Here is a 144,179-nt window from a genome sequence, read left to right on the forward strand (position 1 = left end):
GTTACCGATGTATAGGAAGGCTTCCCTGACTATCTTATATGAACGGACATCGCGTAAATTTCACAAAGTACGACCTAAAACATCTCGAAATCGTTCCGCAGGGCGCGACAGCAATACTTTGAAGCAGCACCGCGCTTGATCGTCCAAGCCTGAGAGGAGGACAGGGTCGCCGCTCGCCCTTTGTTCCTCGCCCGATGAAAATGACTATAACGTAAAGCTCTTCCGAACTTTTCGATTCCGATTCTTCAATAAGCCATCCAGGACTGGCAAAAATTTTCGGGCAATCCCCCACTTTCCCTGTCTGTCGAGCGACGTCACGAAAATCGCGAAAACGCCCCATCTGATATGATATGTGGACACTATGCATGATTAGACCGAGCGAAACGGAAACAATTATTTCTGATTCGCCGCCTCGTTCGCAATTAGCCCTCCACTGTTTGTCAAACGTTTTCGGCCTGGGCCCACTTCGTCTGACTGTCATGCGACGTCATTAAACCGCGAAAATCTCATCTCGCCAAAGTGACGTGTACGCGTTCAAGACGCATGGATATGCCGAAAAAAACTGAATGTTTCTTAATAGCTAGAGGCTGCTCCATTCCGAAAGAATGGCTGCTCGTCATTCGCTCTGGCCGTGGCTACTCGGAGGTGCCTGGGAGCATAGATTTATTTGCGTATAATAAAATTTTTTTGCGTGGCAATATAACGTTATCGAACCCTTTCGGCACGCCTACGAGATTACTCTGCCAACTTTTCTCTGCTGAGGATCCGTTCTGGCGGCATCTTCACCTTCCGTAGCACGCCGCCGCGATTTTCGACTAGCCATCGCGAACTAAGTAACGGGAAGTAGACCAATCGCAGACGCCGGAACCACCCTCCTCATCCAGTTATATAATTTGATGGTGCTGGCTTGAACCCTGGAATCGAAACCCTCCACCCTTGAGCATGCTCCTCGCCTCTTGTCAGATAATTAGATAAGAAAAACTGCTCAATGTAGGCAATGATACTGGCTTTGAAAGCGAAATAAAACGACCTCCTATAAACGAGAAGCGCGTTTGATTGGGCTTTTCGAATGGGTTACCGCCAGATCTTTTCGTTGGTGGTTACGTAAACTTGACGTCAGGAGACTGCAATAAAAACAGATTGCATAGTCTTACGTTAGAGGGCCCTAGGTCACTATTTCCCGCCTCCCAGCTTTCAAAGAGGATGCCATTAGAAATAATCATTACAGGGTGGTTTATAGTGTCTGTAAAAGGAGCAAAACCACTGAGCATGCCCGATGCATTCAACGATGAATATCGAATCGATTGGCTTAACCGAGGCGCTATTTCTTAAGGACAGACAGATGAACGATTGGTGTTGCAGAGGAAGCCTAACATGCAAAGAAAGGAACTTTCTAGTATGAACAATGCAGCTCAATTTACAAAGATATATGAAGATTTCAATGTAATAGAGGATCTTTAAAGAACTAATTGAGTGGTATATGTCACCATCCCGTATGGAATATGATGCTCATATCGCCACCACCACAAGAACAACCACAGTCAATCTGCTCCATCATGCACCCTGTCTACTGCAACTTTCCAACAACTGAAGCTGAAAAGCCACACTTGAATGAAGCTTAAATCTAACGTATTGCTACATCGAAGTCAGACGATCAGGAGGTGAGATTATCGCGCTATACAGCATCGCATGAGCCTATGGAAACATCTCTATGGAAAGCCTGACGACCATGCTCCTTAGCAATTTCTTTAAACCGCGTTACAAAGGCGATGCAAACCACAACGAGATGGCGTCAACGAGATGGACCCCCTTTCCGCATTACGGCCGCATTCGCATAATTACGGCATGTATAAACGTATAAGGAGCATGTATTTGTTTAGTTTGATTAGGGAGCTTAATGGTAATTATTGTACCGCTGCGCTGGTGTAGTGTGGGAGCAATAACTTCAAGCTGTAGCTACACGGCATTTCACCCCTTTCTCCCAGAAAATGTACACGTTTCGAACAATACACTTCAACTTGGGTGTATGCATGCTCGACTTGCTTCTTTCCATGCGGCCTACTAAACCTGCATGAAGTTTCATATCGAATTAAGCCTTCCTTAAGACGCAATTAATGCAGTGTTATATTTATAGACCAGGTTGTCGTTGTGACCACAACTGTAGCTCTGTCGGTTTTACAGAGCCTCAGGTTCACACATTGACTTCAGTCACCTTGGATTCTCCCCATGGTCCGAGGAGATGGCCAACGGGGTAACATGTCGCTGGACTTTCCATTCTCCAAACGGCCTCCAGGAGCGACCTGCGCTCTTCTTCGCAGATAAGTGTCTCGGTCTCCAGAGTTGAAACGGCGTTCTCCGGTTTCTCCGGTGGAGTACACCGGGCTAACAAGCCGAGCGGAAAGGCCGTTAGGCGCTGCAGAACCAAGGGAAACAACGCCGAGGTTATTCTCTTCCGGCATCCGCCGGTTGTTTCCTCCCGGAAACAGGGGACCTGCAGCGCCGGGCGACGACGTTGGAGCCGGTGTTGCGGCGCTACCTGTCTTAACGCCGAAATGCGTGGATGGGTGGCCCCGCATCGGCGTAAGCATCGGCTCGCTCGAATTGTTCCACGCGCCTTCGTCGACCAAATCTCTCGACCGAAGGCGACCTCCCGCGCTGATCATGATGGCGGTGCCGCAGGACAGAACGGCCAGCCCGAACACCAACCCGGTCACCTTGCGGAAGAACGACTGGTCGGAGGTGATGCCCAGCCACTGAGGAGTTCCCGCCTCGTCGTCCAGGAGCAGGTCCGGGCAGTCTCCCCCTCTCCCGCCGCGGGGAGGCGGCGCGTGGGCTTGGTCGTAGCCCCACATGTGGAGAAGCAGCGAGGTCGTGGGCGAGGACGACCCCGAGTGCGGGGCGCCCGATGAGTCGACGGGGGTCTTGGTGTACCACACTCGAAGTGGAAGCGCAGGGTAGGCCGAACCCAGAGCCGGGGCCGACAGACTGCTGCGTAGGAGTGCGGCTACCTCGCGTCGGCCGTACATGGTGGGAGTCTTTGGCCTCAGTAGTGACGGTGATAAGGAAAAGACGGCCTCGTCTTCTTATTTCTTGTTTGCCATCGATGGACCATACCCACTAAGGGGATTTCCTCCTTTCACGTTCTTAGTCGTCATCTTCGTCACCTTCTTTTGCTCCGACGGCACGTGCGCGCAGTGTACAGTGGGTCATGTAAGGTGAAGACTATATAACGCTCTCCTTGCCACTGTGAGGAGTAGGAGGGTAGATACACGCTCTCCAGGCCGACCTCTCGTCCTTTCTCTTAATGAGAACCTCCTCCTCCTCCCTCTCTCATAGCGCTCATGTTAGCTAGGAGTGCGCGAATATTCAAAATATTGCGCAATCTTTACTAATCGGTTCGAGAACCCACTATTCGAAATTGTCGAATATTCGTTTCTGCTACAATATAAGGGATAACAGCGCTTGAGTTCAAGGCGCTCAAGACAGTCATTCCATGCTAAGTGTGCCAGACGTGTTGCTCGACCATCGCAGATTTTTCTTTAAAGAATCATGGATATTTACTACTTTGCTGAGAGTGATTTTCCGAGCTATTCCTTAAAAAAAGATCGTTTGGCGAAGCCGGTGGACGCAATGCACTGCAATTCTTGCACTCAATGACATGAAAAGACAATTCGCAATGTCGTGTGCTATGTTCAATGCGTGATTCACTGAACCACACCCGTTAGACATACATACATACATACATACATACATACATACATACATACATACATACATACATACATACATACATACATACATACATACATACATACATACATACATACATACATACATACATACATACATACATACATACATACATACATACATACATACATACATACATACATACATACATACATACATACATACATACATACATACATACATACATACATAACACGAGAAGTCAACAACGACACGAAGCACAGCATAGGGGAAATTACTTGTAATTCTTTATTGAATTGAAGAAATTATAAATAAAAGAAAATGAAAGTGAAGAGAAAACAACTGACCGCTAGTGGGATACGAACCCACGGTGCCATTATCCCATAGAATTTCGGGGGTATTTGCGTTTATATAGTAGAACTAACCTTGGGTGTGTTAGCCAGCGCCACCACTTGCGGCATTGGCGGCGGATGTGGAACATACTTACTGCCGCAGGCGTCCCGAACACTATAACTGCTTGGGTGAAGGCCACTGGCCAAGAAACCCACGCATGCTACCTGAAGTCATCAAAGCTGCCGGATTCTAGACTTCCGCTATTTAATGAGCGAGAGGGAAGGAAACCGATGGGCCCAATTTTTATTTGCCATATCTTAAGAAGCCGACAAACAATGACACCAAAGACAGCACAGGGGGAATTATTTGTAGTCCTTATTTGAATTAAAGAAGTGATAACTAAATGGAAATGAAAGTGGATGAAAAAACAACTGGCCGCAGGTGAGATACAATGACAATGAAGGGCTCATACCCCCTTAAGCAATGGCAAATACACCCGTAAACGCAGCCTCCCCATTACGACGACAGAAGTGAAATTCTACGCTGGAATGATGAGTTGCAACGGAACCAGCTTTGGGAAGAAGACGACGACGACGAACGCGGGAGCAGTCGCAGGAGCGCGTCTGTTCCAAAGGACTCTGAGCTCCAGCTCTGGCTCGTCCAACTGGCTGAAGAGGCTGCTGGGACCCAAGACCTCCCAGCCTGCATCTGAGGCGGCGGCACTCGCCCCCTGACCTGCGTGTCGTGGGGTGGGTAGATCGCCTTTTCTGTTGGACATTAAAGTTTATTCTATCTATCTATCCAACGAGTTGGTTGGCTGCGGAAGAAGAGGACGATGCTCGAGCCATTGCTGATGATGATAGTTTTCTGTACACAGGTGCGGACAGACGAATTTTCGTTTAGCCTAGCAATACAAGGCATCCCTTTAAAAACAGCCGTCAAACCACATGACTGATGACGAAACGCGCGCACTTTCGCGTTGATCAACGTACGTTCCCGCCAGTCCTTGGCCGGTGGTCGTTGTCGGATACTTTGACGCAGGCATCTCAAAAACCGGAAACAAAGCAGTGGTTCACCCAGTTCGTGGAGGAGTTTGGCTTCAGTTACTTCAACGATTCGATTCAACCAACTGCCGTGCACAAGCCATGCACCGAATTAACTTTGGCCAGAAACATTTCTCTAATAACAACGGAAAACATGTGCGTGCATCATAGCGACCCCAAAGCAGTTATAGCGGTAATTTCAATGAATTAAATAAAATCAAGGTCTTGCAAATTGCATTGAAACGTATGTTTGTGTCATGTATCACTTTGGAGAGCAATGTGCGTGAGGGCGCACATCCTCAGTGTTTGATAAGTTGCCCAACATTAGGCGAATCATATCAGAAGCTTCGCTGATATGATAGGAGGATGGAAGTGGATTGGCGGGAATTATTTAACGAATTTTAAGGTTCACAGGTTGGCAGCTTCGTGCCTACTCCAGTCGCCACGCGATCATCCGATGAACGTACACAATATTCGCTCTACAAACGCCCCCCCCCCCTTCAAAAATAAAAAAAATAAAAAGGTAAATAAAATTAAATAAGAAGAAATAAAAAGAACTATACATATTCTCCATTTGCACCGGCTGATCAATCTGAATTAAGAATCGGCAATACGTATTAAACGACGAACCTAAGGGGAAACACCAGGCCAGTAGGCATAGTGCCATTATTTTTCTGTGAGCTACGAGTAGGCCTTGCGCTCAAGAAAAAAAAATAATAAAGACGCTGCGTACAAGACGGGTACTAGAGCATTTAATCGTCTTCGAGCACGCGAGTGTATTGGAATTGAAAGTGCCCGAGGCAAATATAGAGGCGAACACACGGAATGGCTTCACCCCTGATTGGAAAGGTTTCGAACAGCCGAGACTCGTTCGAGTACGTCGTGACGAACGAACCGCGGTTCGTTCGTCACGAACCTGGCATACCAGCAGCGAAATCATATCGTGGTCAGCTGCTCTTCTTCCCTGTACGAAAGCAATTGTCGTGTAGTTTTACATGTAGTCTCATTATTGGCTAATCAAAAAATATTCCGCAGTTCACTGGAAGATTACAGTGGTTTCTCTTCCCTTTAGGGGAAAGGTTGGGCACTTCTGGGGTGGGTGGGCGCCTTCTTCGCCCCTTTACTTGAATCCGCCCATTGTTTGAGCTAACTGTGGCTTACTACATTGTAATTGATGTCTGTGATGATCACGCCCCCATCCCTTCCCTTTCATTTCATTTATTATCACCTTGAATGCCCGAAGGCATTACACAAGGGGAGCAATACAAACACGTGTAAGAGTGGTTTCTCGCAAAACAACGAAAAAAAGAAAAAAAAATTGCTGATTTTGTACAACTTTAAACAATCAAAGAAAAAATTCGAATTGAAAGAAGTAACACGGCAATACATTCGCAATAAAAGAAACAAAAGAAAAAGACTAGGTGGAAGGGTTGACAAGGGCAGACTATTCCGATTGGTTTTTGATGGGTTCATGAACGATGTACACTGGGAACAGAAAGTTATTCAAAGTGGTTTGTTAGGTATTCACGAAATTTTTTGCGGTCAGTACAGGTAACGAAGTTGTCAGGGAGCGCATTCCAATAAACGATTGCATCAGGAAAGAAGGAAGTGGTCATGGAAGATGAGCGGCTGCGTAAACGTGCTATGGCAGAGCTGTGACTTATGCGAGAGGAAGTTCGTAATGGTGGTTTAAGAAGGTGGTGCCTTGAGCGTGGATTGTAAAAAAAAGAGTGCAGCATGCAAAGACGTGATATGATGTGGCGAGACTTCCCTTGCTGATCTCCCCCACTGACCAAAGGAGTAGTGGAGTACCCTATATTCCCACTTCATTCCGGAAAGTGGAGATCCGCGTAATTCTCCTCATTTTGATTCCTATAAATGGTGAAAGTTGGGCCATTCCCACTTCAATCGGGAGTGGATGAGCTGATCCATTCCATTCCTCGAATTTCAGTAAATTAGGCAGTTTTCCTTTAACTGTTTACTACCTGCGTTCACGTGCCTAGCCTGACGAAAACATATTTTACAATTGTCAATAACTTACAAATAATGTTAGGTACTATTTTATCGCACACGAACAAACACGCTTTGTGACCTGTTACCGCTGCATTGCGTTGTTGCCGTTACTCTTTCTAACATCTGTTGTATTTTTTTAAAGAACATTTTTCTCAGTCTTGGTTGCGGAAAAATCTGCTTATGTGCGGTGAAAACTTTAGCATTAACCCATAAAAGAAGCACTGCGCGAACACTCGCATGGTAAAGTACAGGCACGTATGTTCCTGGCAAAGCCCATGCCTGGTGAATACGATGCCCATACATTTGAAACTTCATTTCACTTACACATATGCAAGAAGAGTATAGTTTACTTTTTCATGGAGCGTTTGCTATGCAAGATGTGTACAAGTATCTTGATTAGACTTGAAAATTTTGCTGCCTTGCTCGTCAAATAGCGTCAACAAGCATAGCTGCGTGGCTAAAGTCAAGAAAATAGGACCAGATTTCAAAATATGTATTAAGTTCTTGCGAGCAAAATATCTTTAAAACATATCAATTCGTGGTGACATCCTCTCGTTCGGTCCCACACTTCTCTGACCATCTGTTATCGCACCTTCTGGATATTCGACTGTATTAGAGAAAACATGGTGCCCGCTCCAAATCAATATTTGTGGTAAGATTGATAGGAAGTTGACACAGGCTGTTTCCAGTTTTACTAAGAAAGGCTGCACTACTAAGCACGCGTCCCTGCTTGTGTCTTGTAGAAGGGAAGTTGTTTACGAGCTTCCTTTTCCCTGTGGTCCCGTCTATATGGGCCAAACTGGTCCCTGTCTGCACATTACATTGTCACAGCATATGCGCTCGCATAGTGGGTAATGCCTACTCTCATGTCGCGCGGCGTTTCACTGAACGCGGGTGTGCTCCAATCCCTGGAGATACCACAATTATTTCTGCGCATAGCAGCCAAACTACGACGCAAATTATTGAGGTCTAACATATCATGAAAAAATAAAGGAACGCGTCGTGTAAACAACATGCCTCCGTTAACTTTGGATGATAGTGAATTTGCGTTTTTGAACAGCTTCACCGTATAACATCAGATTACAGGGTTTTGCTGTTTTACTGTGCACTGATAATGACGCCATCGATGGGAGAGCACGTGGCTATAAGTGGTGGTACTAAAATGTGTGTCTGCTTTCTAATGAAGTTAGTTGCGAGCTCAGCGCTGTCCTGCGTCTTTTCTGCTTTTTTGTCTTAGCCGTCTTGCGTTGACCCTTCAAGATCTTCAAATCATCGTGGACTCGATCAGGGTGCAAACGTCGGTGATGTCGTTTTTTGGGCTCCATTTATGTGTCGTAGGTCAAGCATGCTCTAGCTAAGTCGAATCAATTTTAACAGCCAAAAGATGCTCTATTTAAATGCGCTTCAACCTCGCTATGCAGAAACGCTTCTAGGTATTCAGAAGTATTGAATGTGTGTGTAAAATACCGTGTTGTTTACGATTGCCGTGGCAGAGGTAGTCACCTGTAAGTAGAAAGTGAAAATGCCGGTATTTAACATGAATCGAGAAATGTTATAAATTGGCCTAGTCTGTTTTTTTCTTTTTCTCGTTGGCAAGTTTAACGGTTTTGACGTAAAACGCCCTTAAAATCGGTCAGAGGGTGTCGCTAGCTAAAACACCATGTAACTAAAACATGTTGGTGTTTTCGCTTATATCTTTGCAACCGTACTAGCCACATGCCTTACTTTGTTGTCGTCGTGAGAGGAAAGGGACCATTTCTCGATCATACATGTGACACGTGCACAGAAGGTGCCATTATCGGGCCACGCATGACGCAATCGGAGCTAAATTTAGCTTCTCTCTCGGCATTCAGAGAGGAGCAGCTCGGCAGTACGCTTGTCGATCCGAACGGGAGTGGTGGTGTTTGAGAGAGCAGACTCGGCCATAGTAGATGAAATCTGTGAAGCTTGCGCTCATCAGTAGTTATGAGGCCTATAAGTGCGCAGTCTGTTTACAGAAATTTCCCGCTTGTTCGGTTATGCCTCCCCCACCCGCCCGTTCTACACGTAGGGTGCAGAAATTGAGAGAAGAGACCCGGGCAGTAAGACAAAGGGATGCCTATTCGCGGCCAACACATTTGACCCAGGCGGACTCCACGAATTGTGAGCGAGCATGAGTGCGAAGTTATACCGCAGGACCTCCGCTAGCTGTAGTATGTAAGCTTTCTATTGCGTCAATAGATGCCATGCACTTTACTGTGGTATCAATTAGTGTTGCAATGCAGGCTCGTTGGTATCGCACCTCGGAGTACTACTGTAGCTCATATATATGACGAGGACGCAAGAGGGCGCATGAAAGACACAGACATGGCGCCATGGATTTATTTCATCGCCCCGTGTCTGTGTCTTTTATGTACCTTCTTGCGTCCTCGTCTGTATGCGCGACAACAGTACTCAATGATTACTTTGGTATCACTGTGTATACGCCTCGTGTACCGCCTATAGAGGCGCCACTGAAAGCCACCTAACGGACGCTTCCAACAGTACACGCGGGAGCAGTAGCAGACGACAACCCTTTGCAGCAAGGATGGCTGGAGTTCGCGGCTGCGATTTGTCCTTTGTTCGGGTGCCAGGCTGCTTCTTCTGCGGTGACAGCTGTAGGGAAGATGCTGACCTCTGTGCGAGCGGGTATGAACACGATGTTACCGGTGCTTGGGACAACATGGCCCACATACGTGCAAGGTGTGTCCCGCAGACAAACGCCATGAACCCCATTTACATGACGTGGAGCTCATGTTGACTAGCCGATAAATTTTGTTGAGTGATGCGATCCCTCGATCGTTTCTTTTATTCTACCCTTGCCGCAATGCTGCTTCTGTACCTGAATAATAAGCACCCGTCGTTAGTGCAGACTTATATCAAACAAATCCGCATGGTGCAAGCTCTGCATATGCCGTTGTGATTTTTCTGCCGATGAATACATGTGACATCACCGAATAACTGCAGTCGAAGTCGCCTCAAGAAGAGTAATTGCCAATTTATTGATGGAAATGCGTACACTAGCCAACGAAGTCACCAAACACACGGGTTAATAAAAGCGCGTGTTAGTGCTGTACCGCCGATGCAATTCTGCTCCATACGCCCATGAACTACCGTTCCCGCTGCAGTTTGTGCAATTTTAAATTCCCCAAGGGAGCTGCTTGGAAACGTACAAGGCTAAAGACTTACTAACTTTTCAATACTTTTTATATTACTAGAGAGAGGTGCCACATTATATATTTAAAGGCAGATGCAGCGCCAGTCAAAGTAAATGAGCGCTGGTGGTAAGGCCCGGTTTAGTCGTCTGCAGCGTAAGTATAAGAAAGAATTCAGTCGAGTACAAAACCCACATGCAAGAAGGGACTACGTTGTGAAACAAACAAATCACTCAGCGTGTTAAGTTTGCTCAGGCAGCATCGAGGTGTGATGACTTCCCAAACGGGACGCGAACTTTTCAGCGAGAAATGGAACAAAAATACCATATGCAGTAGCTATTAGCAATTCTCGCCCTGAACTACCTATTTTCTAAACACATTTCCAAAAACGCAAACAATATCTAAGATGCCCTCGAGCGTAAAGAATAAAGCTGTTAAAGAAGCACTTCCTTGGTATCATTCCGATAAGACACAGCGTGATTTATACCCTTTACAAACAAGGCAGGGTGAAAACTTCGCAGCTCAAGAGAATCGACAAGTGTTATGCATGGAGCAACTAGCAACAGTTAAACATGTGTGAAGCCACGCATAAAATAGATGTAAAAACACGAAGTGTGCGACAGCTGGTGCGAGGATTTACCGCGCCACATGAAACCAACAATTTCAGTTCTTGCAAACTTCAGTAGCTTTAAGATACAACGCAATGCGCTCGTGCAGTCGTGCTGCCTAGCTAGCGCAACGCGGTAAAGAAGCGGAAAACAATATAAGCGGCAAACAGCATTCCGAACTTTAGCGAAATGCCTTTAAAGGAGCCTTTTAAGTCCAGACAGCGAATTACTAACGTTGGTGTGCCCCAGGGATCTATCCTGGGGCCACTTCTATTCTTGGTTTATATTAATGATTTACCTAACTGTCTCTCTTCCACAAAATGCATTCTGTACGCAGATGACACCACTATATTCACATTTCATAAAGATATCTCATCTCTCGTTAATAAGTTAAATGCTGACTTAGAAAATATCCTAAGGTGGTGTAATGTTAACATGTTATCTAATAATGCAACTAAGACTAGATTTGTTGTATTCTCTCCTCATCAGCGAAACATACCATCCATTCCACCTATCACTTTCGGTTCTCACCGCCTTCCTCCAAGTTCATGTTCATCTTTTCGTGGTATTCTACTTGATTGTAATTTGAAATATCACAATCATATTGCTCACATAAAAAAGAAAATAGCTTATGGTATACGCATCTTAATTAAAACACGCCCTTACTTCTCACGTGCCACATTACTCTCACTTTACCACTCTTTTGTCCACTCTCACATTACTTATGCCATAATATTGCTACGGCACAATATGTGCGATCACGAAAGGCCAGCAGTGTGAAGACGACGACGACGGTTAGAAGCTTGCGCGGGCTGTCGCCTCTTGGCCAAGCGCAGCGTATTTTCCTTGTAAATATATTTGTGCATAGCTTTTCGTCTGCGTCTTCCTACGTAACATATCTGGTGGAGGTGGACGTTCCCTGTACCTCGTCACGGAGCTTCGCAGTGGACGGTACGTCGAGCCTTCCTTCATGGCTCCCGGTGACGACAACCCGACTCCGCCGGCTCCGACACCTGCTGCCACTTCGCCATGTTGGGGTAACACCTATAATACTCATACTGCATCTCTCCAGACAGTTCAGAACCGAGCCATAAGAATAATTACTTACAGGCCACGCTTTTCTAATGCCACTTCCCTACTACACGAGAATAACATCCTTACCATATCTGGACTCACTAAATACAACTGTGGGGATGCGTGACTCTCACGCCTCCCCTGAGATCTAGTTTTCCCGCATAGCTCGTCACCTGCAGGGCGGCTTCGCCCGCCGAGTGACCTGGCGCCCGCGGCGGTCGGAGTGGTTGAAGCGCGGTGCGAGAGATGGCTCGAGTGTCGCGCCGCTGCGGGGGTTACTTGGGCGCCGGGAGACAAGGCGTTTGCTCTTTCCCGGTGGGTCGGGGGAACGGCGTGGACGTCCCGCGTGCGCGCCGACCCATGCTTCTGCGAGACTGTCTCGCGTGGCCGCCTTCGAACGCGCCACCGTTCGCTTGATTGTACACGCGAAGGACCAGGCGTTGGGATCCAGCATGGGGCGAACATATTCGCTCGCTATCAGGTCGCGGTAAGTCGGACTTCTAGATTTGTCGCGCGCCCATCGGCATGTTTTGTGGATAGCAACTCGGCTAGCAGGCATTGATCTATGAAAGGTGCAATAAATGCCCTTGTGATTGTTTGCACTACTGTGTTGTTGTTCCTTTGTCCCAAGAGCACGGGAGGAAAACCCCACATCTGGCGCCCAACGTGGGGCTCTTGGTGCATCGGACGATAGTTGACAGTTTTGCTTCGTTCGAGACCTTTGTTTGAACCGAAGCGTAGGGCTAGCGTGGATTGCCATCGCTAGCGTTGGCGGCGTGCTTTCTTGAACGAGGCGACGGTGGCTGTAGTGTGTTACCATGTCAACATGCTAAGCCTTTTCGCAAGTGTTTTTTTTTTTTAATGGCATTCGTCGGTACGAGAACCACATGGTCTGCATCCTGGGAGAGCGAGGCTCAGCGCCCGCGGAGCATTGCCAAGCCTGAAGCGAGTGAGTACGGAAGCCTCGTGGGTGGTCCGAATTTCTTATGTTAATAGCTTCTTCTATCTCTTTGACTCGGATGAAGTCGCGGCTCTGGGAGCCGGGTGGCCGCGGGCCACGGGTGCCACTACGGGCTGACTGGTATTGCGGCCTGGCACCGGGCGCTCCGACATCGTCTGGGACGGTGGGCGCCGTCAACTCGGATGCTGTGTGCACCGAGCGGAGTAGGACCACCTCACAGAGCTGACGTCTCCTCGCGGCTGCCTGTTTTGCACTCATTTTGGGTGTTGTTTTTGGATGCCGGTTGTTGTCAGGGTAGCGACGCTTTAGGCCTAAGGCTTTACGAAGTTGCCTGTCGCACGTGGAGGGACACAACCTGGTGGACCGTGGCGTTGAGGCGTTGCAGTTTGCTTCCCTCATTCTATTTAGCCTCGCACGAATTGAAATTACTCGTTCGACTCAAGGAAGCGAGCTTCGTTCACGTGAACTTAGCATCTGAGTAGCTGCCCGATCTTTGCTAGCCGAGTTGAACATCGTACCACGTGGGCGATGCGCATGCAGAATTTCTCTCCCTTGCACTACTTTAGTGTTTGCCGAGTGTGTTGAGCGTACGCAGCGTGATTGGAGTCACCCCTGGTTTGCCGTCACCTGCACATCGTCTGCGCTGCTGCTCCGGACTACGATCGAGCCACCCCGGGCGATGGTGATGCTGTGGCCAGTTCGGCGCAGCAACTTCGGCGGCCTCCTGCATCCAGCTTGCAACCCTCGGCGGCGTACAAAAGAGCCGGCGGTCACCGACAGCTACGGCGGCTCTTCCCGGCAGGGCGCGTCGGCGCGAGCGACGCTTGCTCGTACCGACTACTGCGTCGTCGTTTCCGGAGTCCTGGCCTGGCATCGTGCCGTCGAGCCTACAAAGCTGCTGCCGTGACCGGCGGACGCCAGCGGTGTACTCAAGGACAGTCGGCTCGCATGCTATGGACAGCGTGTGGACATTTCCTCAGCGCAGCCACTGTTGCATGTACTATCTTGTTCGCGAAGCACGGTTTGATGTTAGACCGTGTCACATGTCTCGCCGGAATATGTAGTGATTTAAGGTTGGGGGGATGTGGGGATGCGTGACTCTCACGCCTCCCCTGAGATCTAGTTTTCCCGCATAGCTCGTATCCTGCAGGGCGGCTTCGCCCGCCGCGTGACCTGGCGCCTGCGGCGGTCGGAGTGGTTGAAGCGCGGTGCGAGAGATGGCGCGAGATGGCGCGAGAATTGACTCAACAATGATCACACACGGCATGAAAGGAGTGACGGACGCCTGCAGTGATGGGCTGCTACAACTTCATCATGAACTTTTTTGTAGTACTTTGAATTTCCCTGTAAATACGTAAATATAAACGTGTTTTTAAAACGTCCTGAATATCGAGTCCAGTCCCACGTTCCCTTACTCCTCCACGAGCAAAGTACATTCCACGTATTCGCACCCCCAGTCGCAACACTATGCTGTCAGAGCGTAGCCAGAATACGCGATTTATGCACTAGCGCTTGAGCGCCGCGTGGTAGGTTTTTCGGAAGCTGGTACATGGTCATTCGTCGGAGTCTGCACCGCCATAACACTCCTCCTCTTCTGTTTGGCCTCGCTGACGCGCTCGGCCGCATCTGGGTCGTTCAGTGCAGGTAGGAGATGGATCGATGGCCGGGAATTCAGGAGCTATCTATTGCCTCATTCTCCCTCGCCAGCACGTGCGCGCCCTTGTTATCGATGCTGCCCGCGTACACCAGCACCCAGTCCACCCACACTTACAAATTATGGTTCCTGTGGAGTCTACTGCCACGGATCTTCCAGTCCCTGAGTGTGGTCCCGACTCTGTGGGTGCCCGCTAGTCGCTTCAGGGCGTCGCAAGCTGTTTCCGTGAAAGCGATCGATTGGGCCCCTGGTTTCTGTATGCCCTTCAAGTCCTCTTCGCGAATCTTGTGGATAGTCGCAAGGACAGGGCGCAGTTCGAGCAGACTGCAGCTGGACGTTATTTGATCTTGCCGTTAAGTGCGGGAGTTGGCCGACGTTGAGATGGACTTTGAGAACGGAAGGTTTACTTACATTATGTACATGACTTAGAAACAAGTAAAATTTCAGTGAAAAGTCATCGACGGCCGGCAGCGAATCGTACGCTGCGGCCTGTGGCACGTCTCTCCCTTTCCGATGGTTCTCTGGTTTATAATCCCTTCAGTACGTCGGGGTCACGTCACTTTCAGCCATTCGCCGAACCCGTGCAGGTGGCGTCATTTTCGTCCGTTTGGCGAGCCCGCACAAGTGTCGTCATTTTCATCCAATCGTAGGGCCCGTGCAAGTGGCATCATGTTCGGACAATGTGGACACTCTCTGAACTCTACCCTCCGATGGCCGCATCCACCCTGCGTTGCCTCCTCGCCTGGTCGTCCTTGAACGACCTTCCTGTGCTACAACTTTTCCCGACACTAAGGTCAACTACCTCGATACGTGTCGACCTCCATGCACGCTTTCCGGAAGCGTCACACAAGAGGAGGGGGGAGAGAGGAGACAAAAGCTCCACGCGCTACACCCGAGGGGGGTATAGCCAGTCTCTCTGGCGGCTCCCGTGGATCGGTCTTGGAATGCGTCGGCAAGAGATTGCGCTCGAAGAACTTGACCGATGCTGATTAATGGTCCGTATCTAACAGCGTGTGGCTGACGCCATACTGGGACATATACGAGTACATTCCTTACACTATTCATATTTGTTTTCATTTTCACGTCACGAGAAGCCTTACTCGTGGACAATAATTCCCTTCCCAACGCAGGAAGTGGTAGCGCCTGCAATCCCCCCTTCTGTTATCGCTTCTGTCCATTTGCCTGCTACGGTTTTGCTGACTCGTCCGCCCCTCCCTCATTTCCTGGGTGATAGTAGGCTATCATATATACAAATCAGATGAAGTAATTGAATGATTACTCGAATATGTTTCATCGTGTGCGACCGGCCCCAGCGACCCGACGCAGTTTCGCGGAGAGCATTGAGGCACGCAGTCTTCTGACAGGTTTAGTGTAAACGAAAAATATATTAATTCTAGGTTCTTTCATAGCATACAAGTATAGAACACTTGACTTTTATGCGCTCGTAATGAGGTGATTAATTATGAAAATTGTGGCCGGCCAGATAGATAAGACAGCAATAATGTAGGAGGTCTTCCTAAACGGGGTCGTGACTGGCAAAAGGGCAGACAAGCGTTGACAGCGGGAAGCCAGTTTAATTGTGATACGACAAAGGATAATCAACGCTTTTTCCCCGTTAAACCCACATGTTCTTGTTAATTGGCTTACCACGCAGCTTTATCAGGTCTCTTGAGATACAGGATACTACCTAAAAAAATAATCATATGTTGATACAAATACTGACACTGGTTATTTAATTGTTTGCGTTTGGCACAGATACATTTGTGATGCTCGTGATGAGTATCTGTATCTTCACATGTATCCTCACATGTATCTTCACTTCTGCCGCGCCCTATTAAGTGACACGAGGATATCAGAAAGTGTCACCTGCCAATATCCTTCTTCGCGCGTTCGTACTGTGCCTACCAGCTGGGGGAGATTTGTGAGGGAGATTTGTCTTATTGGCTCTTGCCTGAGCGAACAACACCGTCACAAACGCACGGTTCGCTTTTGCCCTTCAGGCAAGAGTGAACCATGCACTTTCTTTCTTTCTTTCTTTCTTTCTTTCTTTCTTTCTTTCTTTCTTTCTTTCTTTCTTTCTTTCTTTCTTTCTTTCTTTCTTTCTTTCTTTCTTTACACATTACTATTTCAACTATACTAATAACGGACTCTCCTAGTTTCTAACTTACGTAGATGCAGGCGTTTGAATAGGTGGTCTCTCCCCATTTCACCTCATCTCACAAGGTAGGACATGTAGCTTCGAAAAAAGAAAGACAGTGAGGGGGATATATGTTTGAGGGATTCTACGTTGTTCCATAGGCAGTAAAACAGGTCTGCTAGTGGCATTCAGAAATTGTACTTTTATTAAGCACTGTCGAACTGACAGCAGCGACACGTTTCTGCAGCTTTGGTGCTGCAGCTTCTGCATGAAACGGACCTGCATGCTTATATGTAATTCCATATTGAGGTTGTTTTCCTACCAAATTAAGGGAGAAAAAAAAAAAAAAGTCTGGTAAATTTGTACAGCCTCCGAGCATGGCGTGCCGCAATCTTGAAGGCTATGCTTTCGGCATACTTCAAATACCGTCAACATTGTTTTCTTGTTTCCAAATTAGATCGCCAGCGAAGACTCCCTTGTAAATCTCAAAGAGTGGACTGTGATGTGCTGCAAGCGCCAGAAACGCTTATATGAGCTAAAGCACCTCATGACAGTCCTGTTCAGAATATAAGAGTATTAGAACATAAGCTGAAGATTATGCTTCCTTGTACTGCTGGCGCCGAAAGCATGATATAAAGAGCGGGAAAAAATATTTCCGACGTGTTTAAATGCCAACGAGAAGCAATAAGAAACGTCTTCGTCACCATGTAGCCTGCACAAAAATTTTACCGAAACCGGAACGAAACAAATGAAAAAATAAGCAATTAAGCCACTGTCAGCCGGACCGCCAGACGAGCCAAGATGAAGCTGCAACGCGCTGGCGGCACTGGCGGTGGCGAGTCTCATGTTCGAACCCGCCGTAGTTCCGCGTTAAATTTTGTTTGATTGGTAACAACAGAGTGCGCCGTGCCCCCGAGATACTCCGTCGATTGATCAGATATCGGGGTATCAGTAGAATTTGCGCACGCGCACCTATAACGTCGAAAATGCGTGCGCGATGCTAGGCAGTTATGCTGGGTAACGCCATGGTGTTTGACTGGCTGCTTTCACTGGACGCCTGGCAGCTTCAGCAGCTTCAGTGCTACTCGGGAGATTGAACGAAACGTGTCATTTACCTGCATCCCATTGAGACTGTGGCACTGACGGACTTCATCGGCTACAAGCTGCGCTTTAGGTACCGGCATGGAAGGCGCGTTACGGTCTCTACAGCAAAGAATCGGATCGGGTGAACAGGGCCGTTACCCTTGGCGCTGGAGTCTTGAACGTTTGCTACGTGGCCTCAGCACAGAGCGCGCCTGCTCAGCAGACGCGTTCGCGGAATGCTGGCTCATCGAACACATAGCCTCATGGAACCAGGCTCTGCGGCCGGCGAGGCTTGTATTGACAGAGTTCGAGCCGGGGAAGCTGTGCCTGCGTTCCTACGACGACCGAGACGGATTCGGCGCAAGGTACCGTGGCGGCAGTGGTAACGAAAATGACGGTGCTTTCCTCATGGCATGGCTGCCCAGACAGCATTTCTGCATCCACGAGGTCCGGGTGCATGACCGAATGCATGTGGAACGGCTCTCCTTCGTGGCTTCTTTCATCGTTGGGCCAGCCCCCAACTTGCACCGTGTGGTGTTGCGACCGCGCTACAGGCTCGAGCCTGAGAGCGGGTTCCTCGAAGCGTTTGGCCCGCCCCAATGTCTCAGAGACTTGGACCTCTCGAACGTTCACATCAGTGACTCCATCGCTCCCAAAGTGGCCGAAGTTTTGCGCGGAAATTCGTCAACCCTGCACAGTGTCACCCTCGTGGGAAACCAACTGTCCCCGGAAGCTGCCGGCACCCTGCTTCTTGCGCTTGTCGCGTGCGCCCGGCTCAGAGACTTGAGCCTTCAAGATAGCATGGACTCCTCAGCCTGTGACGCTATGGCAGAGTTGTTCAGGAGCAACAGGGCTATTCAGAAGCTTACGCTGGTGGGACTCGGCAAAGCTGGCATGACCTGCAAGCACCTCGGATCCCTGGACAGACGCAGGGCTTGCGTGAACTGTCTAAAAGACCTGTTTGCTGCGCTGGAGGGCATTCTGTGCTTTAAGGACCTGACATTGGTATCGACCTCGATCAAAGCCTTAATGGGAAGAGCACTGGCACACTTTTTAAAGAGGCATCACTCACTCGTCACATTGTCACTAGAAAGCTGTACTGTTGATTCTGAAGGCGCAGCGCAAATTGCCAAAGCACTGTCGGCCAACTGCACACTGGAGCAACTCAGCTTGCCAGACTGTACTCTTGAAGGTGACGTGGTCACCAAGTTGTGCTCGACTGTGGCCGCCAACACAACCCTGAGGAGTCTCGTGCTGCCCGAGGTCTTCACATCCACCCGTACCATAGAGTGAGTATGCTAGGTCTCATTTGGTTGGGTCAGACATCTAGGTAGTAAGAATGAAGCCATTGAGAAGCCATTGAGTCTCAGTTGAAGGGCTTCATTGCACTCTTCCCTGAGGCCCATCATTACAGAGGTCATGCTCTTGTCACTAGTGGAGAAAAGTGCAGTATTTGCACATAATCTTTGTTTATAGTCTATAGATGTAATTTGCTATGCTTCCATTACAGGAACCTTGGCATGCTTTTTTTCATAGACGTGCCCATTGTAATTTACGGATATTTTTTTTGTGTGGAATTGAGAACTTTAACAGTCACCTAATACTACAATGACCTTGCTTAAAGTGTGAAAATACTCAATTTTTAGACTCATTATTTCAACCTTTCATAGTCTGACACTGGACTTTCCTGCACTGTAGCGTGACGTTGCACATTGATGACATGTGTATCCAATGATCTGCATAATATGCAGATTTGTTCGAAGGGCACTAAATTCTCATTGCACGGAGGAGCTACTGCAGCTTATCTACAGGCTTCAAGATGTTAGCAGAGGATTTAGCTTTGTGTGCCTAGGGGTAGCAATCCATGAAACACACAGAGAGCTAATGAACATCTAAAATACTTCTTTACAGTATAAGTGAAACGTCTAAAGGACGTATCATTTTAAACTTTGTTTGGATGTACACTTCTTGTAAGCCACCTTTAACTGTGCTAATGCCACGCTATTAGAAGCCTAAAAAGCTTCTTGAAGTATTTGGGAACTTGTCTTGACCTTTACCTCTACTTGCAAGTAAATTCGACATCAATAATGGCAAATAATTTATATCTGAACTATTGACAATAGCCATGTATATGATCATAACTGGGCGATCATACGGTAATACATTGGGCTAAAAAAAAAAAGCTCGCTACTGCACAATTTGAACTTGCTACCTCGCATTTTTAGTCGGATGCATTTAACCACTCCATCACATCTGCTCAGTTGAGTTGGCTGAATAGTAGGAGCATATGATGCAACTCAGCTCAAGTAAGGATCACTACATAAGCAGAGGGAATCTGCCATTGCATGTACTTGTGGACATATGCAACTGCAAAAGAACAGCTGTCCGATTCCTCGTAGGATGACTAGACCTTAGACTAGACTGTGATGTTCTACCAACTGACGACACTTATCCCATCATCAACTTCCTTGGGTATGTGTGTACATACCCAAGGTCTAGCGCTGGAAATCTTAACCAGTGTCGCTTGTCACCATGGTGGCATGTACAACATCCCTTCAACCACGTGTCAAACATAGGGCTAGATCTGGTACACGTACACGGATAACCAAGAAACTGGAAGGGTGGAGAGCCAAATGCATACTTAAAGTGAAAGATGCGAATTCAGCTCCTACTGGCAGAGAGTTGTATTTTTATCTGCTTTAATTCCGCTCTTCCTCATTTATACACACTAATTAAAAACATTTAATTTCCCTAGTGCTTTCTTTGGCTTCATTGTCTGTTAGCACCTTACGGTTGAATATGGCATAACTAGATGGGGCCATGAAAACTGCTGTTGTTGTCTGCTCTGTCCTTATAGTGGTGAAGGTCAAGCGAAAACACTTTAGTGACAGTTCAGAATAAAAGAATTTGAATGCTACTAGATGAGAAGTTGTACCCACCTTTGATGCATGTTGTCTTGCCTTCCCTATGCTAACATGGGTCATTCATGCCAAGGTGTTCAAATCTGGATCTGAGTTCTTAACATATCACTCTATAGCAGCGCTGCTTCTTTATAGTTTGTCAAAGTGTAAACTGCATTTAAAGAGCCAGCAGGGTGCATTTCACTACAGGCTAGGCTTCAACAATGGCTTATCCTCATTTGTGTTTATACCTAAGGGCACCTCGTCCCATCAGGGCCCTGCAAACAAAGTCGGGTGCATAGATAATGTGTCACAGTTGTTTGTACAAGAGTACTACAACCAATGAACACAGTGAATACAGTGCAATTTCACGTATGAGCCCAGTTCATTTCTCCTAACGCCTTGAATAGCTCTCCTTTGTGTGGTGACTCGTGATTGCCTCAGAAGTTTGCCATTTTGTCCCCGTATATGATGTCTAGATGACAGTGTGTTTCAAATCAGGATGTAAAACACTGAATGATCCTAACAGTCACCTTGTGAACTTTTTTAATGAAACATTAGTGACCTCATTCCAGGCACTTTGCAGTAGGTAGGTAGGTTCCTGTCTTGCATCATTTTAGGCTCCTTTAATGAAATTATAATATGAATTTGATGATAAGATCAATCCTCAGTATCCCTGTACAACAGCCCAATGCTTTATCTATTAGACCACATTCGCCCCACATATTTGTCTCATGCCATTGCCAGCTATCTCGGAGACTGGTGTGTACATCACACCACATATTAACAGGTTGCTTATCAAAGCAGGAGTGTGCAATTTTTAACCCATTAGCACCCAGGATACTTTTCAAAGTACAGCACCATTTTTATTTGTAAATAATTACAGACAAAACACAGTGTTCCTTGGTATGCCATTTTGCTAAGAAGTTCTATGAGGTGATCTTATGTCAACTTTGAATTGTACACACGCATCTAACACACAATTTTCTATTGCGAAAAGAAAACCCACCAACTTGCGAGAAATGCCACGAATCGCTTACAGTAAACCACAATATTATGTTATGTCCAATGCTGAAACACAAAGGCGGAAACATTTATAAACAATTTGTGTTACTTGCATATACCTTTACACCCTGCCTTAATATTGGGAGATAAACCACTTGTGCCATTCGTTGACTTGTTTGAGTTTTTAGATGAAACTGGTTATTTACATCAATTTTAAGTGAACGCATCTTTTGCTGCCTTAACATTGGATTTTGTACTGTCCAGTGACAGGTGCAGCATGACCTTAGTTGCATTTGCTCGATTAAACTCGAATGAACTAACATTTTGCTAAGAAGGGTCCTGGGAAGATGACCACATTGTAGTATTTTGTCAGCTGCATGATGTGTTTGATCTATTCATTGCTAAACTTGGAAAAGTGCTGAACATAGCAGGTGCTGCTTTACATGTAGCTTCTTTACTTTTTTGTTAAGCATAGTAAATGCTTCTCAAAACTAAAGTTTTTGGGTATGTTTTAGAAAAGAAGGGCGTAAACAATAAATGCATCACATCCATATACCATACATATTTATACCATCACAAGAAAATGAATCCAGGTGTATTTGTAAAGTATGTAGGCCTATGTGTATGCTAAAGGGGTGTGCTTGATCTTGAAGCATGCATGATGGTGTTTTTTACCTGTATTTTGTCAAAATATATTTTGCTGGCTACAGGAACTTCAGAGATTGTTGCAGGAAAGAAATGTGTTTAGAATTGCGCCAACATTGTTATTATTTGTCCTTGTGCCTTTCTTGCTGCCAAAGAAGATGACAATGCTCTTGTCTTCTCAGTCAATAAGATAGCAAGCAGTGTTAGAGTAAATTTAGATAAATAGAAACTATTTACATATGAAGAATCTTTAAAAAGAAAGACGATTCTTGCATCCTTCATTATAAATTGGAAAATGAGTGGGAGGGAACAGAAAACAACAGACTATGTATATTCCTATGCCCATCGAGATGAGTTATGCAATAAAAGTAGGGCAACTCATATTGGTGAACCAGACGTAGATCCCATCCCTTGAAATGACAGAAAATTATAACGAAAATGACACCTAGCAATTGTACAACAGGATTGTAATGCAAGAACAGACTGCCATTGGAGGAGATGTCACCAGTCTGTTTAATGTTTCAGTTACCGCTGAACCAAATGCTGAATGCTTTAGTTTTCAATGCCTGCATTTATCGCCAATCATTGGGTCTAGATCTGCGTTAATAATATATTTGCGTCGCGCACACATCTGAAAGCAACAGCAAAGGCCTCCCATGTTACTTGATGAAGTCGTGTTACACACTTGATAAGTAAATGCACCTCCATAACAAACAATATTTCCCACTAAAGTGCAAATTTCGCTACCAGAAGTTTATGTGGGCTTACGTAAAATTTTGTTTGACTCTTCGCTGCAAGCCTTTTTGTTTTCGGAAACTCCAAGATATAGTGTATACATTTTGTGACCTACATCATGTTTTGCTCCCATAAAGGCCCAGCGCACTTTATGAAGTACACTAACATTGCCTTTCAAAGAATAAAGCGCCACTCACAAAACTTGCACAATGTATTTACAGTCTGAAAAGATCGTCGGACACAAAAAAATCTACAAAATGTAACTGGTAGACTTTTCTCGGGCCTTAATGGGTTAAATACAGAAATTATCCTAGGTCTGCTGTCAGTAGCATTCTGACATTGTCCCTCTGTTCCAACACTATTGTTGAAAAAGATATGTAAAAAAGCTTAGGATGAACGAAGTGTTATATGGGAAGCATTGTTGCCATGTGGTAGAGTAAGCAGATTTTGTAATTGACCTGCTCTTCATACTGCGGTACACACGTGCTCAGAGGCATTTAAGAAAGGTTTCTGGTTATCAGCAACTATGCCCAACCTGCTTAAAAACAAAGGTACTGCTATGTCTCTTGACGTCACATAATTAGTAATGCTATGTTCACACTATGGTCGTAACGCGCGTAACAGCTCTTTTGGCGTATCGAATGTAACGGCTGTAAAAAACGTTACGGCAGTTAAGCCGGCACCTTTGTTCACATTTACTGCTGCTTAAATTATGGCTTTTACAACAGGCCAATCAAATTTGGAGCTGCAGAATGGACGTCACCAGTGGTCCAATATGGCTCCTGCCAACATGCGAGCGCTGGCCGAGATCGAAGAAATTCACGCTCAAAACAAACTTATAGTCATGTATTCAAACGCCCAAAGACGACGAAGGCGACGCAGAAGGGTTTGGGTGCGGCAAGTATTTCTCGACAGGGCCGCGGACGGCGATTTTCACAACCTTTTCGCCAAGCTCCGAGTTGGTGACGCTGCGATGTTTCATAACATCATGCGCATGTCGCCCCAGCAGTTCCGCTTCCTTGAAAACCTAATGAGACCACTCATCGAAGTTCGGAGCACACATCTGCGGCCATCGATTTCCTTGGCGGATAAACCAGATGAACTGAAAACAGTCTCGCAAGGCGCACTGCAAAAATTTTCACGAACACAGCCAATCGTGCGCACGGAATGGCGGAATGGCACTTCCCGCGCCCGGAGCTGTCTGCAGACGGGAGGACGGAAGTGTCGTCACCGGTTGTTGAAAGCCGAAAGCTTATCGGTCATTGGCTGTGTCGCAACGGTCGTAACATAACAGTCGTAAATGTTGCCGACCCTTCAACACTCTCACCCACGATTTTTGCGAGAATTGTGCACGTTGGTACCTTTACGTTCGCAGTCTGAACTAGATGCATACGCTTGTTGCGCTTCCACTTACGTATGCTACGAAAAATCGGCGCCTTACGAACGTAGTCTGAACATAGCAAAATTGGGCATCTATGCCAGCTACGTGTGTACAGAATAGAAGTGCAGGAGGGGGGAAGAATGCAATGTCAGCTCACGATCTTGTGTTTTTGTTTGCTGTTCTTTTAGTATAGCAGTGCAGCATACCAACATGTTCAAATATTTACCCTTTTCAGCCCTACTTAAAAGGCTCCTCACGCTATCAGTAATTTTTGTTATACACAGGACACTTTAATGTGTGTTCAAGGAGCATTGTAGACCAAGAATGTATGGTAAGCGCGTGGAAAAATGAAGAAGCAAGGAAAACGTAAACACATAGTGGTGCCAAGTTGTGAGCTGCTTTCCGCACAGCAGAGGCTGCCTCTACCAACACTTGGAACTTGCACGCTTCCTTTGCCTTTTCCCATATTGAAGCTATGGGGTCGTCACACTTACATCACTGTGGCCCCCAAACTACATGATGTGAAAATGAGTCGTAGGTCATCACCTGTGATATCCTGTTTCTTTTTATGCTCCCTTCTTTTGTTGCTGCATGGTGCATTTCCAGAGATGCTTCTTACATGTTCCATTTGTGGTGATCTCCAAGTTTTCTGCTGCTGGGGCTGCTGGCTAGTTGTACTAACATTTATAGAATCAAGGTCAGTTGCAAAACTCCCCGTCCCTGCCTACCTTCTCGTACAGCATGCGGACCACTACGAGTTAGAATGCGCTGGTGCTATAACGGGCTCCCGCTAGTAGACGACACAGCATGAGCAATACCTGCAGCTCCAGTGCTGTTGCAAGCAGATATTAAGGAAAATGCGGGATTGCTTACTTCATGAACTGTAATGCTGCTACAGGGGCTTCTCTTCGAGCTACTGTCGCAAGATAAATTTGAATAATATTTAGCGATTTAGCAGCAGGGGCTGAATGTGGCAAAGCCTGAGCACTGAAATGATGGCTTTCCACAGTGTGCGCAAGAAATAGCAAAAGAGAACATTTTCAAAATTTCTGCATGGATGTATTAGTGCTCGTAGTTTACAGCTTATTCCCTTGACGTTATGGTAGTATCAGTGCAATCGCAAGCGCGTGTTCAGGAAATGCAAGGTTGTTCATATTTTGCCCATATTGTCATGATATTGGAATTTCAAGCTGCCGTCACTACATAAATTTAAATAATGTATAGCAATTTAGCAGCAAGAACTGGATGTGGAGCCAAGGCAGCATCATTGAAATGATTTTTCATATTGCTTGTGATAAATGAGAGATACCAGTGGCAAAAGAGGAAAATTTTGCTATTTTGGCATGGAAGTATTAGTTAGTGCTCTAACTGTAGAGCTTATTCTCATGGCATCATGAACCACTTCTAGATCTCAGCTGAATGTAAGAATCGCCAACAACACTTACTTCTAATTGGTGTGGTAGCCAAGTAGCCATGGCGTAGAGATGCTGTGCTTGAGATTGTGGGTTCAATCCTGGCCACGGCAGCCATATCTTGAAGAAAGTAAAATGTACAAATATTAGAGTACTTAGATTAGGTGCACATTAATGTACCCCAGCTGGTCGAAATGAATAAGGGGTACCCCTCTACAGCCTGCCATATAATCATGTGGTTTTGGCATGTAGAACCTTTAGTATTTATTTCATTCTACAAAGATTCTGCAGGCGCTGCTGGCTCTCATTAGTTATTTCCAATAATTATATTCCATAATTTCTAAACAGAAAGATAATGGCTGTCTACTTTTACTTCTGCTAGGAATGTAATTTTTCAAAAGTGTTAATTTCACATGTATTTAGGGCCTAGAGAAACCAGTTGATTTGGAATATTCTGCTCTTTTTAATACAAAGACAAGCACAATACCTTGTTCTCAACCTACATGTCTATTTTTCAGTCCTACACAGTAAAAAGAATGGCTGCATAATTCTACAAAAAACTTTATTCTAATAATGTTAACGTTATAATAATGTTATTCTAATAATGTTAACGTTATAATAACGTTATTCTAATAACGTTATGTGGCTCAATTTTCACATTTGTATTAATTTTGTGTGCTCAAAGATGTATGTAAATTGCAGTTTATCTAGTCTACACATTACACATAATTGCAACATACATTACATGTGCGCAATTTGTCTGACAGTTTCTTTTCAAGGAGGGAAATTGTGCTATTCTGCACTGCATGAAGATCTCGGTCATGTGGAGCCGATGCCCTATAATCACTCATGCAGCCAGGTACAACATGTTGACATTTACTGCGTTGGTGTACAAAGAGCATGACAACTTTTTAGACTGCCAAACCTGCATGTGGCAATATTCCATGTCGATTGACTAGCAAGGCGTAGACGCGTGTGGAGCCTGCTGTGACAGCTGCACCACAAATGTTGCCGACGGTGGCGGCGCCATGTAACATCGCTTATTTTGGCAATTGACCTTGGTTCTATAAGTGTTGAGTTGTACTGCAGGTAGTATGTTATGTGGAGGAAACTGCAGACGGGTAGAGTGCATCCTTTGGAAAGGGCACATGGCTGAATAAATCAGTGGCTGAATAAATGGTATGTTGTGGCTGAAAATTAGTTGCGAGTTAATTTTCTGGCTGCGGCTGTGTCATTCCGATGGTTTGTGCAAGAATGACTATGATTTTAGTGCAGTTTAGAACATTTCAGGTGGTCAGTCAACTAGAGCTTTCATTATGAACATCCCTCATAGGTAGGATCTAGATTTCTGAAAATGCCCACGATAGCATAGTAGACAAGGTATCGCTCGCCTTATACGCCGTAGTTATTAGTGCAACTGTAGATGCAATGGAACATACAAGATGTCATTCTGGTTCCAATCTAGAACTGTCCACTGTAAATGACCTTGGAAATTCATTGAGACAGCTATGGCGGCCTGAAACTAGAAGTGTAGTTATGAAATGTTTTGCAGAAAATCCTTTCTGAGGCTACAGTGAGTGCCTCGTGGCTAACCCAAGCTGAGTTGGTGTCATGGGTGCCACGGGCAAGGACCATTGCATGGACAGGTGTTAAATTCTGCAAGGTAGCTCATGTATTCCATGGCTTTCTTTACTCTTGTTGATGTGGCCCATTTTTTTATGTGACACAGTAGTTCTAGCAGAATATATATTAACCGAGGTTTTTTAGCGCACGAAAAGGGACGAAAGACAGTGGCAAGACGCGGACACATTGCTACGCGGACACAGTGATAGCGCTGTGTCCGCGTCTTGTCACTGTCTTTCGTCCCTTTTCGTGCTCTAAAAAACCTCGGTTATGGAAAAACACGCCCTAACCTACACTCTTTCAAGATATATTAAACCTTTCCCTACTGCAAAAAAATTTTAACATTACCAAATGTACCGGAATTTTTTCCGCTCAATTTGTAGTTTTTTCTTTCTGAATGAAATGGCACCATTTCTTTTTTTTTTTCAATGTAGTTCCTTTATAGGCCTAGTGTTCTGCAAAAAAGCATTTTGCAGGGCTCGATACACTATGAAAAAAGAGAATACGAAGAAAAAATAACCTGAACATTGCAATAACGTGCATATGAATAGTGGCTACCTTTCCGCAGCTCCTAAAGCTGTTAATAGGCCGTCTTCATATGGTAGACTTGGAAGCAAGCCGTGGCACAGCGGCCAACTCCGCACTATTCAGACTGCTCAGGTGAGAACACATCACTTTCCCTGTCTGTGTAAAACTCTACAGAGCTGTCGTCTGATGAGAAGTCGTTAAAATACTTTCTCTTATGCAGACTTTCAGTGCCTCGTTTCGAGGAGTCAGCCATGTTTTATGCAGGAGTGTCAGAGGCAGCAATATAATGAAAGGCGAGACACAAATGGCACAACATGGATAAGTGTGTCCATCTAGTCTTGGGAAGCACTAGATGCAATAGTACGAGTATAGTTGTCGTAGGCTCACTGTGTGACAAATTATTGTTTATGACGACTGCGGTTGTCATTGGTACAAAATTTCAGGACGACTATACTTGTCAACGGGAGGTAAAGGGTTAGCCAGTTTTGGAAAGCTAGTGTGCTGGCATAAAAGTGTGTATACTTCCTTTTTGTTTACAGAGAAGGAGGCCCTACATTCGAGATGCTGAAGCAACGGTGCCCCGGTCGCGTCTACTTTCCTCTATCTGTGCCTCTTCCATCATTCGTGTCTCCGGCCCTGGCTGAGGGCCTTTCGTGTGCTTCCAAGCTGAAGATATGCCACTGGGGTATCGTAGGTGATGTGCTGTGCTCCATGTATGCCTCGCTGTCCCTGAACAATTCACTGCGCTGCCTCCACATCGACTATATGGGCGGTGGCAGCGCAGACAGCGGTGCTGCATCGGAATCTCTCCTCAGCTCCTTGTGCACTGCTCTCACAACTTGTGCACATTTCCACACTTTCCACCTGGACCTGCACAGGTCCTTCAATGACTTTGAGGAAGCGATTCCACTGGCTGAAATCTTCACTGCTCTAGAAAACAATCCACGCCTAAGGTATGTCACACCTGTTCTCGTAAGATTACACTGTAAAAAAACTGTTTTTGTCTCTAAAGTTTCAGACAAAATGATTGAACTTGTTTCGAATTGAGTTCTGGGGTTTTATGTGCTAAAACCACGATTTAGTCATGAGGCATGCCATAGGGGAGGACTCAGGATTAATTTTGGCCACCAGGGAATCGTTAATGTGCCCCCAATGCACAGTACATGAGCATGTTTGCATTTTTCCCCCATCGAAATGCAGCTGCCGCGACAGGGATTTGATCCTGCGACCTTGTGTTTAGCAGTGCAATATCATGGCTGCTAACCCACTGCGGTAGGTAATGGTTGAACTTGTGAAACTTGGCAACCTAACACCATGTTCAGTTAAGTCGCTTGGAGAAAAGTGTACTTGTGAACGAACACAATGGAATGTTGAAATGTCGCACATTCTGGCACAAAGGTACCATGCCGAGCAGATGATTGAAAATAGTGGTTAGCTGCACAGAGTGTCTATGAAAACCGGGAATTTTCAGGGATTTTGAATAGTCTAGAAGTACTCGGGGTAAAATCTGGAAGTTTGGCTCAGGGTACTGCCATGTACCCTATAGAGTCAATGTCTAAGAACGTTTGAAATTTCGGATGCAAGTACCCTTCACCGTCCGATTTTCCGGTCTTTTTGCCGTGACTGCAGGGCCAAAATGGCATTAATCAAAGCCACCATCGCCTCTGTTTTTATTACCACGCTGCCTCGAACCTGCGCTCTTGCACACAGATCCGCTGGCAGCTGTAGCCACCACCGCGGCAAACACTAGGCTCTCACAGCCTAGTGTTCTCCACATTTGCTGTTTAGGGTTCTTACCGTTCGATGCCGCGTTTTTAATTTTTAAAATTTGCCGCTGTCAGCAAAGGCACCAACACTGACATTGTGGTCCTTGCCATTGGCTTCGAAGCTCGGAAAGCACAGCGCATTGCATAATGCTGGTTCCCAAAAGTCAGCTTTGCCTTGATACAACAATGTTACGCGGTGAAGCATACATGAAATTATTGCGGTGAAGCATAAGTGTGGGAAGGGGCATTTGTCGCGGGACACAGTATGTATTGCTTAATTATACTCAAGTCCACCCGCCATCTCCTGTCGCAGTACGAGAACTGACATGCCTAATAAGTGTACGGTCAGGCCTTTTCAGATGTGCCTGTGGCGGTTTCAGCCACAGGTACAGGCAGTAAAAGACATGCATTCATTTTTTCAAACTGTCAGATTTTTCGGACGTTTTTTCGGCCCTTAGGGAGTCCGAAAAATTAGACGTAGACTGAACAACTGACCAAGAGGATGCTTCAAATAGTCCATGGGGCGAATGCGCAGTGGAAGAAGGACGAGAACAGAAAGCACCTATGCATCGAGGAATGAATGGGAAAAGAAGCGTGCCACTGCTTCTTTCTATGGCTTGGGCTCATAAGCAAAAGTGTTGGCTGAAGCCAAGATGCAGGTGTCCCTCACTGAGGCATTGTGCGCAGGCTGAGAATATGGCAGGGCAGCTGAAGTTGACACACCAGCTGTTGAGAGAGAACCTCACTTGTGACAAAGTTCAGGCCTCATATCAAGGAGCTTGCTATCAGTTGATATAGATAGCTCATATCCCCTTCAGTCGTGGCATCCACGTTTGTGTAGGCGACCTATTTTTGCCATTTCTGTGCAGTGGTAGCAAGGAATAGAGCACCCACATTTAACTTAGTGTAAAGTGAACCTTCTGATAACATAAATTACTTCCATTTTACTCCTCAGTGATCTGTATAATTACAGAGTACCACTTTGGTGAAGGCACTACAGTGTTTTTTACATGATGTTTGATGTGGGGCATGTTGGTAGCAACCTTGAAATATTTTTTTTTCTTTCTTGAAATGCTTGAGGCCAATGAATAACTTGTGCATGTAATTCGAGCAGGGGATATAATCCTTTTTATGAAGAAATGTAGCATGGCTGACTTTACAATATTAAAATATTTAATTAAGGGAAAATGAGACATCCACTCAATTGTAGCACATGCTACAAAGGAAACCCATATGGGTTCCTCAAAAGAAAAGTTTCACGGTTGAAGAAAAATTCGTCCTGGTCCGGGACTAGAACCCGGGACCACCGCCTTTCCGGGGCAGCCGCTCTCCCATCTGAGCTAACCAGGCGGCTAGCACTTGGCATGTCAAAGTCGAATTTGTCAACAACTTGAAGCAAAGGCAAGAGTTTGACATAATAGTTCTGTGGAAACCCTCAAGGTGGAATGAAGTAATTAAAGGAAAATGAGACATCCACCCAATTGTAGCAAAATGCTACACAGGAAACCGATATGAGTTCCCCCTAAAAAAAAAAAGCCTCGTAGTTGGAAGAAAAATTCATCCTGGTCCTGGACTCTAACCCGGGACGACCACCATTCCGGGGCAGCCGCTCTACCATCCGAGCTAACCAGGCAGCTGGCTTACTTCTCTCCATCTCACGGATTTCTGCAGAACTATTACTTTAAACTCTAATTATGAGGACTCATCATAAAATGCTTAGTCATTCTACCACTTTGATTTGCTTTCAGTGGAGTCTGAAGCACTGTCTATATTTCACACAGGTATCTACAGTTGGTAATAAAACATGACTCAAGGGAATATTTAAAAAATTTTATGCATCTTCTTTTTGTATTTGAGAATGTTTGACTGGGTTTGCAATGAGCTTTACCATTTTTTTCAAGTATATTTTATTCGGCGTGCATTTTTCTAACCCTCCCTTACGATTTCTTTTAATAATGTAAATGCTACTCCTTACTATTTAAACTGCATTAAGTCATTTTCCTTAATTTTATTTTAGTATGTTTACTGGAGAGTGAAAGCACCGAGTGACATGGTGTCACCCGTCTTGACGTTAAACAGCGTCCTGTGTCACTCAGGGAATTTCGTAAAGGCACTCGGAGGGAAAACCTGGAAAATTCTGGGAATTTGAAAGTATCAACTTGGTAGACAGCCTGTTAGCTTCGAGAAGCTTGATTTTCTTAAGTTTGTGGGTGTGCCTGAAATTAGTTTTAGTTTAGCGTACACTATACCATTGGGTATGCTATACTATGGTGGGGTGTCACTGCGTATGCGCAGAACACTAAACGACCCATAGTGTTTACTGTACACGCTATTTCTCAGGTGTAGCATTAGCGTCTTTGCGTAGTGTATGTAAAACATGGCGGCAGTCCCGGTTGCCCACTTTGTATTGAATTTGGCGTTGCTTTTGTAAAATTCACTTCGTTCATAGCAAATGACTGCAAACGATTTACCCTTCGTCTCAGGCCTCTTCGATGACAGAGTATTATAGATAACCTTTTGGAGTTCTTAAGATCACTTCTGCTTTCAAACGAGTCGAAGCCCAACGAAAGAAGGATGGATGGATGGATGGATGGAAGGTAGGAGCGTCCCCTTTGAAATGGGGCGATGGCAGTTGCCACCATGCTCAGATTTTTATTTTGCCTTTTATTTTTATCTGTGTTGTGTGCTGTTGAATTTCTCGATTTTCTTTAAATACGTCTTCCTACCCTTTTAACCTTATGTCACCTCTCTGCTTTTGAGCCACCAATCCTCCTATCGCCTTTTGCTAATTTCCACCGCACATTTATTTACATGACTATCATTATCTCTGAACCCTAGGGCCTCAGGAAGGGTGACTGTGGCCGCATCGACATCGGGATTGATACCATCACATTTTAGTATGAGGTGTTCCCTTGTTTCTACATATTTACCACACACAGTACATGTGTCTTCTTCTTCGTTAAATTTCTTTTTATAGCTCCGTGTTCTAAGACATCCTGATCTAGCTTCAAAGAGTAGGGCACTGCCTCTTGAGTTATCATAAAACGCTTCCTTCCTGATCTGCTGTTTCCAGTATCAATATAGTTCTACGCTATGCTTCTTTTCCATTGAATTTATCCAATTTTTACCTTCCGCATTTTTAACCTGTCGTTTAATGCTTTGTCCTTTTTCGTCCTCGTGTCTGGCACACTTACTGGTTAGCTTCCTAGTTCTTTTCCGCCATTGTGAGTCAACGCTCTTTCTGTATAGGTATTTAAACACCTTAGCTGCCCACCTGTTATCATCCAATTTCCTCAGCCGTTTTTCGTATAGGATTTTACTCTGAGCTTCCCTTGTTTCGAATGATGCCCAGCCCATATCTCCCTGTACTGCTTCGTTTGTAGGTTTCCCGTGGGCACCTAGTGCTAACCTTCCCACAGCTCTCCGATTTACTTCTAGTCTCGACTGAACCTCTGCCCTTAAACACAGGACCGCATTCCCGAAAGTAAGCCCCGGCACCATTACTCCCTTCCAAATGCCTCTCAGTACCTCATACCTGTTGTAACCCCACAATGCCTTATGTTTCATTATCCCGGCATCTCTTCGCCCTTTTGCTATTAGAGACTGTTCGTGCTTTTCCGTGTACATCTGCCCTTTGTTTATCCATACCCCGAGATACTTGTATTCGGCCACTTGGGGTATTTCGTGGCCTTGTATTGTAAGCTCCTGATCAGTTGTATCGTTGAAAAACATCCCACCGGACTTAGCTGCACTAAAACTTAAACCTAAACTGTCTCCTTCGTCCCCACAGTAATTAACCAGAGTTTGCAAATCTTCCTGGCTACCTGCTAACAGTACAATATCGTCCGCATACATTAAACCCGGTAGTCGTTGCTCAACAACCTTTTCGCCTAATCTGTACGACAGATTATACCCTAGATTGCTTCGTTGTAACCTTCTTTCCATGCTTATCATATATAGCATGAACAGCAGCGGTGATAGAGGACAACCTTGCCTTAATCCTTTGTGAACCTTGACAGTTGTCGTACTGTTGATTCCTTCCCATGTTATTTGAACATTATTTTCTCGATATAGTTCCTGTAGAAAATCAATTACCTCATTACCGATACCTTCAGCTTTTAATATGTTCCACAGGAGTTCCCTGTTCACATTGTCGTACGCACCACTTATGTCCAGGAAGGCTAAATACAGAGGTCTATTTTCCGCCTTAGCTATTTCTATGCATTGGGTAAGCACGAACAGGCTATCATCTAAGCGCCTACCACTTCTGAACCCGTTCTGAAGTTCTCCAAGTATTCCATTACTTTCTACCCATGACTGCATTTTTAATTTCACCGCCTGCATCGCCAGCCTATATACAACTGATGTTATCGTAATTGGTCGGAAAGATTTTATGTTCTTCTTATCACCTCTCCCTTTATAAATCAAATTCATTTTACTCTGTTTCCAGCTGTGCGGAATTTGCTTATTCGTTATGACTGCCTCCAATGCTTTTATCAGCGTTTCCTTGCTTCTTGGGCCAAGTTCATTAATTAACTTGATTGGAATTTCGTCTATCCCCGCGGACGTGCATTTTGGAACATTTGCTTCCGCCTTTTTCCAGTTAAGATTGGTCAGTTCTAAGCTGTTTTCTATTATGCTATCCTGTGTTGCTCCCTCATTTGGGGCGATTACCCTATCGTCTTTCCTAAATGACTCTGCTATAACTGAACCAATGTAGTTCACAGCGTCATCTCCCTCTAAACAATTTCCTTCGGTATCGTGAATCTGTTCCTCTTTTCTGTGATTAGCTTTACCCAGCCAGCTGTGATTAGCTTTACCCAGCCAGCTTATATGGTTCCAGAATTTTCTTGACCCCCCTTTAGTTGCATCGCGAACTTCAGCCAGCCAGCGATCAGAGGACTGCTTTATTTTTGCCTGGACGAGGACCTGCACTTGTTGTTTCTTTTGTCGATAATATTCCCATTTTTGGCCTATTTCCTGTTCAGATAACTGCGCCCTCTTTGCTTCTCTGTGTTCCCGAGATGCCCACCGTCGTTGTTCGATGGCCTCTCTAATTTCCTTATTCCACCAACTTCGTGGCTTCCCCTTCCCTCTCCAGCGGTTTACTCCTTTTACATCTTTTATTTTTGTACTAATGAGTAGTTCTAACTGATTATAATCCCACCTCTCCATGGGATTTTTCTTTATTGCTTCCTCTATGCCAGCCGCTATTTGCGCTATTTGCGCGTCATTTAATTTTGCGTACTCTTTTTGGCTTCCCCGTATTTCTCTTTTGAGTAGGGCTCCCAACTGTAGACTAATACGTTTTCGAGATGTCAGCATTCGAGATGTCAGCGCCACCTATTGGTAAAGCCGGGAGATAGCTGTGATGGCGGCATAAGGCCTCTGAAATCTGAAGATCTCGCAGGACAAATAAAACTGAAACAAACGGGCACTGCTTAGCGTACATTATACTATAGGGTATAGCATACGTTATACTATAGCGTATAGCGTACGCTGTAGTTGGGTACACTATAACTGTCTATTAGGACCTGCATTTTATTGCTGAAACATTTCCCAAACATGGCTGGCGATTGCCGAGTTTCAGAAGAATACATGCATCTTCTGAAACTTTGTGCAATTTCCAGCCATGTTTGCCAGGCCAAGGCTGCATGTAGCAGCATTGCCATCACCACTACCACATTTGGTTTCACTGAAAGGTGTTGCAAAAATCTACTCACAAAAAACGACCTGAACTCCCGATATGTTGCAACAGCTTGCAGAACAGTTGTAGAAAGAGAATTTTATTTTTTATATAATTCACCTTGGTGGTGCTGCAATACCATATAGAAGTGTAACATTCCTGTAGGCATAGAAGCATATGAAAAATATTTTAGAGGCGTACAGATTTTTAGACAACTGGAAAAAAGGTAGTTATAATGAGGGTGGTTTTCATTCAGTCTGCGTCGACCAAAGGAATGGGTCAGCTTTTGCTTCACTCACTGAATCAAATAGGCTTATGATTTATCCATTCCTGATGTGTTTGAGGTTACAAGTGCTTCGGCTTCATGACTTGCATAGTGCTCAGCATTATATATTTCTTTTGTTTGATTCTATTTTTCTGTGGCAGACCTGAGAAACAACACAATTTTACTGCGAACAGCAGTTATGAGAGCCTAGGGTAGGGACTGAATGTGTTTGTTAGCAAGAATTTTGAAAGATTCTCATACAGTTTAAGAAAACCTGCACTCTGGAGAGAGGAATTGAACCATTGCTTATACGTTTTCAAGCTTAGGGCTCTAACCACATTGGTGTGCATGTTGGTCTTCTACTGTATTCAACTGTTATGAGGAAATGGGCTGAAAGTTGAGAAGATTCCTTTGGCTATGCTGAACGATGCACACTGGGAAGGAAAGGGCTTCAGCATGGTGTCTGTGAGGCCAGAGATAAGTGTAGACTCTAGTAATGTGCAAGAGGACACTAAATTTTTTGGGTAATTAATTTTTCTTTAATAGCCTGCAAATATATAGCACCGTCCAGCTGACAGAAATTTTGCTATGCTTTTTCTTTTTATAAATGTAATGTAATTTTGAAATGCTAAGGAACTTCTATGTGAGCTTGACACACGAGGGGTGATGTTTCTGTTTCAACACACCAAGAATGTGTACCTGTGGAACAAAGTACTTTTCTGTTTCTTGGCAAATTTAGTGGCTGAAAAAGTGCAACCGGAAGTTTTCTGGGGTCAGAAACAGAGTGTGGCCACAGTGTGGATAAAAGAGTTTATAGAAATAAGAAAAAACATTGTGCTGGCTTTATCAGTGCAGTATGCTGTAATGAAAAAGGATGCTTCCCTTGGGCCAGAATATGGACTGCCCCACCTAGTGCCTTCTCATTGACTGAATGAGCTGAAAAGGCAAACTCGAAAAGAAGCGAACCAGTGCTCTTTGAAAATGCCAGGTGCAGCAGTAAGTGTGGACAAGGAAAAAGAAAACAGCCCGAAGAAAATGCCTGAAAGCTGATATTTGCAGTAGTTAAGGGAATCTCTCACTAGCCGGGATGTTTTTGTCAATTACTGCGCATGTGACCTAGGTACACTGCATGTGGCGATGGGTCCCAAATATCACTGCTGACCACCTGCTGGATTTGGTCAATTGCAAAAAGTGCCTGTTCTTGCAGTAGATGCCTATAGCTCCGGATGCAGATTCTTTGATGGATCGTCTTGGGTTTCGTTTGCCGCTCAGATTAACCTTAACACATCATGCCAAGGTTGCCATCCACTCCATCAACATCAAGTTCAAAAATGAGCTTCTCCAATGCTACATTTTATCTTTCACTCGTTATTCTACTTCTATGCTTCTTGTACAACGGTGTCTGCTTGTGTGCTTTTTTTTTTTTTTTACTCCTGCAGTACCTTAGTGGCTATGTGATTGTGCTGCTGACCTTGAGGTTGTGGTTTTGATCCCAGCTGCGGTGGCCACATTTCCATGGAGGAGAAATGCAGAAGCACTCATGTACTTACATTGAGGTGTACATTAAGGAATCCCAAGTGGTCAAACACGCTCTGTAGTCCTCCACTATGGCATGCCTCATAATCAGATAGTGGTTTTGGCATGTAAAACCCCAAAATGTTATTTTGATTTTGAAAGTTCAGCTTCTGCTGTATTTTTTTGTGCAGTCGTCTGGTAGTTGACGTTCCAACTCGTGGTACCAGGCACACATCACGTAGCATCAGTAAGGTGATTCTGCGAGAGATCAAACATGCATGTCTGCTTGATATTTTTGTTTTGTCTAGCTTTTTTATGTCATATAAAAATATTCAAACTGCACGGAATCAAAAATTTTATTCCCAAAAAGCGTTTCTAGCAAGTCAGAAAAATATTTGAAGGTGGTGGCACGAGCATCCTCCTATTGCTTACCACAATACTTTCATATTTCATGAGCGAATTAAATGCAAACTAAAATGGTTTCGCAAAACTTCTCTGCTCATTTTAATATGCTTCGCAGTAAACAACTTCCATGCATTCTTTTATGCTGTCCACAAACTAGTGGAACGTAACAAAATTTCACCCGTGGCCGAAATAGGAAAAATTTCGCAACTCTGATTTGTCTTGGTGCGTTTCTATTTCACACAGAATCTTGAAAAAAGTGCCAAATATCGAATGTTCTCTTCCCATCATTTATACAAAATATTGTCTTCCTAAGTGAAACACAAGTGAAGCAGAAAAGAATAGTTAAATAAACAAACTAAAAAAAATACTGGTTCTAATTTTTGAAAAATTTTTGGATGAAGCCTGCATATGTCAGGCAAAATGTAGGTGCGGGAATGTTTCCTCATTTGCTTTATTCACAAAATATAATGGGCCAAAGTGGCGCATGTTGAGCGGGCTGGCTTCAGTACCTTAGCTCGTTGTTTCAGTTTGCATTGTATGCAAAGCTAGTTTTAATTTGCTTTTTGCTTTAGAACTTCACTCTAGCACCTTGTTTTCAGCAAAAATGCATTGCCAGGTTTTATTTGTGTCTAGCATGTGCATGAGGGGGGGGGGGGGGTGTCTGCTGCCCCCTAAAGTGCTAGTGCGTACTGAGCAATCGCTGCTCTATTATTCACTTGTCAACACCATGCGAGAAACCGCGAGTGCAAGTTGTGGCTGACTTTGCCAAAATGTGTCTGGTGCACACAGTAATTCATCTGTGAGCGGTGTCAAGGCAGGCTAATCTGTAGTGACAGAGCACTTCCATAATCAGCAGGTGTACGATTATGGAGGTGCTACTTCGCTGCCTGCTCCCCATCCCCCGGGTACAATGGAAACTGGAACCTTCTTCAGCACCTCCACCTGCGACTCGCACTGGGCCTTTCTAAAAACTTGTCGGAGTCTTTCCCAAAGCGTTCATTTAATCTCCTGTTATCACGTGTTTTCGACATCGCTCACAGATGTCTTCCTGTTTTACCTCGACATTCACCTCTGTGTTTCAGCTGACCGGAAAAGTGCAGTGTGGCATGACTGAACCAAAGGCTGCTGAAGTTGCCTAATGTATGGTATTTTGTCACCACCTTGCTGACGCACTTTCCCACAACGAGACCAGCAGAGGTCACTGGTGGCACCAGATCTACAATGTCCTTTGATAACAAACGTGGCCTACACATTTTCTCAGTGAGAAGCTTGAGATGGCCTTGTTCTAGATTATGAAATTGTGAGGCATTCTGGAGGCTGTCATGATAGCGGCACAGAAAAAGCAACAGAAAGAGTGCGATGCTATTCAGGATAAACGTTTCAAGTTGGTCTAGCTGTTCACTACACACAATACATGCGGCTCAAAGCTCAATCTGAGTATTCTTTGCCGATTATTTACGCATGCGAAAAAAAAATTAAGAAAAAAATTTTCGTTGTGTAAACGTTTTGGATCTTGCCTCCCTGCTGAAGCTACTGCCGGAGGCTGAGGATATTTGTGACACCGAAGTGGTCCGCCAGCACTGCTTTATGCTCCTCAAGGAAATCCTGTCTTCATTTAGTGACACCTGCATTGACGCAGATAACGCATTCCTTCAGGAACACACGCGATTGACGACTTGAACAGGTACGTCCACCTTTCTTCTGATGTTTCGCCACTGAAGCCACCGTCTTCCATTCACAAATGCAGCAGATGATCTTACGGAAAGAGGAAGTGGGCTGAGATTGACAGTGTCGTGGTGACGAAGATATGTTCAACTTTAACGCTGTATACGCAAGTGTCAGTACACCTTAACTGTCCGTGAAAGAATGTCCTGCATGGCAATGGCTGGTTAAATAGCTTGAAGCAAGTGTACAAGGCTGCAAGGTCCTATCGAGAGTGCCTCCGTCTCATCACCATCGTGCCACCAGAAATTAAAAATAAATGCATTTAAGAGGCAGTCTCAGCTACCGCAAGTACATGCTCAGAAAAGCCCGAAATTGACGCGAGAAGCATGGAATGTGGTCAGATTTTGATTCATACATGAGGTCAAGGTTAAGCCCATCGAATGTACAAGCTGTGCTCAGCTACTGTGACGAACTTGGGTGCTCTCGTTAGAGCCCGAACAAGGAGGAGGTTGTCGTTCATCACGAACAGCGAGAGAGAGTATGTCTCAAAGCGGTTTATGACACGCTCTATCTGTGAGACGTTGCAGATGTTCAAAACAGCTCACGCCAAAAGTGCCATCGCCCTGTCAGTTTTACAGCTTGTGTCAAAAATGTGTGCTGCTCACACCACAGCAAGAGGTTTGCGTTTATTGCTCGAATGCCAACCTTTGTGTCTCCACGCTTGAGAATGTAACCGGCACGAAAATCTCATTGGAAGGCATGAAAACATTCTGCCTTTGTGGTTCCCCAAATGCAGATAGTATGTTAGGTGAATGCGAGCGTTGCCCATGGAGTGAAAGCCTCACTTGGCCAGTCGGGGATCGGTCGATGAGGACGAGGTAACATTTACTGTTTGGGAAAGCAGTGACTTGATCAAGAACACGTCGTCTCCAACCTTTTTTGTGAAAGAGCCTGGCAAACAAGTGATCAAATGGATTTCTCACTAATACATGCGCTGCTCTCAAGCTGCGGCTATTCATGAAGCAAAGAAGTGCGAGCAGCAGGGAAGCATTGTTCTGCATTTTGATTTTGTGGAAAACTGGTCTGTCTTTCTCTCAGATGAAACACAATCGTACCGTTGGCATAAGAAACAAGTCTCCATTTTCACCTGTGTCACCGTGACAACGAAAGCAACACTCAGCTTTGCTGTCATAAGCAACGACATGCACCACTACGTAGTGCATACCTGCTATGTCCTAGGTAGAGTGCATGAGGTGTTAGATGAAAAAGAATCCATCTGCTGACATGTAACAAACGTCAGCGATGGTGCAGCGAGCCATATTTAAACTAGATACCAAATCTATGAGTTGTGCCACTCCAAGTATACATCTGCAAGGTGGACGTTTTCTGCTACCGGGCATGGGAAGAATACCTGCGACAGTGTGAGTGAACTCGTTAAGCACCAAGCTTCCCTGCACAAACTGAGGTCTAGAGGCACCACCTCCATTCAATCGGCACCTGAGAAGGTCTCCCAACTTAACGGCAACATCAAGAATGTAGCCCTGCTTCATGTGCCTGGTGCAGCCATCAAGGAACATTGTCTGTAGAAGTCAGTGGAGGGGAAGCCAGTGCCGCGCATGCCAGGAATTCAGTCATGGCATGTGTGGATGTGTGTCTGTGCTCAGTCAAGCGCATATGCACTGTCCACTGTAAGAACTGCGGCTAGCCAGCTGACAATGGTTAAACCCATTTAAATACTACCTGCAAAGGACGTTCAACAAATTTGTTTGAACACCACAAGTAGTGTCAAGTTTGTTCTATCTTTCATCCCAGAAAACAGAGCAGAAAACACATTCTCTGTTCTTGCCGCAATAATAAACCCAAGTAAACTTTCCTTCAGTTGTGATAACCATTGCCTTTTCTTTCTTTTGAAAGAGTAAATGTTAAAGGGACACTAAAGGCAAATACTAAGTCAAACTAAAGTGATAGATTACTGCTCGAGAATCTCTAAGGTGTCAGTATTATTGCGAACAGAGCATTAATAATTGAAAAATTAAGTTAACTGCTGGACATGATTAGGGACTTCCCCGGGACATTCAAGCACTTGCCCGATGATGAAACCACTCCTCAGCTAAATTCTGTCACTAGTGCTCAACTACTAGCTACAAACAACATCCTTGTGTTGTATTATAAGATGAAATAAAATGATACTTGTCCATTTCTATTTCATCTTCAGAAAAAGAGAATTCATTGAAATTGCCATTGACAACGACGCAGGCAGTTGAATGGTTTTGTTTGCTCTCGGCACTGTTCCGCCTACGCTTTTGCGTTTCGGTACTTTCCTGATCGCGTAGTACTGTGCTGGTTTTGCTGGCTAGCGAAACTCGCACAAACTGGAAGTAGCAGAGAATTCAACTTCCATCTGATGTTGTGGGAAGTCCGAACGGTCTACACCGCTTGACCAAAAGGCAGCTGCAGTGGCGAATCCACTGCTGTCTTGTCTCAGTACCGCCATCTGTCGGGCGCGTTTTACTCACCAGCGGCAGGCAACAAAGGATGGTGATGCGTATGCAACGTCGTAACTCCCCTGTTTGGGTTGCGGGAGATTTGAATTTTAGAAAAAGGCATTCGCACCCTTCAGATGCAATTTTCTCATAAACCAAGTTTTTTTCTTGGCACGAAACAAGCGTTGCGAGGTTCCTAGGATGGTATTTAAACAGTTCACGTCTACTTAGTATTAGACTTTAGTGTCCCTTTAACTCTTTCTGGGTTTATTTTTTTCTCCATATGCGACCGCCCAGGGTCAATTTTTTTATTGCAGATTCCAATTCTTCTGAGGAACCTATTTCGAAAAAAATTTCCTGTAATTTTTCTAGGGTGACCGTAAAGTGAGAAAAATATATTTTGCTTTGGTATATATGTACTCTTTAAATATGAATAACAATAAAGAAACCAAATAAACTTATCAGAATAAAAAGTTTGATACATTGTTGTAGTTCAAGGCTTAGAATATGCACACACAAGAATATTTCGCGAGTGTCAAATGTTCCTGCTCTTACACTAATATTTATGTCCATAGCATAATTGAATTGCGTAGGTGAGCGCACTCAAGAAAACTGTGGTTGTGTGCCCGTTAAAAAAGCAAAACGTGTGACAAACTTCCGCTAATCTTCATCTTATCGCCAACCAGAGGCAATTGGATATCGCGAGTCTCCCCCCCCCCCACAAAAAGAAAAGAAGAAAAAAGGAAGCACATGCTCGGTGGCATCCTTCCTATGCTTGCCGCTGTGAACACTAAACGAGCGAGAAACAGGCGGCTGCCCCCTTTGAGCGATTAGTAACAAGATAGCCATCAGTTTTACAAGCCCAAGAAGCCAAAACCGCCGCGTGCCCGTGCGCGCACCAATGCACAAGCGGTAGTATAGGAAACCCAAGCTCAAGTTCGGGTGCGCGACGACAGCGCACACTGCTGCCCCAGCGAGCGATCAGTGCAAAACTGGGGATAGATGGCGCCCGTGCCGCCATGCGCAACCAGTTTGCAGGCGGCCACTGCACGTGCACGCTATTCAGTCGAGCCGGGGTACTGGCACGTCGCGCCGCCACCTGGGAACGTTTTGAAAAGGCTTCTTGCGCGAAGTTGAGTTTCCACAATGGCAAAAGCGGCCCCGTCGAAGCGAAAGCGCGATCCGAAGTACTGCTGTGTCGTGGGCTGCTGTGTCATAACGAGCCCCTAATTCTCGTACCTTCAGTACTGGCACAGTTACTTCACTGAAGCAGTGCATTCTACAGCATGAATGTTTTTCTAACTCATTTGGGAAAAGGTTCGAGACATCTTGTTCTAGGCGTCTCTTTGGCTTTCCGCTTGGCTTGCCCCATTTCTGTGGCTGGCTGATGCATTAATTTACTTCTTTATTGTTGACGAAAATGCACAGCGCTGCTGCGTGCTCGCACTGAGCCGTAATGCCAGCTTTGCAGGTGCATCTCCTTCTTGAAAGCAAGAATTCCTCTTTTCATGGCACGACCACTGCAGCTATGAAAGAATTAAAATAAGGGTGAGACAGTGAAGCCATTTGCCACTACTTTTCAAATGCAGCTGCCTTCCAAACTTGCCTCTACAAATATTCAGCAACATGACATGGTGCGCATTTCCAAAGCTAACTCCAAGTTTGCACCTCTGCCACAATACTCCAGGCTGCCCTATAAAGCGAAAATAAAGGCAACATAATATGCTTACGTTTACTAATATAAACACTCAGCACAGTGTTTCGAGTGTGCGTTCACCAGCGCGCTAATTACGCGAGCGCATCACGCGCACGATACCATATCGCGCCCTTAATTCTGCATCACTCACACTGAACTGCGTTCGCGCAGCAGGTTTTATGCGCCTGTAAAGCCGACACTTTCACAAAACTCGAGTGCAAGCATGACGTGACCGCCGAAATCAACGAGGTGAGCAGTTCAACTAGCTTCGCAGTGCTTAAATTTCAGCTGCCTCGCCACGAAGTCAGTGGGTGATCCTCCAACGGGCGAAGCACAAGTGTTTTATCTTCCCAGGCTTTTCAGTGGGATGCCATGGCCGTACAATTATCTTTTTTTTTCGCACGCCGCACACGTTCGACCCCGACAGTAGACGACAACAACTGTAAGGCTGCCATATCAAAACAACTAAGGCATACGCTTCATATTCGACAACGAAAAACAGCGAGAGTGCGCGGCTTCATTTCGCAGTGTGTATAGAGAATCGGTATTTTTAACATATGACAGAATGACCCTCACCTCGAGGTACACGTCGTACACGATGTTGTCGCTCACTTGGGAAATACATTTTGCATTGAGCTGTGTATCGTTGCCGTTGATTGTCTGCTCCACAGAGTTTACGTGACTGACGAGCTTTTCTCCTTTTAACAAGTTGGCTTTCCTAAAATAGCTGGCCGATCTTTTTGAAGCCGCACTGAAGGCAATACATTGTGACACGCTGCACGTGCAAAGCGAGGAGAGGGCCCTGCGCGTGCACAAAAAGCGAGCGGCTGCAGCGCGGCGCAGCATAAATGCGCAGTGGATATTCCCAGTTTCGACTTTTTCTGCCACAGATGGCGCTACCCGTCAGGAGCAGTGGCGCGCTCGCGGTGCTTGGGTAGCCTATATAGACACACCGGAGCAAACTAGCTCTAAAACAAACCATGCAACGAAAACCAAGAGAGGGAGGCACGAGAAAAAGTTTCCCTGTATTCCCACATAGTGGCAGCACATGCCAGGAAAGAAAAAATGAGGAAATGTACAGACAGCGCCGTAAATATAGGGCCTCGACGATTTGGGACTTGTTCGTGGTGCTGTGAATTTTAGTCATTGACCCTGAAAGGGTTCACAAACTAGAACAAGTTGTAGAACACTAAAACCTGCATGCTCAACTTGGGTCACTTTGGCCTGTTATATTTTGTGAATAAAGCTAATGCGGGAACATATTATCGTGCTTAAGTTTTGCGTGACATAAGTAAACTTCGGTCCAAAATTTTGTTCGGAAATTGGCACCGATGTTCTTTATTTTTTGAAAACGCATTAAAGAAAAGCTAGTTTAGTAACCATTTTTTCTTGTCGCATTTTATGTAGGAAGATATTTTGCATAAATGTTGCAGAGAGAACGTTCTTTGCTTGACACTTTTTCAAGTTTGTGGAAATAGAAAATGTGCCAAGGACGCATCGGAGTTGAAAAATTTTTCCGATTTTGGGCATGTTTTGAATTTTTCTACCTTTCTTTTAGTTTGTGGACGGCATCAAAATAATGCGTGGAAGTAGTTTACTCTGAAGTTTATTAAAAGTTGCAGGAAAGTTATTCGACACAACGTTTTTAGTTTGCATATAATTTGGGCTTGAAATAGGAAAATTGTGGTAAGCAATAGAAAGACGCTCGCGCCGCCATCTTCAAGTATTCTTTTGGCTTGCTGGAAGCACTTTTCGTGAATAAAATTTTAAGTTCTGTGCAGTTAGAATATTATCATGACATTAAAGAAGAGACAAAACAAAAATACGAAGTGGACATGCATGTCTGATCTCTCGTGGAATCGCCCAGCAATACATGCTATGTAAACATGGATCTTTTCGTCGTTCCTATACTACTACTGCTACACTTCAGTCAGACCTCATTGCAAATAAGTTACTTCTTACACAAAAATATCTTCATTACATGTGATATTATTGTAAGCATATATTCATAATATGCAGAGACTGTCAAAAGAATGTTTAAGATTTACGTTATTGTATTCAGTATATTTTTATACCCACATTTGTTGTGTTGACATTCGACTGTACTGCTGCTGTAACTACTACGTTAAAAAAAAAATTGCCATTGCAGGCTTGTGTGCGTGTGTGTGTGTCACTTGCTCCCCTGTTGAAGCAGTGCATGCATCTTCTCAGGTTATTGGGGGAGTCAACTGCACAAAGTTCATTTAGCTCATTACAGTGAAATTTAACCTTCCAACCTATCCAGGAAGTTATCGCTGACTGTTCCTCGGCTGGACTACAAAGCTGCGCAGTTGCTATCCCTCTTCGTATCCCAGTGCAAAAGGAGTTTGGTCGAGCTTCGTATCAAGAGCTGTGATGCCATTCCAGAAGCTGCCTTTGGTGCACTTTATGCTATGGTTACAAAGAACATGTTCCTGTCAAAGCTGACCCTCAGGTGAGTTGCCATTGCCACGACATAAAGAAGTGCTAGTGTTTAGAAACTGGTCATTGAAGCTCTTTTCCAGCAAAGCCTGGCTAGCTGTGTAGCTATTTGTGTTTATGCCCATTCAGTGGTCATATAACCACTTGCAAGACACTTTGAAGTATTATCAATTTCTAATTGTAAGAAAGTATTTATTTGTCAGGGACAGTGTTGGAACTTATGGTCAGGAATTTAATCAGGACACAGGCAGTCTTAATGTACAGTGTCATTGTCACAGTAACTGCTTTACATATTTGCATTCTGAAAGGTTGTAGGCAGCTGTTGTATCCCAGACAGATGATATCCAAATGGCAAAATGCCTCTTAGGAGCAATAAATCAAGAGTGTGATGCACCACAACGATAGTGTCTGGTTGCCAAATTTGCTTTAATTAGCCATGCTCATGTTTTGTCTGCAGTGGTGTAGTACTCAAATAGCAGCATAACTGTTTAGAAGAGGGTACTGCTACACGACAGAGCTCGATAGTCTCACTGATAGCTGCTGTTTGCGACACCTTGCGCTTGGCGTATATTCAGAAGATTATATTGGCATTCTTGTAATGTGTGATAGTTTTGGCATCTTGTCAAGGCTGACATTTGTGGCCAGTCTTTTCTTTTCATTCTGTTGATTTGTTTTCACCTGGGTCTACTGTAGGAGCTAAGCACCCAAGAGAACCTGCTAAGCACAAGACATATGCAAGGCGATTCTAGTCATCGCCTTGCCTCACATCTCCTGCCCACCAGTGTCTCACATTCCCATTGTTCTCCTGGTGTAGTTACCTGAGAGCTTCCGGGGCAGACTGCAGCAGTGTGAGCCCACTCGCACATGGCTGGCATTGACGAGAATAACTTGCCTGGTTGGTTGAGTGTACCTAACGATGGAACACATGTGTACAATTGCTATGCGTGAATACGATTGCTGCTTGTCACTGCTTGCAAAATACCAAACATTACTTCTGTTTCAGAATATGGAGCCCTTAACTTGGGTCTCTGATCACACCTGCAGACAAGGCATATGCAATAATATTTCATGGGACTATTTGGATCTATCAGACCATGGTGGTAAACGTTGTAGACAACTTACTGACAACACTTGTTGAGCTAGTAGTATTTAACAACTAATTGCAGAAATTGTGCAATCATTTTGAATTGGAGAAAAGCTTCAGCTTGTGCTCAACATTGATGAAAATGAACTAATGGTTTTAATATTCTTAAGCTAGTGACTGATGGTCATAGAATCTCCAAGGCTGTCTTGTATACTTGATAAGGAATGGGAAGAATTGCAAAAAATGGAATTTAGATGGCAGTCTTGATCTGCTGTGCAATATGCTAAAAATTTAGCTTTATGTACTTCACTAAGCTGATATTCTAAGAAAGTTTGGCAAGACTTGTGTATCTGAGGTAACAAGTACGGAGCAACCACTGTAACATGTGTTGAACTACAGTATACAGTTCAGCATTTCTATTTTTCACATGTGTTATTGTGCAAATTATGTACAGATGCTCAAGGTGCACTCGTGCTGTCGCTGTTTTTGCAGTCAAGCTGTCACAGTAGTGATGTGCATGTGTGGCCCACGGGTGGAGCATTAGCGCTCCAGAGATGCAAAGTGCATTTGCCTGCAAAAGCAACGAAGACAAGTTAATGCACCCCACGATTCATGTACTGGGCTGAGCAGTGACAATAGGCCAGAACGCATGTACTCCTGTTACAGTGCATTCACCTATTTCATGTGTTGCTTCACTTGTATAGGTGAAGCGAGGCTGTTGCTTGCATGTGGTTACGTATGCTGGAGTCCGAGTGAACTGTGTTGCCCAAGTGTTTGAATAATTAGTGAATTGGCTGATTTAAGTTATCGCCTTATGTCTTCCTTCTGTTGCTTCATGTTTCACTTTGTGTGGCTCCATGTTCTTGCCTTATTGTCATCTCTTGCCTCAACAGTAGTGTTCTACCCACGGTGGGCAGCAGCCAAAGTGCTGCCCACAGCTCAGGTTTACCACCCACCACTCTGTTTCAACCCCAGTTCTCGGAGTCTACTGCACATGCTTGAGTTGACCGGTCAAAACTCTCTATTATTTTCCTTTTCGTGATCCTCGGGTGTTCCTTTATCATGTGAGGAAATATTAGAAAGAAAAGTGGTAGAAACTGGGTAGAAAACTGGGTAGAAAACTGGGTAGAAAACTGGGTAGAAAATCGGGCGTTGGGAGTTGCCATTGCACTATGCGACTAACGCAACTTTCCGTTGATGCAACACTGCTATTTTGGAACCATCGTACAGAGGAGAGATCTGAGCCTCAGACAGCCACAGCGTCGTATTTCACCATCCAGAAATAAAAATGAGAAAAGTGAATGAAAAAGTGAGAAAAAGTAGTGTTGCAATTTGTTACTACTGCCACGAGGACACAGGAAGCACTCCTACTGGATGACACGGATTTGGATTGCCAGCACATGTTTCATGCGCATTTTGGCAGTGACAAGCTGTGCATTAATTGCCTTGGCAAAGTTTGGTGATCGCAGTAGGATACATCACTTGCTCACATAACATCATAAATGCATCCAAAATGTGAAATTGGTGAACTTACAATCCATGGTCGTATTGGAAATAAAAAATGGCCATAGTAGCATGTTTAGCCCCCTCCACCTCGGTTGCAATAATTGCTGAGGGAACCCTGCCCCACATCAATATGCAGTGAAACCTCGTTACTACAAACATCAATTTAACAAACTTTTCGGAAATCCCCTGCTGTCTTCCTCTAGTTTAAGTGTAAAATTATTTCAGTGCCATGGACTTCACAATACTGAACATTTAAGAGTAACAAACGTAATCAGTTGTCGTGTTATATTAAGAATGCCTCAGAACCACAAATTCATTTTCTGGAATCGGCTGATTCTTAGATTTCCGTGTATCTTTCATGGTAGCTGGAGCAATAGGCTAGCAGACGAAAAGGTGCACAAAGCACTCTACAGCGCATGGGTTCGGAAAACCTGAGACATCACACAAGGAGATGAATGGGGAGAAGATTTTTTCCTCTTTCTTTTTTCCCCTTTTCTTCCTTTTTTTTCTATTCTGGAGGCGACAACGCATCAGGTTTTGAGGCAACATGGAGGCTCTTGCACAGCCTGCAAGAACTCCAGCACCCCACATATTTGTCCACAAGAGCTGTAGCAAAGCAACCAATACTTGAGTTACTAGCTGCTAACTGGCTGGTACTGGTACCAGCTTGTTCCAGTGGGCTAGCGGGTATGAAGCTGAAGCTGGATGTACTGAAAACGAGAAGACAAGGATGACAAAAGTTCTCTCTCACTTCCTTCTGTTCTAGTTGTCTTGGTCATGGTACACCCAGCTATACACTGCTGTTAAAAAACATCGCTAATGTCCTTGCCCTCCAGTGAGCCAGTAGCTTTGTTGACACTGTGAATCTTGTGAAGCTGCTGCGCATCATTCACTGCTGCTACGTGTGTTGCGCAGATGCACTGCGTGGGATGATGTGGTGCGGGCGAATGCAGCCTTGGACGACGCCTTGGAACGCAACCTGGGCCTGCTCAACAAGGCGGCACGGTTTGTAATGAGCATGGATGGCGGAGGAGGGCCAGGGGTGCTGACCAACGAGCACAGCTGCGCCGCTGCTTTTGACGAGCTGTGTGGCACAGCGTCGCTCCTGGAGCATCTGGTGATGCTGTCCGGAAAGTGCGAGTCCCACGTGTTGCAAAGCATTACGAGGGCCAGGTGCTGCATGCAGGAGAATTACATGGTCTATGCAGGCGTTGTGCAGGCAGCAGTTGTTTGTGAAGCTGTTGATGGGAGTACGCAGCTAGACGCACTCAACGTTGATTGCTGGCGTGCCATAGTGCAGTACCTCAAACTCAGCGATGTCAAAACATAGTTGCTTTGAGTGAGGATGTGAGGGGAACAGTTGCTTGGATAAGCTTGTTGCATAACAAGATTCCTGCTGCTAGAATGAATACAAGAGTACATATTTTTGTTTAATCTCATTTGTAGTGAGTACATATCAGTGTGACAGTGAGGGGTGAGTAGAAGGAACTTATTTAGCCTTGTTTAGAGACCAGTGCATATCATGAGTTGAGAATGTCTTTGTTGGGACATTGGCTAATGTTTGTGCTGGTGAATATCAAATCTTTGGAAAGCCATGGCACTTATTGGTGTTTGCAACTTGTCAGTGAATGCTTGCCGCATTGTGCTGCACTTTATGCAGTGTTTAGTTGTTGATCGTAATGAACTGATTCGTTTTATGTGATAGTTTCTATTCGTGTGAATGTAAGGTATTACAAATTACTCCAGAATAATATGTGAAGCCAATTCAGTGAGCACTGTAACAAAGCTGGCATAGCTACAGTACAGGGCTTTTGACACAGGAATCGTATGGAAAGACTTGCACATGTGGGGAATTTTTTTAGGGTATTTTTCTTTGTATGTAGCAGCAATCAGCATGTATACATTCTGCAAAAGTGCATGCGGAAACTCGCTGTAAGTCTGCATTGCATTTAGTGGCTTTGTTTCCCGCGTGATCAGCTGACATTAGTGGTTAATGGGATAGGCTCCTTGAAAAAAACATTTCTTTAATATTCGTACTAAAGATTTGAAAATCCACCAACTTATAGAGCATTTCAAGCATATTTCAAATATGTAATTAATTTCTATGTAGCTGCTACAGTTGAGTTAAGTCCTGCACAATGGCAGAATAGTGATTTTGCAGGCACTGTATTGTGTAATAAATTTTTCCAAAACGCTTTGTGCTGTAACTCATTTAGCTCTTTGTAGACCACAAACTGCCAATATCTATTCAAACAGCGTGTACAATTACTGGAACTATGAAAAATGAAGTAGGAAAACTTCAACTAATTTTTTTCACAATCACATAAAAATAACCTTATACACTTACAATTGCCTTATAGTAACGAAATTTGGCATACATACTTGTGAAGATATGCACAGTGCTAATGTGTACTTGAAATTGCAATATCTCGAAGCAGTAAGTTGCAAAAGTACATGGTTACATTTCAGAGAATTGAGAAAAAAAATTAGTTGAAATGTTCAAATTTTTTTGCATAGTTTCATTAATTGTACACACTGTTCGGCTACTTATTGGCACTTTGCAATCTACAAAGAGCTAAACAAGCTACAGCACGATGCTTCTTGTGAAAATTTATTACATAAAGAAGTACCCACAAAGGTGAATATATTTTGGCATTGTGCATCACATAACTCAAAAGCTATAACAGCTACACAAGAAGTAGTGCCATATTTGAAATCTGCATAGAAAACTCTATACTTGACTGAATTTTGAAACCTCTAATACAAGTAACAAAAAAGTTGCTTCGAGGAGCATCTCCCCTTAATTTAATATGTTCTTTTCGTTTATTAATTTTACAAAAGTAGACTTAACATGGTTTTCATTTTTTTGTTGAGCAATGTCCATTGCTTCCAATGAGCTCTGCATAATAGTTGATTGATAAATATGTTTTGGTCTTGGGCTTCTGATCTCATCATTGTTTAGCACTTTTGCAAGTTTTTGTGTAGACTGGGCATGCAGTTGCCATATTCATTCTCTGTTGCAGTATATTATGAAGACCAATAATCTGCTCCGTGAGCTCTGTTTTAAGTGCGTGTTAGCTCTTGGACAGTTTTCCAAAACTAACATCTGTATTGCAAGCTTGAAATAAAGGCACCACCAAAAAGGCAGGCAAACCTCTAAATACTTGCCTAGGAACGTTAAGGAGTAAATAAAAATGTGAAGCAAGCTGATTTTCTGGAAATTAAATTGAGGATGCTACCCTTGTTACAGTGGACGTGTTCGCGGTTGCAGATGAGCGTAAGCACACTGCTTCATAACCTTTATGTGGGGTATTCAGTGGCATAATTTTGCTCTTCAATGCAGCTCACTTCTATTAGACCTCCAGCTAACTATCGTTTATTCCATTTTTGATCTTTGTCTGAACACAGCTGTCATTGGCAACGAATCTGTTGGCCAAGGCTTTTCTGACCAGTGACGTAAGCGTTACACCGGTGTGCACAAAGTGCAATTTCTTAAAGAAATAAAGGCAATAAAATGGGGAACCCCTTGCACCTGGCAGACATTTCGCGATTGAACCAGAACTGAGTGTGTCGGCGGTATCGAAACATAATTCAATGGTGTATTTTGGCATTTAGTGAGCCCTCTGAAGATTCACACCTTTAGTGTGTGCATGCAGTAGGAACAATGTAGAATGTCTTAACATTTAACCAGTCAAAACTGTTTAGGTACCAATTTATGGCACTGCCATGACTGCGCCCACTGCACTTCCACGATTACGATATGCTTCCAAATAGGGGGCATATTGCACTTCCTGACAACATGCATAGAGATATGCTCCCTATTGGTTAGCATGTGGTGATGCTTTGGAGATGAACCAAAAGCATCTTATCAGCTCAAGATTGCTGCCATCGCCATTTATGGTTTCGAAGGCTTTTGATTTCTTTCTCTAGACTGGACCCACAGGTGTCAGATAGCTTGTGCCTCTGTGTGAATGGTTTTGCAATTCTTGGTGCCTTTGTTGAGATGGTAGTTCCTAGGTTCCACATAGTGCTGGTCTCCTTGATTTGGCTGCACTTTCTGGACCAGTTAGCGAGTGTGCCTTTTGTTGTGAAACACGAGTTCACATCATATAAATGAAGTGCAGTAGTAGCGTGCCTCACGGCTCTTGCAAATTAAGAAAAGTGTACCAACTGATTAACTCTGTCGTCTTCTGCTAGTGGTTAAACCTTTTCTGTGAATTCACACATGCTTATGTAAAAAATGTTTGGTTCTGGCAATAACCGTTATCATGGTAGTGCTGTGCGGTGGTAACAAAGAGGTGGCTGTGGATATCATCGAAAATAACATTTCAGAGGAAAGCCGTTCAAACAAAAGAAACTTAGCATGTAACAAGCCATTACTAATGCATCCAAACAGCTGTCGAGGCACCATATTTGTAGCTCACTTCAGCTAGACTGTCTGTTGCAACTTTTGCGTGCTGATGATTGACTAGCGCTGCACCATTTGATTTGATGTTAGGTGCCTGCACAATCTCTGCCTTTCAGGAATTGGTGAGTGCAGGGGAACCATCAAGCTGTGCTCAACTGGCGCATGCACGAAGTCAAGTTGAAGACAAAAGTTCTGTGCTCTCTAAATTAGTCCAGAAAGTGCAGCCAAATGGGAGAGGTCTGGACAAGGTGCATAAAGTGGAGTTTAGAAGGCGAGCATGCGTCAAAATAACTTCCTCTCGCAAAATAGTCCTGTGTAAAAGTGCGCACTGCAGCTTGCCTTGAAGTTTAACACTATTGCCTTAGGCTTAAATACATTGGAAATACTGCAAGGGTTTGCATGTTTCGAGCTGGACAGGCATTCAAATGCTCTGTACATGGCAAGGTCGGGTGTTTCTAGTCAAGCTAGAATACATTAGTAATCGCATCATGGTGTGTACAGTGGTCCTAGTGGAACAGACAAAACGCATCAAGCTATACAAAATGCCAATGGTTTTCCTTCTGCCTCGTCTTGTTCACCATTGAGATTCGCATGCCTCACAAAAAAAGTAAACTTTTTCTTGTTGGGGAAACAAAGGTTGAGTGAGGGAAACGGACAAATTTGCATTGTTGAATGAAATAAATACAGCCGCCAATCAGTTTTTTTCTTACGTGGAAAGGAGCCGTAGAATTTTCCAGATTGTCAATCAATCAAAGAGAGCAAATTCGAATGAGAAAATAACCAACCCTTCCCCTACCAGGAAATAGAAGTAAGCGATGCTTGTCCTGCATGGAGCTGACCTTCGTTACGGTCAAGTAACCCACAGATAACAATGCCGGATTGCTTCGGCCTCCCGCTTCCTCAGCTTGGGATCTTCTTATTGTTGCTATCAGATTGGGTAGGCTCGGACGGCTCTAATGGCTGGAATGGCACACCGACAGCGAGCCCTTTCATGGGCGAGTACTCGTCGCTGCTCGTCGAAGCCTGCGTGTTCCTCGGGGAAACACACAACGTATGGCCGTCCCATCCGTTTTCTGAGACTGAACTGAACGGAAACAAAGCTGATGCAGTGCACACGAAACCCTTTCTTGCCCTTTTCCTTCCCGACGGAAGCAAAACAGCTCTGATGAGTTGCACGCATGGCTTGAGCGCACTCCTATGCAGCTGCAATCCTTGCTAATGATTCACGCTTCGGCGCAGCTGTCAACTCGTCAAACCACCCTTTCCCACAGCTGCTCTGCTCTGGCAGCAACTGGGTTTTTTTGCGTAACCACAGCGCCACCAAAATTTGTGAGGCAATTCAAGCTTCACTTGAAAAGCAGCCAGTGGCAGAATTTATTCAGGAGCGCACTGTATGTTGACAGGCGCAGTGGCAAAGAAAACTACCACATTTAGTCTTATCTAGGCCGGCCCCGATTCTAAGCCGGCCCCGAATGTCTGAAGCCAGAAAAAATAAAACGTCGAATATAGGCCGAACAAAAATGCGAGGACAGCATTCACAAAACTGAAAACAGCAGTTATTTAACATGAACATGCCAAGCTTGCTCTATGTTATTATTGAGCTTGCACGCGGACACCTGCATGCTCGCAACCGTGCATGCGCGCACTGTGCGGCACGGCTCCCATGCATCAAAACGCGGCGTGATCTCGGTGAACAGCTCCTCTCTGTTATCGCCCACTTATTTTCCTCATTGCTGTCTTCTCCTCATTGAGTGAGAACAAAACAATGGTGAGTGCAAAACATTGCTCTGAAGTTGTTAGAATAAGAGTGCAGGGGAAAAAGTTCGAATTCGAAATCAAGCTAGTTAAACCTCTTTTCAGGAACACTTGTAGTGTTGCTAAATTTCCATGCACACACCTCAGATGAAACTACTTTTTGAATGCTTCATTTACTTGGGGCATTCTTGTTGTTCTTGTGTACTAATGTGTAAGTAGTGACCCTAACACTGATCAGACCTTTTGTGACAGATATAGTAGAACCCTGTTGCTACTGTCCATTTCATAACAATTTCCTACTTATATGTTGTGGTGCATGGTTCCCATAAGCGTAGCCTATCTTATTGTTGTTTCTGTTTATATACTCTCCTGTCTTTTGCAAACAGCTTTTGGCAAAATCACACAAGAAGCTTGTGTTGGGTTCTGCTGTATTTACCCAAAACATTTCCTGTGCCTGTCAAACTGTCCGGTGGATCAAATTCAACAAACGTCAAAAAAAAAGGTTGCAATTTCACCCGAAAAGTGCAGCATCGATTGCGATAGCAATTAAGCAGACATCTATGTGAAGTAAGGATAGTAGCTTTATGGGCTGTATAAACTTCGAAACATTGGCGTACTGACTGAATTAACATTGATGGTGTAAGCGCGCACAAGCAAACCTGAGCGCATCACACACTGTGAGTGCAGCCACTTGCTGTCAAAACGCTGGTGTGAGCAAGCGTGACAGCAGGAGTGAGCAAAGTGACCATCGTACGGTCTATCGCTTCAATGCAAGAGTGGCGAGAAAACAATGTGCACAAAGGTATGAGCCGTCTGCAGATCCCTTTCAAGATATGGCGCGCGCGACCATGCGAAGTACGCCCCTTGTCGGCAGAGTCGAAGCTGCCGCCCCTCTTCCCGCTTTCCCTCATATATGGCGCACGAGATTGAGCCAAAATTGCCAGTTCCCCTTGCACCCGACTGTGAAATGCACAGTTGCGGCTGGAGCACAATGCACCCACCACCCTCTCCCCTCTATGGTGTACTGGAATGGGGCAGTGTGTTGTCTGCACAGCTAAACAACGGGGTAACTGGGGATGCTTCTGCGTTGATGCCACCAGACAGGCGCTGCGAGTGCGTAACGTGCGAAATTTAAACATCTGCAAAACTTTCTGCATTTATAAACTAGAACACTTTCTAAACACAATTGAAATTATTATGATTTGCGAAAAGTTAATAATACAAACTGTTAGGATACATCAGTAACACCACCTAAGCTTGCACGTTTCCAACCGCAGATCATTCAGTGTTCCCGATTGTCTGGTCAGCGTTTCGGTTGCAGAAGACAAATAAATGCTCGTCTACTCGTTCAATTTGCTAGCATGCATAGACTTTTAGTATTTCGAAAAACGATGATGAGAGGCCCAGAAGGAGGCACAAAGCAACCACCAGGCACAGTGCAACTCACTGTGCCTGGTGGGTTGCACAGGATCCCTTTCATGTTGCATCAGCCAGAAAAGCAGTCGCCAGGTTTCACTGAAGAAAAACAAATACTGCTCTTTGACGAATGTAGCTGCCAACGTTTGGATATTTAGCTCCGTAAAAGGGCGCCAAAGGAAAAGAATACAGCCGATGTTCTCAATGTGCCCGATCTGGAGCAGTCTGGAGTTCTGATCGTTATGCAGGAACCTCAGTGCACGCCCACACAGACATTTACAAACCCAGCGCTTGCCGTGCACATAAAAGATGTGCTAATGTGACAGGAAAAAGCACATCAACCAATCGGCAAGCTCCGTACGTACATGCATGACCTCCGCAACAACCATAACTACTAATCCTGGAGGCCCTGTGTTGCACGATTATTTTTGCTCGTGCCATCAATGACTCCAGGCTGCAGCGACGGATGGCACTGCAGTAGACAGACGTGCTCCAGCACCTCCGGCTGTCATCGCAAAAAAGGCACGTTTTCACCGCTGGATGACACACTGCTACATTCCAGTACACCAAGCCCGCTCTTATCCTCTCATGGCCTTTCGTGCGATAGAAGACTGCGTGTTTGCTCTCTGCTTTCTTCCTTCCTGTGCACCAGATTGAGCTGTGATTGCTGGCTCACCCTTGCACGCTTTACTCACAACACGGCATGTGGCGCATGGAGACGAATTTATTGTCATTGACAATATTATTAGACGAAGGCCAATTTTGAGATCAAAATAACGCAGGTTTGGGCTCATAAAACTGTGTGGGAGCCAACCAGGACTTACGGTTGGACCGAATTAACGGAAGTCTACTGTATATTCCTTTTACTGCAACTCGCATGTATTAGAACCAACAGTTATAGTGGCATGTGTTTAAATATTTCTAGCAGCAGGAATGTCTACTAAGCTTATACATCTATTCTAAACTTCAACCGGCCATTTCAGGGCAGTCTAAATTTTTTTTTTTTCAAGATGGAGGGCTCCACTTACGTAATGCTAGTTCTTTACACGTAGCTGTGCCCAACTTTGAGTGCTGTTAGCTTTTATATCCAAGTGGTTCAAAGCAAGTATTGCTTGATTGACTTTTATTTATTCATTTCATAACGCAAAGTTTGCACTCGCTGAGTGGCCGCATAGCCCTCGGCTAGTTTGGTAGTCACTGAAATGTTTCCCATCAGGCTTAGTATGCCAGTGGCAATGTAAAGTCGTGAGTTTTCACATAAACAAGCAGCTGTTTGAATCTGAGCTGAAGTTGATGGTGTCCAGCTTTGTTCATTTTTCACGCACGCCTTCAACTAATTCCTGCAAATGTGACCCAGGCTGACTTTGCACTTTAGAAGTGAATTAGTGCTGTTAATGTTGATTACCTGCTGGGGTAGCCCAGGGACTGTGGCATTGCGCTACCGAGCTTGCCGTCATGGGTTTGATCCCGGCTACTATGGCCACACATTGATTGAGGCAGAATGTGAGAACACTCTCGCTTTTAAATTTATGCGCACGTAAAAGGGCCCCAGGTGGTCAAAATTAATTCAGAGTCCCCGACTATGGCGTGCCTCATAATCAGGTTGTGGTTTTGGCTCTTCAGACACCAGAATTTAATTGTTTTTAATGCCTGTGGCTATGGTGACAGCATTGACAAATACACACAGGCCTAGCTAGATGAGATGCCATGGTTTCAAATTGACTGCTGATGGCGAGTGCTATCATGCATTTGTCTATGCAGTGTTTTCATAACATATTTTATCCATCTTTAAAAATATATATAAACAATATTTCTGAGTGCATTGAATGCTTCTAATGTATCTGCGACAGGTAGCAATGATAAAACCACATTGTGAAAGCTGAACATGGTGCGAAATAGCTGGCAAGAAGTTGTAAATGGTAGAAACTACTTTCAGTTTAAAGCACAGGTATTTCCTCAATGAGGAAAAGGTAGGGCATGGTGTGAATAAACTGAGCAGCAAAGATTAGGGTCCTCGTACAGCTCCATTATCAATGTGAGCACGACAGGAATGTTTCGCATGTGCCTCCTTCAGCTCAGATTTGGGATTGAGAAAGGTCCACTGGCTTTGAGTTGTGGGGATTAGAGCAATCACTTGGAGATACCAGAGGGTTTGTTCTAATATGTAGCGCAGATAAACTGTAAAAATTTATTTCAGTTAGCTCAAAACTGACTTTATTTGTCGGACCACAGTTCCTATCCCCATATCGTCTTTGTGAAGTGTTTCGGGTCATTCTTTCACCAAAACTGTTTGTCATACTTCTGTGTCCATGTAGGTGTTGCCCTACATGTCACCATTGTCTACCTTTGCTTGTTTTTATCTTGTGTGTCCTTGTGATGCAATGGCAGGATTTATTTTAAGTACCACCTCCGTCGTTTCTGGCTTGTGTGTCTTTCTTTGTCTGTGTGAAGTATTCTACATATTGGAAGTGCATGTTAAAAGTGTTGTTGACATTAATGCGATTAGAATTGAAGCAATATAGCAACACGGCCTATTTCCTCTGCCAAAATGCGTCATGTATGAGGCATGTAATCCAGCTGGGCTCCTTTGTGCATCCTGTAGCGGCACATGCTTGAACATTTGTTCACACAAGAGTTTCTCTGTATTATATGTGACATGTGTTCGATTCTGCGCAGCACCAGAGAAATTTTAGGTTTTTTTTTTTTTTTTTTAGAGGAGCAGGTACCAAGTTTTGGCGTCAGAGATTCATTGAGGAGTGGCACATACTCTGTGGTACATCTCCTGCGGAACACACCTACTGAGTATCTTAAAGGTGTCTTAATAATGCTGATCGTATTAGGTTTGGGTGCTTGTCGCCCAAGAAGTTGGTAGCATTTCTTAGCTAATCAAAAGTATTAGTGATAAGTCTTAGTGAGAAGAGAAAATTAAAGGTAAAACGACTGAAAAATGAAATGCGATACACATGAAGCTACTTCAAAGAGGTACAATTTCTCGTTCAGCTTGCAGTAATATGCAACATAAAATTCTGAGGTAAACTTTAGAAGGTAACACCATTTGGAAACGCCATTCTACATGTCATTTCAAGAGAAGAACAAAGATTATGAAGGAGTAGGAAGCTACTGCATAGAGACAACGATAGAGACTTGAGCTAAGAAAAAGTAATACATGGGCAACATACCAGATCGTATTTTAAATTTTTGTTTCCTCCTGTGTGATTGAGTGAATAACTATAAATGAGCCGTGCGAGAACTGCGGATATAAGGGTGCCGACAACTGATTAAGGTACCTGTCTACGTATTTTTTTTATTGAAATGCAAAGCATGTTGTACAGGGTTCCCAGTCCTAAAGTAGTTATGCAGAAAACAATGGAAACTTTTGCTTCTGTCTGTAGTCACAATGAGCAGCTTAGTGCTGGAAATGGCTATAAGTAAGCGTGCCAGCTGGAAGCAATTCATCTTTTGTTTATCAAGGCTGTCATCATGTGGCTGATGCTTTCAAAAACAAGATTTATTTCGGCAATATATATTCTGTTTTTGTGTGTATTTTCTATTGCACTGTCTTTTATGCTTTGGTCATTTTCGAGCCAAGCCAAATTCTTTCAGTAAGGCTTGCCTGGCAAGGTTAGCACAGCTTTATGCAGAGTCTTTACCGCAGAGCGAGTTGAAGGGAATTTGCATCTTGCAGGAAGGCCACAAAACACCACATAGAGCACTGGGGGACTCGCAGGCTTGTGCGTGTACAAGAGCACCTAGAGACATCGCCGTTTCACTCGTTGCCATGGCTGCAGCGTCTCTTGTCAACATGAACTTTCTTTACATCGTAAAGGGCGCTGAAGAGTGCATAAACATATAGAATATACAACAAAAGCATTTTTTAACAAAAGGCACAGTTCACTTTATGACAGCTAACTCGCCTACACAGATTTGTCACCATAAGCGGTGGCTTAACCTCTCTGAGTAGAGTGTCACTGCGTCCAGTTTTGCACTACTTTGTGTGCCCATATAAAATTAATATATAACCTCATTCAATTGCAAATGTCCTGTTGCATGGTTACTTGAAACTTTTTTTCATTTACACCATGATCTCGAGACACCTTTGGTCAGATGTCGGTCTCTTTAAATTTGCACAGTCCATTTGCAGACCAAAGCACCTGTTAGTGGTGGCGCATGCTGAAGATTGTTCACATTTTATTTGAATCTCATTACTGCATTTAGTTCATGGCATATTGTCTTGCTTTGTGTTTGGCCAGACATGCTTGGGTGGAGAAAGCTTGAATGTGGACTCTGGTATGAGAGAACTGTTGAGTCTTGGGAGTTGTACCTCGTGGTGTGCATTTTCGACGCAAAGATTGCGAGAAGTGGCCTGCATGTGGAGATATCTGGTTATTTGCTCTAAAAGTGGTATAGGTGTTGGTTTCTGTGTTTATATTTAGTTTGTACCCATTTCCCAGGAATAAATTGCAATAATGTTCCAGTGTTTGATGTTGTGCTCCTTTTACAAGTTGGCTGAGATGTCCAGTAATCTGCGAGTGAAAACAAGGAAAGTCAGTGCTCATCTACGATGGACCCTACTGGCTGCTTGATGTACTTTTGAGATTAGGCAAGCCTTTCCATACCTCTAAAAACATACCTGCCAACTCTTTCAAATTTTTCGTGAAATGTACAAATTTCGAGCAGTCTTGCGATTTTACGAATCTTGCTTGAAATTTTACAGAAAACATTTTATTTGCGAAAAAAAAAAAAACGCATGACAATGTAGTAAAACTACACCCTGGTACCCTGCGCCGCCATGAGAGGGCAATATGTATGCGTGTTATCGTCATCAGCAGCTGCAAGGTTGTAGTGACTTGTGTCTACTGGGGGGGGTCACGAATCCATATCCAAAGCTCGATAGTGCCTCTGCAAACCTGTTGCCATGCTGTTGCCTTTGTTGGCGCAGGCACGCAGGTTTGGACTTCAGTCAGCCTCAGTAATTGCAGTGTTGGCCTCGTCTTGTGTGTCTAGCTGCCGCGTCGGACACTGAGCGACTCCGGCCTGTAGCGGCTTCGAAGTCTAATGGCTCGCTCGAAGCCCCGACAGTACTTCCAAGTGTTTTTGAAATTGCACATGGCAGAATTTTCGTGCTTCGTGCCGTCGAAGAAAGGGGAGAAGTTCAGATTTTGCACCGCATGTGCCTTTGACGTGAGCATCTCGCATGGCGGCAAGTCTGACATCAAGGTCTACACCGCTTCGAAAAAGCATCAGGGATACGTGTGAGCCGTGGACAGCGGACCAGCTAAGCCTAGCAAGCTTTGTATGCAGCGACAACAACCTCTATGTGATTCGTGGGGAATGCCTCTTCACGGTGTTTTTAGTTGAACACCGCATCCCAATGAGTGTCAGCGACAATGCCGGACCACTTTTCCGGAAGATGTTACCCAAGTGCGAAGAAGTGAGACGCTGCGCCTGTGGACAAACAATGACGTCAATTGTTCGGGAAATGGCGCCAACATGGAGACTCCTTTGCACGATGCCCTAAAACAGCAAGTATTTTCGATCACTGTGGATGGCAGTAACAAAAAGGATATGCAGCTTTACCCTATTGTTGCGACATATTTCCTTAAAGAAACGAGTAGAGTCGAAAGCCGCCTTTTTTTGCCTCGGGGCAATGCAAGGGGAAGCCACGGGTCACAATATTGCAAATCTGGTTCTGGACAAGAGGAAGTCTTGGGATTTGCCTGTTGGGAACCTGTAGGCTACGTGTTCGGACAATGCCAATGTCATGATCTGCAAGAACTGTGTTTTTACTGTATCGAGAGAGGCTCAACTAGGTTTAATAGGGGTTGGTTGCCCGTGCCAGCTCATCAACTTGGCTGCCCAAAAAGGAGCTTCGCGTCTTCCTCTAAAGGTTGACTAGGCTTTGGTTGACATTTTTTTTTACCTAGAGAAAAGCTTGAAACGGAAAGATTGACTTAAAGAGTTCCAAAAAATCTTTGACGCCGGGTTCGGAAAGATGGTGAAACATTTGCCGACACGTTGGCTGTCGTTGGGAAAGTGTTTGAAGAGGCTGCTCGACCAGTGGAAACCACTACTCAACTTTTTATCTGAAACAAAGCAGTGCAACAAGCAGAGTTTGTTTTTGGAGTCATACCAAATTCCGAAAACTTCCTCACGAAGCCCCAAGAACCCTGCACTGACCCCAAAGTCTGCTACACATCTTCACAAGACTGCTGCAGGCCTTGGGAAAAAGAAAGCACCTACGGCGATGAACTTTTGCTAAAGAGTAAAGGAGCTCATTCTGGACCTCAAGCAAAAAAAAAACAAACTTCATACCAAGGATTCTGGGGAAGCCAGCCACGTGACGTGTGAGGAGTGCCCGTTTTATTTTTTGTCACCGGAGCTAAACAGGGCATTCTGTCTTTTTCTCTAACATGTTATACTGCCTTTTGAGAAGGCAAACTGCCTTCTTGAGACGCAGGCTCCTCAGATTCATGTACTGAGGGGCCTCTTGAATTGCCTTATTGAGGATCTCCCGACTAGATCTGTGTGCCCAGGTGTTGTCAAGGCATCTCATTCATTGCTAGAAGTTGACTATGGAGCTGCAGAGAACCAGAAAGGTGATGAAGACATAGTCATTGGCAGCACAACCTACTCTGTGGTTGAGACACTGAGCTGCATTGAGAGAGAGTTCTCTGCTTTACATGTGTACTTAACGGCAGCATGCAATTACATTTGCCACATATTCCCCCTAGAAGACTTCAATCTCAAGATGGCTAAAGTTGCTCAAGTACAAGCTCTGGAAATTGCTTCATTCAACAGCGTACATAATTTTATTATGGCGTTCCCTGCTATCCTACCCCCAGCAACAACAGAAAAAAGCTGCCAGAAGTTGCGTAAAAAAAGACTGCTCAAGCAGTTGTGTGCCGTAAACAGCTACGATCATCACGTAAAAGATAATATGCTGCATGACCAGACTGCTTAAACGCTAACAACAGACTACAAGCAAAACTCAATTGTCACATAAGCTTCTGCCTTCAGTTTGTCCTGTATTTGATAATTGGCAATAACTTTTATTTAGGATATGAGAACAGTAACGAGACATTAGCAGCTTGAAAATTTCCAATAATTTTTAGCAGATAAAAGCAGTGACAAGACATTATCACTCTGTTGCAAAAAATATTTTGTTAGCTTCAAATATTAGCAAATACCAAATCGTAGTTCCTTTTTAAATATGAAGATTGTGCATATTTTTTTTTTTATTTGGACATTTCCCCTCATCTAGTATTTAGGACCATTGCTTTCGTGCGATTGCATCTATACTAAACTTGTTGCATATATGTCTGCCAATGACTGTTTCAATCATTTCAAAGTGCAAGTTCACATGAAAAGCTTATGCTACTTGAATTCACTTATGTGGCAAGCTGCGTGTTTCTTTTTTATGATGGCTAGGTTTTTCTTGCATGATAAGAACATTTTTCAAGAAGACCAACTGAAACAATGCCTAAACTTTACAGCACAGGTGAGATAAAAGGAAGCAAAAAACTGCAACACTGATCATTTTCTATGAAGGGGGGCAAACAGATCATAAATGACTGCCCATTTGAACTTATGCGGGTAGGTTTGGCGTTGCCAAGGCAAGCCATGACTTAGTTAGGTTCATCCTGATAACCAGAAGTCTGTGGGAGATCTAGCTGTGAACCACTGCTTGGTGGAAGGCACTCTCCAACGTCTGATAAAGATTCCACATCTTGTGCTTAGTGTCAGTCCCAGACTCCACTCTAGCAGAACATTGTCTGACAAATGTTCTTGGACCCAGTCCACATCCGTTGATGGCGCCGAAAGCTACTCATGAACTACTGAAATTTTTTAGGAACACTAGCGTCGATCACCAATTGTAGTAGTGCTCTCTGTCCTGCTGTGTGTGTGCAGGACTCGTTCTATCTTTTGTTCCTTATTTTCCTCTTTCTGTTCCCCCTTTTCCTTACCCCCATTGCAGGGCATCAAACTGGACGCTCGTCTGGTTGACCTCCTGCCTTTCCTCTTTGTTTTCTCTCCCTCTCTGTCTAGGCCTGCTCAAAGAGTGTTTGCAGGCTCAAATTACATTAATTTAGCTGTCGCTTGCTGTCTCCCATCACCGCAACTTGTCTTCGGTGGTCGTGTGGCCTGTCAGCCGCTCGGTGTAGTTTCTCTCGTTCTGCATTTGGGACCCATCTGAAACGGTGCAAACCTGCTTTCTTCCACCGCCTATGGTGCGTGCCCTTGTAGCTGTGACAAATCTTGACGGAGGCAGCTTCAAGGTTTATCATATTGCTCTTTTTAAGCTGATGGAGAAAGTGAAACTGTGTTCACATAAATGAATTTCGATTTTTTTTGTTTGTTTGTAACTTTTGTTTTGTGCGATCATTGGGAGGGAAAAAGAAACTTCTTAGACTTCTAGGAGGGTGGAAAGGGAAATAGACTAATAACCATACTGCTACTGTCGTAGACCTCTTGTATTTTTGAACTTTATGTATAAAATCGCCCGATCAAATCGGCAGTGAAGTATCACTGACGCATTCCACCTCATCATTTTTCAGTAATTATGTCTCTTTGAGCCTTCTCTCTTGGACACTGTCATAGGGATGCTTGTTCCACCGTAGATGATTTTTATGCATAAGCATGTTTTGGTGAGTACCCCGGAGAAACTGGGTCTGTCCCATAGCACTTTGCAACTAGGAAATGTGTGCGTAATTAGTAAAGTTAAGACATTTCATCATCATAATTGTCTAACTGTACATGATTGGTACTGTCATAATCGATAAAGAAGATAAAAAGAAATTGATCTATAAAACAGTAAATTTGAAATTAAAAAACATTGGTGAGGGTGAGTTTTGAGCTAGGACCCCAAGCTCTGAAGCCCAGTGTCTTACTCACTAGGTTTAACACCCACTTTTCTTTATTACATGGAAAACAAAACTGAAGATGTAGAGTGGACAAAGCTACACACTCAAAACTCAGGCAAACACACACATACTTCCAACAAGTGCATCCAGTCAAGTGGAGATTCCTGCACAGCTTGCACACTTTTTAAATAAGCAGAACTCTCGAAAGAGGCATTTTTAGATTGCGGGCTTTCGGCATGGCGATCACACAATTTACATCTAAACCAAGTGCTGTGAACATGTAGGGAGGACTGCCCGTAACGGTTGAAACCAAATTGTGTATGGAGTGATGTCAACGTTTTTTCGAAGCGTCCTTTGGAGAATGTAAAAAAAAGAAAAACGTACAGCATTTCTACAATCTATGAAACAGTGATTTATGATCTTGGCATGTGGACAGAGTTGACAGTTTGATGACCATGGCACAAAGCAGACCCTCGAATTTTGCAGAGTTTTAATAGGGAGTGTTTCCAGTTGTAATTTAAAGAAAAATGTTTTTACTCCAGAAGATGCACACATTTTTCGGACCCGCTTAACCCTTTCAGACACCACTTTATCCCGTTGATTGAAAACTTGCTTTCACCACATCTCTTACATCTTCAGAATCGTACAAAGTGTACAGCTGCAGAAAAGATTAAGAATTGTCAATTGTTTAGCGAGTTTTGTCAAGTTTACAAAATTTCGACTCCATGCAAAAACTCGCTACAGGAACATCAAATATGAGAACATATACTATTTTGTGATTTTAAGAGCTTGAAAAGCACTTATCCAGCCACTTGGAAATTATGCCTGGTGCACGACATTCTGAAAAACAATGAAAGCCGGGAACCCGCTACATACAACATGCTGACACAGTAAAAACACCCAGCCGTCCACCTTCCCACTCATTTTGCTAAAACATTCTGCACTATATTCAAAATTGCAGCACAGTTCCCATAATAAGTGTTTAAAGAAGTATGAAACACATTTTAAATACCATTACTTTCATCAGTGCTTTTACTATTGATGCACTCTCCTGCTGTGCACAATTGTGTAGACAGCGTCTCAAACTGTTAAGTACATCCTGATGAGGTCGGCTTAAATAAGGTGCGCAATACAAAGAATCCGGGAAAATTGAGTCCACCAGTGCCACAGAAATTGTTTTTCGACTCGCAGTGAACATGTACTCCAAGCGGAATCAACTTTCAAGAAATGTGTCAAAGACCTCCTTGAAAAAGCCCCGAGGAGCCTGTGGGACATCTTCGGCATTGGATGACACTACTATATTACGAAGATAATAAACTAATTGCAGTTGCAACATTTCATGCAAAAACGGATGGTCACTGTCTTGAAAGAAAAACGGGGGAGAAACAATTTGCCTGACGAAGAGATAAGGGTCATTCCACGCCAATCCCAACCTTGGCGCTCGAACATCAGCGATTTCTTTGAAAAATATTGTGGGCTATCTATTTAAGGCAAGAAGTATTTCTGTAAAACATATTTGCGAAAAAAAAAATTCAGCACCGCTAGGAACATGTGAAGTTTTTTTAGAAAGCTGGAAAGTAATAAGTCGTAAAATGTATTGTCAAAAAGTCTTCTTTTCTTAAATTAGGCGAGCACACGATTTTCCCTTAAGAAAGAAGATAGGCTTTTCACTTAAAGGTGTTATCAGTCTTTACGTTTCAGTGAGTTTTTTATACGGCACTAAATATGCAAAACTTGGCGCGTATTGAGAATTTTTTTGCAGAAGGATAGCTTTTACCGAAAGGTTATATTTCATAGTAACTAATTGCCAGCAAGTTGTACTGTAAGCGAAAAATAATTTTGGACGAATATAACGTGAAATGGCTTGCACAGCTGGCGACAAAGTTGCAAAAAGGTCAGTTTTAGCCTATGTTTAGTCGTAAATTTAGCATTCAGTTGGTCGGGGTAAAAATACGCTAAATAGTATAATTATTAGACACATCCATTGTCTACAGATTGAGAAAATTTTATCAAATTACTTTTTGTTTTAAGCACGAAAAACATTTTTGAATTTGTGTTATACCGGTCTCTGTGCTTGCACGTGTTTTCCCTTCGTAGGAAAACGTCCTGGCGGTAATTGGAACTTGTGCGGACGCAAAATTTCCTGAGTCGATGGAGGAACATCTAGACAAAATAGTCGGCTCCTCAAGTTTTTACTTGAGTGCTTTATTAGAAATTATTATTCCAGCCAATAAAAAACGCGAAACCCCATAGAGCGCATTTAACCGGATGCCGCCGTACACTGACGGCCTGCATAGCGTCGTCACGCCGGCGTGTAGAGAGTGCAGTTACGTACACTAAGATTTAGAAATGGGCGAAAGCATTGTGAATAAGAAAACAATCCGTTGAATCTATTACGGCAAATATGGAGCAAGTATCGGCCAACACAATCGTGTTTTAGCGACCATGTTGGCAATAATGTTAGAGGAGTGATGTCGACTCGTCATTAAATGTTTTGGCCGCACGAAATTTGACGAGGTTTGTTGCATTTTAAAGAAAAACTTAAAATATAGTGACTGTTCGTTTTGAATTTTTTATTTAGGTGCTCATTTTTTTATTATAAATTGGCAAAAATCGGAACTTTTCAAAAAAACGATACTATCAAGTTTACAACTCTAACTCAGCAACGAAAAATAATAATACGATTCTGTGAATTGCATATAATAGTACGTCTCAAGCGGACAAAATTGATATGTTACACATGAATCTCAAAAAAATTAGTAATATGGAAATACAGTTTTTGCAGAACCTTCGTACACAACGTAACGAATTCACGTAAGCTGAAAAATGACATATCGAATTTGTCCGCTTTCAATGGTATCATGGATGCCGTTTACAGAACCGCGATATCTGTTCTTGATGCAGAGCTATGAATTCGCAAACTTCGTGCTTCTATTTTTTTGAAACTTTCGAATATTTGAAAATTCTTTAAACAAAATTCAGGACCCAAGTCGAAATTCCGCTTCCAGCAGCCACTAGAATTTCACTTTCTCTCTCACATGCAACAAATTTAATTAAAATCGGTCCACGGGTGACCTCAGAAAAACGTTTTTTCGTTTTGCATGTATTTGAATAGGCCGCGTCGGAGTTGGGCCCGAGCTAAAGCTTCCTCTTAAAGGGACACTAAATAATAAAGCATTGTTTGGGAACCCTGCAGGCAGTCATTTCAAAAAGGATAGTTTGATTATTAGATGATAAAATGAAAGTCGAAGTATCAGTATTTGAATTTCGCGCCGAAACCCTGACGCCGGTACGTCACTGCGACGTCAGGGACTCCGAAGTATGTTTTCGCATTTGGACCACGTTGGCTGAGTAAAGGTTCCCGAAACTTGCCATGTTTAATATATGGTTCCTTTAGAACACAATGTAGTCAATCTGTACCGCTGTACAAGTAGGCCCTAGAAGCATAGAGTTTTTACCTAGAAGCAGCCATTAAAATCCATGACGTCAAGGCGACCAGGTGCGGGTACTTCAAGGAGGCGTCGCCACCCGTCTTTCGTTGTTGCGCTTTTTCTGGCTTACCAAGCGTCGCAGAAAGGTAGTTTGTAGTGAACACAAAAATGCCGCGGATAAGCCGTGGTGCTGCCAGCGCGGAACAGAGCCTACCACAGTCGACCGTAGCCAGCCGGCCGCCGAGAGAGGGCCGGCGCACAAAGAATAAAGATCAGTTGGCACCGAGACTCCAAGCCCCACGCCTCGTCTCTGCTTTCCTCGCGCGTGTCAATAAGTTTACTCATGCAGAAGAAATCATTTTTCTCTTTAGTGTCCCTTTAAGTTCAAACTACTGCATTTAAAAAGATCATGGAAAGAAATAAATACGTTTAGTTGCTCGCCCTCTCTGTCTTTCTTGTAGTTAAATGTTAAATTCAGACCGAATGAGGCAGTCCGCTGACCTTTGTGAAGCGTAGGATTTAACATCCAGTCCTGGAGCTCTATATTCAAGGGAGATTGTTGCACCACATCGATTCACAACTCGAACTTGTTGCAGATACGCGATGCAGAGCCTGAATGCGAATTAGTGAGCGGTGCAGTACTTGCAGCACATAAAACTGGGAGCTAAGAACATGTTGCACACTTCAGCACTTTTTAAAGGATATTTCCAGAACCCGTGCTACATCCAGCTTTGGGCAGGCCGTCGGAAGCATATCTATTTCGATTCCTGCTCAGGCGTCACAAATTATGCCGCGAAACATTTCACCATGGACACTGTCCCCACTGGAAATCGTGCCATACATACCTGGAATCAGTGCGAAAAAGAAAATGCCTCAAGCAGCGACTTATCAGATAGCTTTAGAATATATGCACAAAGAATACGCAGCCGCAACGCACATTTTCACAGATGGCTCTACAACTCCACATCGTTCATCATGCGGACTTTTTGTTCCCTCTACAGGACAACGATTCTCGTTTCGTCTTGAGCGAGCGACATCATCTACTTCAGCGGAGCTCTATGGCATTAAGGAGGCCATTGTGTATATACTTCGACAGCAGCCGACAAAGACATGGGTGATATTCACAGACTCAAAAGCAGCCCTACAAAGTATATGGAACCGGCACAAGCGTTGCAATAATCAACCAGCAGCATTTGACATTGCTTATCTTCACCACAGGGCTAAGATTGCTGGGCATTGCATAAAGTTCCAGTGGATACCTGGCCATGCCGGCATTTCGGGAAATGAAAGAGCGGACGAAGCTGCCAGAAATGGACTCCAATACCGCAAATTCAGAAGAACATATTTTACAAAAGCCGACGCTTCAACCATGGCAAAAAAATATGCCTATCAAGAAAAAGACCGCATCTTGAATCTGCCGCTTCACCAAGACAACTTCCTACGTTACATTGACCCAGAAATGAGACCGAAAATTCCACGACCACTTCCTCGACACTTAGAGACATTATACCATCGTCTTCGACTGAACGTGGCGTACACGAACAATTATCTGTACCGCATAGGACTTACCACTAGCCCATACTGTGATAACTGTCGCAACATAGAGACAATTGAGCACGTATTACTAGAATGCCCCGCGTACCGCGACGAGAGACAATTTTTTGAGCACCAAATGGACATGATTTGCCCCGAACCGTTAACGTTACCGACCATCTTAGGTCCAATGCCCGGCCCTTCGAAACAGCGACGGGTTTTGGATTTATTGTTCCAATACCTGACAGAAATTGGTCAAATAGGAAAGCTTTAAGAATTGCATCCTTCCTATACAAAAGCCTAAATTTACCCGCCATGTCACCTGTAAAAATTAGTATCAGGTCCAGTCGGACATTTCATATTTATTTTTATCCTTTTTTTTTCTCCCACTCTTATCTGGCATCTTTTAATCCCATTCCCCATCCCTATACAGAGTAGCATGCCAGCGGTTATATACGCGCCGGCAAAATTCTCTGTTTTTCTAATAAAGAGCCCTCTCTCTCTCTCTCTCTCTCAGCACGTCCAAATATTGACAAATTCTTCCCTCGCCATGAATTCACGTTAGGTAGAATTTTTCCAACTTCTCCCGACTAACGAGTATTGCTATTTCTATACCGTGGGAGCGGTACACCTAAACTGTGCACATCTTTTTTCCACTGAATGCCTACGTAATGTGATGGCATTGTGGCCCATAATTTAAACCAAAAGCCTGAGCTTTTTTCAAAGTTAATGCTTGCACCAGAAGCCGCATGAAAATCTCTTGCAAGAGCAGTTTTTGCACTTTCTTCATCGGTACAAAAAAAAAATGCCACATCGTATGCATATGCAACAACACGAATCTCATTAGTCGGCAATTTAAACCCTTGGAAATTTTGTTCTTTCAGAATGCTCATACCAAGTGGCTCGAAATACAAGCAGAACAGAGCAGTGACAAAGGGCATCCTTGTCTTGCTGATGATAAAAGCCTAATTGGATCGGAGAGAGAACCATTCATTATCAGCCTCGTTGAGCCATTAGCATAACATATTCTGACACCTTTAAGCAGCAGGGATCCAATATTTGTATGCGCTAGTACAGCAAACAGGGACGAGTGATGCACCCTGTCGAACGTCTTCGTCAGATCTAGCTGTACCATTGCTACCTGCCCAATCCCCTCAGCTACACACTCTAACATCGATCTCGCAACATGAATGTTGGTCTGAATGAACCGCCCCTTGATGCCACAAGTTTGATGGTCAGCGACGACAGATCTTATCAACCCTTGAAAACGGTTAGCTAATGCCTCCGCAAAATTTTAAAATCAACATAGCATAATAGGCTGATATCCGTACACTTTTTGCAATTTAGTCTCATCATCGCTTTTGGCTGTGAGGACAGTGTGCCCTTGGTACATTGTAGCAGTTAGGTACCCTACCTCCAAGGCCTCGCGGTACACCTGAAGTAATAATAAGAGGGAACGAAAACGCTGATAATATTCAGCAGTAAGGCGATCCGGTCCGGGCATCGTGCGTTTTGCTAACGAATCTATGCATACAATTACCTCATCGATATGAATCTTCTCATTTGTATAATCATAATCATCCTGATTTAACTGGGGTAGCAACGATACAGATTTTAACGCAGCATCTGTATCCAATGGCTTATGGCCTCGAAATATTTTTTGATAATGTGTGAAAAACGCTTTACTTATTGAAGGTTGGCTCATTGACAGTGATTCCACCATACTCTGTATCTAGTGTTTGTTTAGACAGCGTGTGTCAGCGCTCGTCATCTAGGAACCTACTGCAAAGCTGTTCTTCCCGAAGACGCTGCTCTCGCGCATGCATTTGTACACCTCTGTATTTTTCTGTGCCTTGGTTCTATGAATATCATCAACATATTGACCCGGATGCAGACATTCAAGCTCATGCAATTCACTCAGAAGTCTATACAATGTTTTGTAATTATTCTTTTTTTCAAAAGCATTACGAAGCATTCACGCGAAAGTAATTCGTTATTAAACTTCCAGAACTCGCAGGACATATGCCGACTTTGGTAGCGACGGCTACCAAACGATGCTGAGACTAAATGGTCACTGGGCTTGACACCCACGCTAGCAGAAGGTGATTATATCTGAACCATATGAATGTATTGTACCTGTGCTACGAAACAGACGTTACAGGAGAACACTTTTTGTGAAGGCTTTGTTGAAAGATTTGGTGATGGTGGAATAAAAGCCGTCTCTAGGACCACATGTAGAGCTGTCTTGGAGCATTGTAGACATCAGGAAAGTTCAAATTTTGCGAAAGTTTAATACCAAACACGCCACATTCCCGATGCGTTTTGGTGGTCGCAGGATGCACCTTGCACTGGGTTTTTCTTCACTGACCGAAATGCCACCAATCTCTAAAAAGGGCTCATGTGCTTCAAGCAGTCAATGAGTTGATAAGGATGGTAAAGATTGATGACGGGTTATATGGGTCTCATCACGATTGAGGAGACCCAGGTTCGACGCGGGTAGATACGATGCTAAAGAGCATGAAGGATTATAATGGTTGGAGCAGTTGTGATAAGGTTAATAAGAGCCTGTAAGGGTTGATAAGGCTTGGATCAAGTCCCATAAGGTTGATAAGGACCGATAAGAGTTAATAAGGATTCATGTCCGATAATGTTGGTAAGGCCAGATAATAGTGGATGATGGATCGATTGCGATGAGGTTGACACCCACCTAAAAGGGTTGATAAAGCTCAGAGTCGGATAAGGTTAGCAACAACCGATAACAGTTGATAAGTGGTTATACTGGTCGGATCAAGTTTCATAAGATTGATATTGACACCAGACTGCATGGAGATATAAGTAAGTAGCACAATGCTTACGCATAGACAACTCTCACGAGTTTGTGTGATTTCTTTAGCTGCTTCAAGATAAATTTTTAGATAAATTCATTGTGCTGTATATTTCATTTCTTTACCTCCCGAAAATTTCTATTGTTTTAGTAACAAGTCAACTTCTTGCCGAATGCCATCCAAATCTTGGCCAAACCCACACACTGGATATGCGCCATCGATCAAAGAAAACGAAACGAAATGGAAGCCGTTGGCTCTATAAGAAAATTATGGTTAAGTCCGGTCTTGCATGTCCCCTCTGTGTCCTCCTACCTGCCAGGAACCTGAAAACATTGACCACTTTCTACTAGCATGTCATCGATTTAGAAATAGGATGAAGAAATTTGGAATTTTCATTCTAAAAATTAAGATTTTTTTTAATTACTCAAAATTCCCATCCTTTGGTGCTTCTTCATTGGGCTTTAGCCACAGAAACATCTGCATGGCCATTTTCAACTACCTTTGTGACACAACAACGTTACCATGCTAATTCTCGAAATGAGTAATATAATAGCTCATTAAATATTAAATCGCTGATTATGTTCGAAATTATTCTAACACCACGAAAAAAGAAACCCACCAGATTTGCTGTTTATGTATAATGACATTTATTTTTACTTCTGTATCTGCCAGGTAAATCTATTTCCTAATTATCATAAATGTTACGACCTCACCCTGATTTCGTTTTTTGTTTAAAATTTTCTCTCCTCCCCTTCCCTTTAGCCTTGAGCCGCTGGCTTCTTGACCAATCTCCCGTAGTGGGTAAGCGCCACAAGTGAGGAACAAGCAAGAAAGCAAGCGAGCCTGCGCAGAGCGTCGTAAGGGAAGGAACAAGAAAGCAGGCAAGAAGCGCCGATATGCAGGAAACGATAGGTAACGACCAATTGCCCTCTACGGGGCAGGCGGTCTCGTCATCTTCGGCTCCGCGTGGTAACCTCGTACCCCTTCTACGGCGTGCGCCTCCTCCGACCAGCGACAGTGGCAGGCTGCGAAGCGGTTCTTCGCAGCCTTCGGCTGCACCGGCCATGCTCCTTATACGGCCCGTTCAGTTGTCGCGCTCCTCCGCGATGATGGCCGTGAAGGAACTGCCGCCGGACAGAGTGGTCCGCACGGCTGTACTCCAGCTGGCCAACCCGACGTGCGAGCCTTTCTTCCGAGCAGAAGGGAACCAGCCCCCGTCTTTGGCCGACGCCTTCTTCCCGTCGGACGAAGAAGGGTCGCAGGTACGCACACCAAGTTCATAAGAGTGGCCTGTTGGGCGTGTCGGTACGTGCTACTATGTATAGTTGGATGCCAGCAAACGGGAAGAAAACCAGAAATAGGAGCACGAGGTAGTCAAAGGAACAGGAAGTATGCCTTCCGGTCCCTTTGTGCCGTGTTTATAAATGTTGTTTCCGCCTCCTGCCCTGTGATGACCGAGCGGGATCACGGCTGCATTGCTTCCATTCGCGGTCATTTGCTGCTTGCAGGGCGAGTGGGGACGACAGTCGGGTGGCCGAGGCAAAGCGAAAGGCCTTAGCTGGCTGCAGTGGTTGCTGGCCAACCTGCTTATCCTGCTTGTGGCGGCCACCGTGGTCTTGGCCGTTTTCGGACAGCGCATGTTTGCCGGCTCCGGGCGCCAGGCGGCGGTGGGAACCACTGCGGGATTCGTGCTGCGACCAGATGCCGGCCTCCGGAAGCCGCCGCCCTTCGCCCCGCCTCCGCCGACGCACCGCGAAGCGGGGGACGCTGGTCGCAAGAGGAACCTGCCGCCAATACTGAGCGGCAGGTCTACGCGACGAAGGACCATCCACAGTTTCAAGAAAGTCACCAGGAACCGCAAAGGAACATCGACCTCGGCTGAACTGGTGAAGAGGGCGACCGATGGCTGACATGGTCCGCAGTATATCGAGACACTGGGATACATCACGAGCTGTACCTGCCGTGGTGATTGTCCTCGAGTAGGTTGTAGTTATGTAAACGTTTCGCACAGTTTAATAACGCAGCAGTTTCCCAGACGAATAGTTAGTCTCTTTCAAACATATATCTCGCGGCAGCTCAGCCGTGTGTGTACGCTTGTGCTGACCTGTGCCTGATATCCGTGAGACCTGCACTCTATCTCTCTTCCCTTCTGCCCATGCTTTGTGTTTAGGCACTTATGTGAATGCTGTGAGTGAGTGAGTGAGTGAAACAACTTTATTTTGTCCACTAGAGACGTAAGCAAACGCCACGCCACCTGGCTAGGCCCACTCGGGGACCATCAGGTGGAACCTGACGGCCCTGTCGCGAGCCCTCTGGACTGCCAGGGTTTGAGAAGTCTGATCCTGGGCCCTAATCAGCTTCTTCATTTCCTCTTGAGTGAAAGGAGGACCGGCAGAGGCGCAGCCCCACAGGACATGTTCGAAGTCCGCATAGTCACCACACAGAGGGCAATCCGGGCTTGGGAACCGGTCGGGGTACATTGTGTGTAGCGCTGCGGGGCTCGGGTAAGTGCTTGTTTGCAGTAGTCTGAGAGTGACTGCCTGGGCCCTGCACAGCGAGGAGTGCGGCGAAGGTAGGACTCTTCTTGACAGATAATTGTGTTTGCAGATTTCGTTGTACGAGCAGAGAGGCTCGGGTCGCCCAGGAGAGGACGCGTTGCCCAGCGCACGGTCAGTCAAACCTCGTGCAGCCGAGTGCGCCTCCTCGTTGGGGTTGATCAAGGCACCCTCAATGGTCCCAAGGTGCGCAGGGAACCAGGCCAAAGAGTGATGTTTCATGTCTTTGGTACTTTGGATGATACGTAGGGCCTGGGGAGCCACCATTCCCATCTGAAAGGCCCTGACAGCGGCCTTAGAATCCGAATAAATCGTGTCATGTACACTGTCCGTCAATGCAAGAGCAATAGCAACTTGCTCTGCAACGCTGGAATTAGAAGTGCGGACGGTAGCGCAGCTAAGGATTTTAGCATCACAGTCGATGACCACTGAGGAGAAGGCCTCTTCTTGAACGTAGGAAGCAGCGTCTACGAAGCATGTTCGGTCCTTGTTCAAGCGGGCACTGGCGAGCAGAGCTTTACCCCTGGCTCGCCTTCGTCCTTCGTTGTAGGTGGGATGCATATTTCGTGGCACCCGGTGTATGTAAATTTTGGACCTTACGTCGCTGGGCAGCTTCACAGCGTCGAGACTGACGACCATGGGGTTACGTCCCAGCTTGCCAAGTATGGCTCGGCCCGCTGGGGTACCGGAGAGTCTGACGAACTGGGAAAATTCTTGGGCTTCAACGATTTCTTCGAACGTGTTGTGAATTCCCAAATTGAGAAGGTCTTTTGTGTGCGTTCGCATGGGAAGGCCGACGGCAAGCTTGAAGACTCTTCTGATTAAGGCGTTGATCTTGTTGCGCTCCGATACGAGCCAATTGTGCATAGCCCCTGAATAAGCGAGGTGGCAGAGCACGAAGGCGTGGATAATGCGGATGAGATTGTCTTCCTTGATTCCGCAGTACCTATTGGCGATTCTTCGGATCAGGCCGAGGGCGCTTTCGGTCTTGGAACAAATGCGTTTGAGGGCGGCTCCATTGGCCCCGTTTGACTCGATAAACATTCCTAGGACCCTGATAGTGTCTACCCGCGGTACTGGGGAGCCCTTACCGGTGAATAATGTAATGTGGCTCTCTGCTGCTGGCTTCCAGGATCGGTGTGAACCGCCTCTGGGCCTCTTCTTGTAGAGCAAGAGCTCGGATTTAGCGGGCGAGCACCTTAGCCCGGTGGGGATTAGATACCGCTCCGTCACATCGATGGCCTCTTGCAAAGCACCCTCGACCTGCCCTTCACATCCACTGGAGCACCAGATGGTGATGTCCTCCGCGTAGATCGTGTGGTTAATGTTGGGGATTTTGTTCAAGGCCCTCGACAGGTTGATCAGGGAGATGTTGAACAGCGTCGGGGAGATCACCGCCCCCTGAGGTGTTCCCTTTGGACCAAGCTGGATTTCGTGGGTCACAAACTCGTCAATCTTCAGTCTAGTGGACCTTGAGGAAAGGAAAGATCGCACGAAATTGTACGCCCGTTTGCCGACGTTACACTCTGTCAGGCTCTTGAGAATAAAGGCGTGCGATATGTTGTCAAAAGCCTTTTCCAGATCCAAGCCGAGAATTGCCTTAGTGTCAGCGGAGGTAGAGTCAATGATTTGGTGCTTGATCAGTCTCATGGCGTCTTGAGTCGAAAGCCCCGACCGAAAGCCAATCATGTTGTGTGTATAGCATTCGTTAGACTCGAGATGGTCAGTAAGGCGGTTAAGCATGGCGTGCTCGGCCATCTTTCCAACACACGACGTCAGGGAGATGGGCCTTAGATTGTCGATGCTCGGCGCTTTACCTGGCTTCGGTATGAGTACTGTGTAGGCTGTTTTCCAGCTCTTGGGAATGAGGCCGCTGCACCAGATATCATTCATCTTGCGCGTAAGAAACTCGATTGAGGCGTCGTCGAGATGCTTGAGCATTTTGTTGGTGATCCCGTCGGGCCCAGGGGCAGATCTGCCGTTGAGGGATGCGAGAACTCGCTTGACCTCAGCCACGGTGAAATCCTCGTCCATAGATGGTACGTCACGCCCTTCGTACTCGGGAAACTGGGGGGGCACCGGATCGTCCGTGGCCGCCAGGTACTTGTCTATGAGGTGCTCCATGACTGCCTCATCTGGAGTCGAGTCGGTGGCCAAATGGACAGCTTTCGCCAAAGCTCTCTTCTGGTTGGACTTGGTGTTGCCATCGTGCAGTAGGTGCTTAAGGAGACCCCAGCTTTTACCGTTCTTGAGCTGGCCCTCCACCGAGTCGCACAGCTCGTCCCATTGCTGCTTGCATAGCACCTTGCAATGAGCCTCTATCATCTTGTTTATATCGGAGATTTTCTTGCGTAGTCTTCTGTTATGGCGCTGAGTCTTCCATCTCGCGAGCAGTGCCTGCTTGGCTTCCAAAAGATGCGCCAGCCTACTGTCCATCCTGTCCACCTCCAGATCGGTTGTCACCTCCTTGGTGGCTCTAACCGCGTCCTTCTTTATCTCGTCGCACCAAGAGTCTAGGTCCATATCATCGTTAAGGACGCGCTCGGAGCGGTTGGCTCGGAACAAGTCCCAGTCAGTGAACCTAAAGGTCCTCGTTTTGTTGCGGGCAGTCTTGATCACAGCTTCGATGATGCAATGATCGCTACCGAGGTCCATGGCTGTGTTGGTCCACTTGACGTTTTCCAGGTTCTTGACAAAGGTAAGATCCGGAGTCGTATCTCGGCATACCGAGTTCCCTCTCCGGGTTGGAAAGTCTTTATCGGTTATCAGCGTAAGATCTTCCTCCGCTGCCGCATCCCATATGTCTCTACCCTTCTTCGTATTGGTACAATAGCCCCACGCCTGATGCTGGGCATTAAAATCCCCCATGACGATTAGAGGCTGACAGCCAGCCAAATGCACGGCCTTCTTGAGAATACCACTAGGCCTGGCTCTGTGAACGCTGGGTCTGCAGTAAACATTCAGTATGAAGATACTGTTTCTTCTTAAGCGCTGCGTAGGGGGGTCGACAAGGAGTTCGGCCATGACGTACTCGATCCCATTGTCCGCGGGACCAAGGTCTCGCTGAAGGCACGTGAACTTTTTACTGACCAGGATAGCGACCCCCCTTCCTCCTTCAGTGGAAGCCACCGTAAGGAAACCGGGGAGCTTGATAGGTGATGATGTGATCGTTTCTTGCAAGGCGATTACTTGGGGTTTGTCCTTTACGCTTTTTAGGTATTGTCGCAGGGTCGCCCGTTTGCTGGCGAACCCTGCGCAATTCCACTGCCACATTGTTATGACGTTAGTTACGTTATCCATGTTTGGGGTTGTGAATGAATTGCGAAAGTGCCGCATTCATAATGGCACCCTCCGTCGGTGAGGCAATGACGCTGGGCAACGTTGGGACTTGAGCTGTAGATGTGCTTGGCAAAGATCCGTGGCTGGTTCCCTCCAGCCTAAGTATTCTAGTGCTGAGGGCGACCAGGCCCAGCTGAGGGTGCGCGATCATTTCTTGTACGTGTGAGAGACCTGTCTGTATGTTGGAGATTGCGTTCTTGAGGTCAGACAGGAGTTCTACCATCTCGTCTTCCCTTGAGTCATCCAGGGCACGCCGCTTCACTGCAACCGTCTTGGGAGGGGCCTCCACTGTGTCCATGGCCGAAGAGCGTGCGGCAGGCTGAGAAGCTGGCTGTGTGAGCGCCAATCTTCGTATTTCCGCCATCTCGGCGGCTAGCCGACTGATTTCCTGCTTGAACAGAGCGTTTTCCTTTCTAAGACTATCATTGGCACGCCTAAGCTCTTCGAGCTCATTCGTGAGACGCAGGTCGTGCGAGTCTTGAGAGTTGGACGCCTGCGTTTGGTTGCCACGGGCCCTATCGGCCCACGTTAGAGAGGACTTGCCTTTACCGCCGTTGGGGGTCTTCGAACGTGAGCTGTTGGAGGAGTCGCTCCCAGTACGGGACTTGGAGCAGCTTCTGGAGCTGGAGCGCGCTGGAGAAGGCGATGTAAGTCGCGATCTCGAGGTAGAGCGACTTCTGGAGCCCCGTCGGCTTGTAGAGCGGCTTCTCGAGCGCAAGCGTCTTCTGCCCCTACGGTTGGTGCTGGATGGTGCAGTTGGTGCTGTTGGTGCTGGCGTGGGGAGCTGCTCTTGCTGCCTGGCACGCTCGAAGCGTCGTCGGCGAACAATGTATGGCGTCTTGAATCTGCGCGCACACTCTTTACCGGCTGTAAGGTGCGGACCACCGCAGATCTTGCATTTTGGGGTGCATTGATGCTGCTCATTGGGATTTGGCAGGCCGCATCCCCGACAGATGACGTCGCTCGGTGTTGGACATACATCGGCGCGATGCCCGAGTCTTCCGCAGGCGTGGCATACGTCCACTTGCTTTCGATATAGGGAACATTTCATCAGGAGCGTTCCGTACCTGACAAAATTCGGTACCCGCTGCCCGTCAAAGGCGATGATGATGGTCCCAGTCTGAGCAATTCTCTTGGCTGCTAGTGCAAGAGGGTTGTTCGGGTTAACAATCTTGCCATCCACCGTCGCTGGGTCGTCTTGCAGCGGTATGCCACGTATGACCCCCTTGCACGTGGAGTGCGGGGCTGTCTCGTACGCGCAGATTTCGTGAATCTTGCCCGTGATTCGGATTTGCTTGATGCGGGCATATCGATCGGCATTCTCCCGTCTGGGAGTGCTGGCCACCATGATGTTTTGCTGTAAGTTCGGGCACAGAGTGTCTTGTGTGAGCTCGTGCTGGCTGATGCCGGAGGCTGCAAGTATTGCGTCAGCCACCGTGGCCGCTCCAATTTTGGAAATATTCAGCCCACCTCTTGGTCTAATAACGATCTTCGTGTCTTCTTTGGGAAGAACAGGCATTCGGCTCGCCCTAATGATCTTGGTCTTCAGCGCTGTGCCGCTAGACTTGTAGCTATGGGGAGCCAAAGGCGTTGCCATGGCGTTCGGGTTAGCTTCCCGCGATTTGGCGCCAGCTCTTCTAGCACCTGCGGTTTGCCATCCCTGCTCTTGAGTGACTTCCTCCGGAAGAATACGTTCTCCCTGTACTTGGTATTCCATGATGGTAGCGGACGAGTGGCACTGAGCCACCCCGGAGGCCAAGGCGTGGTCTCCGAAGTGCTCGTCAGACGCCGCCGACGGATGCACAGGAATGTCCGTAAAATGGTGAAAAGTCACTCACTGTGGCAAAAAGGGTATCCACGTGGTCCTTACAACTTCACGGAAAAGATGTGCACAAATAAACATTGGCTCGCGACGATTAAATACAAGAAAAGCTGGGAAAATGCGGGAACTGAAGAACGCTTCTTGACTCGCCGCCTTCTTCTTCTTCTTTCCATGTGAATGCTGTCACATTATTACAGAAATAAAAGATATGTTCGCTGCGTTCTTCCTGGTACATTTATTTTCAATAAAAACTTTTTTTTTTAATGAAAGCAGCAAGTTTTTGAATCAAAGAGTATAGAAATTTGTACTGAGTTCATCTGTCCGGTGTCCGTGTAATGTGCCGATATAGAAGCGAGGCAACAGAAAGCCCCTGCAAATTCTAGAGACGAGGATTGAAGATATTATAAGTTGTTCAATAAAACGTCTAAAAAAAAAACTTCCAGTGAGCCGGAATATGGCGAGTTATAGCAGTACTTGTACACTCTGTTCTCGTTTTATGGACGCAGCGTGTTAGAAATATCATTGCGATAGTGAAACAAAAATGTAGTTTCTTAAATTAAAGGTTAACTAAACGTTCGTTTTGAAGGGAATGCTCAGGCGAACATTCTTTTCGCATTCACAACTTTCGGAGGCAAACTGCTTCTTGCATAAGGTATTGCACTCGGATAAGTGTGAACGAACGCAGGTTCCCCTGCGCATAAATCACTTTCTTCAAATACACGTACAGCGTTGATCACTTGTGAAGTCTGGCCACGAAGCATCACGTACGGCGTTCTGTACGTGGATTGCGTTTATCAGCCTTTTTTTTTTTCCTGGATGTAAAATATAAAGGACTTTCGCGACGCCGCTCGCGTGCGGCAAGTTCTAGCCTCGTATGAAGAACGAACCCACCACGAGGCGTTGCACTAATGCACCCGAACTGCTGAAAAACAAAACACAACTTGAACGATCTACAGATAGCTTTTCCAGCGCAAGAAACGACACTGACGACGAAGCAGCGCACATGGGCAGCGGCGTCTGTGTGTGCTGCTTCTGTCCGTGCATGCGGCGTCACGGACATGACGTCACCGTTGTGTCCATGTGACGTCAACTGAAGTCGATGTCTCCGACAGTGGTTGAATTCTTGAAACAGTGTCTGCTGTCCCTGTTTATCCCCGTTATGCCGTTGTTCTTACCACTTCCCGATCCTCTGCGTCACTCGCACCTTACGATGGAGGAGGACAGTACTTCATTTTAACGCCACTGAGTATAGACTTGATATGCCGTGCGGCATTTGCAAGTTGGCAACCGCTTGCCCTAACCACTGAGCTGTCGATAATTTATTCTACTTTCTTTCATGGTACTTATTACAATGAAAAAAATGGTGCATAGATAGGAACTATCTAAATATTGCTAGCACCAGATGATCATAACAGGAAAGCTAGCAGTTCGTACTAAGGGAACTCACCTTAACAAATTAAACCAACACTGTATCACATTGAAAACTAGAACAGAGACACTGAACATCTAATGGAAAATGGAAAGCAATTTGTTGACAATCATGTTAATTTTAAATAAAGATGTCATTTTATTCCGAGAAGTTCTCCACAGAAGGTTCCAGACAGAGTTAAATATTCTCACAGCATCCCATACCTTGTTGCACCGTATGATGACTTGCTGTTTGACGCGTTTTTTACTTATGGGACTGTCTAGTTTGTGGAAAATTCGCAGGAAAAATCGAATTGCGGAAACAATAGTTTCCTCAGAAGAAGACCTTCACTCATTTACTGAAGACCTTCACTCTGATTTTTACTGCTAAGTCCCCAGCATGCAAATGCCATTGTCACGGCATGTATACACACGCACAGTAAGGAAGTCACGGACAGCTCGGAAACACACCTATCCAATTCAAAATTTCGTCCTTTAGGCCCAAAGCTCTGTAGGTGTCCTAATGCGGATTGCATAGGAAAGAGGTGCCGTACTTACTAGTACGGCGCCTCTTACGTGAAAGCGCTTCACTCGTACAGTTTATGTCGTGTAATCGTCCTTTTTCGCACTCTGTGGGCTCTTAAACCAACGTACTAAGGTTGCTGTACTACTGCTTTGTCTGCAGTGGCTGGTGTACCGAAGTTTACCCATGGCTTGCAGAGTTCGGCTGTCAGGGTAACCGATGTCAGGTGGTGTTCATCGAGGTTCATGTCTAAAGATTCGTGAGGCCTCGCATTATCACACGTGGACGGGCAGAATGCGCATGATGACGACGAGTATTGGGCTGTATATTTTTCCACCTTTAATTTCTTTCACAGCAGGGACTGCTGAATGTTTCCAGGTGATGGCGATAAGCCTTTGCCGTCGGACGCTCTTCTTGACAGGAACTGCGAGAGGGGCATGTACGAGATAATTTGCTATTAGCTGTAAAGTTTAATGTGAAAGACGAAAGCGAGACTACACCTTATATGTTTATACAACAATGAAGGTATTATTCATAATGTCACAATTTGAGCAACATATATGGACCCACATACAAAAGTTAAGAGAGTTATCCTACGTCTCAGCGTTTTCCGCATTCACCGGCGCCGATCAGCAAGATAGTAACGTGACCACCAAGGCAATGACCAATGACGGATGGCACTTGCTGAAGCCAAATATTGTGAATATGAGGCGGAATTATATGGGCGAAATTAAAGCAATACGTAACCCCATTTTGCAGGAATGACATACATTCCTAGAAAAAAAGAGTTCGTTACAGCAAAATTGAGCTGACGTTATTTCCGCTCAGGAATGTCTTGTGCGCTCCCATTCCACATAGAATGCGCCTATATGTTGCAAATGTGCAGAAACTGCGCTTATATAAGGCTCACTTGACAGTCAGCGCTGTGGTTAGGTGTGTACGTGTGGCGATCGCCACGCGTACACACCAAACCACAGCTCCACAGTGTGTAACCACAGTACGTTACAGTTCGTTAGCACAGTTCGTTACAGTTCGTTAACCACAGTTCGTTACAGTTCGTTACAACTGTGTAACCACAGTTCGTTACAGCAAAATTGAGCTGACGTTATTTCCGCTCAGGAATGTCTTGTGCGCTCCCATTCCACATAGAATGCGCCTATATGTTGCAAATGTGCAGAAACTGCGCTTATATAAGGCTCACTTGACAGTCAGCGCTGTGGTTTGGTGTGTACGTGTGGCGATCGCCACGCGTACACACCAAATCGCCATGCGTACACACCTGTATGAACCGAGATGACAAAGCACAACCAAAAGTGACTGCAATGAGAAACTAAAACAGCAAATGGGCGCTATATAATCCTGCACAGAAGAGATAGTCGCTTGATACGGACACCGGAATCCGGAATGCTGGTAGCGTGGAAGCCAGCTCAGGGATAACACCGCACGAGAGAAGGAAGGACACAATGTGTTGCTTGTGTATTGTATGTTCCTTCTTCTCTCACTAACGCTGGCCTGTTGTGTCCTTTTCTCTCGTACGGTGTTTTCCTTGCGCGGGTTTCCTCGATGTCACCATGCCGATTTGCCCAACTTACCACCCTTGAAGACACGGTGTTGGTTGGTTAAGAGAAATAATGCAAGCAAATAAAATAAATTCTGCATACACGCAACAAACTGGCAAGAAGCCAGAATCTGTTTACCAATGCTATTGTAAACATTTGCTGAATTAAGGTGTGCTACTTGTAACTAGCGTTCAACCCTTACGGGAAATATTTTGTAGTCACAGGTATAAGGTTGTATTTCTGATTTTTGTACGCAAATGAACTCACAGTGATGGTTGAGTTGGCGAAGGACATACGACGCCATTCCGTCCTGGCACACGGAGTCTGCGACAGCGCTTTGCGAAGAGTTGCAAGAACCTTTTGAGAAGATAAGGGTAAAAACTCGTAACGAATTCACATGTGTGAGAAAGCTCCTAGGCTATATTTACCTAGTTTTCCTTTATGGCATCGAAAGTCGAGCAAATAAATAAATAAATAAAGAAGCGGAACATGAAAAAAATATTAGTAGGCGTTCATGAGGTTAAGTATCCCAATTGCAATTCATGAGACCGGCTCGATGAAGCCCATTTATACATGAGGAAGACTTACAAGTTGAAAATTTGTCACAAGATTATGCAGAAAGTTCATTTCTGCGCTAAAAAGTGCGTTAGGAGGTATATTGTAACATTCTCTTTACACTTCGAGACTTCAATGGGTTATACGAAAGTCAAAACTTGCTATCCCTGCATGACCACGTTTGTGGAACGGTGCAAGGTACGTCAAGGCACATGACCTGAAACAGGCCTTTGCGATAATATCTTGTTCATAAGCATACTTTATGCAATTTCTGCTACTTCAATAACACCAAGAAGGGCTTTATGAGATCCATATCATATAAAATTAATATCGCGAAAGCGTCTCTGGATAATTTCCTGCAAGTGACAGATGTTATGCGAACACCGAAAGCGCTGCACGCAATGTACTTTAGCGATCTTATAGTTGACATTGCCTGCAAGAGAGCGAAAAAGAGCGAGAAGAGTAGAATCGGGTTACTGTCATATTTGCCTTCTGTGCAAATGATAGTCGCGGGAAGAACTGTTTTCTACAGACACCGGGTAACGATTATATCTTGATTTTTCATGCCATCTGTATATGCTAATATGCGCTGTGCTATATGTTTCATCTTGATGTCGCGTTTAGAGCAATGCACGGGCCCGGGCCTGGGCGTGCTGCATTCGGAAATGGGCCGGGCTCGGGCTTGAAGCCACGAGCCCGTTCACTGATGAGCCTCTAGGTCGGACCTTTGAACACAAGTGGAGACTGTAATTGATCGAACGTATTCTATGCAAAGCTAAAGAGACAAATTAGAAAAAAAACTGGCTATAAATTACCTTAGCAAACAAAAGAGAAAAGAGTTGTAATTCTTTTTGTTTGATTTCCTGTATAAAAAAAAAGTTGCTAAATATTTTTGTTGCCTTGGTGATAAAAAACAAGCTTTGTTCTCGCGAAAGAAGAAGGTAGACTACTAAATGCTTTTGATACCTCCTGGCTATTACCGCCTTTTGAAGCTACTCTATTTCATCGTTCTCAATACGAACGTTTTATTGAAATTTTGTCGTTTCATCACTCCTTCATTTATTGTACCTCATTGACTAGTGCTTTATGATCATCACAGTGCGCATATGTAGCTTCCGCCTTAACAGTATTCGCAGCGTCCTTCATGAACATTAAATTTATGCATGAGAACGGTTTCGTCTTGTGCTCGTTGGGTTGATTTGGCATGGCACTTGCCACCTTAACTTTTTTTTTTGGTGCCCAAGTCAGAATATGCATGTTTGAACATTCAGCTGCTTTTGAACGTAATAAATTTAAGGTATTTTCTTTATGGAAGAACTATTTACAAAAGCCACTTTATTGCTATAGCAATTACGACGCTCGCGCCGCCGCCATCTTACTGTGACAGTATCGACGCGCATGCGCAGCCCGTGCATGGAGGGTTGCGTTTAGCTGCAAAAAAAAAAAAAAAAAGATGGAAGCCAAGTCAATCTCACGCAGGGTATGAGACCAAGCCAGCTAGTTCTCCATTTTGCTCCACGCTATGCAACAAAATGAATCACACTCGCGCTCCACCTTATCGCCTCTGCCGTAGCCCAGCCATCGGTCTGGCTTCTACAGCTGCGGTGAGCGCTGTGCGCTCGCTCATTATCGTTCTCACCGAGAAGTTGCGTGCTTACCTGCTGCACACACTGGTTTGGGCGAAAAGAAGAGTAAGCCTCAAGCTAATTCAGCGCTGCCAAACACAAAAATCTTTGCCAATTTGCGCCTGTCTCATTTTGTGCACAGTCTAGGTCCGACGCCAGCAACGCTGTTGCCAACGCTCCTCACGCTACAACGTCGCCACACGGCAGGTACCTGTCGGGGAGATGTTCCTGCTGCGCAGCAGCAGTGGTCTCGTGCGCTGCTTGGTGCCAGGTCGCTTCCGTTCGCGGGTTCTTAGAACAGCGTGCGAGGAGCTGCAGCGCAACGCTAAGCCTCGTTATCATTGCCAGTGCTTCGCCTTCTGCCGAAATTGTTCGTGCACTTGTGTACAGTGAACGGCCTCGCCAGAAATTTGTAACTCAGGCTTTGCTTCCGTCGGCCTTTTCGCGTTATCTGTACGCGTGCTTCGCAGGAAAAATTTCGCAACATTTTACTCTCTATACATAGTTTTATTTTAACGTACGTCTTAGGACACACCGCCGAAACAATTACAATTTTAAGGCATGAACAGACTCAGTTCCTCCAACGACTCCGGGCCTGGCCCTTGGTTTGAAGCCACTGTTCCAGGTTGGGCCCGAGCCGGAAAATTCATCCCGGGTAGTGCTCTAAGTTTCGCTCACAGATACCATCTTGACGATTCGCAGGAACATTTTTATGGTCTTGCTCCTATGCTTCGGCAAGAATAATAAGCGGCATCTTAAGTTTAGCCTTGAGAGGCTGGTGGCGCCCGGTGCACGTGTTTTCGCTTCGGCAGGAAGGCAGCCAGCCGTTCGTATTCCTTGCACGCAGCCACGCCACGAGCCCTAAGATTCCAGGGCGGATTCGGCCACGTGTTCGTTTGACATAAAGAAAGACGCTAACGTGTGTAATGACAGAGAGGAAATGCAAACGGCAGGTGTCCCTTTGAGACCCTCAATGTGATTGTATGTCTGCGCCGGTGTCATGTTTGCCACAACACATCAGCCATATATATAGCAAAAAAAAAAATAAGTTGCTTGCTGCAAGCAGAGTGTCACCTGAAGCTGCATGGGCTACCCAGTCAGTCTTTGCGCTCTGCATTGCTACCCACTAAGAAAAGATTGCTGTTTCCTATAGGTACCACTCAGTTCACCTGTCTTGTCTCGGTCTTTCCGGTTTTCTTTTTCTGCGTTCCGTTCTCTTGTCCCGTTCCTGCTGCTTACGTGATCGCCCCAGTGGTCGTCACACACCACTGATACTCTCCGCCTATGCCACGCGTCGCAGTATTTCTGTGCAGTTTTTGTGGCCATCATCGCAGTTGGGCAAACCGCAAGTTCTATAGCAGTGGAACAAAGACATAATGCCAGCGAGCGCCAGTGAGAAGATTGTGACTGCCGCCGCATTATTTGTGCCGGGCTAACCGCTTTTTAAAAATTTTGTTAAAGCGCGTACAGTACTTACCTCTTCATTAAAGAAACAATACAGGAGTGCCACACAAAGACCCTGGAACAAAGTAGAAAAAAAGAAAATCACGCGTTAAGACTTTCGGCTATACATAATGAAGGAACAAGTTTCTTAAGTTATGGCCTGTAGACGACAATGAACAAAATCTAACCAAAACGGCACACAATGTCGCTGCACCATACTTCTTCGAACTTGTTATTGTTTACGTTGTTTTTTTTAAACACGCAATATTTTATGTGTTCTGTGTTAGCCGCGTGCTTTCCAATGCGGATATAAACTTTAGGCAGCATGGCCCTGGCAGATGAGTTCACCGAGGAAAAACAAAAAGTTGTTTTGTCTTGGCTCTACCAAAGGATATACGTTTCTTGATGTTTACAAATATAAGAAACGTGTCTGGCAACGAGTAGAGGCATGTACCATTGTTGTGTGTTTTAGAGCGAAGTTGGTACGCAATACATTTGCTATACAGAGATAAAGGGCTGTTATTCTCTGCCTTGCTCCATGAATTTAGTTGCTTATTTCACAAGGCGAAACTTTCAGGAAACCTTGGCTGTCAATAGCGAGAAGGAAGTAGATTGAACACCCTAATTACACTTCTGCATGTTGTATATCTTCTCGTTCCTACTCATATATGTTACAATTGCCGTTTTTATGAAGTGATCGTGGAAAGTGCAGACGACATTTCTTTTTCCTAGATGTCATTCGTCGTATGCCGGTCACCTCACATCACATGAAAGCCTCGGAACCAACAAGTGCCAGCCAAGAAAGCAGCCACTGGCCACCACATTTCGGAGAGAGGAAGGCTGCGCACTTGCAGAGATGTGACGAGGGCCGAGAAGATCTCGTACGTGAGGCAGATGCGATCCCTCTCCGGGCGGAATGGCGTCACAACGTAGTGAAGGCCGAGGAGGGGCAGGAGAATCAGTGTGGCCCGCACAGCTTTCCTGGAGAGCATAGGGAGGGGGGGGGGGGGACAGAAAGCGGATTTGAATGCCTAACGGGTGATCGTGTTGCAACTTGCTTTTTGGTCCTTACTGCAAGCGTTGCGAAATGAACGAATGACAGTGGCGGGAAAAATTACCGAAAGAATGAGTGAGAAAGAAATGCAGGCAGATATAGGGGAATCTCTAGCTGGAGGCATTCTTGAGCGTGAGCTCAACAAATTTCGCCAGTCACTACTTGGCCCTATAGGTAACTTGCTGTAATCGGACATCCTCGGAAGGGAAATGGTGGAGGCTGAGTTGACGTTGTCGACTGACGGGAAATATTTAGATGGAGTGACGAGATTGACCGATTTGCAGGGAAGAAATATTAGGTTGACGAAGCACAGCTGCAAGTGTAAATATCATCTGCGAGGTGGCACTATCGCACAGAAAGTTCAATAAGATTGGTTATCATAATGATGGCGAAGCCGTGTTGGTAATTGCTTAGTTTTAAACAAAATTGATAATTTAAGATTTATTGACCGTCCACAGCAACAACATAGAATGGTTTCCTAAATCTTTGGAGGCTATCCAATGTAATGAACGTAAACTAACGATAGACAATTTGTATCCCGAGATCTTACACAAGAACTCTCATAAAAAGGACACTGCAATTATACGTGTACAGTTCAGCGAATAGAACAAGCAAAAAAGAAAAGAGAGAATATTAGACTCAAGCAGTAGCCTTCCAAATCATGGCCTTGCTTCAACTGTAAAACTATTTCACTTACCTAGCACTCTCCCGGTCCCGAGAATTGACAGCTCTTAGTTTTGATACCAAAACCCTCAGGATGTTCACGAGGAAGGCAAAGCTGAGCTGCACAAATCGAGCAGACATTGCAAAGGGTTAAATAAAAACAGATCTGATGCCCAACGCAAGTTAAATCACAGCTATCACTCATGGGCCTGCATCACATTATTATGAAGTACCCATGCGCGCCGCTTCAATCGATAATCGACCGTCGCGTAGTATAATATTGTGGTTAGGATCTGCAATGGTCCACCGCTTTACATTGTTATAAATTGAAGTAAGTGCATGATGACAGGCTAAACTTGTCTGGCAAGCTGTGCAAGCGTGCAGGAACCGAACACAGAATAGAAGTACATGACTTAGAAGATTCGTGTTCTTCATAATGATTTCCTCATACTTTAACATTGCTTTGGCAGAAGTATTGATACTGTCCATGGACATGTCCTTACGAGATTATTATAAGGCTGTGCGAGCCCTTTACATTTTATTTTTACCAGAGAACGGTTTTGCACGCGTTTGGAAAGCTGCACTTAAAGGTTACTTTAGTATTTTCACTTCACACTTACGCAGTGCAACAAGTTTAGACGCGTGCATCGCCTTACCAGCATTGAAAAGCACACAGGGACACTCAGTATGTAAGTGTACCACACATCATGCTCCACCCAGCACCTAGAAAGAAAGAAAAAAACAACAATGAATAAACATGGATTGGATGCAGAGTGGAAGACACCACTATACGTGCGAAGGAAAACTGGCGAACATCACTCAGTGAAATAAACTAAAAGTTGTTTGGTTGGCAGTCAACGTTACCCCGGTTGTGTACGTTTCCTTTCTTCGACCCATTCGCGCTGCTTTATTATACATTTAAGTTGAACCAACTCGCAACATGAAACAGTCGCTATCAGTTCGGCGTAATTGGAAAACATTATATGGCAGCCCCTATGCATTGAGTTGCAATGTGGTACCGTAGTGATCTTTGCTTAGCGAATAGAACAGAGAAATAGAACTTGCGAAATATAACTTGCCTCTTTCTTGTGCCTGCATTCTTCTGCAGGAGTTTCGTGGTTTTTTTTTAAACGCGGCAATAGTTACTGGTGAAACACCGCTTAACATAAAGCTAAAAGTCTTTAAAGAACAATGCGCCTCATTAACTATACCCTTTAAGACAGCATACACGAACGTATGCCATTGCGGCGGGACTTGTTATATCTCACACTCGTCATCGGCTTAAAGTACTAAACAACCATTGTTATGACGGCGTAAGTTTTGTAACTCATTATTTGAAATGCAAAAATATAAACCAGTGTAACAACCTGACGCGCCAAGATATGAAGCAAAAGACATCAAAGTGTTATTTCACTCACAGTCTCGATGCGTCTGAATCTGAGCCACGTGCAACGGCGTAGGCGACAGTTGGAAGTAAGGGAAAACCTGCAAGGGAGGGGAGGTGTTTAGCATAACAAAAATGAGAAACCCCCTAATTGCGTGCCAATTATAAACCAATAACCCAACCCGGCAGCACGGAGCGAAATAGTGCATAGAATAATGCTTGCTTTTATGCTTAAATTCGTTTATTAATGTACCCACCTTATGTACTTTAATTCCGTGTTTACTATTCCTTATACGCTGTCATGACAAGAGAAATAACAGGAGCTATTGGAATAGCCACCTGAATAGGAATGACTTAATAAATCACCAACGCGAATGCAGGTAATTGCAGCTGAGAGTCTTAAATGGACGGCACAAGTTTTCTACCCTGTTTGTCCCTTTTCTACACGCCTTGTTGTCCGAAGCTAGAAACACGTACCCCAGCCTATGAGCACGAACCACTTGATGGCCTTGTCTTCGTCGACGAACGCAAGTACCAACAGCGTGTGCAGGTACAGACCCTCGCAGAACATCCACAAGTAGTTGCATAGCAGGAAGTATTGCGTCACCACGTGCAGGGCCTGGCACCAGTTCTGCCGTAGGTAATCGAAGGGGCAAATGATGTGTGTTCTCTCTTGACCAGGTTACATTTACTGCTGGCCTGTTCTATTCAAGAATGTGTCTTTGATGTCCTCTCACCGGGTTCAGTTCGATTACATGTGTTCCTGCGACGACTTGAATGTACCAAAGTACCCAGCAGAAGTTGCTGACAATGAACGACGTGAACAAGTTTTTATGGATAGTTATTCGCCTGCAACGAAGTGAACTGCAAGAGAAAAAATATATGAATAAAGAAAGTGTGCTTCGCAATGCTATTAAAGCGCCTTCGCGCTAATAAAATAGAGGAAGATTAATATCACTGCAGCAGTTGATGCAGCAAGAGCTCGGTTATTTAGGTTATTTTCACATCGACAATAATGAAAAAACAACATTGCCTTCTGAACGCTTACTTTAACTGGACAGAGCGCTGATCATATGATATAGTTCTGGAGTATAGGGTACCTGTTAATTATTGTTTCCAGGGAGTCTTTAATTAGTACACAATTTGCATTCTTTTTTGCATCATTTAGCATAATTGCCTTCTTAGGAACCTTTCTCCAAGTTATGCGACCGACTTTCTTCATTTATGAGAGGAACAGAATGAAACTTCTTTTACTTGCGCATAATTGGAATCAACGATGTGCATTAGTATATGCTCACATTTCTGGAAACTTCTAAGACAAAGTATATAATGTTAACTTTGGTACTACTGCTATACTGCACAAAGGTGGCCAAAATGCACAAGGTCACCACGATACATAAATGTGCTCACCTGAAAGAAAAAAATATGATGAGGGACAAAGACAGAGCCACCAGCGATATTGCATATCCAACGACGTACAGCGAGTTCACCAAGTTGCCGTTCTGTGAAGTGAAGCAGCAAAGCTTTACTTAAAGCACATATTCACCCCGAATTATGATGCATGCAGCGAAATGAAACAAATCACAGCATGAACTTCCAAAATGCAGGGAGAACCTCCAGCGTGTCTTTCGCATCACATTATTGCGTATAAATCCACGTTTATTAAAGCATGTCATTTCAGCACATATTTTCTTTGTGATATTTTAAAAATGTATTGCTTCTGCTCCTGTCCAGGTCACATCAAAGAATGCTTTACAGCTGTTCACTTTTGCTGAATTCTGCGTAAATTTTAATCTTTTATTAGACAGTTACTTGTAACGTACTCGTGTTGTTTTTAATGCCATGTGCTAACGTCGTTTTGTGTGCATCAAGTGTTTTTCTGCTCTTCTCCTACAAGACTATGTGAATAAAGTACACAAAGCTATGTTGTAAGTTTACCACCTGTTCAAAAAAATGGGAAGAACAATAATTTTAAGTATCCATAACACGGACCTGCAGATCGTGGGTGTCGACGCAAGCCGTGTAGTTGGACCAGACCTGGCCAGTGACGGGATGACGAAACCAAGTTCCGTTAGAAGTGCACGCCTTGTGCGCCTGTCCTTTCGCAAGTGAATGAAAGAAAGGTGTACTCAGATCAGTGGCATTCTAGGTATACGGCTAGGCCTCTTAGTATAGTGACTGCTGATGTAATCGTGCGTGATTCCTATACTAGGGAGATGACAAAAGTTTGATGTCGCATGACAGGGACGGAAATGACAGAGATGAAAGCAACGTAGCTAAGTGTAGGCAAGTTGGGATGGCTAGGCAAATTTTGTTTTACGCTAAATGTCATGGACAACGAAAGTAAGGAGATTAAGGGCCACTTGAGTGCCTGCGCGAACACTAAGCTGCTTTCTATATTCTCTATGGCGCAAGTTTGACTAGGACAACATACAGTGATGACCTTGTCACACATCTGTGAAGCACAACCACGAAAGCCAACCGGTAATGAAGCCAAGGAAAGCATAAGAATAATTAGATGTGGTTAAAATATATATGAAGAAAATAATAAGGAAAACATAAAAATAAAATGGACGAGAAGATAAGTTGCCGTCAATGGGAGACTAACCCGCATTCTCCGCATTACGCGCGCGTCGCACTAGCAATTGTGCTGTGGCGACGGCCATCAATCCGTCTACTATCTTGGGCATTTATGTGTGCTAAGTCGAATTATGATAGTAGTTAGGGGTAATTAGCTGTTGTGGAAATCTCGTCTTCCAGCTGCGACAATTTATTTTTTCACCGGCGTTTACTTTCCATTTTCTTCACTATTTTCTGAATTCAAATTACAATCACAGCTAATTACCCCTATGCGTTCCTCGGCTTTATATCCTCTTGGCTTTCATGGTCATGAATAACAAAAATCAAGCGCCATGTTTCCCTTCTGCATTTGTGAAGCATGCTTTTCAAACACAGTTCGCAAATGTCCTCATAGTGGGTGTGCTGAGCCCGCAAGTCACACTATTTATGCGCACTAAGTCATCTTGAAGCGTCCTAAGTGCAATGACCCTACGCAGTACTACTGCTTAGCACATGTGTACACTTTTCTCCCTAAAATAAACTGAAATACTGCTCAAGCGTGCTTTGTTGAAGGATTAAATGTGGACATAATGATAAGTCATGCTTCACTGAAATATTGAAAACTCCAGAAGCCGCACGCAATCACAGACTGAAGCACGATTTGTGAAGACGTCACTGGCTGGAAGCACTGCTTGGAAGTATGGTGAAAAAAATGGCTGTGGCTTAGGTAAGGTTAAGCCCAGGATGCGAAGCATACTAGCCTTTATTTTAGTTGTTGAACCACTGTTTAGCCTGGTGAACTGCTGTTGCTTGGCTATATTTGGTTCGGCTAGACGAAGAAACAACTCATGCATTACTTCTTCGCCTTCAAGAGTGGAACGCGACAGCGTTCCCGTCGACCCGCCAAGGGGTGTAAGACAATGGGCTACAGGGCAGCGACTACGCGCCCCGCATTGGACGCGGTGAGCGTCGAGCAAAGCAGCGTTCGGCGCGGCAACGAAATGTGCGCCTGAGCAAGAGACGCACGCCTTAGAAACAGCGCGTTTCTAAGGCAACACCGCATTCACTAAAGGCGCTTTTGTACCGCTTTGAAGCGTTGTACTCGTGGCTCAGTGGTAGCGTCTCCGTCCCACACTCCGGAGACCCTGGTTCGATTCCCACCCAGCCCGTCTTGCAAGAGTTGAGCCAAAGCCACTTCTCCTCTGTCGTGACGTCACGGTGTCACGTGATTTCATGGTCACCGCCGCGCCTGAGGAGCTGGGTTGAGCCCTCGTAATATGCTTCGCATAAAAAAGTTGCCACCTTGCCTTCGAGTAAGCGCTGCAGCATTGAAAGCTAATGTAACTCTTTCAAATACTACAGCGCAACTACTCTGACAATCCTTCCCGATGCCATCCCATTGTTTCTATTGTAGGGGCTGTAGCATGATTGAACCTATGCAGTAATCGTGCTTTCTGTCATTATTTTACTGGTAAATGCCTGAACTGTTATAAAACTGGCTGAAAGTTTCGGAACGCGCTTACATTATACATAACATATATGCTGAAACAGCCTCTGTAAAGTGACTTTGCTGCTGCATACGTATACTCTTTTACACGAATAACAGTTGCGAACTAGCAAATGGACCGGTACGTGCATTGCGACTTCAAATTGAGCATTCTTACTACGCCACGCGTCCTTCAGAATTCTTTATTACGTCGAAACAATGCCATATACATGGAGAAGATGTATTTTTACCACAGTTGCATACACACAACAGGAACTATACACAAATTAAAAAGCCGGCAGATTAAAAAGCCGGCGCTGTGCATTCACGATATTGCATCACCAACTAACCGACTCAGCCAGGCTATGTTTCTTGAGGAATCCTAAGCGTTTCTATCGCTGCGTGCGATCTATGCTTCCTCAGATTGCGAGGAAACCTGCTCACATTGTTTATCAGGGTCGCGGAAATATTATGGCGGCTTAGTTCACTCGAAGTTTGGTAGGAGTACTGAATTTTTTTCTCAATATGGCGTGGGATTCTTTATTCGTATACAGGCTCCGGAGCTCATAATTTCGGTTCCTAGTAATTAAGTTAGCTATCCAGAAAAGTATCTCAGTATCTAGATACCTTGAGCTAAGTGACCAACTAATGGCATGAAACGACGATGTTTGTGGATAGTGCTTATTTCAAATGAAACGAATACCAGTAGCGACTCGCATAGTCTAGAATGGCGCCAGAGCATTTCCTGAGGGCCTCTCACAGATTGCCTTGAAATCGAAGTGAGGCTTTCTCGGTTGTCTTATTTCACCAAAGCATTTAGTCATGAATTGCCAGACATCAGTGAGCATAGCAAGTAGATTAAATAAGGCAGATTAGACACACTGCAGATTAATTCCTGCACATTGCCTTGAACTCGAAGTGAAGTTTTCCTAGTTGCTTTATTTGACCAATGCACTTAGTCATGAGCTGCCAGAGACTAGTGGACATAGCAAGTAGATAGCAAGAGATTCCTATTTATCAATCGATGTAACTGAAGTGTCGCACTCACTGTACGGTACAAATCCGGCCACAAATTGAGGGCAAGGTGCGTAAGCTGTGTGACCAGGAAGCGTATCGTTCCAGCAGCTCCAGCCATCCCACGTTCTGGGACAGATGGACTCGTTGAAACCTGCAAAGCGCGAGGCGTACGTCTACAATCGACTGATAACCGCAGTTTATAAGCACCGACTATGACATTCATTATAATGGCATGAATGTGTGCACATTCGTACCTGAATGAGGAAACGGTTTTAGGAGGACATTCTCGAGGCAGTCCTTGAAGTTTCCTATCTTCTCTTCTACGATCCCGTCCTCACCGCTGTGCAGGTTGCGTTCCCAAGGCATGTCGTCGCCTAAATCTTCGGCAATGCGCTGCAAGAGCATCACTTCGGATGCCTGGAATGAAAACCATAACACATCTATGCACAGTCGCTTCTGCGGCTGTTTTACGAAACGAATTACAACGTATTTAAATGCATCGTTCGTATGAGCAAATAGAGACTGAAAATAGAGCATTTCTCTTCCTATCCGCGAACGTTATGTAATCTCCGCCAGCCCTGATGTGAGTGAGCTTACTTTGTCGATGTGAGTTACTGACAAAGTAAGCTCGCAATACAAATGCCTCGAGTGAATTTCATTAATTCTTAAAGAAAGTATCGAACTGAACAGCAATTGTTTTAGAGCTTTCGACAAGATTTTAGTAAGTGGCCTTTTTTAGTAATATTATACTGCAAAGCAATTCCATGCATATGGCATTATATAACTTCTGTTGCGTTTCCCTTGACTTTCTGGTGTAATCTACATACTTTCTGTTGAAATGCAAGAGAATGGCGCGACAGAATCGTACATATGATATATGTCCAGAAAGTTTTACAAGGAAAACAGAAGACGCCCCAACTTTGCGTGAGACTGATTATGAATATAATTACAGGTTGGACTTCTAAGTAAACACTTAAATTTTACACTATACCTATAGGGCTCGGAAGAATTTCGTGATGCGTAGCTTACTTCAGTGGGTGAGTTGGTGCAGGATGTGTAGTCAGCAGCGTCGCCATCCCATGAACCATCGAAGTGGCAGTCATACTTCGCTGCCGCTAGTTCCACGAGAACAATGAAAGAACGTAAAGAAACACGTGTCACACGAAAAAAAAAATAGATACGTGTTCAATGTTCCCTATACAAACTCGGTAAGCCTAATTTATTTCAGCTGTCTCAAATAAATTGCTTTTTTTATTGTAAAGATGCAGCCATACGTTTATGCGACACATGTACAATCTTAAGAAAATGTCTTATTGTAGTTACCACTTAGCTGTCACATCATTTCTACTTCCGTATAAATGCAGTTGGTAACGGTAAAGTTAGCTACATTACTGACTAAAACAAAGTAATAATTGTTACTACGACTCATTGGTATCGGTTATCAATTCCAAACGCAGCTGGCACCCCGGGATACAAAGTTTTTTGGCTACAACGTATATCGAATCCACTATGAAATATGGCACAGGTGGCCTGATATATACGTCGTAGGCTGTAAACTTCGTATACCGTGGTGCTAACTGCATTTGCAATTGATATGTGAGACCTAGTGCTAACAGTGGCTACATGTATTAGTTAGTAAACTTACTAACTCTACCATTGAATTTAATTGAATTTGGGGTTTTATGTGCCAAAACTACAATTTGATTATGAAGCGTGCCGTAGTGGGAGGCTCCTGATTAATTTTGGCCACCAGGGGACCTTTATCTTGCCCCCAGTGCACGAGACACGGGCGTTTTTGCATTTCGCCCCCATCGAAATGCGGCCGCCGTGGCCGGGATTCGATCCCGCGACATCGTGCTTAGCAGCGCAACACTGTAGCAGCTAAGCCACCGCGGCGGATTCTAACATTACCAAATGCAGTTATACCAAGGTAGTAACTAGTGTGACAAATAAGTAGTAACTAGAACGATCTTGCTTTATTTAAGAGTGTGCGCTGCGGCTGCGAATTGGCGGCCCATTAACGAAAATGTCGATGACGACCTCCGCTCTTTAGAGCTAGCTGAGTGTGCAAGAGCTTGCCAGTACGCGACTTTCACATTATACAGTGACAGTACTTTGTTACATGTAAACCATCACATGTAGTAACGAGAAATCAAATCCTCTCGTGGACTACCGGACTAGGCGGCCCACCCACATGTTCTACGAATATTAAGCAAATAAAGATGTTTTCAATCAATCAATCAATCAATCAATCAATCAATCAATCAATCAATCAATCAATCAATCAATCAATCAATCAATCAATCAATCAATCAATCTCGCTGCTAGCTGGGAATAATGATGATTGCACTAAATCAGGTTTGCGGCACATCTTAAAGAGTAATGCAGAGTTTATTCTTTCATAAAAGTTTTCTGAAAGCATATAAATGCCAGAAAAGACATGAGGATTTCTAGAACCGAAATGCTGTCATATGTCCAAGCCATGTGTTAAACAGCAAAACCTAGTGAGCGCCTCGTCATTTGTGTTCTTGCTTGAGCCATTCTCCACACTGCTTATCCTTCCACCATAGCATCTCTGTCGACATCAGACCAGCCGCATGCCACGTAAAAAAAAGCTCGTTGATGTCAAGGCAATGCTTGCGCTAAAGGAGGAGTGGAAGAATAAAAACGGAAGAAGGCATCTCACGATGACTGTCAACGGTAATGCATTAGCAACGAATTAATATAGTGACAAAACGTATTGCTACCATTCAAGCGAATTATGTATGATTCGTGTACAGCAATGGGACTCCTATTTCGCGCTTCCCCAGGAACACTTGGCGTCATCTAGCGGCGCCGCCGTGAAGCCTGTACGTGCCCTCCGAAATACAGGACGCGCCGGTGTGTGCGAACGCTAAGAAATGCTTCATACGGCGACCAGGACCCGCCGTGGTTGCTCAGTGGCTATGGTGTTGGGCTGCTGAGCACGAGGTCGCGGGATCGAATCCCGGCCATGGCTGGCGGCCGCATTTCGATGGTGGTGAAATGTGAAAACACCCGTGTACTTAGATTTAGGTGCACGTTAAAGATCCCCAGGTGGTCGAAATTTCCGGAGTCCTCCACTACGGCGTGCCTCATAATCAGAAAGAGGTTTTGGCACGTAAAACCCCATAATTTAATTTTTTTTACGGCGACCGGGCTCCTCTCTCGCTCTCCGTTCTGGCCACGCTGCGCAATCCAGTGGGACTGACTAGAAGTTCGCGCGTAGCCTCCGAGACGAGAAGCGCGGCGCGCCGGTACCTGAGAACGCTGAGATTTGTTCCCTCGCTTGCCGCACACTCAGTGGCACATACTTAGCAACCAAGTTGACGAGAGGTTAACTGAAGAGCGGCATATACCCAGTTCATTTGTGGCGCAGCATGCAAATACGTCAGGTTGCGATTCCCGCTCAGCATCGGAGAATTTAAAGGTATTCTTTAATGGCGTCAGCATTCTTAGGGTATTTAACGCACTCCTAAGGGGCTATCTATCTGTCTGTCTGTCTGTCTGTCTGTCTGTCTGTCTGTCTGTCTGTCTGTCTGTCTGTCTGTCTGTCTGTCTGTCTGTCTGTCTGTCTGTCTGTCTGTCTGTCTGTCTGTCTGTCTGTCTGTCTGTCTGTCTGTCTGTCTGTCTGTCTGTCTGTCTGTCTGTCTGTCTGTCTGTCTGTCTGTCTGTCTGTCTGTCTGTCTGTCTGTCTGTCTGTCTGTCTGTCTGTCTGTCTGTCTGTCTGTCTGTCTGTCTGTCTGTCTGTCTGTCTGTCTGTCTGTCTGTCTGTCTGTCTGTCTGTCTGTCTGTCTGTCTGTCTGTCTGTCTGTCTGTCTGTCTGTCTGTCTGTCTGTCTGTCTGTCTGTCTGTCTGTCTGTCTGTCTGTCTGTCTGTCTGTCTGTCTGTCTGTCTGTCTGTCTGTCTGTCTGTCTGTCTGTCTGTCTGTCTGTCTGTCTGTCTGTCTGTCTGTCTGTCTGTCTGTCTGTCTGTCTGTCTGTCTGTCTGTCTGTCTGTCTGTCTGTCTGTCTGTCTGTCTGTCTGTCTGTCTGTCTGTCTGTCTGTCTGTCTGTCTGTCTGTCTGTCTGTCTGTCTGTCTGTCTGTCTGTCTGTCTGTCTGTCTGTCTGTCTGTCTGTCTGTCTGTCTGTCTGTCTGTCTGTCTGTCTGTCTGTCTGTCTGTCTGTCTGTCTGTCTGTCTGTCTGTCTGTCTGTCTGTCTGTCTGTCTGTCTGTCTGTCTGTCTGTCTGTGTTTGTATCTAACCCTTTTCCAGCTTACCTGAGTCACTGGGTTGTCCGTGGTGGTTCGAATGGTTAATAGTTAGCGCATCGAGCTGCTGTGGTGAGGTAACAGGGTTTGAAACCAACCATCGGACCAACTTCTGCGACTGATTATGTGGCAATATGTGCATACGTGCCGCTTCTCAGCGAATCTCTCACGCCGACATGGGTCACTGTAGATGAGATGAGACATTGGGTAGGCACTGCTGTTCGAAGAAACATTTTGACGCCAACTTAGAGCACTATATGCCACTCGGTCTACGCTCCTCTTCAATGAACCGTTTTGATGCCAACAATGTGCCAGTAGATGTGTTCCACTCTTGAATTTGTTTGATGCCAACTTAGATAACCACGTATGTGCCACTGGGGATGTGACTCAAGATAGATAGATAGATAGATAGATAGATAGATAGATAGATAGATAGATAGATAGATAGATAGATAGATAGATAGATAGATAGATAGATAGATAGATAGATAGATAGATAGATAGATAGATAGATAGATAGATAGATAGATAGATAGATAGAGACCGACAAGCGTGTGAAGTATCCTATGAATGCCAACGGGCATTAAAAAATCCGCATTGCATCAGCGGCCAAAGTAATGAATACATTTCAGCCCTACGCATTCGTTGGTGAGAAATGAGGCTTTCTGCTGCCAGCAAGGTATCGACACAGAGTAGAAGGCGCTGCCAACCGTGGCTTTTGAGGCGTCGCTTGGGCAACGCAGAAAGTCTATACCGAAAACAGTGCGGATAACCCGCTGCTAGAAATGTGCCCGTCGTCTCGCAGGTTGCGAAAAACGAGGGGACGCTCCGTTTGACCACTTACAAGTACTTCGATCAACATCGCTCTAGAAGCAACGCTACCCGCTTGTCCACGTAGCTGCTCGTGGCTTTCTGCAAGGAGGTCACGAGGACGAGCTCGGCAAGCTGAAGCCTACAGATAACTAACCAGAAAAATTCACTTTTCCAGGAAGGAAGTCCGGACACGGCGCCCAGGCTATGGCTCCCGCTGGTGCCGGTGGCCAGCAGTGCCAACCGTCGAACGTCCTGTTGCACCTGGCTCCTGTAATTTGGTTGAAGAAGATTCAGAAAACACTGAAGTATTGAAAGTGCTTCTAGAACGTAGAACGACACATCACCAATTTTTGTTAATTTTTCATCCTTGTTAACTGTATTAATTACGCATTTCGGGACATAGCTAAGGGAAACACAGCTATGCAGCACAAAAAACTGTTTCATATGACGTATTTGGGGACGAATATCTCGAAAGTGAGAGAACACTACTCGAAGACTGTTCAGTGGCTTCATTTGTGATGTGCATACTAGTTAACGATATAGAGCTACAGAAATTTGGTGAACAATGCAGCTCATCATTGATGACGACACAACTTCTGCCTGCCGTGCCACCGAAGAAATATATCGACTCTGCCTCTGCTGTACGCACTGTGTTTATGAATTAATTAGTCTTTCATATGACATATACCGTTGTCCTGTGTGTGCTATACACATTACATGCGTTACGAATGCTACGTACACTGTGTACATTACGGTTAGCATGAGTGCTACAAGCAATGTAAGCACATCTGTCGCCCGCGCTCTGTCTAAGCACACTTCGAGCAGCGCTCGTCTGTATCTCCACGTGAACTTAGTCTTGTAGTGTTACGCCCTGGTCGTTATAACAAAGCGAAAATTCTTATTCACGGGCATTTTAATAGCCGTAGACCATGTAAATGCCTTAAAGGGAGTTTCGCAGCTCAAGAAGAGCCTTAGTTTCGTTAGTCCTCTGTCCCCGTTGTCCAAGTAACAGGAGCAAAAATAGAGGCGCTCTTGTAAGCTGGCGAAAGAGGTCTCTCAGAACGAGCCTAAATAACGAAATACGCTCCGAATCAAGGTCATCACATTCTTAAATATTGCGCTATTTTCTTACCGTTTGTGATTTCAGACATATTCATGTCTTGCTGGTAGTAAAACGAAATGCTTAGCCATACGGTATTCGATATGCTGAAAGTGCAGGTGTAAACAGTTTAATGCCTCATTAAACGGCATTTAGATGCGACTTTATCTTCAGTGCTGAGGGGGTATTATCTTGCATCTCAGCTTGCCGATATGGTTTTGCTAGAGTACACATTTCAGGCTGGATTGATCAGCCGATTACTCTTACGCTTGATAATTCAAAGTTTCATTCGCCGAATAAATCAGGTAGCGTGCCTCTGTACACGCATTCGCATTCGACGGAGGATGCTTTCTGTGTACAGAGATATAAACTTTTTTAAAACAGGGTTGAAGTACCTCAGACAGGCTGGCCAACGTTTCGATAGGTGGACCTATCTTCGTCAAAGGCGGCCTCGTCATCCTCGGCGTGTTAGTTTTAAAGGGTTAGTGCAGTGACGTCACGTGCGGGTGTTGTCGCTGGCGGCTGGTTTTAAAGAGAGAGATTACAAGAGGGAACAGGCGCTGCCGTCCGACGTCTGTGAGCCTCATTCTCAAGACGAAGGGACAAGAGCGTGAGAGTGGGCACGCGGGGAGGAAAGAAAAGAAATAGAAGCAGAAAAAAGGGGAAAAGAAGGAAAAAAAAAGCAGGGGGGTGCCAGGGCCGTACCAAGACACAACAAAGGGGGGGGGGGGGGGTGAAAGAAAAAGAAAGAGAAAAATGAAATCTTTAAGAAATACGGGGGCTTGGGAGCGTGTTGGGGATGCGAAGGGTTAGGAGGTAATCCGGGGGAGTCGTTGGCGGCATGTTTTTGAGGCATTAGAACGGCCGGTCAAGCAATAGGTCGAGTAATTTTGAAATAGTTAAAGTGGCGACGGGGAGTCTGCGGTGCAATGGTGGGGTGACTGAAAGGCAGCGGCATGGTCTTTCAAGGGGCACTGCCCCACGCGCTTAACGTAGGTGTCGTTACGGCGGCATCCAGAAGGCGATGGTTGAGGCGCCGAAAAAGGCATATTGACTTCGGAATGTGTTGTCGAGGGGGTTTCAAAAAAAAAGGGACTAAAAAGGGGTAAGGGGGAAGGGGGGGCGAAATCGGTATAGCAAACAGGAGGGCGACGCGTGCAGAAGCGGGCGCGGGCAAGTGTACATGGAAGAAGGGGATCGTAGTACACTTGGTATAGACGTAAAATCCTGAAAGAGTACATTAAATTGAGTAGTAGGCAGGAAATTTTTTTTTCTTTCTTTTTCCCTTCCTCCTCTCTATTGATAACACCATCAGAATACAAATTTCTTAAACCAAGCAACAAAACTGCCGGACGTTTTTACCTCCTTCCGAAAATTCATAAAATTCCATCCGCTGAACTATACACTGCTATTATCCCAGGCCGTCCGATAGTATCAAACAACAACACCCCGACAGAGAACATCTCCACATTCCTTAACCACTACCTTGGTAACTTGCCGAAAACACTTCCGTCATTTGTACAAGATACGCCCCACCTGCTGAGAATTATAGAAGACATTAATACTAAAGGCACACTACCCCACAACACAATTCTCGCAACACTAGACGTCACGGCGCTGTACACCAACATTCCAATCCCTGATGGTTTATCTTCGATAAAACAAACGCTGTCTAAACACAGTGCACAACACTCTACTGAAGTTTACCTGTCTCTCCTTGAATTAGTTCTCACACATAACTACTTCGAATTTGAAGAGAGTTACTACCTACAGATACATGGTACAAGCATGGGTACGCCTTTTGCACCAACCTACGCGAACATATTTATGGGGATTCTAGAAACAGATTTCCTATCGCGCTGCACTACCAAGCCCCACACATACCTACGATACATAGACGACATACTCATAATCTGGGGACAGGGCCAAGACAGTCTAGATAAATATGTATCCTTTCTAAATTCTGTTCACCCAACAATAAAATTCACATCAGAATCCTCAACTGAGCGCATAAACTTTCTGGACACAACAATATACATTGACAATGGTGAACTAAAGACAACGCTGTATAGGAAACCTTTCGACAAACAACAGTACCTAGAATATACCAGCCACCATCCCAGACATTGCAAACAAGGCATCTTTAAAGGCCAAGCCACACGACTACGTCGCATTTGCGTTGAAAACCAAGACTACATAGATAGACTCGATCACCTTAAAGAAACGCTATCAAACAGGAACCACCCAAACAGTGACCTTCAAACAGCTTACATCGCTGCAACCAAACTTGATCGAGCCGAGGTCCTCAAGCCCCGCCCGAAGATCACAAGAACAACAACGCCTCTTCTTACTACTAAATTCTCAAACGCACTCCCAAACGTGAATAACATCCTAAGTAAATACTACCCGATTCTCACCAGCAACCAGAAACTTAAGAAGATTTTTCCCGACCCTCCCAGAGTAGCCTACAGACGCAACACTAATTTTAAAGATGTTCTTGTGCACGCCAAACTACAGAAAAAGAAGAAATTGGGAACCAATCCCTGTGGTCGCCCCAGGTGCTCTACATGCAAACACATTCAATCCACTACTACAGTAAAAAGTACAGCGTCGAATTACACACACAAAGTAACTTCGGCTTTCACCTGCACATCAAGCAATGTAGTCTACTGTCTAGAATGCGCCGCTTGTAGCAAACAATACATAGGTGAGACCGGACAACAAATCAATACAAGACTCAATGGTCACCGCGCGGACACAAAACACAATTTACCCAAAGCAGTAGCCAGCCACTTTAATGAACATGGACATATGTTTGACAAAGCAAGGCTCTATATACTACAAACAAATTTCCGTTCCCCTCGCGAAAGGAAGTACACGGAATCATACCTCATACACAAGTTTAATTGCCTACACCCGACAGGAATTAATTTGGCACGCGGCAACTTAGAATCTTTAAAAGCTGTAACTTAAATCTGAAACTCTCATATCATCAACCAATACACAAAACACATTAGGCCACCAGCCAACTTTAATTCTTAACCTCACCTACTCTTTCATTTCGGAGGAAAAGGGGGGAGAGGGGGAGAGAGGAGGAAGGGAAAAAGAAAGAAAAAAAAATTTCCTGCCTACTACTCAATTTAATGTACTCTTTCAGGATTTTACGTCTATACCAAGTGTACTACGATCCCCTTCTTCCATGTACACTTGCCCGCGCCCGCTTCTGCACGCGTCGCCCTCCTGTTTGCTATACCGATTTCGCCCCCCCCCTTCCCCCTTACCCCTTTTTTAGTCCTTTTTTTTTTGAAACCCCCTCGACAACACATTCCGAAGTCAATATGCCTTTTTCGGCGCCTCAACCATCGCCTTCTGGATGCCGCCGTAACGACACCTACGTTAAGCGCGTGGGGCAGTGCCCCTTGAAAGACCATGCCGCTGCCTTTCAGTCACCCCACCATTGCACCGCAGACTCCCCGTCGCCACTTTAACTATTTCAAAATTACTCGACCTATTGCTTGACCGGCCGTTCTAATGCCTCAAAAACATGCCGCCAACGACTCCCCCGGATTACCTCCTAACCCTTCGCATCCCCAACACGCTCCCAAGCCCCCGTATTTCTTAAAGATTTCATTTTTCTCTTTCTTTTTCTTTCACCCCCCCCCCTTTGTTGTGTCTTGGTACGGCCCTGGCACCCCCCTGCTTTTTTTTCCTTCTTTTCCCCTTTTTTCTGCTTCTATTTCTTTTCTTTCCTCCCCGCGTGCCCACTCTCACGCTCTTGTCCCTTCGTCTTGAGAATGAGGCTCACAGACGTCGGACGGCAGCGCCTGTTCCCTCTTGTAATCTCTCTCTTTAAAACCAGCCGCCAGCGACAACACCCGCACGTGACGTCACTGCACTAACCCTTTAAAACTAACACGCCGAGGATGACGAGGCCGCCTTTGACGAAGATAGGTCCACCTATCGAAACGTTGGCCAGCCTGTCTGAGGTACTTCAACCCTGTTTTAAAAAAGTTTATACCACAGTGTGCCATTCCATCTGCCAGCCCCTTTCTTGTTTTTGTACAGAGAAACTATTTTCCCCATAGCAGCAGGACATCGAGTGCAGATACCATCTTACTTCGCCAGCAGCACGATAGAAGATGCAACAATCGCAAGCGCAAAGCTGAAGCATCGACAGAGCAACACAAGACGGTAACTGTCGTCTAAGTAGAACCTCCTCACCAACTGCGATGATTTGACAGTATGAAAAACGACCTCATGCAATATGTGTTGCCAGTTCATATCTGTGTATTATGCGCTTAATAAACATAACCGAGTCATAGACTGAGTAAGCTAATAAATTTTGAAGGTTCACCTGAATAAAACTTTAACTACCGTTAGCCCTAAATGATACACAACCCAAACGTTTTTATTTTGTAGTTTTGTGTAGCCAATTTTCAAGAGCATTTAAGTCTCTTTACATGGAGTCTGTCGGATGCCTTGCTATTTTATTAAGGGCTAAATGCGATAAACAGACACGTCATAGCCTCCGTCATCACACGCTTGTGTGCCCCTACTGAGAAAACTTATCTTACGTAAGAGCATTTATCCGTTTGCTAACGTTCGGACGGCTTTCACTCATGGTACGCAGTGATTAGCACGATAAGAAGACAATTGTGGATTAGATCGTTAATCGCAGGAAGAAGTTATGGTCTTTCAAATTATCAGCGTACTCGGTTCTTTCTCTGACCTACTGACTTAAAAAAAGAACTGGTGTCTCCGCATGCGTTTAAACGCTTGAACGAAGGATAAAAACGACAGGCGCCTTGACGACGATTGTTAAGTAAGACAAGGAAACCAAGAGCAGCGCTTAGTCTCCACCCACTCTTAACATTAGCTTGCAGCCGCTGTAGACTGCATCCATAAAATTGTTTTTGTTACTCGAAGCTTGTGCTTGTGATACTCAAAGCTTGTTCAGACGAGAAATTGAGGCTTTCGTGACACATTAATCTCTACGAGGCGGTTTCGCACGACACGGTTCATGGTGGCAGTTAATATCCACTGTGCTCGTTTTTTCCTTCCGATCTTGAGTAATATCCGTCAAGCATATGTCGGTCATTGAAGCTTATATCATCTGACAAACCTTAGATTTTTTTGTCGTTCTAAATGAAATAGGAGTTCGACTATTTGTTCGCATAAGTAAAAAAAAAGTTAAACGTGGAAATTTCGCACCTTTTCGTGGCTTCTGAGCTGTTGGTTCCGCATGAATGGAAAGCAGCCATTCTATCGTCTATAGTCACTCTAGTGCAATCACAATTGCAACCTGCTGATATGAACAAAGCCGTGAATGCTCTACCGCAGAGTTGCAACGCATGCACCTCTACGCATGCCATTTTTGCAAAAATCTCGTAACATTGAATTCGAAAGGGCCAACACTTTTTATTTATTGTAGTAGCAATAACTACATACCTTGATATCCAGGATTTTCACACGTTTGCTTACCAGTGTCATTGTGACCGGATTCAGAGAGTGCCAACTTGGTGCAATCGTAGAGTGCTCTCAGCTTGGCAAATACCTTCTCCGTGCGAGGGCTATGCGTCGTCCCAGAATGACACCGGGGCAGCATGCACACACAGGCCAGCTGCACGCACGAGGTTAAGGCAAAAAAAAGTTGGAGGTTCAGCTGTATTTAAGATATTTTGTAAAACAGCCGTATAACAAGAACAGTTGTTGCCATGAGCACAAGTATTTGCACGCGAGTGTTAGCTTCTCCGCGCGCCATACCGTGATTTGCTGGTCGTGGTGCATTAACCACACAAACAAGAGAAAGCCTCGTTTCAAAAGCATGGAATCGGACTGAGCTATGAAATGGAGCAAACTGACATAGTATTCACCTGACGTGCACATTTTATAGCTGCCATCGGAATTGAATCAACTACAACCGGCGACCGAATTGAATCACGTTGTCGATTGCCTCCATCGCGCTCCTGCTGACAGGTTTGCTTTGGATATTCTCTTAGCTTTTCCTCATTTTTGTCTACCTTCTCCCCTCCCTTAGTGCAAAGTAGCCAACCGGGCAGTTAATCTGGTTAGCACCTCTGCCTTTGATCTCTCATATATCTAATAAACTGTCAGGATAATTTTTTTCCGCATTATAAAATATATCCCATTTAGCAACATATCCGCATCAGAATTTGTGACGAGGACTTTGCCGCTCATATGATGGTCCAAAATCTGAGCCTCGGGCATCACCAAGTGGCACATCGCTTTCAGCTTCATTCATTTACGAAGAACGTGTGGAGACTCGCTAAAATGTCTGTACTGGACATTTGCCCGTGTCGTGCTCTGGCACGGTTTATTTTAATGCTTTGTTTGTTCTGTTGAATATCCGACTCACAAGCGGCTTGCCGCCTGTTTTTACAAGGAACGGCACCCAAATCAATAATCAAAATTTTAGGCACTCAACTAGAGGGGCACCACACTATCGTATGGTGTCTGGCACACGAGCGACTGGCAAGAAACGCTATAGTGCAGACCGTATTGCTCCAGGTTTGAACGTCCGAGCAACGGCATGGCCTAGCGACGACCTTCCACCGAATTCTCGTGACATCCTCCTACAGCAAAGGCAGGAGCGGAGACGTTTTGGACATCCTCACTCCGATTTAAACAGCCAACAGGAGAGGGACTGGCGTCGTATTCAGACGAATACATAACCCAACCTGCACCACCTACACAGAATACACCCCACGAGGTTCACTGACGAGTGCCCGTGGTGCACGGACACACCCACACTAAACACATCACATGGGAGTGCCCCAGGAGGCCTCCGCACATAGGCAGTCCCATATTACACGAACATCCACTAATGAGGAATAGGCAGTGGGAGGCATGGCTTGCGGACGAGGGTCGGGAGAGCCAGTTGGCTCTTCTGGACCAAGCCCAGCGAGCCGCTCGTGCCAGTGGGGCCCTGGAATAGGGGCTCCAACCATCGTGCCTTATTTTATTTACATTTAATAAAGTTTTACTCTCTCTCTCTCTCTGTTGAATGCGTCACGAGGCGAGCAAACGGTCAGCGACATCCTGATTTAGCCACAAATCTGCGTATACCGCGCAATATTGTCTGCACTCTGTGCATTCCCGAAATATAGCGACACTGACGAGATTCGTACGCGTACTGCTCCCTGTCGAGAAACTAAGCATGACAGAATTATGGGGAACGCGGCAAAAAGGCAAGTCATAATAGCAACATGTGTCAATATACAATACAGATAAACCGATACAATACAACAGAATGATGCAGACTCTGCTTTTCCAGGGTGAGCTGTCTTTTTTTTTTTTCCCAAAGAGGGTGGTAAATCCAATTAAAAGCACTCAGAAATGTTATATGCCTGTTTTCACAATTTCTTTAAACAAATAGATCACTCAGGAAGTTTTTATATTGGATAAATGGGGGAGAAATGGTTTTGGGGAAATATTTGGGGAAACGTCCAAGACAAATTTTGAAGTGAGCGTGTCAATTGGGCGTTTAATGGAATTTGCAAAATCCTCGCTTTTGGTCTGTGTATATAGGCTTTATATGAAATGTTCATAAAATTTTACCGCTCCCCGAGAGGCTCGAATACGTCAAATGAGGATCACTCTTTTGGTGATGTGTGTTGAGCGTTTGAGTGTGTATATAATTATGTGTTCTGAAAGTAATTACTGAATAAACGTATTCTTCTAGTTTTAGTGCGTTACACGACTAATGCAGTTTCGTTCACAGCAGTCGCATCCACAGCAACGAGATCGGCTCGCCAGCGTTCTTGGAAATGTTCTGCCGTCGGCTCCACGCTTTGCGGACTTGCTGCTGCGGTCCGGCCATGCGCATGCCATCATTTGCTTTCTTTTGAACTCTCTTTAGTGGACAACCGTTAAGTGTATTCTTGTGTAGCATTAGTTTTTATATTCAATGTTAATTGTTCGTTGTATTTCTTTTGTCGTCGTCATCGATCTAGAGTAAGTGCACATGTGTTAGTGTTTTTGCTGTTTGCTTTAATTTGTGTATGGTTGTCAGTCGACAAATGAATTTTTTTCCTTCTTTCTACCAACTCTGACCTCATCACTTGTGTTCGCTTGAGTACGGAACGACCAGCCGGCTTTTATACCCCGTCGACGCCATCGCGTCGACGGCGAACGGGTGGAATGCCGTGACAATGGCCAATATACGCTGTACTTTTCCCAGCATACAGAGGAAACTGTACGTTACTCAATGTTTAGATTTGTCGAAAGTAAGGTGCACGGTATGGATTATGGGAAGGCCAAACTTGAAGCATTGCCGTTAACTACAACCTTTGCAATAATTTACGCATTCATGCGCTCCGGAGTTTAGATGATTGGGTTTCACGAGCAGCGCAAGATTTCGCCCGCGGTTCCAAACGAACAAGTCATACACGGGCAGTGTTTTAAAGCACGCGATATAACTGCACGCAGCTGAAGTTCTTCTTACGACTGCCTCAAGGAAACAGCTTCGCTGGAAATGGGATTGTGACTGCGAGGACGCACAAGTCAGCTGTCATGTTTTTTTTTTTCTATTCGAGTATCGTAAAGAAAGGCGTGTGAAAATATGAATATGTATAAACACAACAAAATTGTGTACAAGATGCTAAGCGTGTCCATGAGTTAATCAAAGAAAGAAATCCTGGAGGAAAACAAGGATTGCGGTTACACGGCTGTCGCAAGATGTGACATTTCTGCATTTCTTAACAAGGCCTCGCGTTAACGCCTGACGAGCGTGTCCGCGAACTCACTTTGTATGCCGTGTCGCCTGCTGGAGAAGTGCCATCATGTAGGCAAAGAATAAAAGAAGTCGTTCAACGTGACACCTTTAATTGCCGTGTTTACCATTTCAGGCGCACTCGAACGTGTCAAGACGACCGTGTACGCAAGCGCTAACGGCTGTACAGCTGTAAGCGAGTGCAGGTCAACGTGCCCCGTGAAGGAATTTCAAATAGAGTCGTTTTCCGAGCGTGCCATACCGGCTGTGCAGAAACCTTGAAGAAACGCTGTGCTCAATAATCCGTTGGCCATCGCTTCGTCTCTACTCGTGATGCATTAGAAACGAGTAGAAATAATGGAGTGAATGACTTCACTTGAAATGAGATACCTTTCTGTGCACTTCTCCTGTATGGTAAATCTGATTGGATTGGCTTGGAGCAAACTTTACTTAAATACGCTTCACTAACAGCAAAAGTGACACCACGGGAAGAAGTGCCGACGAGAGAGAGAGAGAAACAAACAAAAAACGAGGGAAAAACCTTTGCACGTGAAGGAGCACCCGAGAACTTGTCTGTTTTTTGTGTCAAGTTAAGGAACGACTGAGATCGTCTGTGCAGCTGTCACTTTTGTACTTGACGAGAGAAAAAAAAAAAGCAGCACTAACGAAATTTATTGTGTAGGTGGTAGTACCATATTCGCCAATTTTGCCTTTTGGTTGCGTCGTGGCGTGTTTTTGAGGCGCAATACTTTTCAATGCTTTTCTAACGACCCAAAATCCTTCGTTTTGACTGCGTAGAAAAGAAATTACACGACGACCTGAGTGATGTATGGCATCTTGCAAACGTGTATACACGACCAAATTTAGTCGCGTCAGTTCCATAAGAAGGGCAGTTAGTTGCTCGGAATATTACGTAATTTGACTTTGTATACGGCTTTTCCCCCAGGCATCTGAATATAGTATCGTAAATTCACCATGCAGAACAGAAACTTCGCAAAAGAACACTATTTTCATATCTTACCAATGTGAGGCGCATGCGCTTGGTTGTAGTCATCATTTTGTTCACAGTTCTGTAGAATACAAAAAAAAATGCAGATAACAGAGTTAGGAATGAGAATTTAGCTCCTTGAACACGGAAATAAATTATATCGTAGTAGCTTAACCTACGCATTTTGATGAAGCGAAAATGAAACGTTAGCACAAGGTCGCCAACGTTGTGGGAACTGATCACGACACCCAGTAAATAACGATATTTGTTGGTTGAATTACTTTTAAGTGTCATGCTACTTCCTCTGACACCATTGTAGCTGTGCATATCTTTAACCGGTTTACTTAAGCGAGTCATCCGGCTTGACTGTCAACACTTCGCGCTTTCAACTATCTTTATAGTTTTCCTACATCCAAGAAAACTGACAATTTTTTTCAGCCATCAACCTTTTTAACAAAGATTATTCCTTGAAATTATTTTATTTACTTCGAAGTTTTAATACTGCTGGATTATCATGCTTCCCTACATCCGAAACACAACTGGTTAACCCAGCTACTGTATCTCAGTGGGTATGGCGTTATGCTAGCGAACACGAGGTCGCCGGTTTCTATTCATGCTCTTGTTAAAGAATCCGAGTGTGTGAAAATTAATCTGGAGCACCCCGGTACCGAACTTGTCATCACCGTTGTGTTTGTTTTCGATATTAAGTCAAGTCAAGCAACTCTTTGCCTCTCCAAACCACAAACGCCTTCAAAGCATGTTATTTTTACCACAAGGATGCCTTACTGAGTCCCTGTCACTCGAGGACACCGACCCGCAATATGTAGAACTGAAGAACACGTCTATAGAGTATAACATGACAAATCAAGTTGAACATATGGTAGGAAAACTTGGTGTGAAGTTGTCGGACGTCGACACAATAGGCGACACCTGTGGCAGCCTATGACGTCACGCGGTATATTTCTGACGGGGCACGAGGAAGGGAGGGGGCTTTCAAGAAGACGCAGCATGTTTAAGCTTTGAATAGGATAAGTGCCAGTTTTATAATTGTGCAATATTTTCTCGCTTTATTGTTTGTGCAAAACCCTTCTAAAGATGTAGAGACGTCCAGCTTTCGGCTACCCTTTTGGTTAAGATCTCGCCTATTTAATCACTAACCGTGAATCGCAGTTCGGAATATACCAACGCGAGGCGAAAACACAGGCATAGATCGCATTTATCGACGTCATGTTGCTTTTATTAAGTCTCCCAAGTATAGTGCAATCAACAGCGGAGCACTGATATAGAGCACTCTAAGAACAGTTTACGCCCTTTGGCGTGCCCCTTTTGCCACACAACAATAATCGTCATCTGCCTTGATGCGTTTCCTTTCTTGAAAACGCTGCGCCCGCTACTTTCCTGTCGGGAATGCTATCATGCTGATAACGCGCATGCCGTTCGTTACTGGAAAGTACCGGGCTCGCAGCGTTAAAGAAAGGAAACGCATCAAGGCAGATGACGATTATCGTTGAGTGGCAGAAGGGGCACGCCAAAGGGTGTAAACTGTTCTTAGAGTGAGTGAAGCAGCTTGTCTCAACATGTGTGCTGCGACACAAGCAGAGAACAAATATGAACGCACCATAGCTGGAAAAATTATCGCAATCCTCCCTTACCATGATTCAGTCAATTGTGACGCCCCATCGATCACATCGCTTCCTAAAAATTCAAACCCAAATTACTACTTGGAAAAGCCGAGGCATATTGAAGGGAAAAAAAAAGGTGAATGCTCGGATATTCCAAGTGGTATTTCATCATCACAAAAACAACATTTTTGTTTAGAGCGAGAACATGCTACTAAAATTGCAATACCTAAGCACGATCCTAGCTGTTATTGTTTGACGAAGTCGTATGTAACCAATGAAAACAGCAACCATATCAAATCAATATCAAACGTTACCGGTAACAACACGACGATGGAGTTTCCTTAGTGAGGTCGGAGCTGAAGAAACAATGGAAGCAGACCGCTTGGCTCGCCTCAGAACACTCGCGCACTCAGCACCTCAGGAACGTCGGCTGACGCCACGCATCCACGCACCCGAGCCAGCGTAATGGAGAACACGAAATCCCGTGACGAGGTCGCGCTCGGCAATGTGCGACGGTGGCCATCGCCTCGTACTTAAGTAGTCCGAGCATCAAGTTGGTCATCAAGGCGCTGTCGGCACGGACGAGGTGTTAATTATTGCTCCATCAATCAAAACCGCCCCGCAGATTGCTGATTCCCCCAGCACCGCGTCTTCGCGGCACGCACAGTACGTGAAGCATCGTCGTGCCATACCTGCGTTTGTGTGGCTTACCGTCTGTCTCGGGCATTTGGGGATTTGCGAGGAGGCTTTGGGGGTAAGCCCCGTCTACGTAAAGGAATGCTTCCGACCATTCCGTGCAGGCCGAAAATCGAGATAGAGACGCGACCGGCGAACGTGAGCAGCCTCGCTCGTCGCTGGGAGAGCAGACCGAGCGAGAGAAGCCGTCACGTGACGGAGGCACGCGACGCTGCATTGCAGCCTCCTGCTTACTGCGGTGCGGTTACCGTGCCGTGAACAGGTTTGCCGGCTGAAATATAAAGTAAGTTAAAACATGCGCAGGTGACAGAACCCAGTTCTTTATGTTATCGGTGTTTACCGTTCTTATGCGAGCGCCTTGACCATGTCGAGGTGGATTAAAGATATACAGGCAGAAGCGCTTCAGTGCAGTCACTGCTAGCTTCCCTACACTGAACGCTGCATTATGCTTTAGAAGCCAAATGTCATTAGAAGAGAATATGAAAACAAAGCTTGGGGTGGCTGAAATAGTCGCCAGAATCCATAACGACTTAATGTTAGGTACAACACTGCGATTATGGGACTTAACCTGTGGTCGATGACACGAAAATATAGCCTCTAGTTGTGTATGCGAATTGTGTTCTCCACTTATTCAAGGTTTTCCTGTTGCTTCAAAACAACGCATTCACTGCTGTATTCCCGTAGGATTCTGTGGGGTACCTGACGCAGACAACAGTTGAGCTTCGAGAAGCTCTTATTTATGTCATTGTTTGGTATTTTGATGCTTTGGATTTGACTTATAAATTTTCCTCTGATAGTCTGCGTTCACAGCCCAACCGTGTGGCCACTAGAACTGCCATTTTTGTAATGGCTGCCAGACAAGCTTGCTCCTAGCTCAATATACTAAGCTATCGCTTACAATATAAATTGGAAGTTGTGAGTGCTTCTAAAAGATCCCTAGTCAAAATGGGTTATGCTCTGTATTCATTTTAGAATAATTTCTACATAACCATACTGCCTACAGAAAAATTACAGGAATGAAGAAGCGACCCGTGCATTTAGAGCCTATGATGGTTCCTTGCCAGCTATATGTTCACACTTCAATGACTGTCCTGTGCTTAAATGTCTAGTTAGACGTAAATATTAATAAAAGACAAGAAGGAAATCACAAATCCGACTCCATAGAGACACAACTATAGTTAGAAAACGCAGCGAGGTATGCAGCATTTTTAATGAACGTGGTACTGACCGCTATATTTGTTCGTAGCAATTTACTAAAGTCAAAGCCTACGTCTAGGCAAACGCTAGCTACGTTTGCAGTTAAGAAGGACACGTTTTAAGATTGATATTGTTAGCGGTTAAGCCTTGTTTCCGTGACATTTTTATACGTCTATAGGCCTCGTGCCCCGCCTATAGAAGCGCCACTGATAGCCACCTAGCGGGCGCTTCCAACAGTACGCGCGGGAGGTAGCAGACGACAATCCTTTGCAGCTAGGATGGCTGAAGTTCGCGGCTGCGATTCCTCCTTTGTTCGGGTGCCAGGCTGTTGTTTCTGCGGTGAGAGCTGTAGGGAAGACGCTGACCTCTGTGAGAGCGGGTATGAATACGATGTTACCGGTGTTTGGGACAACATGGTCCACATACGTGCCAAATGCGTCCCGCAGCCAAACGCCATGAACCCAATTTACATGAAGTGGAGCTCATGTTAACTGGCCGATAAATTTTGTTGAGTAATGTGACCTCTATAGATCGTTTTTCTTTAATTCTACCCTTGCCGTAATGCTGCTTCTGTATCTCAATAATCAGCACATGTCGTTAGTGCAGACTTATATCAAACAAATCCGCACGGTGCGATGTCTGCATATGCCGTTGTGATTTTTCTGCCGATGAATACATGTGACATCGCCAAATAAGCGCATTCGAAGACGCCTCAAGAAGAGTAATTGGGAATTTATTCATGGAAACTCGTACACTAGTCAATGAAGTCACGAAACGCACGGGTTAATAAAAGCGCCTGTTAGTGCTGTACCGCCAATGCAATTCTGCTGCATACGCCGATGAACTGCCGTTCCCGCTGCAGTTATTGCAATTTTAAATTCCCCAAGGGGAGCTGCTTGGAAGCGCACAAAGCTAAAGCCTGACTAACATTTCAGTACTTTTTTTATATTACTAGAGAGAGGTGCCACATGGTATATTTAAAGGCAGAGCAGCACCAGCCAAAGTAGATGAGCGCTGGCGGCAAAATCGGGTTTAGACCTCTGCAGCGTAAGCATGATAAGAAAGAATTCAGTTGAGTATAAAATATACGTGCAATAAGGGATTGCGTCGTGAAACAAACAAATCGCTTGGCGTGCTAAGTCTGCTGAGGCACATCGAGGTGTGATGACTTCCCAAACGTGACGGGAACATTTCAGCGAAAAATGGAACAATAATACCATATGCAGCACCTATTAGCAATTCTCGCCCTGAACTACCTATATTCAAAACACATAAAAAATAACACAATATCTAAGATGTCCTCGGGCAAAAAGAATAAAGCTGTTAAAGAAGCACTTCCTTGGTATCATTCCTATAAGACACAGCGTCATTTATACCCTTTACAAACGAGGCAGGGCGAAAACCTCGCAGCTCAAAAGAATCAACAAGATTTGTGCATGGAACAACTAGCAACAGTTAAACATGTGCGAAGGCACGCACAAAATAGATGTAAGAACATGAAGTGCACGACAGCTGGTGCGAGGATTTACCGAGCTACATAAAACCAACAATTTCAGTTCTTGCAAACTTCAGTAGCTTTAACATACAACACAATGCGCATGTGCAGTCGTGCTGCCTAGCTAGCGCAGCGCGGTAAAGAAGCGAAAAACAATATAAGCGGCAAACGGCATTTCGAACTTCAGCGAAATGCCTTTAAACCGCATGCTGCACTGCAGACGAACTTGGTCGCTTACGCGTCTAACTATGATCGAGTGGAAACAAACGCCGACGAGACAAAGGAAAGGATGAGAACAAAAAATTTCCCGCCAAAGCGACGATCCATTTTTGCTACCGTTGCTCCCGCTGATGAGGCTTTGCGGGGAATGATTAGAACCGTATCGCCGGTATATGAGCCCCCCACCTTGGAACAATTCTTCTTCGACATTCTTTGAAGCTTTGGCCACCCCGCACATGCGACGGATGTTGCCTATTTTGCTCTGAAAACGTGAATAAGACAGAGAAGCACTATCAACGACTCAACAAACTACGGCGCGCGCCTGGCTCCTCTCCCGTGTGTTCTGCGCAAGGCCGCCACCAGTGGCGTGTCCATCGGCGCGCACTACGCGCGCCGATGACGGCCAAACGAGCAGGAAAGACTCAACTCAACTGCTCCTGATGCATGTGGAGTAGAGTCTCGTTAAGTGGAGCCTCAAGAAACCGCAGAAATATATTCCGATTAACAGGAGTTCCGTTTACTCAGAGACACCTGCACGGGTGGTGTATTGTATGCCATGCGCCGTCTTAACGCTGTTCGAGATATTAGGCATCAAGAAGTGAATGCAGCAGCTACGTTTGTCCCGTGGTTTGGGCGTGATTCGCGACTTCTGGATTGACCAGGCTTCCATAGTTTCGGTAACGAGAAGGCACCGGTGACGTATGAAGGCAAGGACATCGCTGTGATTGCTCGACTCGGTGGCTCAATTAACGCGAGGTTGGCCACCCTTGACATAGAGTACAGTTATCGAACGGCGCGCTGTAAGGCGTCAGAAATTTCCGTCGATCTTATTTCGGCCATCTGTGTTGCAGCGGTGGTGCCGCCAAGCTGTCCTTATTGTCACATGCTGTGTATTAAAAATTTATGAAAGTTTTGCTTGCTTGAGTATTGGCCACCGAATTTTAAGAACAACATTTTGCATAGAAGACAGTTGTCACAAAAAGAAAAAAAATCAGATTTTGTCGTTTTTTCCTTCTTTCTTTCTTTCTTTATTGATTTATTTAAGACAATGAACAGATTGTCTTAGGGGACACGGCTAAAGGCAAACATTTGCCTGACTAGGCCGTGCCACCCGTACATTGGCAGCAACATGGCAGTGGCAGGCTTTCAGGAGGTCACACATGAAATTAAAGTAGTACACATTTTCAACACTTGAGTACACAATTCGCGTAAGAAGAAAGAAAAAAAAGGGTAAAGTTTATACAGTTTTCTAATAAATTGAAGCACAACAACGACAGAAAAAAAAAGCACGTACGATATTTTCCATACCTGTAGCTCAAAAGTTAAAGTTTACACAGTTTTCTAAAAACAACAACAAGAAACATGTACAAAATTTCTATACCTGTAGTTGAACATTTCTATTAGTCTTCGGATAGTAACAATTCTTTTGCCGTTTTCTTAAAGCTTTGCTTTGAAATTCCAGAATTTAGCAGGTCCAATACCAAGGGGTAGTCGTTTAGAAGGTTAGGAAGTTGAACTGCTAATTTTTGATCTCCGTATTTCGTTCTGCAACGTGGTTTTCCTATCAGAGTTTTTCTGAGGTTATAGCTTGTTGTTCTGCCATGGTATTTACTTTGGAAGGAACATTTGTCTTCCCAGAATTGCCGTGAAATTTCGAGCAATAATTTGTAAGTGGGAAGTTTTGATGCTGTTAATATTTTATATTTGTTATAGCATGGTTTAGTGGTATCAGTACGTTCTAAGTTACCTATCGCGCGCAGTGCGCGGTTTTGGAGTGTTTGAATTGATTTTAAGTTAGTTTGTGTAGTGGTTGACCAAACTAGAAAACAATAGGTTAATCGAAAATGTATAAGAAAAGAATGCAAAAGAAAAATACTTTAGAGCTTGCTTCTGTGGTTCCAATCGCAGAGACTTGCAAAATTTTGGTTACTATTAAGGAATGCTGTTTTGCATTGTGCAAATACAAAACTAACCAATTTGTAGGATGAAATTTAGTTTTAGCGCTTTCATTTAATCGAGGTTCTACTCTACTGTCTTTTTATGGCACTCCAGCAGACGGGTATGAAAGTGGGTATAAGGTGCGAAGTAGACAGGACGGGCAGAAGCGCTGTATTCGCACTCATGAATATCTAACAAGCCCAAATTCCTGAACTTCCGGGTACGAATCCCAAGCACATACACGAACTGAACATTACGTTAAGCGGGCTCTGAACCACTTTTTATCGGAATGGCGAAATGCATTTGAAGCTAAAACAGGCGATTTCTAAAGTACTTTGCAGCAAAAAGTACTTCAATGCGTTCAAGAGAAGCGGAGTTATTGGCAGTCAAACACTCCCTTCAGGGGACTTCCGCTCATTCTTCAATACCTTGGACTGCTAAAGGCTCACTCGCACTAGGCCGACCCGACACTGATTTCGGTCTGCTTGGCGACTGTCGGCGAAATCGTTTTTTTTACCTTCGTGTCGCCGCCACTGTCACACTGTACCGACGCCGAGTTCTCCGCCGATCGTCGGCAGATTGTCGGCGTCGGTAGAGCGTGACAGAGGCGTCGACACGAAGGAAAAGACGCTATTGCCGACACTCGGCAGACCGAAATGGGCAGACCGTGTCGGGTCGGCCTAGTGTGAGTGAGCCTTAAGACTACGGTGGGGCGGGACGTGCCTACAACGCTTCGCCTGCTGAACGTCACCGTGGCGTGCAGCTCAAACTTGATATTGGATATTCGCGTAGACGCCACTACTTACGATTTTGGTGCCTACGACGCGCCAAACGCGATTGTCCTCAACGAACCGCAATGCGCTCAGTCAGCGGACTCGTCGCGGCACCCCGCGGCGACCGCGGCATCTACGCTACCTAGCTGACCGCAGCTACGTGCAACTGTAGTGCGTACGCGTAGCGTTTCCTTTGTGCACGACGGGGCTTGAGTGCGCGCTCGCGCTCATGTGCTCCAGTGTGGCAATGCTACGTGGTACGGACCGACTTGGTCCTGCTCCAGCTTGGCCGACGGATAGTAGCCACATCCAAGTTGCGCATTTTGAAGCGCTATCAATAGCTCAATACGAAGCAAAGTCTGCCAAGGCGTCTAACAAGGAGCGGCCAGGAGCGAGTACGCGCTGGCAAGTGTGCGTATGGTCTGTCCTTAAGTTTAGCGTGGTTCGTGGCTAGTTGACCGTTCATAATTACAGTAGAAATTAGCGAGACCCGACTTGCTGCGACACCGACAAGCAGGGCGGCCGAAGTTTAATTCTTACGCGGGCGGCTTCTTCCGGGAAGTACGTAATTATTATCGAATAACGAAAGCATTTTTTTTTTGCTTTCAAATTTCGAAGTAATTCGAAATGACGGTAGGAAGAAGCGCACTGATCCAAACACCCTTCTTGATCTATGTCCTTTCATTCCTTCCTTTTCATCCTTCTCCATCCTTGATCGATGTCAGCTATTGACCAATAGCAACCGCTCATGGGAATTTGCTATACTAGGAAACAAAGCGCCCAGAAAAGAGCGAGGAGCAGGCTTCTGTTAAAGAAAAAAAGAGCATTTGAGAAAAAAAAAGTGACTTCGCGCTCCGCTTGCGAGCTTTACGCATCGCGCACGACTGCAAAACTTGGCTGAGATGTCAATAGCAGCGTATGCTATCCGCGGACTGCGTTTCATCACCAAGCTCGCGGGGTGAGCCTAAACTCCTGTAAATATTTGCTGCCTTCACTAAAAGGCGCATAGTTAACGTACTAGTTATTGAAGGAGGGCTGCTGCAGTTGTGACACCTGTAGTTGTGCACCGTTGGCTGCAAGGTCAATTTCCATGAATATTAATTCGTATGCGCTCAATATAACGGTTATTTCAGCATGCACGAAAGTTTTGGGTGCGGGGTTTAAACCACAAGGAAATGCCATACATCACAACCTAATAATAGAAACCAAACCGAAGAATTACGAAGAAAGAATATAACAGGGATAAGGACATTTCATGCGTGCACGGAAACGTTTCATAAATGTTTGCGAGTAATACCCTTCCGGTACTCACCGAGACAAGAGAAGTGCGAAGAGGGGATCTAAATTGAAAGAATTTATCGAGCATTCGAGTAATTCACTTTACACCAGTATACGATGTCGAAACTGCCTCCATTGGATTTAGTGACAGCGCAGAAGCGTCATGATGGCATAGGCACACCACACGCTTTTTGTTCTGCTATGCGTGGACAAAATGTGTGGCAGCTGGAACCAAAACGTGCTCTACGTATAGTGGTAAATTATGCCTCGCTTGGTCAGAAGCACACACACACACGCACACACACAAAAAAAGCGAAGCTCTGTCAAATAATATGACTCCCGCTGGCACAGCTCGACGCGCAACGCATGTTTCCAGCTGTTCTCTAACCGGAATCGTGAGTCACAGTTGTGGTTATACAAGGAGATTTCTATTGTTACACTCGCAACACGGATGCTACCGTTTTGCAAATATTCTTTGCATTTGACGTGCTTTTCTTTTTTTGTCGTTTTTTAAACCACAGGCAATACAAAAGACCTGATGGAGTGGCGACCGTTGCTGCTCCCAGATGAGCGTGCTGCACGTGTACTTTGCGTCATCAAAAGGAATAAAACGACGTTCTTTCGTTACACGTAAAGAATAGCACTAAGCGAGCTGTCGAATAGACGCAAAGTGACTACTTACGCTTGAATAAACTCGCTTGCATAAATATGCACGTTACAGAGCGCTTGGATGCGCGTGTGCGTGCACTAAACATGCGAAGGAAAAAAATTACGCAAATATGCTATGTCCTAAGATGTAGGGCACGTCAGTAATACTAACGTTCTGTGAATTCTTCCCTACGGCACTATGGTGCCAGAATTTTTCTGAATGAAAATGGCCACATTTTATACGAGCGGGAAATGAAAAGGGTTTGCAGAGCGCTTGTTTTACTTCGCCCATACAGAACATTGACAGACGAATAGCTGGCATCCACTCTGATTAAACAGCTAACATCCACTCAAATTAAAGCTTTTCTTCGACTTGACAGATAACAACTCCACCGCATCGTCATCAGACTTTGTCTGTTTCACAAACTATGCTTCGATTTCACGCATCTGCATGAGAAACGTGTACTTCCGCCTAGATACCGCTGCTTTTCAAAACTCGCAGTGTACAGCGTCTACATGACTCGATTAATATCTTCAATCAATTAGTTTTACCAAAACCTATTGCAGTGTAGAATAACCGACCAGAAGTAGTAGCCAACGAAGGAAACCCCCTAAAATTCAAGGAAAGGCTGGCGCATCATCTTTAAAAGTAATACTCAGTTTTTTTTCTCGATATACTATGTCTTTCTTTGCTTTTTTCAATTGTCGTGTGATATCTCTTGAAGTTTTACTATTTACGTAAGTATTGAGTATTACGCATAGCCCCCCCCGTTATTTTCTGTAGTTCCCCGAAAGCGGCCTTTAAAGGTAAGATAAGTGAAGATGGGTGATGATGACTCGTTTGTAAAATTTACGAACCGCATGCCAAGCATCAAGTTATGCTATTCTATGACGGGTCATGCTACATTACATTTTGATGTTGTCGACAGCTTTGCACCTGTATACGTTTTGATCTCTCAATTCTTAAGTGTGAAAAAGAATACTACAAAGCGTGAGAGTCTACTTTAATCTGTGAACAAAATCCCTATTTTGCGGGGTGGCTCAGTGAACATACAAAATGGTCGTGTCCACGCAAAACGGTTGCCGGCCGGGCTTGCGAATCGGTATGACGACGTAATACGGCAAACAGCGCAATAGCTCGACTAAGACCGCTTCTTCAGTCTTAGTCCCCCTTTGGCACTGTTTGCCGCATATTGTCAGAACACATGCCGTTCTGCTGCTAAGAACGAGGTCGCCGGCCGGATTCTCGGCAGCAGCAACCGCATATTTATGAGGCGGGCTGAAATGCACAAACGCTTGTATCTTTAGAGCAATGTAAAGAAGGTTGCAAGGTTGTTTCGAATGAAACCAGCCGCTCTATAAAAACAACAATTTGTTGACGTAGAATTGGCTCAGCCTATACAAAATTCTTCTCGTACAAGAAAGGAAAGATTGGCAGTGCTGTATGCTCTTGTGAAGAGGCTGTGGAAGATATACAACATCCTCTATTATACCCCAGAAAAAGTGTGCTACTCACCGTAAGAGGCTTTTCGAGAAGGGGAACGCTCTGGATAGGAGGTCAATATTACTAGATAAAATCTTGCGTGCATGGCCATAAGTAAACTTGTAGCAGTTCAGAGCGCGTATTATTGCAGTTTCTTTACCAATGGGCGATATCTAAGAGTTACTAAATCTTATTATTATAAGTTTCATCGCGACGGTTCTTTATGTTCAGACATAATCCTTTTTTTTTCTACATTCGAACGTATTCGCGTTTCCGTATTCACTTTTGTTACCGTGTGTCCGTGACTTTTGTGCATGTGTTCGTGAGCGCTGTGTTTTGCACCAACGAAAGACCTGACCGTAAGCATTGGTACCGTGTGAACTGCTTATCAATATTTAATTTCGTGTATTTGTGTTGCACGTGAACTTTAGAACTGTTGTATTTATAGTCGTTCTCTGTTCCTTGTTTGAAAGTTTCTTTAAAAATATATTTATGGAATAGGAGAAAAAAGAGCTAGTAGCCAGCACCGTCTGGCACGCATCACCGTCTCCTTGAAAGCAAATAACAATACCAAAAAAATGTGTAAGCCATCCCGGGTTGTCAGGTTGATATAAAGCTTTACACTATGGCTACTGTCATAGACACAATGTTGCTGTGAAAGGTTAAACGCCATGAATTAATGAATCGGACAACATCACTGTTAATTCTCCTAAACACCAGCTTTGGTGCTTAACAAGCTGTTACGGTGAAAAAAAAGCATCTGCTAGTGAAAAGTCAACATGGATTTAAGAAAGGGCAAAGTACAACTACGCTGCTCAAAATCTTTTCAGACTTTGTTAACCGAAGAATTGATCATAATGAAGTAGCACTCATGCTGTTTTTAGATCTAACGAAATCATTCGATGCAAAGTGAATGTATGGGATTTCGCGGTCCATTTGCGAAGTGTGTTCAAAAGTACTTTGCAAACCATAAGCAAAATCTAAGAATTTATTAGGAGTTGAGGGAACTACTCTAAGAACACGATACACCACAGGGTTCTTCACTGCGACCTCTGTTGTTCTGTCTATATGTCAGCGACTGAGGAAAACTCTCACTGCACTCAGAAATATTTCAGCTTGCCGACGACACGGCGTTGGTAATGGTGCGTCGAACCTTACAACAAGCAGCTAACTATTTGCAGTCTGACATACGTAAAATACTGCCATGGTTTCAAAAACACTACGTTTCTTTTAGTACATCAAAGACCGAAATGCTGTTCTTACATAACCCTCACAAGAAAAAAAAATCTGTACTCCACGATCCTTTTGTACCTAGATGTGACAAATTGTTAGAACTGTCAACGTACACCGCTTGAATATGTCCAAAATACAATATACTTAGGCTTAGAATTTGACAGCACTATGTCTTTTCACAAGAAACCTATGACGTCGCTTACGCGCAGCCGAAATGGCAGAATAATAAAAAAAGCTTCTTGCTGTTTCTTGTAGAGCCACATCAATTCACAGCTGCCAAGTATGCGGCTTGGCTTGTTTCCTTAATGCTAATAAAAGGCCCAGGAGCAATAAAATCGCGCGCCTACCACAGTACGGGTAGGCAATAGTTGGCTTTGAGAACCTGTATGGCGACAGGGTCTGGAGAAGGTCTGCAGCACAAGCGCACTATACTAATACAGCTTAACGTATCATTCCGCTTTATGGTTTACTTAAAGGTTACCATCGACCCCCTAGCCCCGTTCCAAGAAATATATACCCATATATAAGCTGAACACTCTACCATGTCGTCATGTAGAGATAAACCAAATTGATCGGCGACTCCTTCCAACTGGATAAAGAACTAAAACTGAAGTAGCATTACAGCGACACCGCGAGAAATACTTTATGCCACACGAAGAACGAAGTGGAATAGCTGACAAGCGTTAACACGTGTTTCTGAACGCGCCCTTTCTGGTTCATCCCTTACGGCAACATATGAAAAACGAGCCTTCGTGTACGGCGTTTTCGTTGGCTGTCAGCCAAAGAAAACAAACGGGGATATTTTCCTTCTCACGCTGCGTCTCTTTCACATTTACGCTGGAAGACAAGTGACAGATGCGGCGCGCGATAATCCGCGTGATTAATGACGAGAAGCACACGCGACAGCCGTTGGGGGACTTCACGTGAATTTCGAGAAACATTTCTGTATTCGCATCCAGATTCCCAGCCGCCCTCCTCCCCGTCAACTTTCCTGTCTACAAAAAAAAAAGGAAAAAAAAAGAAAAAAAGGAAGAAAAACAACAAAAAAAAGAGGACAGCTTCGTCCGATGGGCTAGTCATTGAGAGTGAGTGCAAGGTTTAGCGTTGCGCTTGGTCTATTTTGTTTGGGTCCTCTACTCTGGGATTCAGCCACAGAGGTGTTTGCTCCGCAGTCCAGGAATTTCGTAGGAAGTCCAACCGAACGGCCCTGTTAAGCGTATCTTATCCTTTTGTTTCTGTGCTTTTAAATTAATGATTTTTGAATGTTCGTGCTGTTATTACTTTCATTTTAACACGCGATTTCACCTTTCAACAGCACTTAGTCTATAGCAGTCCAGAAAGTTTGTTTGTGGCTATAACTTGGAATTATCCACCGATCCCTTGGCCAATCCCCCATAGTGAGTATGAGTCGCTATTTGGACGGGCATAAACAACAGCGGCAGCAACAATTACTACTATCAGTGGTTTGGTTTGGTTGGGTTTGGTGCCTATGCGTATAGCTCAACCCACTACGGAGGTATCGACCATGAATTGAGCGGCAGTAGGTAAAAAGTGAAGAATACTTCAATAGAATATTGTAATTTAGGAATGAGATATTAAATGAATAAAAATCATTACTATAAATTTTCAAGCTATATTATTTTAAAGTTTGAAGTTAATATAATTGTCTTCGTGTCGGCGAAAATAAAATGATAAAATGAACATGGTAGTCCATCTATTTCATTTACAAAATTACATCTTACATCAAATACCTTCTCATTGAAGTATCCCAGTGCGAACGTCTCAAGAGACAGTATCACAGGAAGCGTAAGGACCAATGCAAGTTGACGAAGAGGACCTTCGCCACCTACGACACTCTATAAAATTTTTTCCATAGTTTCAGGCTCGTTGCAATAAAAACATTCTCCGAAAGGTGCCAAACCAGACCTGTGAGAATAAAAATCGAGCATTGGTATTCGGCAACGCATTCTCGTGTGCCAAGGGGCTTCTAAGTTGCAGAAAATAGGTTTTATTTATTACATATGATTTGGAATGTTCCTCTTGGGGAAAATTTTGTTTCAATTTTGCAGAAGTGAAGCTGCCGATGGTCTTAGGGCCTTCAGTACCGGGCCTTTAAGATATGCCGCCGCTAGTCCGTCTGCTGACTCATTTAAAGTGGCCCCATGTGCCTTGGTACCCATACAAAATGGATGAAGCGCAAATGCTTGGGAATAGACGAATAAAATTCTCGGAGGATGGTTGATGGTGTTGTCACTGAAGAGCGGAACTAACGGACCAGGCGTCGGCTATGATTACTGCTGAAGAAATATATATGAGAAGTTTTAGTACACCTAGAATGATCGCCATTAACGCTGCCTGGAATACTGGTGTAAAGTCGGGCTGTCGAAAAGAGCAAGATCAATTTAAGGACAGCGGACAAATGTCCACTCCTGCCTTCTCTTCACTGACAGAAGCATCTGTGGCTCTTACTGTATTTATGTCAAGGTTTTCAAGGGGGTAATCCAACAAACCTTTGATAGGCAGAAGCTTGGCGTTGTTGGGAACTCATAGAATGCAACGCTTACTGTCGCATCATGTATATTTGGGAAACCCACATCACGGATTAGTACTTCTAATAGTTCTAATAGCTTCTGCACAAAATTACCTGGGGACAACGCAGTCGAGACCACTGATTCGCAAAGAATGCAGTCGGCTCTCGAATGAACACATAGTAGGAGTGGCTCAGGGGAGAAGCACAGATGTTCAGTAATGTTTGGACTGTCAGTATCCGAAATGGAGCTTGAAGAGAAAGCAGGTGAGTTTCATGATAAAGAATATTATTCGCTAGGAATTTTAGAAGGTCAAGTTAGGCGTAATGATTCACGTTCTAAAAGAACGAGAGGGCGTAATTTATAAGTAGGGCCTACAGAATATAACACGCAGTCGAACGCTAAAATGGGGCGCACATACATAAAATAAATATTTAGGGAAGTCTCCCTGCGCATTCCGAAACGACTGCGGCTGAATATCCGTAATAAGCTAACAGCACCTGCTCCATTTGATGCGATGTACTGTGTGTGTGTTCGCCAATTAAACTTTTTACAGCGAAGCGGTTTGTAGCTAAGGTTCAGTGAAATTTTCATGAGTACGAGAAAAAATTATCGTCATCAGCAATGGCTTGTGCCACTGCTCGCGCGTTCGTCGTCGTCTTATTCCACAGCTGGCTCCGTTGCTGCTCATCATGCCAGCGTTTCCATACTGGCCCTCCCTCTGTGAAGGTGCTCACGGCACTGACCCACTGCCAGTCGGCGCGGTGATTTCGACCTCAAATTCTTTGCCTCAATATATCGCCAAACGAAAACACGAATCTGTATAACGATTGTGCATAACGAATGTATAGCACGAATGACCGCAAATGTATAAACATAAATCTGTGTGCGTACCTTTCGTCACAACGACCACCGATCAAGACAATAAACGTGTTCGTACCTTTGTTAAAAATTCTGTCACCTCTTTGTCCTGCGCTGCACAGCTTCGCTGGTCATCCACCTTCACAGAATGGAATGGCTCTTGATTCTCGGTTATTTTAATGATTGTACCCATGATATTATCGCCTGACCGTACGTCAGTGCTATTCGGATCGGAAAAGTTAAGGGGAAAACAATGACTGCACTTTCATTGATCTTTGGCGGCATTTGTAACCCTCTCAATCTGATTGAAGTAAGACTGCAAAGTTTTATATACGCTATGTTTGTCATTTGGCACCGAAAAAATGCGATATCGTCAACGTATGCGTATACGTGCACATCATGGTGTGTTGGAATAGGACTAAGTAAAATATTAAGTCATAGGGGGAAGAGTAGTGCACCTTGAGGAATATCCCTTGTCGGTTTGCGACTTTTAGAATAAACACCATTGCGATTGCATTAAAGTGTACGTCCGCTTAAGAAATTCTGAATCTATGCAATTATGTATAGTGGAGGATTCACACTTTCAAGTCTGTTGATAAAGTTGGTGCGCTGGGCATAGGCATACCCCTTTGAAATATCTAATGTACTATAGGCCGCGTACTGGTTGTTGTGGCGAGCGAGTTCAATTCGACTTTCCAAGCTAACATGAGCCCACCTAGATTGAGCACCCAGGCCTTAATCGTATTTGTTAGTTATTCAGTATTTGGTTCTCGCTTATCCTTCTTTCGATATGAACATACAAAACTCTCTTGATTAACTTTACGTGATTTGAAGCCAGAAGAATAAGTTTAATGCTATCTGTTGTATATCCATCGCCCCGCATTTTAAGTAGCGGAATTGCTTTGGTAATTTTCCAATCTGGATTAATTCATGCATATTTAATGAAAACTTTGTAAGGTTAAGGAAATCCTGGGGAGACAATCCAAATATTATTCTTATCATTGCTGAAGTTATGCCATCAGGACCTGGAGCTGAAGCTTGCAGCGACTTTACCCCTTTCATTAATTTTTATAATGTGACTGCTATGAATCTATTAGTTTGTTCAGGCGTCGGTATATGATAGGATAGACATGATATTAACTGACCTTCCAAGCCTTTTGCAATCTCCTCCAGTGGCTACGAATTCAGTGGAAGTTAAACTAACGGATTCTACATATATTGGCGCCGAAACAGTTATTTTAGCCTGCAGAAACCTGAACAGCGCTTTTTCATTACTAGACTGTGATAGATAACTGTAATGTTTGGTGTTATAATTTTATTTCACTTTGTCAACTGTGTGCCTGAATTTAGCTCCAACATATTTATAGTAATTCCAATTAATGACGATGGTGATGATGATGATGATTATGATGGTGATGATTATGATGACGGTGATGATTGGAGTTTATTGGCGCAAGGGGCAGAAGTGGACAAAGAGCGCCAAGGCTATGATAACAAACTGCCACTGCTGAACGAATGATGATCATTGAGAAGTGGCTGAAACACGGCTGTATAGAGGCCTAACCTATATATATTCTTTGGAAAGTGCGTAAATATATAGATGATTTCACGAGACCACCCCGTTTTTTAACCCCGTAACAATATTATTAATAAACCTGGACAATGATACGTGACATATGCTATGGAAGAACGATGTACTTTGAAGGGGTGAGCATCATTTAAATTACGTGGACATTGGCTATAAATAACTTTCTTTTGGCTGCTTTTCTTCTTCTTTATTCGCGTTCAGAGTCAGGATTCCAACAGTGCGGATAAGTACCACCTTTAGTTGACTACAGACTGAATATGGATTTTTTTATAGCTGTCGCTTATCACGCGACACAAATTAAGTGATTTTACTTCATCACTTAGTCTTTCCTGTTTGTTTGAAACTGAGCGCAATGAATCTTGAAATTTGTTTATTTATTTATTTATTCAAAATACCCCCAAAGGCCCTCATTACGAGGGTATTACATGGGGGGGGGGGGGTCAATCACAAGCACTGGTTGTAGTTTGTACATACTAAAAACAAGAGAGGTTAACAGAAGTAATAATACAGTGAAACATAGTTAACATACAAGATAATTAGGTCACAATTATTACAGAGAAAACATTAGTACATATTAGGAGAACATAAGGCAACTGCACTAAAAACACCAACAAATATCGAAAAACACTGTAAAAGTCCCAAAAAAGAATAATAATACGATTAGTCGACAAGTCGTGAGCGAATTAAATGTTGAAACTTAGTCAAGTCTGGTTCCGTGGCAATGACTGATGGTAAGGCGTTCCATTCAGTTATTGTGCGTGGTAAGAACGAAGATGCATAATGGGATGACTGGCAGTTAATGCGTTTGACTTTGTATGGATGGTCACGGCGTGGAAAAATAACTGTTGGTGACTGAAAGAAATCATCGTGAAGTGATGGATGGTGATAAAGCTTATGGAAAAGTGTTAGGCGAGAAATTTTACGGCGAAGTGCTAAGTTGTCCAAGTCAGCTTTATTCTTTAACGCGGTGACGCTGGTGTAACGTGAATAATCTGAAAATATAAATCGCGCAGCACGGTTCTGCAAGGCTTCGATGTTACTTATGATATACGTTTGTTCGGGATCCCAGATGGCAGACGCGTATTCTAGTTTAGGACGGATTAATGTTGTGTATGCTAGTTTTTTAACATGCATTGGGGCTTCTTTTAAGTTATGTTTAATAAGTCCGAGAGTACGATTTGAAGAGGCAAGGGTAAGGTTAATATGATTATTCCATGATAAGTTTGATTGAAGATTGATGCCAAGGTACTTGTAAGTAGTTGCGAGTTCCACAGGGTTGTTATCAATGGAGTAGGTGGTTAGAATGCGTGGCCTATTGGTGAAAGACATGAGTTTAGTTTTGGAAATATTTAATGGCATTAACCAATTAGAACACCATGCACTTATTGCGTCCAGGTCAGTTTGTAGTAAGTGGCTATCGGTGTTACTTGTTACACATCGGTAAACTACACAATCGTCTGCAAATAGTCTGATTTTAGATGAAACGCAACTGGGTAAATCATTAATATAAATTAGAAAGAGTAAAGGACCAAGTACGCTGCCTTGTGGAACTCCAGACGTAACATCAGCATAACATGAGTTAGAATTGTTAAGTTAATATAGGTGTGGACATGCTTACTCACGAAATTGATTGGGCACGCGATTTAAAAAAAAATATTCGAAGATGGTCGCTGTTCGTGGCCGAGGTGACAGCACAGCAGAAGAACATGACATAACTAGAACTTTAAAAAAAATTAGGTCCAGCACCGAACGCGATTTGCCGGATACATAAGTTGGGGTTCGCGAATTTACACTGTTAACGTTATTTGACGGAGCCCAATATAACCAGCGTTTACCACAAGAATCGGACCGATAGTCGCATGACACGTGGCGAGAATAGAAATCACCAGCTGTGATTATATTCTTTCTGCCTGATGGAACCGTGGTATCAAGAGTATCTGTATTCAGAACGCCTGTAGGGAAAGAAAAAGAAATATTGGCTGTTGAAAATGGGGCACATTCAGGAAGAATTACATCTATTGCTAGAACCTGGTTTTATGCAGAGAATGGCTAGTTAGTAATCTCGCGACACTGTCTGGATTTACATCTGTAGTTACGGCCACATCACTTAGTGTTCACGGTGATGGTGCAGGGAGTAGGTTTTCAACACGTAGCAAACACGTACATGAGCTCGCGATCGTACCATTGTGAGCACGTTTACCTGTATTAAATGGCACAAGTCAAATTTATAAGGATTACGAGTGAGCTTATAGTTATTTCCCTTTAATGATAGCATAAACGCTTCTGCATTTATTGGACTGCAAGCGCAAAACTTCAGTATAAGCATGGCCATTCACCTGCGGATTCCGGCTTACTTGAAACGGCCTCGATAAACACGTCTGACACCGTTCACTTGAGCAACAACTCATACCGAGACTGCCTTTTTATTGGTGTGTGAGACTCCACTCATCTATTAGCGATGCAATCGCACTCAGTAGTACCGGAGCGGGAGGGGCGCAGCACGCGGCTGAGGTCAACAAGATCGGCCGATCGTTTATAATACTTCCGAGTCCATTTATAACCTTTGCGTGTTCATTTATTACCGTCCTTATAAGCCCGTCGGAGTCCCTGATATTCCTGGGTCCGGCGATGCTGCATGGTTGATACTCAATGCTACCAGTAAACAGAGCTTTCTTTTACTCTGTCCTTGTGTTTTCGTGAACAAAAGCCGGGTGAATACGCTAGTGAAAGAAGCAGCCCTTGTCGCGAGCCCACACTTGTAATATTGTGCACTTCCAATAGATACGAAATATTTCTTGCCGTCATATTGAGGAGTTTGAGTGGGCATGGAATGGATACAAGCAACAGTCATTACGAATCCCGTTCCAACTGCCAAGAATTCAGCGAAGGGCAACTGTTCACCCTACGAATAGTAGTGGCAGCAGCAACAGAACGTATGTAATCTGATAGCTTGGGTGCGACCCCTATACTTACTCCAGATAGGTTACACGTGTGGACAAATGACCAACGCTCGATATGTGAGATACCAGTACACCGCTGACGTGAGCGCAGCGACCTTTAGCGGAATGTTTTTACCATGTCGCGGTGTAGAAGGACAGGTGTCGCGTGAGTATACGAGTCGCAGCAGTTGTTACTGCTGCGACTCAGCTTTCACGTGACCAATGGGAATCCCCAATGCTTACCTAAGAGAGAGAGAGAGATGCAAATGAGAGAAAGGCACGATGGTTAACCAGAGTTGAAACCTTCGGTTTGCTACCCTGCTCTAGGGAAATGGAAAGGGGAAGTAAAGACGGAAAGAAGAGCGCGACAAAAATAAAAGCGTGAAAAAAAATGAAAAGGGACGGATTGGGATCATTATAGTCTAATAGGCTACTGCCATGTAAAAAGGTCAACAAAGCCTTGATGGACTTTCGGTGCGACGACAGTTCATGTCGGCATTCCAAGACAAAACGCGTCAATGAGAGAAGGGGCTGCGCAGGATACACTCGTGGATGTGCGTGTTTTGCAAGTACGTCTCGGAGGCGACAGCAAATTCTAAGCGCATGGTCGAGACACGTGGCATTACTGGCGCCTTTGTCGTAAAGCCGTAATCGCTTAGAATTGTGGATCGAGCAAGAAACCTTGTGGCGCAATCTGCGTGGCGTCCTCAGGGAAAATACAACCCAAAGGGTGTCATTTTCTTTTACAGTGTACACTCTAAGTTTACACCCTTTGAGTCGTATCTTGCCGCACAACAATAAACGTCATCAGCCCGGTACTTCCCCGTAACGAACGGCATGCGCGTTATCAGCATGGCATAGCATTGCCGACAGGAATGTAGCGAGCGCAGCGTTTTGAAGAAAGGAAACGCAGGAAAGACAGATTACGATTATTGTTCTGTGACAGATATACACCCAAAGGGTGTAAACTTTCTTTAGAGTTTAGTGATTCAGCCCTTTTAACTTGTTATGCTACGGCTACTTATCCGCACTCCCCAGTTACACTGGCAGCTTAGCTATAGCATGCGCAAAACTGGGAGTTGAGCAGTGCGGTAGCCGTAATGCGAAAAATCATCATTCTAGTTTCTCGGGGTTAAGCAGTGCGGTAGCTGTAATGCGAAAAATCATCATTCTAGTTTCTCGGAGCCCAGCCTAACGGTGTCCCTCAAGTAAGAGGAGGCGCTGTGTAAACAGCCAACCCAGGTTGGGGGTTGTAACAAGGCAGCATAAAACAGTTGCTTCCACTAATTTTCGCTTGGATTGCACACCGAGAAACGCTCATTGCTCCTTGGCTCACGCTGGCAACTGAAGGCCCTGCTTCATATTGTGTAACAGGTGTACGTGCATAATGAAGAATACTGTTTCAATTATGTTTAACTATATATATACGCATTTCGCCCCCCATCGAAATGCGGCCGCCGTGGCCGGGATTCAATCCCGCGACCTCGTGCTCAGCAGCCCAACACCATAGCCACTGAGCAACCACGACGGGTAAAAATGTCAAGAATATCACATATACAGTTCCTGATGGGTCTTGACAGATTCGTCGACCACGTACGACGTGTACAATCTCGCATAGTACCGCTTATATCGGACACAATAGCGTGCTAGCTGTCATGGTGTAAAAAAAAAAAGCGCAGATAGGATTCCTCACTTACTGAGCCACAAATCGTGCCCCCTGAAGCGGATGTTTTGGACCATCACGAGGTTGAAAAAGCCGTTGTACGCAGCTTGCCAAGCTTGCGGTGCGGGTGAGATTCCGTACATGTGTCGTGAGGCCGTAGGGGAAGCGGGAGGCAGCGAATAGTTTATCAGTAGGTCGCGATGCTCTGGCACACGCTGTAACGGTGATAAACACTGAACAGGAAGGAAATGGGAGCGGTATAGACTTGCGAAAGGAAGTGGATCAATTCTGTCACCATGACAAAGGCGACGCTGGCGACGATTGCACTGCTGCTCGAAACCCCTGCCACGGTCGCGACGTCCGCGTACAGCAACCACTGAGTGCAAGGTGGGAGACGCGGCGTGAACTGGTTCCCTATGTAGGCTGAAATAGAATGACCTGATACAACGAATAACCTGAAAAATTGGAAAAAGAACAACACACTCACACTATGTAAAGATGTAATTACACCACTCAGTCATGTAGATAAATAATTTATTGCGACAGTTGCGGGCACTCACAACGTACCAGGCGCGAATCCAGTTATTTTTTTCAAGGGAACCAGTGGTGGGGGGGAGCTTACTTTTAGATGGTGACTGAGATGGTTTTTTTTACGTGCTGGTCGGCTTTCTTCAATAATAATTAAACTTTTCTAGACTCTCCAGAACTAAAGAGCAGTAACAGATGGGAAGACGGACTTAATGGGTTTGTCACGTACCGTACGCTGGCTCTACGAACACAAATTTTGAGGGGGAGGAGGGGGGCTCAGGACATTCGGACATCTCTACTAGATCCGCGTGGGCAATCGATCTCTACAATTTCTCAAAAACGACTTCTTTGCGAAGAGCACGACGTCGTCTTCATCCGCTGTGCGGTTGAATGGTTTCCGAAATGCATGCACAAAAGCCACAACTCTCGTAGTCAGCGTGGTGCATAAAATTCCCCACTACTTACAACTTGCGAATGCTGCACGATATCTCAGTGGTTAGCGCGTATGGCTCTCACAAGCACATAGCCGCAGAGGTATGCATTCGGTCCCCTATGGCGACATCCTAGCAGTTACAGCTGCAGAGATCGAATTAAAGCAGAGATTTCAATTCCGGTGTTAAGGCGAACAACGCACTTGACCCTAAGGATACTACATACAGGCATCCGCAAAATACCTTCACACATTGTTAGAGTCGTACACAAGTGCTTAGGTCACTGTCATGTAGTGTTTCAACAGTGCGATTACCCGCAAGCTCATCTAAGGTCCAGGTCGGCTTTCATCTTGGGTGACATATGCCTCGACATTGGTGACACCGCATTTGCCGGGGCACATGCTTAGAAATGTAGCTGAAACAGAGCCCCCTACTCAGGGCTACCAAGCGGAAAAAACTGAACTAATGCAGCGTGTAGGGGGAGCCCAACTAAAATGGTGGACCCCCACGAGATCTTCAGTGCAAAAACCCAGCACGCTGGAGCACATCGTAGCGTACACGTGCCGGTGATTAGCGTCATAGCGAACTCCGAGCTAATGTGCGATTCTACTCTGGTTTTCGAAACAAGCACGCCGCAGGGAACATCTTAGCCTCGGGTGTCGGTGAGTGGCGACACTGCGGGTTCCCGAGCCAGATATGCGCGTGTCGAGCCTGGACTAATGACGGCCGCCGCGCAGGAGCAGCAGGGAAGCACCCCGGCTGCCGGTGACTAGCGCCGCCATGGTACCCAGCCGAAACCGTGGTCGCTTCGAGAGACGCGGCTAGTGCAGGAGCATCAGGCTTGGCACCTGGGTGACGGTGATTGGCCACACCGCAGACTCTATGCCAGATTCGGTGGTCTTGTTTCTAGATTCGATACGACGACGCCCGCCTTAGGTGAAAGCGCCCAGGGTGTGGGTGATTGGCGCCACCGTGGTTACTCCAGCCAGACCAAGTGCGATTGTAAATGGCGGTCCGCAGGAGCAGTCCGGTTAAACATCATTGGGTGTCGGTGATCTTTGGTACCACCACGGCCTCCTAGCTATTTGACGAGCAAAAAACAAACACCGCACCAACTTGGGTTACTGAGTATGTGGCATTGTGTACAGACGGGCACTTGTAGAGCCGTCCAATGAAGTTGTAGTTTCTCCCGTAATGCGAATGATTGCGATAGCAAATTAGTAGACAGCTATGGAAACATTCGCTTGCTAACTGAATTAACAAGCATGGTGTCAGTGCCCACAAGCAGATATCAATAGATCACACTCGATGAGAGCGGACACTCGCTGTCAAAACGTTGGTGTGAGCAAGTGCGGTAGCAGAGCGAAGTCCTTCTTGCTGTCTATCGCTTCCACGCAAAAGCCGCAAAAACACAGCACGCCGTCACAGATCCTTTTCAAGATACACTTATATGCAATTGTTGGCGGAGTGGAAGCCACCCACCCCTCTCTCCCGCGCCTCCTACCCGCTTTCTTCCCTATCGCGCGCGAACTCGAGCCGCGACCGTCAGTTCCCCTTGCGCCCGTTCACGAAATACGCAATTGGTGCCGGATCACAACACCGCCCCTGGATCCTCCCTGCCATCCCCCACGACTTTTCGCTCGACGGAAGACGGCGCGTTTACTCTCAGCTTTCTGCCTCGCACGCCATATTGATCCGCGATCGTCGGCTTCCCTCGCATGCTTTTACTCGCACATACAGCATAGGACGCGCGGCGACGGTGTTATTGCCCTTGGATTTTATACGGAACATGACGGCGACGCCGACGGCAAGAATGCGCCTGGAGTGTCCATATAATTGCTATCGCAATGAAAGGTAAAAGAAAAGCGATGCTACAAAAAATCAACAAAAAGAAAAAAGAGGGAGAAAAAGGGAAGTAGAAGACAGCAAGTCTGTCTCTAAGATCAGTTCTCCGCAAGAAGCACAACAACGCTTTCAAACCCCATTTGCTGAGGGTGGTCTGGGGAGTTCTTTGCTGGGCGCACTGAAGCGGGGACACTCACAGATAAGGTGCGCGGAACCTCAGAAGAAAGGGCACGGGGCCGACATTTCCACGTTCTCCAAGGCATGGTAAGTTTGTTGAGCGTAAAGCGCGCGCACAATTAAGCGCCCAATTTAGTGCGACGGCTTCGGAGGATTCACACATGTCGGTACTCCCGTACGCGTACGCTAGTTTCCAATCCAGCGAACGCATAGGCGATCATTACTGCCACAGCTAGTGCCTTGTCGGTTATAGGTCTGTTGTGCTGCCAATGACCCAGACTAACTTTTTTATAGACTGGTTAAATGACAAGAAAAAGCTATCCAGCTTGTTCATTGCATGTGTTAACAATAAAGCCGATTGTATTATGCTTTCTTTCTTTCACTTGTCTTTTAGAGTTAAAAACAGGTTATTATGTTGATAACTCACCAATTAGTCAACTAACTAACGAACTCATGTAGGATGCTTTTAAACTCTTTAAACAGTTGAAGAGGCCGCCCGTGTCGTCTCCTTTCTTGTGCGTGTGGTCCTGGAGCAAAACTCATTTATTATGTCGAATAACCAATAGCCCAGCAGTTCACTCCTATAATTAACTAATTTAATAAATAATCTCGAACGTAGAGATTCTTAATATTGCTTTGTTAATATGTCATAAATAAATGCGGCAGCATAAAACCGCATTTCACGCACTTCACGTCGGCTCCGTTTTCCAAGAATTTCGCTGTTATTATCGCTCATTCACCTCATGAATGTAACACCAGCGTGTGCAGGAAGTCACCAAGATTCTACTGGCACCATATTCAAGGTGGGAAACGACTTCCTTCCCAATCACAGAGGCTTTTCACCAGCTCCACGCTAACCCTCACCGGAGCTCGCTTCGCCGGAGCGGTGATGGAAGTTCAAGTGAACGGGGAGGACATCTCCCCTGAAGAGTTTCTCCAAGGCAACGGTTGGTGCACCATTCGATACAAGACCCAATTCAACCGCGAGGCCGCGCAAAGCAACACCCAGAACGGAACCCACTCCCGCACCGGCGAGGGAGCGAACGGCGACCGACAGCGTTCGCGTCAAAGACAGCGTAACGTCAAACAGCAAGTCATCAGGAACAGTAAAATGCCACTACTCCCACGAAATGATTTCAAGGTCGTGATACGACCAAGAGGAGGCCTCGACGTTGCCGCCACCGGAACCGTGCTCCTCGCGTCGGCCATTTACCGGGCGGCCAACGTACCGGGGCAAGAAGCAGGGGAGGACACGGTGTGCACCAACAACCGCCAAAACATCATAGTCGTGAGTACACCTCACGCTACTCACGCCGCTAAGTACAGACAACTAGAAGCCATCACCATCGGTGATCGCCGCCACGAGGTCAGTGCCTATGAGACGGCCCCCGACTACACGGTGAAGGGAATCATCAGGGGAATCCCGTTGGAGGAGGACGCCAAGTCCATTCACACAAACATCGTTCACGCCCGCAACCCCGACGCCCTGGCAGCCAAACGGCTCAGTAACACCAAGACGGTCATAGTGGCCTTTCAAGGACCGCGAGTGCCCTCCTACGTCAGGTACGGCGGCGCCCTACTTCGCTGCACCCTGTATCGCAAGCAAGTCGACATGTGTCACTGCTGCGGGAGACTCGGTCACCGCATGGACGTGTGCCCCAATCCTCAGGACAAAGTGTGCCGTGGTTGTGACGCCCTCAACCCAGGCCCCGACCACCAGTGCTCCCCACGTTGCAAGCTGTGCGGGGGAACACACATGACAGCGGATCGCAACTGCCGCGCAAGGTACAAGACCCCCTACGTCGTGACAAAGAGGCAATGGGAACGACACAGGGCCAACGAGGAAGCGGAGGCGGCCGCCAAAGCCACCAGCCCCGCCGGCAAGCCACGCTCGAGATCCAGGACCCGCAGCCGAGGCCGCTCCCGGTCCCGGAGCCGCACCCCAAACCCACGGCAGCAGCAGCAGCAACGTCGGTCTCGCAGCCGCACCCCCAGAAGGACCTCAACAAGAGACACCGAAACCACCGAGAAGGTGAGCTGGGCAGATGCGGTCACGGGAAAACGAGCACCAACCACGAAGGCTGGCGACAAAGCACCCGCTAAAACAGAGACGGAGGTAACTAAATTAACACAGGCGATACAAGCGCTGCAGAAGCAAATAGAACACATGCAGACACAGATTCGCGAAAAAGACGACCTCATACAACAACTCCAGCATGCCGTGAAGAGCGGTACCGATACAGAGGCCATGCATGAGACTCAAGAACAACCAATAGACGACGACGAAGTCGTATACCCCGACACTAAACGCAGGCCCGCTCCCTCACAGACCACTCAGGCCACGCAGGGAACAGAAGAGGAACCCATAGAGGACGACGAGGTCGAGTTCCCCGATACCAAACGAAGACCCACTCCCACCCTTACAGAGGCAACACGACCCAAACGCACGCGCGCAGCGATACGCGACGCGCGAATAGATGCACTCGAGGCTCGCTTCAGCAATCTCGAGGAAACTATCATCGCGTCCATCACGCGTACCATCCAGCGGAGCCTGGAGAGTGTTCACCTCAGACTGTCGAGATTAGAAGCCGCAAACAGCACGATCGTACCGTCGCATAGGGAAGCGGCGCAACACATGTAACAAGATATAAGCATGGCCCGACACTCATCGAAACAAAAACACACGATATGGCAGTGGAACTGCAGAAGTTACCAAAACAAACGAGCGCACTTCCAACAATACCTGAAAACGATCCCCGAACACCCAGACGTCATCATACTGCAGGAAACGAATGGTCCCGCCAAACTCGCGGGGTACCAGTCTATAACAGGCAAGGCGGAGAAACCAAACGTCACCACACTGGTCAAGCGAGCGCACACAGTTATTGAACACGATACCAAAATCAGAGACATCGAAAACGTTCTCGTAGAATTAATTCCACCACGCAAGACCTGCAATAGCATCTTCGTACTCAACGTCTACAGCAGTCCCAGATGCCGCCAGCACCGCTTCCATGTCCTCTTCAAACGGGCAATCGACATCGCCAAGGGGCAACAGCTGTTCATTGGGGGGGACTTTAACGCAGCGCACACGGCGTGGGGTTACAAGCACGATCACCCCAAAGGCACCAATCTATGGGCAACGGCGCAATACGCCGGACTCGAGCTGGTCACCGACCCCGCGGCACCAACAAGGCAGGGCAACAGCGTAAGCACTGACACGACGCCGGACCTTACTTTCACGCGCAACACACGCAAAGTCACTTGGACAAACACCATGCAAGACTTGGGGAGCGATCACTACATTATTTCCATAGAAGCAGAAGGCGGTCCGCAGGAACACAATGCCGGTCGTCAAATGAAGATCACCAACTGGAATCGGCTACGCAAACATCGTGATGAGCAACAGATGGAAGACATCACAGATATAGAACAGTGGACCGACCAACTGCGGTGGGATATCGAGCGCATGACGCAAACGATCCCGTCGACAGCTGGGCTCGAGACAATAGACTCCCGGTTGCTGCACATGTGGGAAGCCAAAACTAACCTGCAGCACCGATGGAAACAACAGAGACACAATAGGAGACTGCGTAAACGGATAGCACAGCTCAACAAAGAAATAGAAAAGCACGCGCTTAACCTGCAACATCAACAATGGGAAGAGAAATGCGCGGAGATGGATGGTCAACTCACCACGCGTCGCACGTGGCAGATACTGCGGTACCTGATCGATCCCGCCAACACCAAGACCACACACATGCAAGGCATATACAAAATCATACACGCTTACGGGGGAACGGAAGAACAATTCCTACGGGATACGGAACGCCTTTACATATCCCAAACGCCACCGCAAATATATCCAGACTACTCAGGAGAAAGCAACGCCACCCTAGACGAGGAATTCTCCGTAGCCGAAATCCAGGCGGCCCTCGTAAAGCTGAACACCAAGTCGGCCCCTGGCCCCGATCGAATACCCAATCGGGCACTACGCAATCTCGATTACGGATCGATCGAGAAACTAACAAAATACATTAATGAGTGCTGGGCGCACGGCAAGCTACCCCGACAATGGAAAGAAGCAAATATCACACTGATACCGAAACCCGGAAAGAAATTACAGCTGGAAAACCTGCGCCCCATCTCCCTCACGTCCTGCGTGGGCAAGTTAATGGAGCACGCGTTTCTCAATAGACTCACGGATTACCTCGAGGACAACGACTTATTTCCACACACCATGATTGGGTTCAGAAGACATCTCTCCACGCAAGACGCCCTTCTGCAACTAAAACACCAAATCATAGACAATCCGGGGCGTTCGACGAAAGCCATCCTCGGGCTGGACCTGAAGAGGGCCTTCGATAACGTTCGCCACGATGCCATATTGCGACAAATAGACAATCTAAATCTCGGCCTGCGCACGTACAACTACGTCCGAGACTTCCTCACGGGAAGAACCGCTCGCATGCGAGTGGGGCAACTACAGTCAGAGCAAATCAACATCGGCAGCTCGGGCACCCCGCAAGGCTCGGTGATCTCGCCAATGCTCTTCAACCTCGTCCTGCTGGGGTTGCCCGACCAACTGTTTCAAATCGAAGGACTGCATCACACGCTATACGCGGATGATATTACGATCTGGACGACAACGGGCAGCGACGGAGCGATCGAGCAACGTTTACAACAGGCCATCCAATGCGTAGAAAACTACCTCGTGGGCACGGGACTCGCCTGCTCGGCCGAAAAATCCGAACTGCTGCTGTATAGACCAGTCAGAAAGGGGCGCCCACCTAAATGCTACACCCCCCAGGAAAAGCAAAAGATCCAATTAACGGCATCAAATGGCCTACCCATCCCGATAGTAGAGAAAATCCGGGTACTAGGAATGATGATAGAGCATAAGGGTGGCAATGGCGAAGCACTTCGCAAGATAACGGCAAAGGCCACCAGCACGATGCAGCTCATTCGACGCATCACCAACAAACACGCGGGCATGCGCGAAGGCAGCGTCATCCGACTCATCCAAGCCTTCGTCATTTCCCAGATAAGGTACACGGCAGCGTTTCACAACTGGACGGTTGCGGAAAAAAACAAGCTCAACGCGCTCATACGCAAGGCGTACAAATGTGCGTTGGGACTTGCGCCTGGAGTCAGCACCACCAAGCTCTTAGAACTAGGCCTACACAATACGCTCGAAGAACTCGTGGAGGCGCAACAAGTGTCCCAACTTGAACGCCTATCCAAGACCCGCCCGGGCAGACACGTGCTTGAAAATCTCGGCATCACATACCACTCGCAACATGGCGTCAAAGTAGACATTCCAAGACCCATACGCGAGCAACTATACGTACCCCCATTGCCTCGCAACATGCACCCCCAACACCACACGGGGAGGCGTAAAGCCAGGGCACAACAAATGAACAAAAGTTACTCTAACGACAAGGATGCGGTCTTCACCGACGCAGCCCGCTATCGAGACAGGAAGAGTTTCGTGGCAGCAGTTACTAGCCACCGAGGCAACCACCTCACGAGCGTCACCGTGAACACGGCACATGCCGAAGCGGCAGAGGAAGCGGCCATAGCACTGGCCCTCACACAAACCAAAGCTACATACGTGATCTGTGACTCGCAAACAGCAATTCGCAATTTTGCAAATGGGCGCATCTCGCAAGAGGCATATCAGATACTCCAGCGACATCCCATACACCAGGGAGAGGCCGACATTGATACCCGAAGGCATTTGCTGTGGATCCCGGCACACACTGGAATGAGCACCCCCAACGAAGCGGCTCACGGCGTTGCTCGAGGCCTGACTCACCGAGCAGCATCGGAGGAAGAGCCCCCGCGGGGTACTGCAAACGTCTGGGCATGGGAGGATCGTATGACCACTTTTCACGACATCACGGCACACTACCAATTACAAAGACGCATATACCCATTCCCTCACGCTATGTTAGACAGGACGCAAGCAGTACACTTCAGACAATTACAAACAGACTCTTACAGAAACCCCAGACTCATGCACGCCATGTATCCAGACATGTACACTACAAACAGATGCACATCGTGTGGCGAGGTTGCCACACTAAATCACATGCTATGGGAGTGTCGGGACCTAACAAACAAGTCGGGCAGTGCCGACCCCTCCGTCTCTTCCACCGCCAGCCTCCAGTCACGCTGGATGACCGCACTGCTCAGCTCTGACCTGACAGAACAACTCTGGGCCGTCCAGCGAGCCGAGGAAGCCGCTTCGAGACAAGGTCTCGGAACCGCGTCCGCGGCGGGTGCCCAGACCCACTAAAAGACGCCGGACTCAAATCTTGCTGATTTGAAATTAAAGTTTACGCTCGTCATGCAGTGACAACATCCATGCTGAATGCAGTGGCAGGCAATCTTGCGACATGAACATCATTTATACAAAAGAGAGTTTCTCTACGTCATGTTACCATCTTGCAATCTCTGAATAACTTATAGTCTGTGGGGATGTCGTCTGCAAAGTACATTTACCAATGTTTCTAGCTATACACCGACCGACCGAAGCATCGACCGAACGACCGACCGACCGATCTACCGACCGGCTGGCCAGCCAGACGCCCGTGATAGTGAGGTCATGTGTGGATGCTATTGCGGCCTAACGTTTGCAGCGCCTTATTCTAACGCGAAACTCAACGTTCCCCGCTAAAGGCTTTAGATGTGAGCGTAATATATTCGATCACGTAAAACAATGCGGAACGATGCATGCAAAGCTGTTATTGTGAGGACACAGTATGCTTTGCAAAGTGTATTCAAGCGCTGTGCTTACCGGACGGTCTTCCCTCGATTGTGGTGGACCTCATGGATTCACATCGTTGAGAGCGAGAATATCTGTGGTCTTCCTGGGAACACCACTTTGTTGATACGATGCACGGCGCGCCGGCGCAGAACACAGCAAGGGACTGAGCAAACATTAATTCCCATTTCCCGGTAGTCAACGGGAACCTGGGGCACTAGCAAGAACGGAACCGGTAGTTATTGCGCATTTTTTTTCCAGACACATGAAGACACTAGTTTTAACGTTTCAATGTTGAAGGGACATTATAACTTATCAAGAAAAAAACAAATGGAGGCACAGTAGGTCTGATGAAGATTTCCTGCAAAACAAACACTGCCGCCTCGGCGTAGAGCCTCGAACAGGATGCTAGTCGGCGAGTCGCACCTGTGCCGGGAGTGAGGGGCGAAATGATTGGGAAACAACACGCTTGAAGTATGTACGTGCCGGAGATCTCGCTACGAACAGATTTGTTTTATTTCTAGCATACGGGCAATGTGGTGGTGCATGTGGTGGTTTAGGGGACTACGAACACGTATCTTCCGAACAGAGACGTGCTT

At 45.3% G+C, this 144,179-nt stretch overlaps 2 protein-coding genes across 9 annotated transcripts; one reads left to right on the forward strand and one right to left on the reverse strand.

The window, feature by feature from the left end:
- The first annotated feature begins 17,500 nt into the window (after positions 1–17,500).
- Positions 17,501–74,956, forward strand: LOC135908058 (NLR family CARD domain-containing protein 3-like). 8 transcript variants are annotated; one of them, XR_010566197.2, is made up of 6 exons: positions 17,502–19,079; positions 28,559–28,972; positions 45,785–45,973; positions 49,466–49,684; positions 73,542–74,041; positions 74,288–74,956. XR_010566197.2 is itself a non-coding variant. In XM_065439834.2 (5 exons), exons 1-5 carry the CDS (start codon positions 17,890–17,892, stop codon positions 66,279–66,281), a joined length of 1,983 nt encoding a protein of 660 aa, XP_065295906.1. In that variant the 5' UTR covers positions 17,501–17,889; the 3' UTR covers positions 66,282–66,311. The 8 variants fall into 8 exon arrangements, 7 of the variants coding, with proteins under 7 accessions (XP_065295906.1, XP_065295887.1, XP_070388408.1 ...); XM_065439834.2 differs by lacking the exons at positions 73,542–74,041; positions 74,288–74,956 and adding an exon at positions 66,182–66,311 and having other exon boundaries at positions 17,501–19,079; positions 49,466–49,555; XM_065439815.2 differs by lacking the exons at positions 73,542–74,041; positions 74,288–74,956 and adding an exon at positions 66,182–66,298 and having other exon boundaries at positions 17,501–19,079.
- Positions 74,957–82,210: 7,254 nt separating this feature from the next.
- On the reverse strand, positions 82,211–114,081 carry LOC135907221 (calcitonin gene-related peptide type 1 receptor-like). Its single transcript, XM_065438907.2, has 18 exons — positions 114,003–114,081; positions 111,703–111,751; positions 107,432–107,570; positions 101,006–101,119; positions 96,800–96,885; positions 96,025–96,187; positions 95,802–95,921; positions 92,701–92,807; positions 92,119–92,210; positions 91,446–91,572; positions 91,186–91,339; positions 90,743–90,809; positions 89,981–90,047; positions 89,359–89,444; positions 88,456–88,588; positions 87,642–87,683; positions 84,252–84,341; positions 82,211–82,849 (listed from the first exon to the last, which is right to left on the reverse strand). Exons 2-18 carry the CDS (start codon positions 111,736–111,738, stop codon positions 82,775–82,777), a joined length of 1,698 nt encoding a protein of 565 aa, XP_065294979.1. The 5' UTR covers positions 111,739–111,751; positions 114,003–114,081; the 3' UTR covers positions 82,211–82,774.
- Between the last annotated feature and the right edge of the window lie 30,098 nt (positions 114,082–144,179).

The sequence above is a fragment of the Dermacentor albipictus genome, chromosome 1, assembly GCF_038994185.2.
Source record: "Dermacentor albipictus isolate Rhodes 1998 colony chromosome 1, USDA_Dalb.pri_finalv2, whole genome shotgun sequence".
NCBI classification, from domain to species: domain Eukaryota; kingdom Metazoa; phylum Arthropoda; class Arachnida; order Ixodida; family Ixodidae; genus Dermacentor; species Dermacentor albipictus.

Coding starts and splice junctions, on each gene's coding strand:
- LOC135907221 (XM_065438907.2), bottom strand. CDS start 111,738: ATGATGACTACAACCAAGCGCATGCGCCTCACATTG. Junction 107,571..111,702: donor AGCGCATGCGCCTCACATTG/GTAAGATATGAA, acceptor TCGTGCGTGCAG/CTGGCCTGTGTGTGCATGCT. Junction 90,048..90,742: donor GATTCAGACGCATCGAGACT/GTGAGTGAAATA, acceptor CTTTCTTTCTAG/GTGCTGGGTGGAGCATGATG.
- LOC135908058 (XM_065439805.2), top strand. CDS start 17,890: ATGGAAGGCGCGTTACGGTCTCTACAGCAAAGAATCGGATCGGGTGAA. Junction 19,080..28,558: donor ACATCCACCCGTACCATAGA/GTGAGTATGCTA, acceptor TTTTGTTTACAG/AGAAGGAGGCCCTACATTCG. Junction 45,974..49,465: donor CTGTCAAAGCTGACCCTCAG/GTGAGTTGCCAT, acceptor TGTGTTGCGCAG/ATGCACTGCGTGGGATGATG.